Source organism: Rhinolophus hipposideros, assembly GCF_964194185.1.
Source record: "Rhinolophus hipposideros genome assembly, chromosome: 14".
In the NCBI taxonomy this organism is placed as follows: domain Eukaryota; kingdom Metazoa; phylum Chordata; class Mammalia; order Chiroptera; family Rhinolophidae; genus Rhinolophus; species Rhinolophus hipposideros.
In genome coordinates this window covers 20,510,297-20,649,780 of record NC_138060.1, presented here as the reverse complement: position 1 = coordinate 20,649,780, position 139,484 = coordinate 20,510,297, and the positions used below count along the sequence as shown (strand labels likewise).

Genomic DNA, 139,484 nt, shown 5'->3' with positions numbered 1-139,484 from the left:
AAATAAGGTAAAATACTGAAATATTAATTGTTAAATGAATCTAAGTTTATCTACTTTTGACTTCTTAATATAGAAAAACTAAATATATTTGGGTCTGTTATTAAAATGTCATTGTTATGTTAAGGAAGTATATGTTTCTAAAAATTATGAAATGCATTTGTGAGTCAAACAGCCTATAATTTCTAGAGGTTATGAAATGTGTTCATAAATTTACCACTCTAAAGAACACTAATTCCTTATTTTCAGTCATCACTAAAATTAAGATTTCTAAGGGTTAAAAATTTTAATTACTATAGAAGAAATTAATATATGTTTTAAATAAAAGATGGTATAAGAATATAAGATATGGAGATGTATTTTTTTTAATTAAAGTTTACTGGGGTGACAATTGTTAGTAAAGTTACATAGAATTCAGTGGTGAGCAATTCTGTAATACAGGGAGATGTATCTTCATTAAGGGAAATTAAAAACTTTTGTCTTGGTTATTTCAGAATGGGAAGAGAGAAAGAGAAAATATTATCTCTTATATTTAAGCTGGCTAAAGTTCAATTGTTAAAACTTTTGTAAATTGTTAAATTTTAAAAATTCATTACGCTTTAATATCAAAAGTGTGCTTATGTAAAGCTAAAACTTAAATTCTTTCATCTACTAAATGGACAAAGTTGTCCTATATTATTGATCTGTTCCTGATTGCATATACAGATTTTTGCCAAAAAAAAAAAAAACCCAAAGTTCTATATTGTTGTCTTAATCAGGTCCTTACGAAAACTGAATCTGCTCAATAAAAACTAAAATTTTGTTTATAATCATGTAACCTTCTGTATTTGTCCTTCAAATCTTTTATTTTCATTTTGGTTAAATGAGTAATTAAATATTATTTCCTAATGATCTGTAATCTTTTTAATCTTTAATCAAATATTTTATCAGTTTTAGTATGTTTGACAAACTTTCAAAAATCAAATTTTAAATAAAGTCTTATTGGCCTAAGAATAACTTTGGGGTGTTCCAGAAGGCTCTTGAAACACCTCAAAAGATTTATTCTTTCTCCTTATAAAAGAGAAATATTAACATAATTAGACTTATTTGGTATGTTAAATTACATGTGAAGCATTGTAAAATAAATAATATTAAACCTTTGATTATACTTACATAGATATGTTATTAAAATAAATATTCTAAAAATTACATAAAGTTCCTAAAATTCTGACCTGTCCTGGTATAGTGCTAAAAAACTTACATTTTTTTCTCTGTGTCTGAAAGTCGTAAATCTTACCACGTCTTTGAAATGAAAACATCCCGGAACTAATCAAAATATTGCCCATAAAGACAGGGGTGGGGAGCGATGTAGAAGAGGCCTTTTTAAAATACTGACTGAAAAAAAAATAAAATAAAATAAAATAAAATAAAATAAAATAAAATACTGACTGCTGTATAAATTCCCTTGCCAAAATTACTTTATAAAAGAACTGTGGTTTTTTAATAAAGCTACTGGAAAATAATAAGGATAAAACAAAATGACTATTATGAAAAATAAGATATATGTTTTCAATAAAAAAAGATTTAAAGCACAGTTATAGTTTTATTAAAGGAAAATAAAATAAAATACGTTTTTTGGATAAGAAAAGATATAAAGGACAGAAGCTTATTTGTTTGTTTTTGATAAAGAAAATAATAATAATTTTGTCCTAAAAAACAATTATTTCAAAATAAGGAAGAAAAACATAGGATAAAAGCTGAAAAGTATATGAAAGTTACAGATGATTTATGTTGTATAAAGTTTATGGAAGTTATAGAAGGTTCATGGAAAAGGGCTCTTGAGAAAAGAATTTTATATACGGTCAAGCTAACTAAGATTGAAATGGATAATTAAGTCAATTGTTTTATTTATATGTGTATCTGAATATATGTAAACTCTCATCAGATATTTACCATGGCCATTTTTTAAAATCTTTTTATCATTATAGACAATTATTGTTTTATTTTGATGCTTTGGGAAAAAATATTTCTATAAATGTGTTTTATCTCAAAGAGATCCATTAAAAAAACTGACAAACACTCTAAAATACAGGTTTCTGATAACTTTAAAAACATAAAATTGAACTGGGTAAAGATTTAAAGAACTCTCAGAAAAAAACTGGATTCATAAAACTGCTGCCAAGAAGATCAAGATCAACAAGAATTAATAGCATGGGACTAAGTGAACTGATAAAGGTGATTATAATTTTTATGACTTTTATATGAAATATTATTGAGTTTTGAACCCTTTTTTTCTAGAAATAAGAATGTTTCTCTCCCAAGCTACCTATGACCTACAGCAATTTGGTAAATTAAACCTTTATGAACAAAATTAAAACATTTATCTTTTCTTTCCTACCAAAATTTCAGGTACTCTTAACTAATTTCTCTCCAAAATTTCAGGTACTCTTAACTAATCCGTGTATGACCAAATTTAAAGATAATTCTTGGGTTCATGTTTCCCAATATAAAGAAAGCTCTTGTATCTAATTGAACTGTTCAACCAATAGAGGATTTAAATTTACTAGGAAATAAAGCAGACATCTGTTATGAACAACTAACCCAAGATTCTGGACCAGGCCTGTACAATCTACACCTTCATTTCTCCTTTTTTCCTTACTTCATTTCCTTCCTATCTCACAAATAATAGTTAGGAGAGGCTAAGCACTCACTATAATAGTTAATGTTTCCTTTTTCCCCTTAATTTCTGACTAGAAAGGTAACACTGTACATTAATCATCTTTAAACTTACTCCGCAGTTCAAAACATGCAACTGATTATACACGTAGTCAAGGATGTTTGATCCTTGGTGATGTCAACTTCAGTAAAGGTACCATATTTAAAAGAATACTTTTTCCTAGGGCAGGTATTACAATGACTGCCACAGCAATAGCCAACCAAGGAAAAAATCTTTTAATTTGCGTGAGTTATATTAGACAATAGAATTGCTCTTGACCATATCCTAACTGAAAAAAGATGGGGTTGGCTCTGTTGTTTATATCTTCACCTAACTTCCCTCAGACATTGCCTCCTGATTCAGATCTGTTCTTCAAATTGGACTTAACATTTGTTTATTATAGAAATTTTTGCTCTTGTAAATCTTTGTTTGTTTTACATAGCTTGATGTTATAAAAAACACCACTCTAATAATGGTTGCCCAGCATTTTGAGATGAACACTAAAGCCTATGAGACTTCATGTAAGAAAACTCAAAAAACTACAGAAAAAACATGACAGTAAAACCTTCTTCTGTTCTGGAGCTCCTATTGCTCAGATATGGCCTGAGGCTCCTACAGGGCGAGAAAAAAAAAAAACACACTTTCTCTCCTACACTGGACATGACATATTGGGAATGAGCCTTCCTGGTGACAAGGGACCGGTAATGGCATAATATGCTGAAATGAGCCATCTTGACAATACAGGACCAACAATGCTTTTAATAACTGATCAGTGTTTATTTCCAATGATTGATCAGCAATGCTTTGAGAAAAAGATCTTAATCAAAAGGGTAAAAAATATTTTAAAATAACGTAAACGGAGCTACTTTAAAATGGTGTCAAAGCTGTCATCCCAGAGGAACTGCCTTGCAAGTTTTATGCCTCAAACCCTTGGGATATTAAAACAGGGCAAAATAACCTTTGGACTGGGCCTAAAGCAACATTATGTCCCAAAGAACTATTTAAAAAAATATCAAGAAAGCAGATATGACTACCAGACTGATGGCTATCAGACGGAAATTAAAACATTGTTTAGAATTGTTAGTGTCACTATGTTAACTTATTTACACCAATAAATATGCCTCCCATTGGTCTAATTGTTCCCCTTCTCTTTCTCATAAATACCAGAACACTATTTGCGTTTCTGCCTGAATCAGTGCTTCCTGGATAGCTATTCTTTTTTGATCTCAAACAAATGCTTATTGCCTCTAACTCTGGTCTCTTATTTTTAGGTTAACATAGTTATCCAATACAGGGGTTACTTTTCGGTGCATACCTCCTGACCCTATTTATGACATTAATAGTGTTGGCGACGCTTCTCTATGGCTCTCTTGACATCATTCCATTCTGACATTTTGCTTGTCTATCTGGACACTCTCCTTCTAGTCTCTTCCTGGCTTCTCTTTGGCCACTCTTTGCAGACACTACTGATTGCCTACCCAACGGTTTTCTCTCCCTGCTCCTTTCGGATGGAACCCTGATTTTGTTCAGATACCCTCCGTCCTCAAAGTCGCCATGCATTTCTCAAGAGTTGAGCCCAATCCTCTGAGATAAATCCTCATCAGTCCAAACTGCTAGTTTTCAAAGTATGGTCCAAGACCAGCAGCATCAGCCTCACCTGGGAACTTGTCAAAAATTCGAATTCTCAAATATATGGTGATGGAAGGAGAACTGACTCTGGGTGGTGAACACACAATGGGATTTATAGATGATGTAATACAGAATTGTACACCTGAAATCTATGTAACTTTACTAACAATTGTCACCCCAATAAACTTTAATTAACAAAAAAAACTTTGAATTCTCAGAACTTACACCAGAACCAGAGCCCAGAAATCTATGATTTGACAAGCCCTCCAGTTGATCCTGATACATGTGAAAATTTAAGAACCACTGGCCCAAGCCAATCATGATGAGTGGTCTTGCTTCCCTTCCGGTGATGGGATTAGGCATGCATATGTGATGAAATTTTTGCTAATGAGAAATGAGAAGAAGTCTGCTGGGGAAAGGGGTCTTGGAAAGGTCTCTTTGCTTCTAAAAGAGATACCAAGAAGAGATGACCCCTCGATGGACACTATTATGTTGGATGTGATGCCTGGGACTGCTGTAGTCTTGTTTGACCATGAAGAAAGCAGCCTTACTTCCCAGGAAGTTGAGAATGGCAGAAGAGAAAGATGGAAAGGGTCTGGGATGGGCTGAATTGTGTCCCCCTAAAAGACATATTGAAATCCTCACCTCCAATACCCAAGCATGTGGCCATATTTGGAAATAGGGTGTGGCAGATATAATTAGTTAAAATAAGGTCATACTGGAGTAGGGTGGGCCCTAAATCAAATAGGACTGGTGTCCTATTTGACACACAGAAAGAAGACGTCCATGTGATTAGGGAGGAAAGATTAGACTCTCCCACAGATTTCAGAGGGAGTATGGCCCTCCTGACAACTTGATTTTGGACTACTAGCCCCTACACACACAATAAAATTCTGTTGTCTTAAGCCACCCAGTTTGTGTGACTTCATTCTGGCAGCTCTAGGAAACCAACTCAGGGTCCTTGCGACGTATACACCAACCCTACTGCCATCCTACCTTAAGATCACTTATTATGTTAAATAAGACATTTTCTTTATTATTTAAACTAGTGGGATAGGGTTGTTTTTTATTTGTTTGTTTGTTTTTCGAGCTTTATTGAGATATAACTGACATGTAACATTGTGTAAGTTACATGACATGTTAGCAAGGAGAACATTCTGCGATATCCTAAATTAAGTTCTAGCGGGCTAGAGGGTGGAAGGAAGAGACAAGGGAGGTTAATCAGTTAATAGCTGTGGGCCAAAAGCCAACAAGACTGCTCACATTCCTGAATGTGTGTTGAAACTTTGAATTAACTTCCAGGTGGCTATTTCCACGATTATCTGGCGAATAGCTGACTACCAGATGCCACTGCAGCCGGCTTACGCTTGAACTTTCTGGACTCTTGCTCACAACCAATCCAAAAGAGCAAACACTTCTTCCTTACCAACTATACACCTATCCCAGAACCAGCTCTGTTTCACTGTTCCTCCCACCCCCTTTGTCTGTAGACAATGTAAATTCTTGTAAAACAACTTACATTTTTCTTCTCCAAACTCTGTCACCCCCAGGACAACCGACACGTTTGTCTTTTCCATCTAGCCCTCAATAAACCCTTTCTTTCAGAAAGGTTTCAGCCATGAAGGTTTTTGTTTAACAGTGTACAGTGTGATGATTTGATACACTTATATATTAGGAAGTGATTACCACAATAGGGTTAGGATTGGCCCATTTATTAAATTTTTATATTTCATGCCATATAGCTAAAGTGGAACATGTCCTACGCGATATATCTTCTTTCCAAAATTGATGGCTCCTTATGAATTCCACTGCTTTGTGATGAATTTTTGAGTTACAGTGCCTGGTGGAACTTCTCTGGAGCTTGATTACGTTTGTTTGGGAGGAAAATTTTCCCCTTTTTACATTCTAGATTAGTTGGCTGGTTTAATAATTAAATCGACACAAGAGATTAACAGGAGAAAAACAAATTTAATTATGTATCTATACACAGGAACCTCACAAACACAGACTCCAAGGCAGTCAGGCAATTGAGGTTTACATACCATCCTGAGCTAAGAAGAACAGGGTAGTAGTCTTCTCTAAGAGGAGGAAGACAGTTCAGAAGATGAGAAGAGCAAATGTTTGATAAACAAATACTTGCCATGCCATGCAGATAAGTCTTTCTGATATACAAAGTTATCTCTGGTAATAAGTAGCTCTCTTCCTGGTACAGGCCCCCTATCTAAATTCTTTTAGGCAGTTAAGGGAGAGGTAAAAAGCTTTTCCTGTCTGCTGGCTCTTAACTGCCTTTAGCTTAAAACAATCCACATGCCAAAGTCCGCACTTTTTTTTTTTTTTAAGGAGGGCGCAGCTCACAGTGGCCCATGCAGGGATCGAACCGGCAACCTTGGTGCTACCAGCACCATGCTCTAACCAGTTGAACTAATCGGCCACCCCAAAGTGACACATTTTGAACCCAAATTGGCACATTTTGAGGTGGCTTATTCTGCTACCCCCACAACTTTATCTTTTTTTTTTTAATTGGGGAAGAGTTTTTCCAGGGCCCAACAGCTCCACGTCAAGGGCACAGCTCAGCGCCAAGTCCAGTCGCCATTTTCAATCTTGGTTGCAGGGGGCACAGCCCGCCATCCCATGGTGGGAATTGAACCAGCAACCTTGTTGTTAAGAGCTGGCGCTCTAGCTAACTGAGCCATCTGCCTCCCCCCACATCCTACAACTTTTTACATAAGCCTTTACAATAACTAGAGTGAGGTGACTCTGGGAAGGCCCCGTGTGTGTGTGTGTGTGTGTGTGTGTGTGTGTGTGTGTGTGTGAGCTTAATTGCCAAAGAGGATAAACGGAACGTTGGAACACAGTTGCAACCCATGGTAATTTTGAATAGCATGTTTCAACTGCTACACACAGCTCACACATAACCACTTCTTACCTGACAAATTGCTTGATTTGCTAAATGTGTGCTTCATTTCACCAAGAGGGAATAAATGTTTTATGATGGCCATGAACACAGGTAACATTTTACATCAAATGGAAGTTACAAACCTCTTCTGTGGCGTCAAAGGCAACCTCAGCAATGGTTTTATTGATTGAAACATATTTTCTATTGGTTTCTTAGGGCTTTTTTGTTTCCTTCTGATGATCAAATTAATATATGCTTAAAAGCATTTTAAAAGATTAGAATATTTGGCTTGGGTTTTTGTTTTGTTCTTTTTTTTTTTGCGAGGAAACTGTGGCTGATTTCATATGATTCATGCAGTTTGTGCCACTTCTGAATTACATGCTATGCTCAGTTTCCCCAAGGGAAACTCTGGAAGACTCAAACTGTGGCCTTCAGCTACTGAGTGAGCCAAGTCTAGAGTTTTTAGGCCTTTTTAAAAAGTCTCCTAAGCCAAGTGGCCAGGACATGCCTGTTATAGCAGGGGAGCTCAGAATTTCTCCGTACAGCCTTAGTACTGATACAGGATAGTTAGCATGTCCCTAGGTAGACAGGGAGGTCCCTAGTGGAATAAAGAAAAGACAGACATGTCCTAAAACTTCAGGTTTTGAAATCACTCCTTCGCTCCAGGACATAATGTAACAAGGCCTTGAGGTTAATCATAAAATTCATTTTGGCCTGACAAATGGAGCAGATCTGATAGATAAAGAGTGGGTTACTTTGCTAATTCCTTTATGATGGGCAAGCACAACAAACCTGGTAGACAAATTTCATTAGAAGGCGCTAGTTCCCTTCTTCAAACCCTAACCCTAACCCTAACCCTTCTCCAATCAGGTCCCCTTCCCCAAACAGGCAAGAGAAGGTATAAAAGAGCTTTTGCCTCAGTCACGGGCACCCCCCATTCAAGACCCCCTCCCGCTCGGGAGCTGCAACCTCTTCTCCTGCCTTTAATAAACTATCCTCTTTTTAAAACTTTTTGCCTCTCCCTGGTCTGTGTTTCCATTCTTCAGCTTCACAAGACACGATCCCGGCCCATACTCAGAAACTGCCGGCAGATCCAACATCACCTACATCAGTACTGCCTGGAAAACACAGTGCCACCTCTGCCTCACCAGTGTGTAGCACTGGCATTCCTAATGTGTGCCCACTGACTGGAATTCCTCAGAGACATCCTGAGACTCCAGGACCAGGGAGCCTAGATGAAAAGAGGACATCTTCCCCAGGTAGTAGGACTGACTACAGAATTTGCAGGGTCCGGTGCAAAATAAAAATATGGGTTCCCCCTCAAAGAACTGTTAAGAATTGCAAGATGGCAACAGCAGAATATAACCCTTCTGACCTTGGTTCCCTGTGTGACTACACAGGTGACATACCCATGAATCTGGACCAGCTCAGGAATAAATACAGCCACAACTTTGAGCCTTTCTACATGCACTTTAAACACATTATGTAATGTTCTTAACCCCATTTTAATGATGAAGACTCTGAGGTTCTATAAGGTTAACATTCCCAAGGTCACATAGCCAATAAGCCCTAGAGTCTGAATTCACACTGTTTCTAGACTAAAACTCTCCAGCCCTATTTCCAGGGCAAAGGGTAGGTAATTGTTCACATGTAACAAAGTCCATTATAGGTAAACAATGCCTTCTTGTTCTGGAAGGAAGGGATGGGATCTTCCCAGATAAACCTAGATGCCTAGAGCCAGGAAGAACTGCCCAGAGCCCTAGGGCCTCTTGTCTCTAAAAGTACAGAACTGTTTCAAAAAGGCTTAACAACTCTTGTTGGAACTGTCATGGAGACACGGGTGGCGATTTTTCTTGGCTGACATGCTGATAATGTTATAATCTATTATAATTAGCTAACGCTCACCTTGAGGGGCAAGATGGTGTCCTAGTTCTGCTCTTGGTCACTGGAGTCCAGTTCTGGCCAGTCTGGTAGCTGCACCTTTTCCTAAGGATGACCTCTCCTCCTCATTCCTTTGTCTCCTGTCACCTCTTCCTTCCTTTCTTTTCCTCTCCCTGTGGCCCTGTTCTTTCTACCTATGGTAACAAATACACAGGAAAATGTTTTTGTTCTCTTCAATGTTGTTATATACCTCACGAAAGTGTGTAAGCATGGACCATGGGTGACCTGAAGCATGTCGGTACATCTGGCAAGATGAATGCCAACGAGAACCAACATTTTCTGGATGATCTGACATCAGTAAGAATAGATCTAGCTTCTAAGGTTCAGGTCTTGACTTCTAAAACTAAGTTTCAACAGGAGAAAGTGAGCATATCAACGAGGATAGGCTATGTTATGGCACAATAACACAAACCCCCACATCTTAGTGATTTAAACATCAAAGGTTTATTTTCCACATTCCGTACATGTCCATTGTGAGTTGGCAAGGTGGCTCTGCCCATCAGAGTCACTCAGGGTCTCAGGTTAGCAGAAAAGCCGTATCTTGAATGTTGTCAGTTGCTAGGTCCAAGGGGAAAAAATGCTCAGGAAGGTCTCACTTGGGCAAGTAAGTGCCCAGAAATGACGCACAGCACCTCCACACACAACTCATTGGCCAGAACTAGTTGAATGACCACATTCAACCACAAGGGGGCCAGGAAGTGCTGGAAGGGGAAAGAGCTAGACTTCCTAAACAGCACTATTGGTCGGAGATTGGAGGACAACACGAATGTTGACAGAGGAGTAGGTGCTTTAGGAATATGACTGGTTCTGCTGTGGAACCAACATGAACTAACAACTCAGACGTCCTCAGGCATCTGAAACCTCAAATGGCTGCAGGTCAGCTATGATCAGCTTCCTCGTCAAGCAGCATTTATTTATACCAAAGCTCCAGGTCAGAAAGTCCAAGACTGAGCACCATTCACTACCCTGATGACTCCCTTAGCTGGGAAGGGAGGGGAGAGATTTCAGAGTTACAAGGACCAAGTACTTTATCCGTGAGGAATTCCTGAGATTCAGCACTGTTTATGCAGGTGGGTGCCATTATTGTCACCTTCCCCTGGTCACTGACCATCCAACATCATCCAGGGACAACCTCCTCTTTTGCTCTAAAAGGGAACATTTAAATTAAAGCTTAACTTGAGTGAATAAATTCAGTAAACTCTCCCCCAGTAGGGTGTGAGTAATGCATCCCATCACCTTCTTTCCTTCAGCTTGCTTGAATGGGGAACATTTATATTGTACTTAAATGGCCTTTCAACAGTTTCCCCTAGTCATAAAATAGCATCTCAAAAAACAACATGTATGTCGCCTTAATATTAGAATTAATATTATTTTTAATGTGTTTAGAAGTACTACAAATTTATTTGTATATGTTCTCTTATCAATGGATATTTAGATTGCTTTATACTCAGAAAATGTTTAGGATGAATTCTATTCATATTCATTGAAAGGGATCAGAGTATGCCACCCAAAATATGCCACTTTAGCATAAGGATTATTTTAAGATGAAGGCATTTGAGAAACAGCAGACACACAAAGGGTTTCCTGCCCTCCTCCTTTCTACATAAAAGCAGAACATAAATTTTCTGTGAGAAAGTTTCCCATCCCAGTACCTGAAGATGGAACCAACACCGAGATGAATCTGTACAAACAAATCTTACTACAGCAACACTTACCTTCCATTAGCTTTCCCCATATATTTATTTTCCCACAATTTATTGCCCCTAGAAGCTCAAACCCTATTTGTCTTGTAGCATCTCCATGATTCATTGCTCTTTGTTAAAAATGGTACATAAGCTCTCAGGCCTATGGTTCTATTGGGTTTTTCACTTAATTTCTGTGAGCCCTCCCCTCCCATATGCATATGAAATAAACCTTTTTCTCCTGGTTAACCTGTCTTCTGTCAGTTTAATTTGTAGGGCCTCACACACTGAACCTAAGACAGTAAAGGAAAAAGTTTTGTCCTTCCATTTTTGTCCACATATCCAATTATTTCCTTGGAATGAAATTGCATGTCACATTTTGACATTGATATTTATTGCTAAAGTGCACTTAAAAAGACTGTAGACATATTCGTGCCCATTATCCAGATACTGTGTTTCCTGAAAAATAAGACCTAGCCAGACAATCAGCTCTAATGTGTCTTTTGGAGCAAAAATTAATATGAGACCCGGTATTGTATTATATTACATTATATTATATATTATATTAATGACCCGGTCTTATAGTAAAACAAGATCGGATCTTATATTAATTTTTGCTCCAAAAGACGCATTAGAGCTGATTGTCCTGCTAGGTCTTATTTTGGGGGAAACACGGTACGCACAAGAATCTGATGAGCCCAATCATTTTCTTATATCCCACTGCTTCACGTAGCCTTCTGTTTCCATTCACCACCATCTCTTTTCCTTTTGTGAAATCCTTTCCACCTACGGTATGCAGCACTTTGTAGCTGAGCTCTCCACTGTTATCTTAATTCATTAAAAAAATAAGAAATTCCAGTTTCTACTTGTGCTTGGGACTATGCAAGGCAGTACAAACACAAATATGAATTAGACCAAGTCACCACCTTCCAGAAGCTCACAGTCCAGTGGACATCTAAACCCGCTGTCGTCAAATATTAAAAATACATCTTGTGAGTAGCTGTGGGGTGGGATGGGAGCTTAAAAAAAAATGGGTACAATTAGTCTCGTGCTTATATTCTGACAGAACAGCACTGGCACAGTAAATAGTGTCTGTTTGAGTCTCTGTCACTAAACAATCAGAGAGGTGCTGAAATTTACACTACTCCCAGCAGCGTGGGAATGTAATTACAAAAGCAGAGTAAGTTTCCCATCTGAAAGTACCACTTGTTACTCATCGCTGTAGCTATAGCATTTGGCCCACACAGAAGGCACTCAGGAAATGTCTGTTGAATGATGAATTATTAAATGCATGGGTGGATGAAGGTAGTGTACTGTAAACAAGGAAAAACTGTCATTTTAAGTGTTTACCATCTCCCCACATCTAAAGAGGGCTGATCCCCCTGAGGGTGCCTTTGTTTGGGTGGTGGGGTGGAGCAGCATTTGGGAGCGGTTGATAGGGAATAAAAGGGCCTCTATTATAAAGGGAAAGAAAAATCCAGGGAGACAGCTAAGAAGCGGGGAGGAGGAGTTCATGACAAGAACAGGGCAAGGTATGCAGACCTATGGAGAGATGTGGCAGCTGCTAAAGGGAACCGGCGTGAGAGAGATGTTTTAAGATTTTTAGGAGGTCTGCTCTGGTTTGTGACATTAGCCCCCTGTCCCATCCGCCCAAGAAAACCAAGGAACAGCAGTGTACTCTTCTGCGTCTCTGGAGTCTGGTGAGGACTTGTCTTTTCAATGTCTAAGGCATCAGCCCCTCTCAATGAAGCCACAGGGAGAGAAGAGAGCAGGGGCATCGAGGGAGGCCCGGGTCGTTCGTGTTTACACGCAGCTTGTGTTTCAGGGTCAAGGAACTGAATTTGAACTCTCTTGCTGAGTCAGAGCTGTTATTTGGTTGCCCAACGGGGAGAGGAAGGGAACTCCAATGAGTTCTTGCGGGATGACAGCGGAGGGGAAGGGCAGGGATGCCCTCACCTGCTTCCAGAAGGGGTGGGTGTGGGGAAATGGTGCTTCTCAGCCCGTTTGCTCGCTGCCGGGCCCGGTAACAGGAGCTTGGCGCGCACCTGCTGACTGACTGCATCGTACAAGATAAAGGGGACGGGTCATAACCATCAGTGAGGCGGCTATTAGCACCCCCATTGCAGCGATTAAGAAAACGAGGCGCAAGGTGACTCCATCCAGGTTCCTCGGAAGTCAGGGCGGAGCCAATGCCCTAATATTTGCCCCGGCTACCCCCGCGCCCCTCCCACCGCAACCCGCACCTGGTCCCCCAAGCCCGCCCCACACACCCCACTTCCGGATTCCGCCCCGCCCACCCGCGAGTACTTCCGGCCTCCAACGCTGGAAGCCGCGGCCGGGAGCTGTGGGAAGGTAAGTCCGCGCAGCGAGGGCCCGCGGAAGCAGTTCTTAGGAGGCCACCGCGGGTTCAGGAGGCAGCGGGCCCTTATTTCTCGGGTCACCACCGGGCACTACGCGGGGGCCATTTTCCTCGCAAAGGCCTGAGTGCCCGGCCGAAGGCGACGTCACTTCCGTGGCCTGTGTGATCAGGCGAAGGCCGGCATTGGCTCCAGCCCCACTTAGCGGCGGGGAGGAGTCACGGCAGGTCTTGGAATCCCCGGGTTTCGCGCTGGAGCGCCTGGGATTTTAAGAGACATGTGTCCTGATTAAAATTGCTGGATTTAGCAAATAAAAATACAGGACGTCCAGTTAAATTTCAATTTCAGATAAACAACAAATAACATTTCAGTATAGGTAGGTCCCAAATATTCTATGGGACATACATTAAAACAATTCCAAATCATTATGTTGTATACCTGAAACTACCGTGTTTCCTGGAAATAAGACCTAGCCGGACCATCAGTTCTAATGCATCTTTTAGAGCAAAAATTAATATAAGACCTGATTTTATATTACATTATATAATAATTATATAATTTATGTGTTATATAAGTTATATAATAATTATGTTATATATAATATAAGACCCGGTCATATATAAGACCCGGCCATATTATATTATACCTGGTATTATATTATATTATATTATACCCAGCCTTTTGTCATTCCTGGTATTATACCCAGTATTATATTATACCAGGTCTTACATTAAAATAAGAACAGGTCTTATGTTAATTTTTGCTCCAAAAGACGCATTAGAGTTGATGGTCCGGCTAGGTCTTATTTTCGGGGAAACACCGTAATGTAACATTATGTCAATTATAATTTTTTAAACAAGAAAGAAATGTTTGCTCTTTAAGCAAAAAAGAAAATTCCCTATGTCACTGATATTCAAATTTAACTGGACGTCCTGTATGTTCTGTCAACCTTAGCCTTGTGTCCCATTCTGTCTTGGGCTCTGGTATCCAGTATCAAGGCTGGGATTTTGCAGGCCTGTGTCCATCTGTGACATAGATACAAAGTTCACCCAGGCTGTCAAAATCAGCTATTGCTAGATGCTAAGATACTTTCAGCTCCAAGCCTAATGGGGCGAGCCCCAGGAGCCCCCTGACAAAAGTTGGGCCCATTTTTAGAGTCCCTATGGCGATGCCCTCTGTGTTCCCTTTCACAATTGGGGTCAAATAGGGTTGGTCTCTTATGGGAAAGCTAGAAGCCAGCAGGCTAAGTGCTAAGGGCAGCAGGTTTTTTGAATGTAGGATAAATTGGTTTTCGGTGATAGCAGTGGGCTGCTTCAAATAGCCAAGGAGGTCAAAGGGAGAGCATTAGTCTTAACGGTAATCTCATCTCACCTCTCATTTTGCAGATGTTGCCCAGTGAGAGAAATGGAGCTTTCCCAGCCATTCAGAAAACTGGTAGAGCTGGAACCTGATTGCCAGCTTTCTTGCCCTGCTTTGGCCACACTTGGTGTTGCGGTCAACTGGCAACTTTCTGGTGGGCATTTATTAAAGGAGATGCCTTTTTAGAGGTGAGCTCTTTAGTGCATTTTTGTCCCTAAACTTGTCTATGGCCTCCTGACCTTCACCCTAAGGCTTCTTTAGCCTTTACCCTGCCCAGTGGGGAAAATGGTTATTTGGCTCACTGTGGGAGCCTGGCCTTTGCTTGCTCCAGCCACTAGGCTTTCACCCTTGTGAGTGGTGTGACCCAAGACTTCTTATGTCAGAGCCAAAACGCATGTTCTTGGCAGGGGTGGGTCTGGCCAGCCATATAGGTGGAAGGGTGTCTTTTTCTGTCTTGCAGATTGGGTCCCATGGACATAGCCTCATTGTGTCTAGGGACTTCTCCAAGGTTCTACCATGAGCCAGACTTTGCTGCCACTTCTGGTTTAAACTTGAACCTCTTGTTGGACTGGTCCTAAGTGCTTGGATTCCTCAAGCTGTGGCCTTGAGGATGTGCTCTGGGCCTGTCAGTGCCCCAGCAAGCCTGCAGCCTCCCCACACACACCTAGCCTTCCCAGGCTCCCCAGCCCTGACCCATAAGCTAATGAAATAGAGCAGCCTGCAGGTCAACAGCCAGCAGCCTCCTGGCAGCAGAAGTGGTAAGAGGCAAGGAAGGAATGCCAGAAAGGGGAGTTGCTCCTGGATGAGGGCTCAGAAGTGCAGGGGGTGGAGAAGGGGCGGGGCGGGAGCCCACTGGTAGGAATTACTCCCTCTGTGAATGATTAACTCTCAGCCAAAGGGGGTGATCTAGGAGGAGGGCTCAGTTAACAGGACTTTTGGACTCGGGGCAGAGCGTCCAGAGGGCCAGCGTGTGGCCTGCAGAAGAGGACATGGTTTGGTGGCAGACCTGGACTCCAAGGACTGGAGTGAGATCAGGCAGCTGTGGGCTTCAGGAAGTGTCCTGGGACTGGCAGATGGTCTCTTCTTGCTGCAGCAGCTGTGGGGTCCACTGGCCCTGAGCCCTCAGGGGTGGCTGTGGGCCTCCTGTCTCTAGCCTTACAAGGGCCTCACTAGTGTTTTCTTCCCCCTAGGCAGCCATGGGTGCCAGGCGGAGCTGAAACCAGTGGGGCATGGCTGCAGCCCTGCAGGTCCTGCCCTGCTTGACCCGAGCCCCATTGCGCCCATTCCTCTGGAGGGGCCCAGGGGCACGGCTGGCTAGCGGCATGGCCCTGGCAGAGCAGGCTCGGCAGCTGTTTGAAAACACTGTGGCTGCCGTGCAGCCGGGCCCCATGATGCACCGGGCACTGTCCTTGGACCCCAGCAGTGGGCAGCTGAAGGTGCGGGACCGGAGCTTTCAGCTGCAGCAAAACCTCTACTTGGTGGGCTTCGGCAAAGCTGTACTGGGCATGGCGGCTGCAGCTGAGGAGATACTGGGCCAGCATCTTGTGCAGGGCGTGATCAGCGTTCCCAAGGGGATCCGTGCTGCCATGGAGTGCACTGGCAAGCAGTAAGGAGCGTTGGGGAAGCTGCTCCCCACTGTCCATCTGGACGGGAATCTGGGCCCAGACTCAGGCTGGATCACGGCCTCCCTCCCTCACCGGCTTCTTTTTTCTCTTGGGTCTGGCCTGGCTCCAGGATGGGTGTCAGTGGATATCCTTGTTCATGCACGCTTCACCTGTACAGCTGGGAAATCAGGTGGGAGCAGAGGAGCCCACCCCTTCTCTCGCTCTCTACTGTCTCTCCCCTCAGGGAGATGCTGCTGAAGCCACACAGCCGTGTCCAGGTATTTGAGGGTGCGGAAGACAACCTGCCGGACCGCGACGCACTGCGGGCTGCACTGGCCATCCGGCAGCTGGCTGAAGGTCTCACAGCTGACGATCTGCTGCTTGTGCTCATCTCAGGTATGGTGCCAGATTGGCTCCGGACAACTGGCAGGAGGGGTGGTTCCAAATATCACGTTTGAGTCCCCAGGGTCACAAAGCAGAAAGGGCAGTGAGGAATCTGGATGGCGGACTCCTGGGTGGCCCTGGGCAGGTAGTCTGGCTTCCCCTGAGCTGTGGGGTCCTCCTTTTGACTGACCTTGTTGGCTGACTGTGAGAGGGCACACAGGGAACACCTACCTTAGGATCTTGCAAGGAAAATGTCACTGTTTTTGCAGCTGTCTGTACCAATATCACCTGGGCCTTGCACCCATAGAGCTCTCTCCGTGGTCCTCCACTGTCACCTCCGGTCTGCCTCCTATTCCAAGCTCTTACGGAATAGTGCTTCACCCCAGTGCCTACTGGACCTGGGTTACCCCAATGCAGGGTCCAACCTCAGGTGCCTAGGGTGTGGTGACTGTGCACACGTCCCTCCACTGCGTGTCCACACGGGGGCACCCTAACCCCACCTTCCAGCCCACCTGTGTCCCTGGGTGAGGAAGTGTCTTTGCTGTCCCCTCTGCCTGAAGTCCTCACTGTCTCTGCAGGTGGGGGCTCAGCCCTGCTGCCTGCCCCCATCCCACCCGTCACACTGGAGGAAAAGCAGACACTCACCAAACTGCTGGCGGCCCGAGGAGCAACCATCCAGGAGCTGAACACCATCCGGAAGGCCCTGTCCCAGCTCAAGGGTGGGGGGCTGGCTCAGGTCGCCTACCCTGCCCAGGTGCGTGAGTTGCTTCTTCCCCAGGCAGCCCTGGGTTGGTGGAGCCAGGCCCACATGTGCCAGGGAAATGAAAGCCTAAAACAGCATACAAATCGGCAGGGGCCTGGTGTGGGAGTCCACAGGGCCATCGGATAGGGGCATCAGAGAGGATGATGGGGACGCCACATGGCCAGGTGTTTTGTGCACCCACTTGAGAGGAGGTAGAAAAGGGCGAGGAAATGTAGTTGGTGACGTAGGGCATGTGGATACCTTGGGAGGGTAGTTTGTCCCCGTAGCTCTGGGGTGAGGACCAGGCAGGACTGGGCCATCCCTCTGCAACCCGTCCCCAGGTGGTGAGCCTCATTCTGTCAGACGTGGTGGGGGATCCCGTGGAGGTGATCGCGAGTGGCCCTACTGTGGCCAGCGTCCACAACGTGCAAGATTGCCTGCACATCCTTAATCGCTATGGTCTTCGTGCTGCCCTGCCACGTTCTGTGAAGACTGTGCTGGCTCGGGCTGACTCTGACCCCCGTGGGCCACATACCTGTGGTCACGTCCTCAATGTGATCATTGGCTCCAATGCACTGGCACTGGCTGAGGCCCGGCGGCAGGCCGAGGCGCTGGGATACCGAGCCGTGGTGCTGAGCGCAGCCATGCAGGGCGACGTGAAAATTGTGGCCCACTTCTACGAGCTGCTGGCCCGAGTAGCTGCAGCCCGCCTCACCCTGCCTGGGTCTGGAGCCTCTGTGGAGGAGGATGAACGACTCCATGAGCTGGCGGCTGAGCTCCAGCTCCCAGACCTGCAGCTAAAGGAGGCTCTGGAGGCCGTGGCGGGGGCTAGGGGCCCCGTCTGCCTGTTGGCTGGTGGCGAGCCCACAGTGCAATTACAGGGCTCGGGCAAAGGTGGCCGGAACCAGGAACTGGCCTTGCGTGTTGGAGCAGAGCTGGGACGACGGCCGCTAGGACCTATTGATGTGCTGTTTCTGAGTGGTGGCACTGATGGGAAGGATGGGCCCACAGAGGCAGCCGGGGCCTGGGTCGTGCCTGAGCTGGCTCACCTTGCTGCCGCAGAGGGCCTGGATGTGGCCACCTTCCTAGCTCGCAACGACTCACATACCTTCTTCCACCGCTTCCAGAGTGGGGCACATCTGCTATACACAGGGTTGACGGGCACCAATGTCATGGATACCCACCTCCTGTTCCTGCGGCCGCGGTGATGGCATAGGTCATGTTCTGGGGGTCCAGAGGAGGCCAACAGGACAGATCCCAGGGCAGACCGGGCTGGTACCCAGGGCCTCACCAGGCCGTAGGGCCCCTCTTCTCCTCGGCTCTGGGTGCATGGTTGGCCTCTCCCCTCCCACTCGGCCTCTGCTCCATGTATGTCCACTCTCCTAACCAGACAGGCAGATGGGGTCTCGCTTCCACCCTTACTCTCAGCCACAGCAGCAGGTCCCCTGATGACCAGGAGAAGTCCCTTGGCTACTTCGCTGTCCCCAGTATTCTCCCCCAGGTACTCCTGTGCTGAGCTCCTGAGCCTGTTTTTTCTGTAGAGTGAAGCAAGAAGGACTGAAAATAAAAAGGATCATGCTATCGGGTCTCAATGCATCTTCCTTCAGAGCAGGGGTTTGCAGGGAACCCCTGGGGAGGGGAGTGGGTTGGGCTGCAGCCACGGCCAGGACCTGATAAGAGTTCCCCACACCCTCTCTGCAGGGCACATTGGGTACTTGGTTCACTTAAACAGGAGCCTAGGAGGGGTGAGCCCGGCTCCCAATATGCTCACTGTGGATCAGCAGAAACCCCAGGGAGGACAGGCCTAAGGACTGCAGTCCGTGGGGTCTGGGAGGGACTGGCCACCCATCCAGCTGTGACTCTTCCCAGTGGCATCCCGGCTGCGGTCTTTAGCCTGTGCCATATGCGTCACTGGCACATGCTTATTACCTACCACCAGGGACAGCCCTCCCTTCTGCTTTGGACAGACGACACCTTTCGTTGAGCTGCCTGTTTATCTATAGGCTACCCCAACGACATAGGACCCTGGACGTCGTTTCTTTGTGCCAGCCATTTTTCCCAGGCTGAACACCCCCAGTTCCTTCAGCCACTCTTCTGGGGACATAGTCCCATTTCTGGTACCAGCCTCGCCATGGGGGAGGGCAGTCTCCAGTGCTGGGATGGTGTGTCAGAGGAATGATGGGGTCCAGCAGCCCCCTGCCACTCCCTCTGTTACAGATGGTGGGGAAGAGGCCAATGGGAAGGAAAGAAACAGGAGGGCTCTCTTGGCCAGGCCTGTAGCCTGTGCTGGGAGAGGGATGGGCCACTGTCTCAGCTTTCCTTGGTCCCCGTCAGTATCCAAACCCTCCGCTGGCCGCCCCCGCCGTGCGCCACGGCTCCAATCCCTATATGAGTGAACAGTAGAATCACATAGGAATAAAAAGCCATAGAGAACAGCGAGGCCTGGGGCTGCACCTGCTAGCTCCTCCGCCATCCCAGCTATCCCCTTTCTGAGGGTGTGAGAAGCTCTGGGCCAGGGCCAACATGCCCTTTCCCTGGGAACAGCCTCCCTTTCCCACTTGGGATCTGGACAGCCCAGCTTGCAGATGGTTCATGAGCTGGGATGTGACTCACACTGGACAGCCTGGGATTGAGAGGGAAGTGAGCAGGCAAGCTGGCTCTGGGGGTCAAGGAGATTTAAGGAGGAGGGGAGTTGGCACTGCCCTGATGCAGGGGCACCACTTCCTTCTGTCCTGGCATGGATTTCCCGCTGACCGGGGTGGGGGTCATACTCTTAGGGGATATTGCCCACACATGGCGCCTCTGCACTGGTGCTCCTCTGGAAACCTCTGGATAAGTATGTCCTGTCCCTGCTTGTCATCACTCTTGGGAGCATGGCTTGTTAGCACTGGTGTCAAGTTCCAGGCAAGAGCAGCACCAGAGGGAGGCGCTGGGGCAGAGGACCTGTCTGCCACGTGTCCAGTGTGCGCATGCGTGTGAGCTTACACATGTTGGTGTTGGCACGCTGGGGGGAGGTGCGTCTTCATGTGTATGCACAGATACTCAGCGCAGGGGACGTAATGCCGCTTGTGCACATGGCTGCTTACACACTTGTTGAGAGGCTTCAGGCGGGTGGGGGCTTGCTGGAGGCCCCCTCTGTGCCACCTTGGCCCCTGCCCTGTGTCTTGTCTGTGGGGGTGGGGACGCCGGGGGACAGATTGGGCCTAATCCATGAGATTTGTTCAGTTGGTACCCCCGAGACGAGAGAATATATTTGACCACAATCTAGATAAAAATACGACAAACCCTGTGTGATGAGTGTTCAGTAGGACTTACTATTTGCTCCATAAATGTTAATTATGGGTCATAATAATTGCTCCCATTTCAGGGCTCTTGGTTTCTGTCTCTCGTGGCTCAGATTCCTGCTGCTTTTGCGCCTACCATGTCTCCATCCTGAAGCTTTTCCTGGTCCAGCTGGAGGGTTTGGCCTTGTGGTGTGCCTGGCACACCTGACTGCTTCTGCCTTCACAGGCCCTTTTATTCTCTGCACTTGGCATGAACTGAGAGCAGCTGGGTAGTGGGCCTGGACAGTCTTTAGGTGTCAGCTAATCCAAATCCCTTTGTTTTATAGCTGGAGAAACAGGAAGGGAAGATAGCTTGTCTGGAGCTACACAGCAAGTCTGCCACAGAACCAGAATGAGAACCTGGTTGGGACTTACTTGACCATCCTCTGCCCACCCTCTAGGACTCAGAAACCCTGGGGCCCAGCAAGGGCTCAGCCAGAGCCAGGGATCCACTCTTGCCTCCCTACCACCCTTCAAGGGTTTGGGGGTGGTGACATGACCACGCTTGACATCTGTAGGGATCCACAAAACAGATTTGTCAGTTCTTCCTTGGCTCAGACTTCACAGCTCTCTTGTGTGCGTGCGTGATTTGGTAGAAAACCACACAGTTGGGTGTTGGGCTTCTACACAAAACCGTGTCTGCATCTGTGTATATGCGCATGGGGACAGATGTGGGCATGTGTGTGTCCAGTCGAACCCACAGCCAGCCACTGAGCCAGCCTCTGAGCCATGCTGTGCTCCATCCCATGATAGGGACACTCAGTTTGGTATGGTTAGAAGTTGGGGACGTGGTGAAGCAAGTTGAGCCAGGAGGCCATAAAGGCCAGTAGAGGCCAATTGACAAAGGGCCTTGTGTGCCTGTCCAAGGGGGTTGGACTTCACATTGACAATTGTGACAAGCCTCGTGAGGCCTTTTGGCAAGGAATGATGCCAGCAGGTTGCGTAGGACTTTGATGCTGAGGTTTTCCTTACTGCAAGGGTGGGGATGGGGCACGCAAGAAAGTGGTGGAAATCTCGCAGGTGGGAGAGAGGTGCATTACCAGACTTGAGAACCCCCTCCCACCTTCCCTCTGCCTGCCCTTCTGTAGCTTATTCCCAGCAGCCTTCATCCAGCCCAGGCAACCCTTTAGATGCTCACTTTGGAAGCAACGCTGGAAGCTCTGGCTCAAACTCCCCTGGGAGTAACATAGCCCCTTTCTCCCTGGGTCTTGGATTTTGGGGGGGCCAGAGAGGCCGGGCAGCTTGTGGACACTTTGGTGAGCGAAGGTACCCTGCCTTCATCTAGGTGCTCACCAGGGTGGCAGTTAAAAGACCTGGAAGGAGCACGGGAATGAGAGTTAGGTCCTTATCTTGGCCTTGCCACCTTTCTTTCTCCATGCCTTAGTTTTCTCCTCTGTCTAATGGGGACATCTTTGTCCCACTCCCCTGGGGAGATGTCAGCAGCAGATAGATTTGGGTAAGAAAGCTCTGTGCAGATGGGGGGCTCAGGGAGGGATGGAAAGAAGGGAGAGGTGCTGACCTCTTCCAAGGAGAAGCTCAGAGAGCTTTCAGCTCAGGGAAGCCACCTCTGTCCATCCAGGCAGGGTCACGTTTAGAGCCAGTGAGGCCTGGTGCTATTGACTGAGGCAGACGAAGTGACTGCTGCCCTGCGGTACTGAGCTGACACTAGCAGGAGGTGGTGTTTGAGTCTTTAATGGCTACTGGGGTGCACAGTGCCCTCTGAGGACTCCCAGCCTTTGGGGGGGTCAGCTGGAATGAGAATAAGTTGATGCAGCCTGGGAGAGAGCCCCTCATGTCTCAGAAAAATAGTCAGGGCAGTTTTATCTCTCTGGATCTGGGTTACGTATGAGGGACATGATGCCCAAACCAGCGTGGGGAGACCTGGCTTCCCCAGACTGGGAATCCTTAGGGGGTGAGGGGATTCGGGGTGTGCTAGGGGAGGATGGGTTGTGTAGGGGTTGGGAAACGCTGATCCACCAAGTGATGGGGTAGCCAAAGGCTTAGACAGGCTGCCACATGAGAGGTAGAGCCATGGAGCTATAGAGAGCTGTGCTCAGGCAGGAAGGGATGGCCTTTCTCCCTGAGAGAGGGATGTCTAAGGGTCAGCCTCATCACTGGGTAACCACTGGGACCAGTCCTGAGGCTTTGTTCTCCCGCCTCCCTTGGCTCAGGCTGCCCTTGGGCCTCTAGAGGCTGGATGGGGTGGACGACGTCAGCCCTTGAGACTCGATGTTCACAAGTGAATCCACCTCCATCTGGGAGGGATGGCTGCCTACTCAGATGAGGAGGCTCTGGCCAGAAAAGAGGGTGAGGGAGAGTTGGGCCCCAGAAACAACTGCGCCATCCACCCAGTCCTAGGGGACAAATGCCCTTAGCAGCTCTATCTCATGGGGTCACTACCCACCACAATCTGGTCCACTGCTGGCTTGCTGAGGGTTCAGGGAACGATAAGACCTAGCTCTGCCTTGGCCAGATAGCCAGGGGATGGCCCCCCAAGATGTACCCCATTGGGAAGGTCCCCTTGGTCTCCCCACATCCCCAGCTCTCCTTTGGCAGCCAGTAGAGCCATACTGTTCACCTCTCTGGGGAGGGGTGAGCAGCACACTGTCCTTACCCAGCCCTGTTGCTCCATCCTCAGCTTCAGTTGAGAAGGGGGCGGGGCTCCTAGCATTGGCTTCTGCCCCTTCCATCCATTCCCATCCTCCTTCCCCAGCTTCAGGGACTCAGGATCTCCTCATAGCCCTCAGCCATCTCCAATAATTGCACTTGTCGCCTCATTCAAGAGCCAGGGCTCTGTCTCCACTTATGCCCCCACCCATCACCACCATTCCAACCTGCCCAGCTCAGTTCACCCCAGGAAGATGACCACAGGAACATCTGAGCTCTGGCCTGAATCCCTACTGCTTGCAATTCTGGGTGAAGCTGTCCTGGGGACCCTGTCTGGGGAAGCTAGTCAGAGACCCCTAGGGGAGGGAAAGTGCCCCTCCCCCATGTGGCTCTATGGGTCTGGCAGTCAGTAGCTTGGGGTGAAAGCAGCCAGCCTGAGCAGGGGGCAGATCTCTCGTTTGCCTACACCCCACACCTGGGCAGGGGGGCAGCGGAGCACGTCCTTGCCCAGCAACCAAAACCCCAAGTAGGGAGATGCTCTTGTAGGGGTCACAGACCCACTGACAGCTCCACACACCTGCCGGAGGCAGGGTTCGGAGCCCTGGACTCCAGGACACCGCATGTGGCTGTTCTAGGCAGCCAGCCCCCGCCCACCCAGTCAGGTCCCCCTAAGGGTCTCCCTTAGCCCAGGGCCAGCCACAGAAGCCAGGCACCAGGGCAGGGACAGAGCCTGCCGGCTTCCAGCCAGCTCTGCCCACCCCTACTCCCCCAAGACAACTGGCTGCCCCTCTGCCCTCCGCTCCTGCTGACCACTGAGGCATTTGAAGCTGGCACTCTCACTGCGGCTCCCACTGCCCTAGGCAAAGAAGCATCTCAGCCAGACTGCCCTCTCTCCCCACCTGCCTGCCCCCCAGAGCTCCGGCTCCCGAGCCTGGAGGTCCCAGCTCCCCCAGCTCACCTCAGTGGCGCTGTCTCCTCACCAGAGGCACTGCAGTGTGGGAACTGTCCCGAGGAGCCGGTTCTCAGCTGAAACAAAGAGGTGGGGGAGAAAGAGGGGGGCAGCAGGAGAGGGAGAGGGTGAGTGAGCAGGCAAAGGAGTGGAGCTGGAGGGGGAGAGGATGAGAGAGAAGAGGGGAGGGGAGGAGAACATTTGCAGAGAGATAAAGCCTGACTCCTAGGGACTGAAGGGCCAAGAAAAGAGGGATGAGGAAATGGGGAGGGGGCAGAGGAGGTGAGGGGCCAGACCAAGAGGGGAGAGATTGTTAGAGGGGCAGACACCGGGCAAGGGAGGGAGTGCGAGCAGGAGAGGGAGCCGGGTGAGAAGCAGGGCTGCAGGGGGCAGGCAGCTGACTGGGGTGGGGGGGGTGTCTAGGGGGACAGAGCCACCCCACCCTTGTCCGGTGCCAGGTTCTGGCACTTGAGTGGGCAAAAGGCCATGAAGGGGAATGGGAGGGAGCGGTGAGCAGCCAGGCAACAGTAAGCACTGGTTTGATGGGCTGGTTGGGAGGACAGGGGCCAGGGACAAAGGCGGGAGAACAAAGGTCTGATCGGAAGACTTGGCCTCTTCCGACCTCTGAGTGCTACAGTCTGGAGAGTCCTGAAAAGTCTCCTGAATGGAGGGCAGGTCCACTCTGGAGTGGTCTAGGCTCCGAAGTGGCAGCCTGAGGTCAAGGGGAGAGGGAATGGGCTGTGAGCGTGGGCCCCGCTATTCAGTGAGGGCTCAGAACGCACCATGAGTGACCACACATCAGAACGCTGTTGTCAGTGTCTCTTTGGGGGAGGGTCCGAAGCCTGGACTGAGAACTGGGTAGGGGAAATCCCCTCTGAGGGAAGAGCATTGGGTGCCCTGAGGGAGGCGGGAAGGATGGTGGGTGCCACGGGCAAGGGGAGGAGTGAGGTTGAAGGGAGTGGGGATGCAGGTGAAAGGGAGGGGATGAAGTGGGAAGGTGGCTGCTAGGGGTATGCCCGGAGCCGCAGCCCCGCATAAGCCCATCTAAAGCAGACAGGCTCCCTCTCCACACCCCACAATTCTTGGGCTGCTGACTGCAGACTTAATAAAGGACGCGGTAATGAACCACTTCCTGCAGCTGCCCTCCTGCTGCCAGGCACTGCTGTGACAAGCCAGGGCACCAGGGAAGTCAGCTTGGGTGGCTGAGGCACGAGTCTGTGAGATGCTGTGTATGGGGAGGGGGGGTCAGGGAAGGTGGGGTGGCTTTGACCAGAGCTGTCCCATCCCTCTAGTCCAGGGCACAGTGCCCCGGGCTGGTCCAGTCTTGTCCATGCTTGGGGGCATAGGAAGCCCTTCTAAGCTTTCTGACCGTGGCAAGCTCCCCTTGTTGTCCCCCTGGAGACCCCTCGTAGAAATTCCAGAGTACCTACATTCTCTGGAGAGCAGGAGGGGAGATAGCCTGGTGGAGCCTGGAGCTCTGACAAGGAGGGCAGAGGCTGAGGGGAATCAGCCCCCAGTGCCACCCTGCTAGATGCCCCTTAGCCTCTGTGTAGCCAAGCCCAACTCCCTACCACCTCCTTCGGAAGCCCCCTGGCCCCACCCGGCAGGGCCACATCAACCCAGCTGTCACTGGGCCAGCTGCTTCCTCTTGTATCCTGGAACCCATGAAAGGAAAGGACCCTTCCTTCCTTCCTCCTTTCCTTCCTTCCTTCCTTCCTTCCTTCCTTCCTTCCTTCCTTCCTTCCTTCCTTCCTTCCTTCCCTTCCCTTCCTCCGTCCCTCCCTCCCTCCTCCCTCCCCCCTCCTTCACTTTCTTCCTCCTACTTTTTATTTAGAAATAATTTAAAACTTACAGGAAAGTTTTCAGAATACGAATAGTATGACACCCATATACCATTTAGCCTTATTCAATTATTGTTAGTATTTTGCCTTGCTTTATCTCTGTATATATATTTGCTGTGTGTGTGTGTGTGTGTGTGTGTGTGTGTGTGTAGTCATACATAATGTTTTTTTCTGCACCATTTGAAAGTAAGTTGCAGACGTCACAGCTGAAAAGACAGTTTCTTATCTGTTTCTGTCTCCTGTAGCCAGCCTAGGGAGCCCAGACCAAGTTATGTGGAATGAATGAAAGCCTGGGACAGGCACCAATGAGTGGACATGCTCTATGGGAGCCTGAGGCCTGGGGGCGGGAGGGGCTTCGCCAAGGCCACCTTGGGAGTCGGGCTGGTTTAGGGCTAGGCGCCATGTCCCTCTTGTTTTTTTCTCTCCTTCAGCCTGGGAGGCAAGGAACAGTTGCCCCCAAAGTGAGCAGGTGATGTTTGCTGGGTGTGGAGCTGCCGCATATGTCTGCAGAGATGGCAACAGATGGGTGCGGTGGAAGTGGGAGAGCAGGGACGCCCACATTGTGGTCCTTGGGCACACACAGGAGACTGAGCTTGAGAAGACCCAGCTGTGGAAGCCCCCCGCCACAGCGCCAAGGACTCAACATCTTGCCTTTGGAACCCCCCCTCCAACCCCATGCGGGTCAGGGCAGGGATGGGGCCCCTGCTTGACAGCTGGCCCATGCTGATCAGGTCAGAGAGGGCAAGATAGAGGCTCTGGTCATACGGGGGCTTACACATACGGGGTCCTGACACAGAGCTGGCATTCCTCTCTGTCCCCTAGTCCCCCGAAATGGGTTAGATCCCTATCTGGAGGCCATCCTTCAGATGGTTGCTCTCTTACCCCACCTAACCCCCACTTGAAGGTTATGAGTAAGAAGTTTGGCATTTAAAAATCACTCCTTGGGGGCCAGCCTGGTGGCTCAGGCTGGTGGCTCAGGCGGTTAGAGCTCCATGCTCCTAACTCTGAAAGCTGCCTGTTCGATTCCCACATGGGCCAGGGTGCTCTCAACCACAAGGTGGCGGGTTCAACTCCTCGAGTCCCACGAGGGATAGTGGGCTCCACCCCCTGCAACTAAGATTGAACACAGCACCTTGAGCTGAGCTGCCGCTGAGCTCCCGGATGGCTCAGTTGGTTGGAGCGTGTCCTCTCAACCACAAGGTTGCTGGTTTGACTCCTGCAAGGGATGGTGGGCTGTGCCCCCTGCAACTAGCAACAGCAACTGGACCTGGAGCTGAGCTGCGCCCTCCACGACTAAAACTGAAAGGACAACAACTTGACTTGGAAAAAAATCCTGGAAGTACACACTGTTCCCCAATAAAGTCCTGTTCCCCTTCCCCAATAAAATCTTAAAAAAAAAAAATCGCACCTTGAAAGGTTATCTGAGCTCTGAAGCCTTGATTTCCTCTTTCCCTTGTATGTGAAGTCCTCCTCTTCCAGAAAGCCCTCCACACTTCCTCAGATGAACCCACCTATTGGGATTATCCCATGGTTTCTAGGGAATGCCAGCCCTTTTTGTTCCTTTGCTAGTTCACACTGATGCTGTCCCCCGGGCTTAGGGCTTTGCTTGGTCATCAGCCTTTCTCCCTCCTACTGCCCTAGGCCAGGCATGTAACTGATGTCCTGCATATAAATTGACAGTAGTTTGGTTAGACCTGCTGGGACACTGAGTCCCCCTGCTGCCCTTGTGGCCAGTATGTCTGAGAGTCCACAGGCTCTGGACTGGCTGTGGTCGGGGATGGGCAGGGAACCACTTGAGGAAAGGAAAAGGTTTGCTCAAAACCAAAGGCAGGCCTCCAAGTTGGGTCTCTGATCACCTTTAGCACCTTCTGTTTCCTTCCCTGGATCACGCGCAAGCCTGTTCAGGGTGGTGGCCTAGGGTTCTCCCTGAACCCCACTTAGGTTTCCACCTGCTGAACTGAGGGAGAAGTCTTCCCTTATCCTGCCTCCCTGCAGGTTACCCCCAGCCCATCAATGCGATAGCTCAGGGGACACCACCTCCTCTCCCCCTGCCATCCCCCGGAAGAGATTTCAGCCAATTAGCACATACAGTATTTACTTAATTAGGGTAATGACATAATTAGTGTAACTTGGGCTCCATTGCATGGCTTCAACATGCAATTAGGAGCCATCAGCAGGAGGCAACATTGTGAACATGCTCATTCAATTTTGTTTCCAGCATGGAGGCTGCAGCAGCTGCCTCTGCTTGGGAGGGAGGCGGGAGTGGCCAATGTGTGTATGTGTGTGGGGTGACTGCTGGCAGCTGATAGCCAGCCTAGGAACGCGAGTCAGTGGGGGACAGAAAGGCACTTTCCAGGACTGACGGAGTCTCTGACCGAGCCTCTCCCATCACATAAGGGCATCACCACCTCCTACAACCCCAGTGCAGGGCAGGGGTCTTGGCTTGGCTGAGATGACTGAGATTCGTGGGCTGAGAGCTCTAAGTCCTTCTTCACGCAAGTTCTCTGCCTGATGTCACCATTAGCAGGCTGTTTCTTCTCTCCTCGGGGCCTTGATCCTCACAGGAGCCACTGGCTGGAAGGTTTGGGATGACTACTCTTTTCCTCTCTGGACTGGTGGGGAAACTGAGGCTCGGGGCAAGGAAGGTGGTGGAGCCAGTCATGGCAGTGCTGACCCTAAAAGGAGATGCCACAAGCCCAAGCAGGCCAAAGAGCATTCTAGGTAGAAGGAATAGCAAGTGCAAAACCTCTGAGGCCTTATAGAAACTGAGTGGCAGCCCACATGCCTGGGGCAAGGAGGAGAGGACAAAGGTGATGAAACCAGAGAGGCAGACAGCCTCAATAGGTTGGGCTTGTGTGGAACAGGAAGTCATTGATGGGTTTTGAACTGGGAGCGATTATTAAAACATCACTGTGGCAGCTGTGTGGAGACTGCATCGTGGAGGCTGGAAGACAGGGCAGGGCTGTCCAGATGGGAGATGGTAGTGGCCAGGACCGGGGTGCTTGCTGGAAGGTGGTGGGAAGTTGGCATCGAAGGATGTTGTTTGGAAGAAGGACCATCAGGACTCCTGACAGTTGGCTATGGGGATGTGAGGGAGGGTCGTCAAGGGCAGCTGTTTAGTGCCTGGCTTGAGCGAATAGTGTGGCCAGTTTCAAAAGAGAGGAATGCTGGGCGAGCTGGCTAGGGAGAGGAAAATTGAGGGCCAGCGAAGGCTGGAGGAACCAAGGAAACAGTTGTCAGATTTAAGTCTGGAGTTCCAGAGAGAGGACTGCTCCAAGGAGAAAGATAGTTGATCCCTCCTCAGCATACACAAAAGAGCCAGTCCCCGCAGCCCCAGGAACCCAGAGATTCAAATGAGCCGGTCATCTGGAGGCCCCTCAGGGCCAAGGCAGGGGCCAGTTGGGAAGGACCCTGCTCTCAATGCCTCCCTCGTATCTGCCCAGTGAACCATGACCCCCTCACCCCACCCTAAAGCTAGAAAAGACAACTAGGGGTGGAAGGTGTTGCCAGGGAAATCCTGGAGGCCAGCTGTCTAGGTGATCCTCTGTCCACCCGAACCTGGCCCCGTGTGGGAGGAGCCGGACCCCACCCTGACAGAACCCTGTCATGGCTTAAAAATCTCCTTTAGAGGGCCTGGGGACCTCCATCACCACAAGTTAGCTGTGTGTCCTCAGGTGAGTCCCTGACTTCTCTGAGCCTTGGCTCCCCATTAGAGGCAGTTGGAGGAGTAACTCTCTGAGCCCCTCTCCTCCCCTGCGGGAGGTCTGTGAATACAAAAGCCAGCCAGGTCAGGCCTGCCACACTCTCAGCAGAGCCCAGTGTGGCTTCAGCCCCAGATGAGGCAGGGCAGCCAGAATAATGGGGCCTGGGGGGTGGGGGCGAATGTTGTTCCCATAGCTATGGCCCATGGCCCCTGCCTCACCCCCAACTCGCAGACTCTCAGCGCTTTGGTGCCTACTCATGGCAGCAGACAGGCATCTCTCCTGGGCATCCTTTCCGCAAGAAGACGAGGCGGCTACCATTGCCACAGCTAAAGCCATCCTCCAGGACCCAGGCTTTTCCATGCAAGCATATTAGGGGATAATTAAGTAAAAATAGGCCTTCCAACCAGCGGAGCGCATTAAGGCCTAATTAAGTTAATTAGTTGCAGGTGTGGATTGTGAAGCTCAAGTGCGACGTGGCTGTTTGCTGTAATTGCATTTTCACTGAAGCAGTAGTGGTGACAACAGTGATGGTGCCGGCAAAGGCAGGGGCTTCCTCTGAGGCCTGGAAGCCCGCCAGGGATTTCGAGAGGCCGCCACTGAGCTGGGACCAGTGTGTAGTAGCCAAGCAGGCCGAGGACCACCCACAGAGAACAGTAGCTGGAAGTTCAAGGCCAGTCAGGCCCAGGGAAACCTACTGCACTCTCAAACTTGTTCCCTCTCTGCAAGGGTGTGGAGGGTGAGGGTGGGGGGTTGTAGAAAGCCACCAACAGTGGCGAGGTGGTGGCGAGGAAAGCCACCAACATCTTTCCTTGCCGGCTGACCTGGGTGGGCACACCATGGCTGGAACTTTGGATTCCCCCACATCCTATTGCAGTCCCCAGGAAGACTATAAAAGGGCTTTGCTGAAAGAAAATATGTGACTTAGAGGCAGTGGGTGAGACCTCACACGTCTCTGCAGAGGACCTTCTGGTCCAATCAGTCTCCTACTCCAGACATCTTCCCAAAGCCACTTCCTGCCTCAACTTCTACACCCCGCTGACTCTGACGACCTGCCTGTGTGGGACAGCCCTCCCAGCCTTGGTCACACTCCCATTCATTCATCCATTTGGCGTGGCTCATTGAGCATCGCCTCTGTGCCAGGCAGCAGGGCCAGGGCTGGGGACACAGGGCTGGGAGAGACAGATTGGAGCCTGCCCTATGGCACCTTGGTCTCTCTGCGGATGCAGACACACTAATGGCCCTGGCCACACAGTTTCGTCATGGCTGTGGGAATATAGGGGTGCTTAACCCAGTCCTGGGAGGAAAGATGTCTGAGCTTCAGTGGATATAATCCAGGTGAGGAGGGGGCAGGCACTTGATGTGTACAGGAACTAAATGGGCCTCCTTCTGGCCAGAGGACAGACACATGAGGTGCCAAGTCGGGAGGAGGGGCCAGATCAGGCAGGAGTGAGGGGGCCATGAAGGAGTCTAAGCAGGGCTGCTGGGTAGAAAAGGGACTGGTAACGGGCAGCTAGGAGGCCAGGGCCGCAGCTATGGATCTGGAGAGGAGTGGCTGTGTGTGAGGGATATTTAGGAGTAGAGCTGATGTCAGCTCCTAGGGAGGGACCTTGGGAGTGGGGTTGGACTCAGCGACATCCCCACAGCGCTGGGACTAGGGTGAGGGGAATGAAGTGCCTAGAATGCAACATTTGGGGTACTTAACTCCTAGCCTTGTGTTCCTACCTGTGATCGTCCCTTGTCCTCTGAGATTTCTCACTAAGAAAGACAGAGTGGAAGCCACTCCTGGTGATGAGGCAACAGGGGGATAGTTCTGGGCAGTGTCCCCCTCTGTCCTTCAGCCCCTGGGTGATCCTGCCTTCTCTGCCCCATCCAGGGCTGGAGTGGGGCCAGGATTGACACCTTAGGGTCTTACATGTTCTGGACAGGTACTCTGTTTCCATTCTGATGCCTGAATGACAGGTACTCCATCCAGTTTGTCCGTGCATGCCTCTCATGACAGGGAGCTCCCTGCCACCTGGCAGCCTTGGCACAGGCCATTATAAAAAGTGCTTTCCCCTGAGCCCAAATCAGCCTTGCACTGTCTTCTACTTAACAGTGGCCTCAGCTCTGCCTCCTATTTTTCCCCACCCCTCAGGTGGGTCTGCCAATCCCCTTTCCCAAGACAGCTTCACCTCTTTGAACTTCGATGTTTCCACCTATAAAACGGGAAACAGAAATAGCCACGACCAGGGCTGGTGCGAGGATTAAATGAAATGACGTGCATAAACCTCATGACACAGGCTAATTCCTCAGTAATGGGTTATGAACCCTAACAACAATGAGTAACTACAGAGGTGGACGCTGTCCTCCTGGTGTGGGCTGCCCAATGGTGCAGCCTCAGCGCAAGCCCTGGTACCCACCTGTTGGCCTCAAGTACAGATACCGTGGCTGCCCCCTCACATCCAGCACAGATGCAGAGCTAATCCCAGAGGAAGATGTTCATGGGGAAGAGGAACTGACATTTTCTTGAGATGCTGAGCCATGTTGAGATGTGGGGCCTGTCCTGCTGGTTTGAATAGATTCTCTGCTCAGTATTCATTCCAGTGGCAGAAGCAGTCCCAGCCCCTCCCATGTGGCCCCCTGTTCCTCAAGTCTCTCATTCAGGGGAACCAGTGGTGGCTGAGAAGGGTGGGTGAAGACCCACCCTAACTGAGGTGTCTTCCTGGAGCCATATCTGGGGTATATATATCACCAGACCCCTTCATGTCTATGGGCTGCTCTGGTGGTAGGGATCTTTCCTGAGCCTGAGGGGCCTGCAGAACCCTGGATCCCTGCAGAAGCTCCCTCCAAACATTGTTAGGGTGCCCCTGGTCCCCTCAAAGATAAGAAGAGCCACCCCAGGAGGGAAGAAAAATGGTGCTGAAGCCTAGTCCCTTAAAGCCATCCTGCTACCTTCCTTCTTTGCTATCCCATCCCAGGAGCTGCATCCGCAGCAGCAAAACCAGCCGCTTCCCCAGCGCTCTGCTGCTACTCAGAGGGGGTTCCCTGTTGAAAATCAGAGCTTGTCTCAAAAGGATTCTCTTAGATTACAACAGCAGCAATCATGCTCTCTAACTCCTGGTAACCTCTGAATTCCTGTCTGAAGGAAGAGAGAACCCCGTAAGAGGGAACAGCAAGTACAAAGACACAGCAGTGCAGTGGGGTGGCCATGGGGGAATGCCAAGTGCTCTGTGTGGGCCAGGAGAGATGCTGGGGGAACAGAGGATGTGTGGTGTTTGTGGGGGTCTGCAGAAGCCAGCTTTGTACAGAGGACACCTTGCGTCATTTTCACCTTGGCTGCGAGAGGGATGGGTCACTGTTACGATAGACCCCCCATTGTTTTTATAGACTGGGGCTCCCAGAGGAAGGAGAGGGACTTGCTCAAAGTCACATAGCTGGTAGGGCCTGGGCCACCACAGCCTGCTCCCACCACTGCCAAATCCTGGTGGCTAGGCTCTTCCCAGTGGGGATGCCAGAGGAGGGGTAACCTTGGGGATCAATTTGTGTTTGGTTTGGGGGCCCAATCCTTGAGATCCTGGCCCTCAGTAGGCCTGGTTCTGTCACTCGCTTACTGTGCTGTGATCCATGTCATGGACTAGGGTTGCTTTATGCCTCAGTTTCCCCAGTCGTACAGGGGAGGCACCAAGCTCTGATTTGGCCGGTGCTTTTCTGCCTCCCAGAAACACAGTGCACCAGAGGAGGAGGGGTTGTTCACAGCTCCATTCGCTGAAGGGAAAATGAGGTTCAGAAAGGGCATGGGAGGGCCGCAGACCCAATTCTGAGGGTGTGGTCAGCCACTCGGAGAGGCTGCAGGGGTCAATGGCCAGCAAAGCCCAGCAGTTTGGTCCCTAGTTTTCTTTCACCTGCCCTCCAGCCCCCTCTGCCATGGTTCACAACCCCACCCCAGCTGAATGTCTGTCCCAAGGCACGGCCCCTTCTCCATACCCCTAATTATGGCTTGTTCACAAAAACTGGACCGTGACCACACAAAGAGACAGGGATGAAAGTGCTGGTTGTCATGACAACCAGGCGGTTGCTGGGACCCAGAGGAGGGGCTTGGCTGTGTGCCTGAGCCCAGGCATCTGGACGACCTCTGAGCATGAGCGAGGGTGGCCCAGGGGTTCACAGTGATCCCCCTCCTGCTCTGGGCCCACCACAGCTGAATGTACAATGACAACCTTACCCCCTCCATGGCAGCACCTGCTCCCTGGGCCTCCCCTGGTGGCCCCATTATCCTGCACCTGCTGCCCCCCCCACACACACACCATACAAGCTCTGCAGCCCAGGCACCCTCCCCATGGCATTCCCCGCTCATCCCCAGGCCCAGCTGCCTGCTCTGAGGGCCAGCCAAGAGGGACTGTGGGACCAGGAGCAGTGGCTGGGAGGCTCCCGGCAAGAACAGAGGGTCCAGCTGCCAAGCCAGCTCTGCCTGGCCAGCAGTGTGTGGGCCTTTGAACAAGGCCTCTACTTCAGGGCCTCAGTCTCCTGACCTGTAAAATGGGAGCAGCCATTCCTACCCTCAATGTCTCCAAGAACAAGTTTCCCTCTGCTTGGAAGAAGATTTGAGGCTGGGATGTCCCCAGAGGAGGGCATCTTGGTTGTGAAGAGAAGAGGCAAGGGGTTGTCTTAGGTCACACCCTCAGGGTCACTTCTGTTAGACCATTTAGAGGTCTGATCCCTTCCTGTACACCTAAGAGTCACTGCTTGGATGTAGAGATAACATTTCCCAGAGACCCTTTGGGTACAAAGGAACTATACAAGGGACATATCAGTGCCAGATTCTTGAATGGCCTGTCAGGAATATTGGGGAATGAGGAGGAAACTGGGGCAGGATCACCCCCCACACACACAGGAAAAGAGAATGCTGTGAGAGAGTGGCCTGGGGGGGTGGGTTGTTGCGTCTCTGTTGATCTGACAGTCTGGTTGAGGTACAGAAACTGAGATTCTGGGAACCATCAGTGTCTGGCTTTCTGATACCCCCCAACCACCACCACCACCAGATGGAGAAGGGAGATAAGGGGGCAGGAGGAGGGGGAGGCCCTGGCAGATGCCCCCCCTCCTGGCACTAGAAGGGGATTCCCATGGCAACTGGTCTTTTGTCTTGTGGCCCATATTCTAGCTGCTCTCTAAACCCTGCAGGACATGCTACTGCAGGACATACAGGTTCCCATACTCCTCTGCTGTGAACTTGGTGAGGTCCCACCCTTCTCGCCACTTCAGTTTGCCAACCTGGATTGTGGGAGCAGATTGCCAACGAGACTGGAAGCTCCGGCTGCCACCCCATCTATTTGAATACCCCCAGGCCATCATTGGCAGTCCATTGGCTGCCCCACCACTGATAACGAGGAATTCCCTTTCCTGAACAATCAATCCATTCTGACCTACCTGGAGGCTCTTTCACACTCCATCACAGAGGGCAAAGCTTTTGCCAGGAATGGAGGCATTTGGGGGCAGGGTAAGAGTTCTGGTATCCTCGGGCCACTCAGTACAGCACTGGGCAAGGTTTGTATTCACCACGGTGCAGATGGAAAGACTGAGGCCTCGCAAGGGAAGAGACTTGCCCAGTGAGTCGGCGGCAGGACCCAGGCCTACAGTGTTCACAAACCTTTCTAGGGGTGAGCATAAAGTCAGAATGGCACTTTGGTCCCCAGACTCAGTAAGCTCAGGCTCCCTGGAGAGCTGGGGTGGGGATACTTTGCAGATCGAAGGACCGCGATGACAAGGCTCCCCATTCTGCCAAGAGATCACTCAGCCGATGTTCACCAAGCTCCTGGGGGCATTTAGAGCTTAATTATGATGAACAGTTAGTTCTCTGTGCAGCTTCTTGGGGCCACATGGAAATGTGGAAGACATCACTGTCTGGTGGCCTGTCACCTGGAGTTTTGGCCCAGGCAGGGAGGGGCTGGTGGGGACCCCCTTCTGGCAGCTGCTTCTGGAGAGCAGGGCCCCAGCATCCTGGACCCTGCCCCCTGGCATGGTCTGGAATTGCAGGTCAGAGGGAGGTAGGCTGGGGCAGAGGGTATTAAGGTGGGGTCATGTGCAGATCGGCTGCTGTCAGCAGCCACCATCTTCAGGATGGTCGCCGCAATGTGGGTTGCTCTGTCTCCTAGTCATTTCCTAAGGGTCTCTCTAGGAATGATGGACTCGCAGGGCTGCTGGGAAAAGCAGCACGCCCTGGTCCTGCGGCTCAAGCCCACCCTCCAGTTGGGGGACACAGTAGTGACTGCTGTATGGTTGCCTACCAGTTGTACTGACCATGGTCCTCTTGGGCCCCTGAGGAAGGTGTGTGTGTTCTGCCAGCTGAGGCAATCAGGGAGGACTCCCTGAGGAGGTATAGTGAGATATGACGGGAAGTTATAGAAAAGCCTAAAAGAGGGAGGAGATTGCCGCTGGGAAGCTCCACATGAGTACAGGTGGGAATGGGCTTAGGGGACGGGAGTGGGGGCTGGGAGGAGGATTGAGTGTTCATGGGCCAATGATCCTCCATCCTTCAGCTCCTCCAGGAATTCCTTTCCACTCCTCCTTGTGATCTGGGCTTTCATGGCCTTGTCTGTCAGGCTGACCATGTGAATCAAAGGAGAATTTGTCTCCGTTTTTATTCATCAAAGAAAATTCTGATCAGAGCTGCTGAGGCCAGCTGGCCAATGGCAGAGGGGGAAGGGTCAGGGGAGGCCTGGGGAGAGGGTAAACCTCGGATCTCTCCCAGCCCCCCACCCCTGACTTAGTTTCTCTTGGCAGCAGCTCAGAGCTCCTGGTTTAGGAAGCCAGAGGGAGATCCTGGGGGCCCAAGAGGCCAGCGGGGGACAGGTGGGGAGTCGGTAGTTCCAGCCACGTGTCTAGATGCCTGTCGCTCTCTATTTTGCTCTCTGTTCCGGCTGACCGGCCACATGAAGGGTCTGTTCTGCCACCATTCACACGGGGCTTTCATCTCTGCAGCCAGTGGAGCAGTGCTCCTGCCCCAGCGCTGCCAGCAAGATGGCACAGGAAGGGAGAGCACAGATCTGCCATGCCCTCACACCCTTTGCCTGAAAGGCATAGGGCTGGGCCAGGACACCTTAATCAGCCTGTTTTCCCAAGTCTTGAGCATCCAGGCCACCAGAGATGGGCAGAGAACTGTCCCCTCCTCCCACAAACTCTGGCAGAAACCCGGTCTCCTCTTATTTCAACAAGAGCAAATCTGACCTCCTTTCTAGCCCATATGGGCCAAAACACTGCCCTCCCACCAAAGGAGGGGCAGGAGCCCAGGGTGGGCTCATGGCTTAGCCTCTTGTTCCTCTCCCAAGGAACAGGTAGATATGACGGCCTCCAGGACAGGGCAGGGGCAGCAAAGTCAGATCCAATGCCTCGGAGAAGATGGGGGCATTAGAGGGTGGGTATCTGAGACCCAGGGGAGTATGGACTGACCCACAGTCTCCTGCCAGGGAGGGAGGGAGACAGTCACATCTACCGCCCACACCTATAGAAAGGCAAGGTGGAGCCGCCAGAGCTACTAGGAAAAGCAACGCCCCCGCCCTCACCCATCTCCACTGCTCAAGCCCATCCTCCAGTTGAGGGACACAGCAGTGACCACAGCATAGTAGAGGGTAAGTGACTCTGTGAGCTGGACCACCTGAGAGTGGACCCTCTCTACAGTGACCTGTCCATCTATCCAGCAGCTATGGCACCTGTGATGTCACCAGTCCACTGTGTTGCTTGGCAACTTTTCAGGATTAGTGCTCTGCCCCTGTCATCCCTGACGTCCCACCATGGGCTGATGTTGCCCTGGCAACCAGATGGGCTCTGCAGCCTTTTGGACAGCTGTACCTAGTGTGGGAAGTGCCAGGCAAAAGCAGGGTGGCAGGTGACTCTCCACAGACCGAGTGGGGTACACAGCCTATCCCCAGATCCAAAGAGGAGCCAGCTGCCCAAAACAGGGCTTTGGGGGGTCTCTGTCCCCTTAAGGAGCTTTGGCCACCCTTGCCTCCAATCCCCCTCATACTCCTTCCTCTTTTCCACAATGATCACTGAGTACCTACTGCATGAATGCCAACAAGAAAAGCAAATAAAACCATGGCTGGGGCTCAGGAAAGGTTTCATCAGCACTGGGTCTTGGAGGATGAATAGGAGTTGGCCAGGAGTAGGAATTGGTGGAGAGAGATGTTCTGGACAGAGGACGCAGAAGCCTGTGCAAAAGCCAAATCTCACTCTCTAGTCCCAGCTTCTACCCTGTCTCTGGGTTCCTCGTGGCCTGGCCTCTCTGGCTCTCAGAGAGACATTTTATGGTAGGAACGGGGTCCAGTTCAAATCTGGACACTTAGTGCCCAGCAGCGGCCCGGTACCAACGTCAAATAAAATCAGACATTTATGTAATGAGCATCAGGTCCTATTATCTCCTTCAATACCAACCTGTCTTACCAAACCTCAGTTTCCCCACCTATGAAATGGGGCCAATTCTGAAAAGGCTCCAGGCAGGTGTCCTCATGTTGGGGTGGGAGATAATTTTTAAATTTTCTTTTGGTTTGTAACCCACGTATTTACAGAAAAATTGAAAGACTGGTAGAGGGGACATCTGTAAACCTTCAGATTCCCCAACTGTTTGCATTGGAGTACTTTTGCTTTATCTCCTATCTATACATCAATGGTGCTGAACCATTTGAAAGGAAGTCACAGCACCAGACATAGACATCCTGACATTGGTCCTGAAATTCTTTGGTCCACATCAGCTAAGACAAAGACAAGCTATGCAAGCACAATACCATTATCACATCTAAGAAAATTAAACATAATTCAATATCTAGGGCAGGCAGGAGAATCAAAGCCTGAAGGCAGTGCCAGGTCATTGGAGCAATGGGCGCCGGAGACCAGATGGGTGGAGGGGCACCCACTGCCCACCCTGATAGGGGGCAGTGGCTGTTAAGCTGATGCGCGAAAAACCAGAAGCGACACTTTCAGCCGTCACCTGACCATGGGTCTCGCAGCTGTGGCTTAAAACACCAACTTCCAATTCGTAAATTTCTCCAATTATTCTCCCCAATTTATTTAGCTTAAAAAAAAGGCACGAAAAAACGAGGATTCAATCAAAGTTCTCGCACTGAATTTGACTGCTTCGTCTCTTACTCTAGAAGAGTCTGGCGGGGGAGATGGATAATGGAGCCTGGATTTGAGAGCCTGGGGGGCTGACACTTTCCCCGCAACCCCCAGGTGGCCCAGGCCCGGGAGGGGAAAGCAGCGAGTCCGAGGCGGGAGGAACCAAGTTCCCGAGTTTGTGAGGGAGGCCGGTGCAGATATTGGGTAGGTTCCGACGGAAGCTCCGGCCCCACGGTGCCGGAAGGTCCCACCCCTTAGCAACGGCGCAGCCTCCCTCCCTAGAGACGGGACGCCAGACCCAACGCTGCGCGGTGGAGCGGGTAGGTCGGGGGCGAGCGCGGGCAGGGGACTTGATAGGGAGCAGAGGGTGAGTACAGGAAGGAGGATACCCTCTCGGCCCAGGGTCCACATCCCTGTCCACGAGTCTGCGCGCAGTTTCCGGGGCCTTGGCGAGTGGGAAAGGAGTGGGGCGTAGTTTTAAACAACCATGCACCTAAGTCCTGTATTTCCCAGACAGGTTTTTCGCCCCCCTCTCCCCACCGTGAAAGACCCAGGCAGGGAAAGAGCCGAGATTCTGGTCCTCATCAGCCACCCAGTTCCTCTCCTGATCCCCACCACATCTAATTCCTTAGTCCTCAGTGTCCCCATCTATAAATTGGCAGAGTACTGCTGCCAATGAGTTGTTACAGAGATCAACTGGCCTCCCTTTACTCGCCTCATTCATTCATTCATTCATTCATTCACACAATTATTAGGCAAGCACTTTCTAGGCACCTGAGTGTGTGTGAAACGTGTGTCAGTCCCGTGCTGGGTGCCAAGGTTCTAGAGATCAATGTTACTTGAAAATTCCTGAATTTGCAGCCCTCATGTCCAGCTAGGGGAGATGTTAACTGGAGGGAAGAACCTGAGGTGTGGGAACATAGAGAGGTGTCACATCAGGTGAGCGCCCCAAAAAGATGGCGAGAACCCCAAGCTTGTGGGGATTATTAGCACCCACAGTGTTGTTTGCCAGGTAGCGACACAAAGACAGAGACTTCCAAAATCTCTTAAGCCACAGATCAATTTGTCCAATGAGATCTCACACTGAACCCTGGTATGTGACACAGGTAAAGGTGTGTGGTCCTTGTTGAATTGGGGGGGGGGGCTTGGAAGCCCTCCTGCTTATTAGCCCCCCGCGCTCCCCACAGGCACTCACTTTGCAGAACCTCAGCGTTCCTTGGTACATAGTTTGAGAACCACTGTTGTGGTACTGGGGACATGGACCTCTGGGTCAGCCAGAGGTCAGTTTCCACTCTGGTTCTGCCATTTCTTGGCTCTGGTTCCTTCGCAAGTTTCTTGATTTCTTTAGACTTTAGTTTCCATGTTTGTGCATTGGTGAGAGTAGTAGTACCTGCTGTACATTTCAAATACCCTAGTTCATCTGTATCCATCCAACCCAGTGCCTGGTGGGTGGGTGGGTCTTATGGGGTTAAAGGTCAATGAGCCCAACCTGAAGCTTTCTCTAGCTCAAGCCAATGGGGCTCCAGGTGATCTGACTGGGGAGAAAGAATACTTGGGTTCAAATTCCAACTGTGCCTCTTGCTGGCTGTGTGACCTTGCACAGGTCACTTAATCTCTCTGAGACTTGTTTTCCCCACCTCTGAGAAATGAGGATAGTCTCAGTTCCCACCTCAGCGGTTTAAATGAGATCATGTGTGAACTATATCTAAGCCCCTTAATAATATCCACCATTCCCAACACTGGGCCACCCCTGGCATCTTACCTGCCAGTTCCCTTACCTGCCGCACAAATGAGGGAGAATGTTCATGCAGAGGCTGCCATCTCCCATGGGGCTGTGACAGGAAGCAGAGGTCTTTCTGTCTGTCTCTCTGTCACAGGTCCTTGCACGCTGGCAGTGTACAAGTGCCCAGAGCTGGGGTGGGACTGGAAGGCAGCTGTGGATCCTTGTGAACGGCTGAGGGACAGACAGGAAACAGGACTCTGAGTTAGCAGCTCACTCTCATGCCTTCCTTCTGGGGACATGCCTGGGTACATGCCCCCCCTGCCACCCTGCCCAGAGGGAAATGGCCCACAGGTGCAGCAAATTCCCCTATCACAGACTCCTTTTGTCCCCAGCGACACTGCAGTTTCCTGGACATTTCTGCTTCTGTTATCTCTATCAATCCTTATAACATACTAGTGAAGCAGCTGAGCATATTCAAGCCCATTTGAGAGCTGGGGAAACCAGGTCATGGAATGCTCTCCTGCGGACCTGGAATCTTGGATTCTCCAAGGCCTGTTCGGTTTGTTGATTTTGTTCGAAGACAGGGCAGACAGACATCCATAGGTTTGCAGCCATGATGGGGCTGATCCCCAGTGGGTCCTGTCTCCTTCAGGCTGCTCTGAGGACGGCTGGTGACTGTCAGACAAGTGGAGCAAGCTTAGCATTGTTTTCAGCACCTGTCCTGGGGAGGCACCTGGCCACCAGAGAGTGAATTCAGGGAGCAGAGTTCTGGTGGGACGCGCCTGACTGGCTAGAAGCCAGTCAGACTTTGGGCTCAAAGTTAGGGCCTCCTGCCAGCGGGTCCTATCCCCTTCACGGTCTGTCAAGCGATCTCGCCAACTTACCACCCCTTTCTTAGAAATGGACTCAGCAGCTGCAGGCTGCTTCAGCATTGCTGGGGAGCTTGCTCTAGGCAGCCCCGCTGCCCGCCCACCTCTCAGGTCAGCCCAGGGAAGGTTCCTCTGCCATGACCCTACACAAGGTCTACACCAGCTAGTCCCACTGGCAGCTAAAGTGGAAATGACGGAGCACGGAACACCCAGCCAAAAGAGCGGCCTGTATTGCAAGCTCCTGGCTGCCTCATCCCAGCGTTCAGGGGGTGGGTAATTGGAGGGACAGAAGGAGGTGTGTTATTTGGGCCAGACCCCTATTTCCTTTCGTTAAGATGTCCCCTTTTTAATTGAAATTTTTATTGAGATAATTGTTGACTTACTCCATTTTTATTTTTATATCAGCATTACATGAAAACCTCTTCTTCCCCCATACCTTTGTCTAATTTCTTATAATGCTCCCCCAACCATGGAGTTGCCCTGGTGATGCATTTTGAGGTAGCCAAAAGCAACAGTGGCTTGGCAGGGTCTTGCTCTCCCCACAATGAAAACTCTGTGCACCTTTAACCTTGGGATGTTGGATGAGCACGCAAACCAGTGGCCCATCTGCTGCTCCCTTTGGGGAGAGAGGAGGCTGTATGCTTCCTAAGGTGGGCCGACCCTGAGCACAGTTGCTGGACGCAGGATCTGTGAGCCAGTGGAGGGTCCGGATCCCCTGTGGAGGCCATTTAGTCCTCTGGCTCCTGGGGTACGGCTGGGGGGTTTGGGGTCGGGAAGGCAGGACATGGCCCAGTGCCCCACGTGGGGAGATGCAGAGCATCCAGCAGGGCTGGGCTCGGGACACCAGGTCTGCCTCTGGGTGAAAGTTATTTTGGGGAAAACCAACAGGGCCCTTTATTGAGTGAGTGAGCTCTGGGCTGCCCGCTTTGTATCCCCTTGTGAGAAGCCAGGTCTTGCTTTCTAATATGGGGGAGAAGGGGTGGGAAAGTGCAGAAGGATACACGGGCATTTGCAGAGCTTCCCAGACTCCCTTCACTCGGCCCTAACTCTGGGGACTCATTTCTCACATGCAGCATGCAGGGAAGGCCTCCTGTCTCCTGTGTCTGTCCAGATTAAGGGGAGACCTCTACCCACCCCCTCTCCCTCTTTCGTTATCCATGCATAGGTGGCTGGGCTTGTTGCGGGTGGCAGATAAGGCATCTGTATCATGGTGCCCCTGGGGACTAAGCAGAGGATGGCAAAGGCCCAATGATGTGGATATCTTCTCCTAGGAGTTCTGGCTGGGGCATCGCCCTGTAAAGCAGCATGGAACAGCCTAACAGAGAAGACTGCAGCCCAGGAAGGGCCCCTCAGGGCCCAGAGTGCAGCAGCACTCCTGAGGGAGAAGAGGATAGTCTGAGGAGGACTCATGCAGGCCTACAGCATAATCTGAGGAGGATTCTTCTGAGATCAGATTCTGGGTCGGAGAAGCCTCCTGCAAGGCCTGACCCCAAGCCCCCAGCTTTTCCCCTGCCCCTGTCCCCACCAGCCATGCCCTCAGACTTAGAGCAGCCCCAGAAGTTGCCCCTGACAAGCAATGATAAGAAGTACCCACTGATGAAGCAGCGTGGGTTTTACTCTGACATTCTCAGCCCTGGAACTTTGGATCAACTTGGGGTGAGTGTGGCAGCCATCCCCTCCTTATAGGTTCCATTTACTCATCCTTCCTTTTATCCATCCATCCATCCATTCATCCATCCATCCATCCATATTTCCATCCATCCATTTGTTCACTGATCCATCTATCTGTGCATCTATCAGTTTGTCCACCCGTCCATCCTCCCATCCACCCACCCATGCAGCCTGTCATCCATCCTTTGACCATCCATCCGTCTATCCTTCTATCTGTGCATTCATTCAGCAATTCATTATGGAGCACCTGTGGTGTGACAGGTCCTGGACGGAGCACTAGAGACGGTGAAGATGAAATATCCACATCTCTATTGTCATGGGGCAAAGGCTTTGGTTGGGGACTTCCCCCCATCCTCAGCTCTGGTTTGGGAGGGGTCCTTGGATGAGTTGGCGTATTGTTGAGATCTAAGAGATGGTAAGATGGGGATTGGGGGGAGTGTCCCAGGCAGGGGAAACAGAAGATACAAAAGCTTGGGGTTCCTGACAGAATCCATGGCACATGTGGAAGAGGAGGTTATACTGTGAGGGGAGAGAGGGAGGATTGGGGCAGGGGGAGGATGGAGAGGGGATAACTAGGGATATAGGTATGAGACAGCCTTCAGAAGGTTTTAGGCCGTGGAAAGGCCACAGGTGATAGGACAAGGACCCACCAATGACTCACTATGCCCGGAGTGCCAGAGTGGCCTTTGGGAGGGGACGTCCGCACAGACCCCTGCTGCCTTTGCAGTACCTCTGTCTTATGGCTCAGCACCTGGACACACCCCGGAAGTATTCTCAGAGTGAGGAGTGCAGGACCAGGACAGGTTAGGGCCAGGAGTGTCCCAGCCTCTGGCCTCTGAATGAGGAATTATGCAAACTCACTGGTTCTGCCCCACCCCCATGTCCCTGGGGTGCTCCCCGGTGGATTTGGGAGGGACACCTGGCCTTGGGGTCCCTCCCAGTTCCTGCCTGTCCCGAGATATTTACGCCACCCTCAGGGCTCTGGGGTTTGATTTTAGGAAGTATGCCGTGGCCCCTACATGAAGCAGAACCTCCTGCGGCAGGCCGACCTTGACAAGTTCACCCCAAAAGGTCAGTACCCAGGAGGGTCGGGTGGGCAGGTGCTTTTAGAAGCAGGGCCTCTAGCCTCAGGGAGACTGTCTCTTCCTGACCGAAGGTCTCGGTTTCCTCAACTGTAAAATGGGGATCACAATAGATACATTGCTTTGCAAGGGCCCAGCTCATGAAGAGTGCTCAGTAAACCACAAGTGCTTTATCATTTCTCTTAGCAGAGCTGGGACAAGGACCCCATGGTGGGCCGGGGCTGCTGAGGGTCAGCGCTCCAATTCCCTCCACCCAGCTGGGGATGGTAGGGGTGTATTTTCTGCCCCCCCCTGGAATGGGGCTTGGAGGAGGCCAGGGCTGTGTCTAAGCTGTTCCCTGCCAGGGCCCCAGCACCCAGAACGCGGCCTGGCACAGGAAGTACCCAGGAGAAGTTTGCTGGAGGAGGAAAGCACTCTGCTCTCAGTCTCTGTGATGAGGCCTGTATGGACTGGGACAGGTCTGTAGGGAGTGGGGCGGTCACTAGTGGCAGAGGGAAGAATAGAAGTGGCTCCAGCAGAAGCAGTGAGCAGGATGGCACCCTGAGTGGCAGTGAGGAATTAGGTGGGGCCCTGCTACCTGGCTGGCAGGCAGTAGTTCCTCTCTATCAAGCACCGATGCCCCTTGATCCCAGCTGTCTGCCCCTCCTCTCCAACTCTAGACGCGGCCTGGTTCTTTGCTGGCCTTACCTAGATTAGTCCTCTCGGGGTTTGTGAAACCCCAAAAGTGGCACAGGAAACATCACATGCATGTTCATTTGTGCTGTGATTTGAGGATCCAGACGATTGTGTTCGACAGTCTCACAAGTATGTGATTCTGAGAGTAGAATGGTGTCATGGACCCACTGGCTCAAGAGCAGGTGACTAGAGGTCTGAAAACTGCCCTCTTGGCCAGGCCTTTTTGGTGTTGTGAGTTTCCCCAAGCCCCTGGCAGCTTTGGTGAGAGCATGAACTTCAGCTGAAGGCGGGTGGCCTCTGCTGAGCCTCTGGAGGCTTCACTGGGGCCCCGAAGTGTACCCCCAAGGTGGGCCCTCCTGCAGTGTGATACCTCTGACCCGAGAGAGGTGGTGAGGCACAAAGGGGTCACCAGGGCCTCACAGGAGAGTGGAGGGAGGCTATCACTGAGCTGTCCTATGCCCATCCAACCCCCGGGGAGGCTGGTTCATCTCCTGAACCATGTTCTCACACCTCGTTTCCCACCACTATGGTCTCAGTTTTCCTGGGACTTTCCTTTCCACTTAACAGCCTGAGTCCTGGTCAACCCCTCACTCCTGGGCAAACAAAAATGGTCCTGCCACCTCCTGGAGGACCATGGTAGACATGGGTGTGTGTCGACCAGCTCCCCTCCCTGAAGACCTGGAATGAAAGCCTCTGTCTGCCTGGGTGTCTAAGTAGGGGTGGCCACTTTGTGACTTGAAGGTCCCCCAGGGCCCAGGGGGTAGGGCCCCTAATCTTACAGATCCAGGATGCCTTGAGTCTGCAAATGGTCCCAGGGAGTGAATGGCATTCAGACTCTGATATGCTGGAGGGGCCTCTGGGGTAGGGGTGGCAGGAGCCAGTCCCACGTGTGCAGAGAGTTACCATTTTGCCTTCGTATCCAGTTGTCATCCTGGCCGATAGTGTGATTTAGCATCTGGGCTGAGCAGTGGCCACTGGTGCTGGGGTCATGGGTGGCGTGGAGGAGAAAGATGGAGCATGCTGGCTTGGGGCAGGCAGAGCAGGACAAAAGTCCGCAGCCCCTCCAGGCTTGCACTCCCTCGGGTGCCTGGTCCCACATCTGGCTTCTCCCCACCACTGCCTGGTACCTGCCTGGTGCTGTGTCTTGAGGGGGGTGGGAAGGGGCCCTGTCCTGAGCCTCTGCAGCTCCTGCCCTTCCTTCCCGCAGTCAGAAGCTTTGAGGTTCCTGAGGACTTTGCGGAACGCCTGGAGCAGCAGCGCATTGGGCCCACCACCCAGTTGCTCACCCAGGCTGACTTCCCGCTGCAGGCCTATGAGCCCAAGGTGCAGGTGCCCTTCCTGGTGCTGCCAGGCCAGTGTCCCCGCAAGATTGAGATTGAGAGGTACGAAATGGTGGGCTGTAGGAGAGCCGGTCCTCCAGGAGGTAGCAGTGCCCAACTAAGGGGTGAGGGACAGCAGGCAACGAGTGACCATCCCCACGGCAGAGGTTACTAAACTGGGTCTGTGTGCAAGTGTTCAAATCAGACCCTCTAGCCCTGTGGTATCTTACTAGGAACAAATTGCTTTCTTGCCGTGGAATCCGGGGGGGTGACTCGTGGGTAATGTAGTAGAACTGCCCCACAGGACAGAAGGGCGGTTGGAGCCCAGGACACCTGTTCCAGCTATGCTGCCTCCTGATGAGAGGGCCAGAGGGTCCTGGAGGGACAACCCCGGGGCCCTTTTGCTGACACCCATGAAGCCACCTCACAGCAGTCGTCATGAGAGTCCCCTCATCCGCCTTTGCCAGGAGGAGGCGGCTGTACCTAAGCCTGGACATCGAGAAGTTGTTGGCCACTGAGGGTATTGACTCCAACAAGCTCATGCCCAGGCACCCAGACCCCAACCACCCCCAGACCATCGAGCAGGGCCACGACCCGCTCTTCCCCATCTATCTCCCACTGAAGGTGAGCCCAACTTCCATGGGGGGCCTGTGGTCGGGGCGGGGGTACAGGACCTCAGCTGAGGGGTCAGACTGGAAGGGGGACCCCACGACAATCACAGGGCAACTGCATAACTGGAGCCCCCAGGGGTCTCACGCATCCTAGGCTGGGACAGGCGAGGTCCCGGGATGCTTGGCACGCTGACTCTCTGCTTCTTCCCTGGGTGCCTGGGCAGCCTGTGCGCCTGCTCCTGCCCCACCCCACCCCCAGGTACCAAGAAGCAGTTCAGGTGGACTGTGGAGTGTGTACAGGCCTCCCTGACCAACTCTGGGCTCACCAAGATGGGGAGACCAGGAGTGGAGGAGGGCCTCACTGGGGACCCTGGGTCCAGGGAGGAGAAAGAGGGAGGACAGCCTGCCCTGCCCTTCGCCCCCCACCCTTCCTCTCCATGGCCCCAAGCATCTCTTGCCTGGTGGTTCCTGTGCGGAGGCAGAGCTGAATGCATGTGCACATTGCCCTACTAAGGGGGGCCTCTCGGCAACCCTAACTCACCATCGTTTCCAAGTCTGGGTGGGGTGCTCAGGAAAATCCAAGGGCCACCTCTGCCCTCAGGTCTGAGCTAGATGGTCCTGGGCAACGGGAGAAAGAGCTCCTATCCCTCTCCAGGTGCCCCTCTTCCTAAACCTCCCAGTGCCTGGGCTGGACAGGGACAGGGCTTCACAGAGCCAGAGCCCAGGGGCCCTGTGAGCAGCAGAGGAGGGGCTCGGCTCTCGGTGCCCAGTCTGTACCTCCTGTCTCAGGGGAGGCGGCTCCGTAGGCAGCCCCAGCCTCTGGCATGCCAGCCTCCTCCTGATGGCTGCTGTTTTCTTCCAGGTGTTTGATAACGAGGAGTTTGACTGCCGGACCCCCAGCGAGTGGATCAACATGGGCTTGGAGCCCGGGTCTCAGGACAGGAGACCTGTCCCAGGGAAAGCCCTCCTGCCTACCGATGACTTTCTGGGACATGGTGAGCAGGGCCAGCCTGGGTGGGGGGCAGGACCCTGGTCCACATCGTTCCATCCCAGCAGCAGCCCTGCCGTGGCCTCCTGTGCTGCCCTAGTGCCTGGCAGCCCTGGGAGCTGAGGCCGCCCCACTGGGATACAGGCCAAAAGGCTGACCACACAGAGACAGGAAATGCAGGGACCAGGGATGACATTGGTGGGAGGGCTGGGGAAGGGACCGCGGGGTGGTGTCTAGTGTTTAAAAAAACCTTTTTTATTGGTAATCAAACAAGACATGTTTCTTGGAGATGTTCAAATGTGCACAAGGGGTCCAGTTCCAGCCCTCCCATCGCGCCTCCCAGAAATCCCTGTCGCTCCAGCTCTAGCTGTGGCCTCTTGACTTTCCTCTATGTGGACAACACACACATTATCACACACAGCCACACGCTTGCAAACACGCACACACACCATCATATGCTCACTGTCACACACACCGTCCCTCACACTCATAAACACACATAGTCGCACTCACAGGCACATTTCTATCACGTAAACACACGCTCAGCCCTAGCGTCCCCCTTTGCAACCACTGTTGCCTCCCTCCACACACACCCCCGCACTGATGGCCCAGGCTTCCTCCAGCTTGTCTGTGTCAGCCTGTCCTTTGGCCCCAGATCTGCCCTGGGGGCCGTGGAGGCTCCCTCCAGTTTCCTGCTGATAGGAGCGGTGCCAGGGTAAGTTTCCACAGCCGCCACCCTGGCTCGCACAGCTGGTCTCTCTTCAGGCAGCCCAGGAAGGCCTGGGTCACGGGGCGGGAGGGTGGAGGTGGCCATGCCCCTGTGCAGGGCTGAGGGCTGCCCTGCTCCCTGCCCAGTGGCTGGACTAGTCACCGTGGAGCAAGGAGTGGGCCACGTGGGCCAGCGCGCAGGTGGCAGGTAGGCTTGTGAGAGCCATGTTGGTTTTAAGGCTGCTCAGCCACCAGGGGGTCCACAGGGAGTCCACTGAGCATACGGTTAAGTTTATGTTTCGATTTAAAATCAGGTTAATGTGGGAATCAATTTCTCCGAACTAGACAAGAAGCCCAGAATGTTCCCTTTACTGTGGGCTTAATTGCAAAAATAATTTAACTCAATTGTTCCCAGGTATGCAATTCCTGGTGATAAAACCAGAATGTTTGGAGCTGTATTAACCTTAACTGCACCAAGTACCAGCCTCCATGGAGTGCTTCTGTCTGTACCCCTTCACATAAACCCTAGCCTTGGGTGGTAGTGTCAGGGGGAAGGGGCTGGCAGGGAGTGTTTCTGCCGGAGAACTCTCATTTTCTGCTGGGGGCTTCTTGTGATATCTTTTTCTCTAAGCTGAGCTGAGACAACATCAGCATTTTCAAAACAAGAAACTTACTAGGAAGGGAAGGGAAAAGCAAAATATAAGCAAAGCCAGTGAGGCATACCACAGTGACCTCCTTTACTCGTCTATCCAGTGGCAACCAGTAGGGAGTGTTTCCTCGGAATTCCAGCCCTTCTTCCTTCCTCAGCGCCCTCTCTATTACCCGTGTTTGTTTTAAGCCACTGTGTATTGAGTCCTTTTCTGCCTGGCACCGTGCCATGTGCATCTAACTTCCACAAAAGTTTATTGAGTACCTACTATGCGTACCAGTTGCCATTTTAGGTACAGGAATGCAGCTGTCATCAAGATGGGACAAAGTCACTCCTGCCCTTGGGGAGCTGACCAGGTATTAGGAAGCCAATCAGAACCAGGAGAAAATGCATATACAGTATGACTAGCTCTGGGAGGGACACGAGCAGGGTAACAGGTCAGAGAGGACCTGGTGAAAGGCACTATCTTAGGCAGAGATGCTTCTCTGAGCAGGGAGGAGCTACTTGAGCAGGGAACAAACCAGCGATGAGGTGACCTGAATGAAGACTGTTCCAGGCAGAAGGCGTAGCCAATGCAAAGGCAGGAGCCAGCTCCAAAGTTACAAGAATAGCTAGACGTCCAGTGTGGCTGGAGAGAAATGAGTGTGGGGTGCAGGGGCAGGAGGTGAGCTAGAAAAGTAGGCGATGGCTTTCAGCCCAGGGAGTGTGGGAGGCCCACCCAGACCAAATAGGCCCTAAGGCACCCTTTGCGGCCATTGCAGAGCAGCAGTTTCTATCCTGCCCTTACCTGTCCTGATAATGAGGGGCCCAGGGGCCCAGGCAGCCAATGAGAAGGGCTTCACTCTGCCTTGGTCACTTTGAAGGGGTGTAGCTCAGACACGATGACCTTTCCTTTCCAACCGTACCCTCAATAGGTCTCTGTTTGCTTGGGGCTTTCCTGCCTCGTTTCCCAGCCCTGCTAGTCTGTGTCTCTGGTTCTGCCCCGATGGGGTCATACGCGTACAGGATAGAGAGGCCTGGTATTTCTGGCTCCCCCTGCTGCTTGGGGTTCCCCAGAGGCCAGCTTAGCCGGGAGGAAGCAGGGCCCCCACTCTGCTGGAGCCAGAGAGTCTTTGTGATGTGAGAGAGGCCAGACTCCTGAGACCTCTGAGACCCGTTCCCAGTACCTGCTGTCCACACTCAGAGGCCCCTACTCACCCTGTGGCAGGGAGCACTGGTGGGTTCCCCTCCTGTTTCAGAGGACCCCAAAAGTCGGGAGCTGAAGTATAAATGGTGCAATGTCGGTGTCCTGGACTATGATGAGGAGAAGAAGCTGTACCTGGTACACAAGACAGACGAGAATGGCTTGGTGCGAGACGAGATGGGGAAGCCCATCCTGAACGGAGGGGTCACTGCTGAAGGTACAAGCTCTCCTCCCCTGACCCAGGCAGATCCCCAGCTCGGGCTGGCCCTGGCCTGTGACTGAGGCCAACCCCCACCCAGGGCGCAGCTAGCTAAGATTGGAATTCTCCTTTCCTTTGTCCGTCCCGCGGCTGTCTGTCCCTGACCCGTGAGAAACAGAGGGCCCATCACTCAGAGACCCTAGGAAGGGCAAATGGCCATTATGTGCTATGCCAGCTCTGAGCAGCTGACAGTGCCATTTTCAGCGTGATTTTGAGAAGGAGTGTGGGGCCCATCAATTCGTGATGTCTGTGCTGGGGTGGCATTGAGGAATGGGCATGTGAACAGCCACCCTGTATAACTAACTCCTCGTTTGTGCAAAGCTCTTTACAATTTACAAAGCACTTTCGCATCTATCCATGACAACTTGTGAGGTAGGCAGGGCAGGCAATGTTGTCATACCCATTTCACAGATGGGATGGAGGGTCAGGAAAGTCTCAGGGCTACTATGCATCAGCCTCAAAGCCAGGCTGGAACCTGGTGCTGCAGCCCAGAGAGCCCCACTGGGTGTTCCCTTCTCTCTCCTACCGGCCCCAGGAAGGCCCCCCCTCCTGATCTGCCAGTACTGGGTACCACGGATCCAGCTTCTCTTCTGCGCTGAGGACCCACGCGTGTTCACACAGCGCGTGGTCCAGGCCAATGCCCTGCGCAAGAACACAGAGGCACTGCTGCTGTACAACCTCTACGTGGACTGCATGCCCTCCGAGGGCCAGCGGCTCCTCAGTGAGCAGAGCCTGAGCAGGATCAAGCAGTGGGCCATGAGCACGCCCCGGATGCGCAGAGGGCCCTCGTGAGTTCCCTCCATAACCCTCCCCACACCCAAACACCAGCCTCCAGGAAGCTCTCCTATGGGGAAGTAGAGCTGCCCAGGGGTAGTGCTCCCTCCACACTTGTCTGTTTGGGGCTGTCTTGCCCACTGTACCATGGACTTGGACCCCAAATAATTTCTTATTCATCTCTAGATCTCTCATTATCAACATGGACTCATGGATTCTTATTTTATTCAAAGGGTTATAATCTGTTACCACCAGTTTTTTTATTTTGATGCTCAAATTGTCCCAGATTTGGCCTCTTCAGACTGATTCCTGTGTCCTTTTGATATGTTCCTATTGTACTTGGAGCATGTTTTTACTTTCTGGCGCAGCAAAAAGTTCTGGGCTCATCTCGTATTTTTCCAGACCTAGCCCTGAAATCAGTTATGTGTCCAAAGAGTCCTGGTTCCTTTTAGGGGGGAATGGTATTTAGAAGCTGAGATCTTGGCATTAGATGTGCTCATTGCTACTGGAAAATCATTGCTTTAAGGCTCTTAGACCAGAAAAATCTGGGGGGAACATATATATATATTTCTGATTTATCCTTTCTATATTTCTTTTTGCACAAATGAGCAGACACGTGCATATTTTCTTATACCCCCTTCTTTCTTCCATGAAGAGTAGCACACTATTCTTTTACATTTTGCCTTTTTCACTTACAGTACCCCCAGGAAATCAATCCATATTATATCAGTTCATTGAGATTTCCTTCATTCTTTTTTACAGCTGCATAGTAATCTGTTATGTGGATGTACCATGCACTGTGGTTTATTCAGCCATTCTCTAATATCCAGGCTTTTTGGTGATTTCCAGTATTTTGCAATTACAAACAATGCTATAGTGAATAACCTTGTGCATTTGTATGTTCACATGGATGGAAGTATGGCTGTGGGGTAAATTCTGAGAAGCAGGATTGCTAGGTCAAAAGATAAGTACATACGTAGTTTTGTTAGGTCTTGCCAAATTTCCCTCCACAAAGGCTTGTGCCATTCTGTATGCATGTGGGCGTGCCTGTTTCCTCACAGCCTTGCCAAGAGTATGTTGTTATGCTATTTAATTTTTTTGCTGGTCTGGAAGTTAAGTAAGTCTGTAAGTATTGTAAGTGAGGCTGAACATCTTTTCCACCTTTTCATATGGTTAAGGGCAATTTTTATATCTTTTTGTGACTTACCTATTCATGTGTTTTGCCCTTTTTTTTTTTTCTCTCAGGTGTTTGGACTTCCCCTCCACCCCACCCCTCTCTCTATATATATGAGTTCTTTATATATTAGGGCTATTGGTCCTTTATCTGTGATATACGTTGTGAAAATATTTATGTAAACTGTTTTATTAATCATTTTTTCTGTTATATCCAGATTTTGATTCATAATTAGAAAGCTTTCCCCTATATCAAAGTTTTCTTCTAATACTTGTATGATTTCATGTTTTTGCTTTGTAATTCCTTGATTCATCCTGATGTGTGGTGTGTGGCATGGATACAGATTTTATCTTTTTCCAAATGACTAACTAGACTTATTGAAATGTCCATCAGCATTTATTGGAAGCTCCATCTTTGGCCAGCAGTTTGAAATGCCACCCCTGCCACTTACTAATTTCCACATGTGCTTGGATACGGTCCTGGGCTTTCTGTTCTATGCTCTTGTTCTGTTTGATCTATTTATGCATTTGTACTACATTTTTAATTATGGACGTTCTGTAGTAGTTCTCACGTCTCACAGAACTAGTCCTCCTTTGTAGCTTTTCCCTTTTAGCGTTTTCCTGGCTATTCTTACATGTCCGTTTGTTTTAATTATTTTTAGACATTGTGGTAAAAGATACATAACATAAAATTTACCATTTTAATCATTTTAAAGTGTACATCTCAGTGCCATTAAGTCCATTCCATTATTGTATACCATTATTACCATCCATCCACAGAACTTTGTTCATCCTCCAAAGTGAAACTCTGCAATTATTAAACACTAACTCCCCATTCCCCTCTCCCTCTAACCCCTGGCCACCATTATTCTACCTTCTGTCTCTATAAATTTGACTACTCTAGGTACCTCTCATGAGTAGAACCAAACAGTATTTGTCCTTTTGTGACTGGCCTATTTCACTGAGCATCATGTCTTCCAGCTTTTTCCCTGTTGTAGCACATCAGAGCTTCCTTCCTTTTTTCTTTTTGCTGTATTTTTAAAATTAAATTTATTGTGGTGACAATGGTCAGTAAAATTATATGGGTTTCAAGTGTGCATTTCTCTAATACATTATCTATATATCACATTGTGTGAAATTCTCTTCCTTTCTGAGGCTGAATAATATTCCATTGTACATGTATACCACATTTGCTTATCCAGTCGTCTGTCAATGGACACTGAGTTGCTTCCATCTCTTGTGAATAATGCTGCTGTGAACATGAGTGTATGAGTATCTTTCCGTGTTCCTGCTTTCTATTCTTTTGGGAATATACCCAGAAGTGGAATTGCTAGATCAGATGTTAATTCTACTTGTTGTCGTTGAGTTTTTATTTCGTAATCATAAAGTTAATTCTGCAATCCAGCTAGACTTAGAGGGAGATAAGGAAAATGTGGAACCCAAAGAAGAGCACAAAGACTATAGGCTATTATGAGCAGATGGGAGAAGAAATGGTTAAGAAAGTTGCTTAAAAAATTTTATTAGAATTGTCCACAGTTGGCAATGGCGAGCTTCTTGCTGTCTTGCCATTTCTGGGCCCAACATGCTCAATAGTTTCCACAATATTCATGCCCTCTGTCACCTCGCCAAAGGCCACATGCTTGCTACCCAAACCACTCAGTCTCAGGGGGTGTAGATGGAAAACCGGGAACTGTCTGTGTCAGGTCCATTTTCCATGGACAAGATGCCAGGTACCATATGCTTCAGGATAAATTCTCATCATCAAATTTACCCCCGTAGATGGGATGCTGCCTGTGCCATTTTGGCATGTAAAGTCACCACCCAGGCACATAAACCCTGGAATAATTTGTGAAAGCAGGAAACTTTATAACCAAATCCTTTCTTCTCATGCTCACAGCACTAAAATTTTCTGCTGTCTTTGGAACTTAGTCTGCAAACAGCTTGAAAGAGACATAGCCCAAGGGCTCACAGTTGACAGTAATGTCAAAGAACCCTGTGGGTTGGCCGTGATGTGGTGGTGTGGGGCAGCTCTGGGTGGCACAGCGGGGTCCGCAAAGTCCTATTTTTAAATTTTTGAGAAACCATCATTCTGTTTTTTATAGCTGTCTTCACCATTTTACATTTCCACCAGCAGGGCACAAGGGTCCTAATTTCTCCATATCTTTACCAGCACTTGTTATTTTTTTCTCTTTCTAATAGCTATCTTAATGGATGTGAAGTGGTATCTCATTGTGCTTTTTATTTGCATTTTTCTAATGATTAGTGATGGCGATCATCTTTTCGTGTGCTTATTGGCCATTGGTATATCCTTCTTTGGAGAAATGTCTATTCAAATTCTTTGCCCACATTTGAATTCAGTTGTTTGTTTTTTGTTGTTGAGTTTTAGAAGTTCTTTATATATTCTGGGTCTGGATGTTAATCCCTTATTAGATACATGATTTGCAAATATTTTCTCCCATTCCATGGGTTGCCTTTTTATTCTGTTGATAGTGTCCTTTGTGTCACTAGGACACAAAGTTTTTGTTTTTGGTGAAGTCCAATTTATCTATTTTTTTCTCTTATTGTTTGTGCCTTTGGTGTCATACATAAGAAATTATTGCCAAATCCAATGTCATGAAGCTTTCCTCCAGGTGTTCTCTTAAGAGTTTTATAATTTTAGCTCTCGTGCAGATCTTTGATCCATTTTCAGTTAATTTTTTTGCATATGGTATGAGGTAAGGATCCAACTTTATTCTTTTGCATGTGGATATCCAGTTCTCCTAGCACAAAGTGTTGAAAAGACTGTCTTTTCCTCATGTAATGGTCTTTGCATCTTTGTCGAAAATCATTTGACTGTATATGCGAGGATTAATTTCTGGACTCCCTACTCTAGTCATTGGTCTATATGTCTGTCTTTATGCCAGTACCACACTGTTTTGATTACTGTAGCATTTTAGCAAGTTTTGAAATCAGGAAGTGTCAGTCTTCCCATATTGTACTTCTTTTTCAAGATTGTTTTGGCTATTTGGGGTCCCTTGAGAGTCATATGAATTTTAGGATGGATTTTTCTATTTCTGCAAAAATCATTGCTGGGATTTTGATAGGGATTTGCATGTTTATTTTCCCATGTGAGCTTTCGTATCAACTTGTCTAGCTCTATTTTAAAGACACTTGGTATTTTTATTGGGATTGCATTATATTTTAATGCAATATAATGCATTAGGTATACCTTAGGTATACCTTAGGTATAGCTGATACTTTTAGGATTTTGAATTGTCCTGTCCAAGAACATATTGTCCATTTGTTCATTTACTTCTGTGTCTTTCAGGAGTGTTTTCAAGTTTTTTTCATATAGGTTTTGCATATTTGTTATTAAGTATTTTATCTTCTTTGTGTCTATTATAAAGGGGATTTTTCTCTATTATTATGTCTGTTGATATCTTTATGCTAATTATGTATCCTGTTAGCTAACCGAATCATTTAATGTTTGAGTTTGTTTTATCACTGATTCTCTAGGGTTTTCTAAGTACACATTATCTGTAAATGGAGATAGTTTTTACCTATTCTTTTCCAATTCTTATTCTTCTAATTACTTTCTGTTGTCTAATTACGTTTTCTAATACCTCCAGTACAATATTGAATAGCAGGGGAGGTGGTAGGCGTCCTTACCTTGCTCCTAGTATTTGTGGAACTATCTCTAGGGTTTCCCTCTTAAGAAAATGCTCTTTAGAACTTTATTTATTTAATAACATGCTCATTGACGTCTACTTTCTTAAGTGTTTTTGTCGCAGGCATTTTAATAACCTATGGATATAATCATATGATTTGTCTCCTTAGATGTATTAATATGGTGTATTATATTAATTGATTTCCTCATATTGAACAGCTTTGCATTCCTTTAATAAATCCCACCTGACCATAGTGTATCATTTTTGAAAAATGTAGTATTGGATTCTGTTAGTTAATATGCTGTTTAGAACTTTTTGCATTGACATATGATGTTGCTGTAATTTTCTTGTACTGTTTTTATCTGGTTTGAAGTAAAGTTATTCTTGCTCCATTTAAAGAATTTTGACATTTCCCTTCATTTTCAAACTCTGGAATAATGTATGTTGCATTGGGGCTACCTGGCCACTCCCTTTTGAAACCATTGGTCTGTTTAAGCTTTCTCATTTCTAATGAGGTCAATTTCAGTATACTTTTTTCTGTAGAAAATTATCCATGTTATCTAGGTTTTTAAGTATAGTTGCATAGAATTTTACAATATGATTTTTAAATTTTCTTCTGTTTCAATGTTGACTTCCCCTTTTCACTTTTTATTTTGTAATTATACTTTCTTCCTTTATTTTTTTTGCTTTATTAAGTTACTTAGTGATTTGTTTTGTTTGTTAATTTAAAAATATATAAGATTTAGACTTATTAATTTGATCTACTGTTTTCTACTCCTACCTCATTAATCTCTACTTTTACTTTATTATTTCCTTCTTGTGCCTTCTTTTGACTTATGTTTTGTTATGTTTATAGCTTTTATGTGTGTATGCATGCTAGGAATTTAATTCACTTATTTACATTATTATTGATAAATGTGTTTAAGGCTATGAACTTTCCTCTGATAACTACTTTAAAAATAGAGCACAAATTCTGATATGTAGTATTTAAAATTTTTTTAATTATAAAAATTTGGTTTGTATTTTCCATTTCATGAAAAAGTTTAATATAATACAAGATTTTAAGTTTTTTCCTATGGAAAGTTCTTGTTAAATTTTTTTGTTAATAATTTCTAGTTTTATTACATTGAGATCAGTGTTACTTATTTCTATTTTATAGAACTTGCTGATGTTTTCTTTGTGACCTAATATATAATCAATTTTTGTGAATGTTCCATTTGCACTTGAGGAGAGATGTATATTTCTATTACTAGAGTATAAAAGTTTTTATATATACATATATTCCATAAAATCTACCTTATTTATAATGTTATTTATGTTTTCCATATCCTCACTTTTGTCCACTGAGAGTAGCGTGTTATATCATCATTATGAATAGCAGCTTTTAGCATTAAAAAGTGTCCTTGATCAGGTCTAATCCTTTTGACCTGAATTCTACTTTGTTTGATATCAGAATTATAACCTGCCTTTTTTGTTGTTTCCGTTTTCCTGATGCATCTTTGCCCATTCCTCTATTTTCAGCCTTTCTGGATTAGTTTGTTGGTCTCTTGTTATTGTCATTAGTTGTAGGTCTCTTGTTATACACATATAGTTGGGTCTTACTTTGGAGTCAAATTAAAAATCTTTTTCTTATAATAAGTGATATAAAGCTGATATGTTTGATCTTAATTTTGTCATATTATTTCATGTTATAATTATTATGAGTATTATAATACAATGCTGTGTTTCTTTACATGATGTATTTTCTTTGTTCTTTTAATTTTGAGATTTCTTTTGGTATTTAGGAAGTTTTGTATCTTCATTTTAATGTTTTGTTCTTTTTTTCATAGTTGTCTCTTTTAATGGTGCCCATAACTCCCCACTTTCCTATTTAAGCTTTTAATATCTGGTTTGTAAGTTTTTAATGGTATCCTATAACTCCCTTCTAGTTCCTATGCAACAATCTTCGATCTTTTTCTTTCCTCATTTCTTTCTCCTCCCATTTTTAGTTGCTTTTTTCTACTTAATATTTTAACAATATTTTCCGCTCTCTATATTTGTTTTAGTCTTAAATCTGCAATGAAATATATTAAGTATATCAGTCTTTTTCTGAAGTTTCCCCCGCCATCTTGTAAGGGAGGGGAAAAAAGTTCGTTTTCCTTATATACTTCTAGGTTCTCGGCTAGAACTCTGTAAAACAAACCAAACACACACACACACACAGACACAAAACCCCACACAGATTAACAAGAGAAAAGCATACACATTTTATTTAATATGTTTTACTTGACATGGGAGTTTTCAAAAAGAAATGAAGACCTGAAGAGATTAAACCCAAGTGTTTTTATGCTAGGTTTGATGAGAAGTGGAAAGTTGTGGGAACGCATGACAGGACAAAAGTCTATGAGCCTAAGGATAATAAACTGGGGAACCCTTAGCAGGACTTTCCTTCAGATTCCTCATGACATCGCTCCATCTTAGAGCTACGGATGTCTCTTTCTTCCAGGCGTAAGGAGAGCACCTCTCACCAGAGGGTCTATGACCTTCTCTCTACAGGAGAAGGTCAGAGGGTTCTTCTTGCACCTGCCATTTTTCAAATTCCTTCAGCTTAAAACATTCAAGATACCAACTTGCCATATTTGGGGGTAGTATGTCCTGACTGCCATAAATCTCTTGGTTGGGTGAAGCTCCTCTTCTAGTAGATTCCTCATAAGGGCTCAAGGGTATAGCGTTCCTAGAGCTCTTGAATGTTAAAACCTGAAGGACAACCTGACTGGATATAAAATACTTGGTTCATGCTTTATTCCTAGAGATTTTTGGTTTTTTTCTCAATGCTGTTCTTTTGTTGCCTTGCTCTGTCATTGCTTTTGAGAAATCTGACGCCAGTTTAACTGACATCCCTTACAAGTTGTTTGATTTTTTTGCTTAGAGGCCTTGGGGACTTTTTTTAATCTTTAAAGCCTAATCATTTTAGCGGGGTATGTCTCAGGATTGATTATTCTGGGTCAGTTTTCCCAAGTACACAAATACATAGATTCAGATATTCTTTTATTTATGGAAGTTTCTCTTGAATTATAGTTTTAAATATTAGTTCTGTTCTATTTTTTTTGTTTTGTTTTTCTTCATCAGCAATTCCATTCTCTCTTCTGTCTATCTAGCTGTCGATCTTGCTTCTTTGCTGATTTCTGATTCAACCACACTGTGCTCCTTTTTAGCTCTTTCTTTTTGTCATTTTCATTCTCTTTGTTATATTCTTGCCTTTCTTCAATGTACTTTATTACATTTTTATTTGACCCTCTTCTTCAGGGCACCTTGTAATTTGGCCTTCCTTCCTGAGATAATTTTGTTTCTTCCATTTTTTTCTGAGTTCAATCAAGTATCTTTTCTTCCTGTTATTTTCCTATTTCCGTATTTTATTTCTGATTCAAGTGGTTTTTTCATATGCCCAAATACTTGTTTTAAGATATTTAGCTCAGTTTGAAGTGTTGTGTAAGTTTTCTTCTTTGTCTTTGTTTCTTTTTTGAAGGTGAGACTTTTCATTAGTTAAGATGTTCTTTTCTTTTTTTTAATAAATTTTATTGGGGAATATTGGGGGACAGTGTGTTTCTCCAGGGCCCATCAGCTCCAAGTAGTTGCCCTTCAATCTGGTTGTGGAGGGCGCAGCTCAGCTCCAAGTCCAGTTGCCGTTTCCAGTCTTTAGTTGCAGGGGGAGCAGCCCACCATCCCATGCGGGAATTGAACCGGCAACCTTGTTGTTGAGAGCTTGCTCTTTAACCAACTGAGCCATCCAGCTGCCCCTCTGGAAGCTCAGAGGAAGCTCATTGTCTTCAATCTAGTTGTGGAGGGCACAGCTCACTGGCCCATGTGGGAATCGAACCGGCAATCCTTTTGTTCAGAGCTCGTGCTCTAACCAACTGAGCCATCCAGCCGCCCCAAGATGTTCTTTTTTTATTTTTATAGTAGCTTTTATTCCTAGAGGGATTTTTTTTGTTTTTGTTTTCGTCTTTTGATAAATGTAGTTTTCTTTTACCTATTAATTTCAAGGATTTGGGATGGTTTACAAGATTCTTAGTTCAAGGGTGCCCTCTTCTGTTAGTGTAGCAAACTAGTTTTTTTAATGGATGGCTCCGTTAGAGCACCTGCACATGTTTTGGGAAGAAGAGTTGTGTGTCCTCCAAGTTTTTTGTTCTCTCTTATCTTTCAGGACTCTGATTTTCATGTTTACTTCTTTTTCCGTCACCCTCCAATCCCCAAAGTACTCCTCTTTTTTTCCTTTTATCTTCCCCTTCATAAGTTATACCTTTCAAAGAACGTTACCTCGAATGCACGCACATCAGACCCTTCCTTGTAGAAAGTGCTCTGATTTGCCAGGACTTTTATTAAGTATTTTTGCAGTTGGGGTGGACTTTCTTTTTCTGGCAGGATTTTAGATAAATCTTAGGGCTACCGCTACTCCCCACTTGGCAAAGCTTTTCTCAGTCTGCCCTTATTCTCCATGAAGGCATGTAGTAAGAGTGTGAGCGGTGGCTCACTGGGAGTTGATATTTATTTTTCTACTTAAAGATAATGTGAAGTTTGGACATTCTCTTTATTCTAGTTATGCTAAAGATATGCATTTTGGTAGTGCCATTTGTTCTTGTTTTTCTTTTTTTTTTTTTTTTTTTGAGAGTGTGCTGGGAGAGTTAAATTGATGTGGGCACCTTTACCTTGGTTGTACAGAATTCTATTTTTTAGTTTTAGATTATTTAGAATATTTTTGGCTATATGTAACAAAGATACTGGGCTCAGATTGGCTATGACAGTAGGGAAATGCACCGTCTTACCTGTAACAAGAAATCTGATGCAGGAAGTCCAGGCTTGGTAGGTCAGGGCTTGGTGTGTTTCCAGTGCATGCTGGCTTCGTCCTGGAGCAGGGTGGCAGCAGCAGTCTCAGAAGCACAGGTCCTGGGTCCATTGAGTCCTCTGTAGCTCAGATTCCCTAGAAGCAAAATCTGATTGGGGAATTCCTGTATAAGTGATTTATGGATGAAGTCCCCTCAGGAGAAATCTGTAAGGGAGTGAAGACGGCAGGATATGGTAGAGGAAGCAGCTAGGCAGAAATGTGGATTTAGGAGACGTCTAGCCTCTGATCCCAGGGGAACTCTGGAGCATGAGTGACACCACAGCATTTGTCCTGAGGCAGACAGGACAAGGGAGCTTAACTTTCTATCTTGCATCAGTTATTGATCATTGGGGGAAGCAGCACTTGAGCTGAGCCTGCTGCTCCGGGAAGCAGAGAAGCACAGAAAGAGAACTACAGGCCACAGACTTCCTGGAACAGAGGGAGGCTCTTGGATGGCCTGGGCTACCTCCTGCCAGAGACTTCACTGCTGGTTACATGGGGCTCTGAGCCATGGACATACTTTTTCATTTCTTTATGTGTGTACTCAACACCTGTGTACTGGGAACCCTTTGAATACCAGGCTCTGTGCAAGGCTGTGCAGAAATGACCATGAGCTGGACACAGCCCCATGTACACACTGTCCCTCACCCTGTGCTCACTGACCAGCTGGGACCAGGAGTGTTGAGACAGGGGAAGCACTTTGGGAGCGTAAATGGGGCCAGCTCTCATCTAGAGAGGGCAAAATATGCCCGGGGCAGAAACCCCAAGGGAGGAGCCGAGCTGGTCAGGCCGAGTAAGCGCGGGGTCAGTCAGGTGTGGCTGCCAGGGGCTCTGAGGTGAGTGGGAGCTCAGTGCCTACAGGCACTCCAGGGGCTGCCTGTGGCGGTACTGTGGGAGCAGGGAAAGTGGTCTGAGAGGAAGGTGGGGGTCAGAGCCAGACATAAGGGCCTCTTGGGTCCCAGAAGGTGGTTTGGCTTTACCCTAGGATCCAGGAAACCCAGAGATGGTTTTTAAGACAGAGAAGGACATGACCAGATTGGAGTTTTGTGGGGAGTGGATTGGAATGGGCTGGGGTGGGAGTGAGGGCACCAAGCCGAGGATGGCCTGCACTATATGACATTGGGAAGTGAGAAGCAAACTTGGCAGAGTCAGGGACTGATTTGAGGGGTTAGGGTGGCATGAAAGAGGCTGGGGATAGGGGATGGAGGGCAGTGGCCAGGGTCCGGGTGGGAGGTGTGCCCGTGAATCCAGAGGGGAAACCTCAAACTCATGTGCCCAGGCACACGCCAGTGCAGAGCCTGGGCCCCGGCTGGACCGCAGCGTGGGGCTGCCAGGGTGTGTGGGGCCTCCCGACGCCCCTCTTTCTGTTCCCCGTGGACAGGGTTCTGGAGCACCTCAGTGATCTCTCCAGGGAGGTGAACTTGGACTACGAACGTAGCATGAACAAGATCAACTTTGACCAAATTGTCTCCTCCAAGCCCCAAACGTTCTCCTATGTGACCCTTCCTAAGAAGGAGGAGGAGAAGGTGCCCAAGCAAGGTGAGGCTGTGGGCAAAGGAGGCCTTCTGGCCACCCACCAAGCCAGAACCCCTCCGGCCCCATCTGTACCTCTGACACTCACCTGCATCCATCCCTTCTCCAGCATTCCTCCCCGCCTTTCGCCAACTGCCTGGAGAGCTGGGGATGGCAATGGGGGTGGTAGATGAAGGCTGTTGTTAAAAATACTAGTCTGAGTAGTGCAGAAGTAGCAAGGTAAATGTGTGCTAGGAAAGCAGTTGTTCAGAAGTGGATGAAGAGGGGCTCTGATTGTCTGGACAGGGACATATGGCCCTTTCTGCCTTCAGTAGCAAGAGTGGAATGGCATTGCTGCAGCCCCATTGAGTGGTGGCATTCCGAGTCTCAGAACAGGATGCCAGGTTCCCAAGCTCTGTTTGCTTTGACCTTTCGATCCCTGCTAATTTCGTTTTCTGGACCCAGTTCCAAGTCTGTGAAGTGCCCAGGAAGCTGGGTCAGGCATGAATAGTGGGTGTTCCGAGGGCCCTGGTACCCATATCTTCCCCTCTTGGTGCTCCAGAGCAGGCCCCAGATGGGCCTCAGGGCTTGTGTGTAGAGTAGGTGGGAGTGGATGGGGAGAGGGTCCCCAGTTCTCACCCATTTTAAAGGGGTCTATGACCCAGAGGGGCCTGGAGGAAATTCATTTACTCACCCCAGAATGGGCACATCACTGTGAGGCCTTAGGGGCTACTCTGACAGGCTGTCGGAAAAGAGGGGTTCTGGGGGCAGTGTGTCTCTTCCAGAGAGAACGCAGGACTTGTGTCCCTCCATAAACACCCTATAGATCTGTCCTGACTCCTGGTGTGTCCCAGGCTGATCTGACATTGGCTCCCCCCCCCCGTACCCCGATCACAGGTCTGGTGAGTGTCCCCAAGTACCCCTTCCAGGAGCAGAAGGAAAACTTCACCTTTGTGTCCCTGCTCACACGGCCAGAGGTCATCACAGCCCTCAGCAAGGTGCGGGCCGAGTGCAACAAGGTGACCACCATGTCCCTGTTCCACTCAACCCTCTCTAAGTACAACCGCCTGGAAGAGTTCGAGCAGATCCAGACACAGTCCTTCTCCCAGGTGCGTGGGCACCCAGGGCACAGAGCAGTGGCATGCAGGCCAGTGCCTTGGAGGTGACAGGTGCAGACCAGGGGCTCCTGGGAGAGCCTGGGGGCGATCGCCAGCAGTGAGGCTATGAGCCCCTGCTCTCCTTAAAACTAGGCTTCTCCTCTTCCTAGACCTGTGGGAGGCTGGGGTGGGGGGGCACTAAGCGGGGTGACTCACCTTGGAGGGAAAAGGAGAACCAGTTACTTTCCATCCCAACCCTGGTGACCTCTGAAGCAGAACCTTTGTCATGGAAAGGAGAGTGGGGACCCCATGGACCCCTGTATCTACCTGAGGATTGGGATGTGAGAGAGAAGGAGTACAAACTCATGGGAGACAGCTGCCAGATGGCCTAGGATAAAAGCTCCTTCTCTGCCTCTCTCTCTGCTCCACTCTGTGTTTGTCTCTGCCCCGATCCTATTGTCTCTGCCTCTCTCCCTTGGTTGGAGGGAAAGCCCTGCTTCTGCTACCCCTCCCTTCCTCCTTCGCCCAGCAACCATGGTTGTCAGGGCTTGGCGGAACGTATGGGGCTGGTCACCATAGCCAACGCCACACGCGTGGTCACGAGTCCTCAGGCCATTCGAGCGCCCTGGTGCCTAGAGCTCCTGAACATGGTGGCTGTGGATGGGAGGTCCCTAGGTGGCTGTGTGATGCCACCTGTGGCCACTCCAGGTGCAGATGTTCCTCAAGGACAGCTGGATCAGCACGCTCAAGGTGGCCATGCGAAGCAGCCTGCGTGACATGAGCAAGGGCTGGTACAACCTCTACGAGACCAGCTGGGAGGTGTACCTCATGTCGAAGCTGCGCAAGCTGATGGAGCAGATCAAGTACATGCTGCAGGACACACTGCGATTCCTGGTGCAGGACTCGCTGAGCAGCTTCTCGCAGTTCATCAGTGAGGCCTGCTGCAGTGTGCTTGACTGCGCTGATGACATGGTCTGGGGCGAAGACTTGATAAACAGCCCCTACAGGTGGGGCCTGGCGGGCGGAGGCAACTGTCTACACCAGAGCTGTTCCTTGCCCGGCCCCAGTGGCTGCAGTGGTGGCCGGTGGGGGGACCAGGGCAGTCAGGGCCAAAGTCCCCAGCTCTGCCAGGTCCCCGACAGTCGGGAGAGCCTGCCTCCTGTGCGGGCTTCTGGGGAATGTCCCACACGCCCTGGTTTGCATTTCTTCTGTGACTTGCAGTCTCTCAGGCAGTCATTGAGTTCCTCATTTAAGAAATATTCTTTGAGCCATGAACCAGGCAGGGTTTTAGAGGAACAAGCGAGGCATGGCCCTTGCTTTCACAGGGGGACAGTCAGAAAACAAATAAGTAGACACAGTCATTGCCACTCTTGGCAGGCGCTGTGATGGACCCAGGGGGTAGGTAGGAGGTGACATCTGAGCCAAAGCTTGAGAGTGAGAGGAAGCCAGCCACAAGGAGATGTGGGGCAGATGGATGGACCAGCAGGTACAGACATGGGGGGGGGGAGAAAGAACGTAGGGCAGTCAAGGAAGGAAAGGCCAGCAGGTATGGTTGGAGTGGGGAGGGCAGGGAAGGCTGGTCAGGGTGACGTGGGAGAGGTGGCAGGGACCATGCCAGATTATACAGAGCCTCCTGGGATCCTGGTTGTGGCTGGATTTATTCTAAATGTGGTCAGCAGCCATCAGACGGGAGTTAATGATTTGATTTACATTCCAAAATCAAGCTCTGGATTTGTGGGGACAAGTGAGGCAGAGGAGAATTCAGACCAAGGCTCTTGCCATTGTCTAGACAAGGAATTATTAGGCTGGGACTTGGTGGGGCAGATTTGGGACAGTGCATGGGCAGAAGTGCTATGGGGTCTGGCTGCAGGTGGATGTGTAGGGGGAGGAGAGGAGAGGAAGAAACAGGCTGGGTCCGGGCTCTACCCCTGGGGACGGATCCCTGGAGTGAGCTGGCAGGAGTCAGGGGACACAGGATGTTTGAGATACCATTAGAAGTCCAGACGGGTGGGTGGGTGGCAGTCCAGAATGCAGGGAGGTGGCCCTGCTGGGATCCAGGTTGGAGGGTTGTTGGCAGATGTGTAGTGTGCGTTGGAAGTCAAGGCTAGTGGACTCCTAGGGAGAGCAGGAGACTGCAAGTGCCCAGTGTCTTGCCCTGATGGGCACCCACGTTGGTGCCCGGATGACTTCAGAACCACGTGGGGGGGGTCCTCCCTCTCCCCAGTGCCCATGGACCTCTGAGCGAGTGACAAGAACAGAGGAGCCTATCTGGCTCGTCTGGATGCTTCTGTGTGATAACCTGGAGGTTTCTGGGAGGTGGGGGGAGCAAGTCTCGTGCATAGAGAAGCTCAAGGGCCATACTGCTGGCAGGAAGGACAGAGGGCAGGGCCTGCTGCACGCAGGCCTCCTCAGGCCCCGCCCACAGGCAACCTGGCCATTGTTCCACAGGCCCCGGAAGAATCCCCTGTTCATTGTGGACCTGGTGCTGGACAGCTCGGGGGTGCACTACAGCACCCCACTGGAGCAGTTCGAGGCATCTCTGCTCAGTCTCTTCGACAAGGGCATCCTGGCCACCCACGCGGTACCCCACCTGGAGAAGGTACAGGCTCAGCTCGAGGCCCGGGACACCTGCTGCCCTGGCTTCTGGTGGCCACCTGAACCACAGGGTGCTGCCCCAAGTATTAGAGCGGCTGGACTCTATCCTGGGCCTCCTGCCTGGCTTCAGTGTGCTGAGCCCTTTAATTCTTGAGTAGTTCATTTTATCCTCACCAGAAGCTGAGTGGGGAACCATTAACATTCCCATTTTCTCAGGAGGCTGGGAGTTTAACCTAAGGTCACATAGCTGCTAAGTGTCTGACCTGCACTTAGGAGTGGGTGACCAGGGCTCGCTAACCCACTCCTGCCACAGCCGTGTGTGACCCACATCCCGCCCGCCCTCTTGATCCCACCCAGCTCCTAACCTCTCTCTTTCATTAAGCTGTGGACACAGGCCAAGCTCCACACTCTAGTCACGAGTCCCCAAGTCATCACCAGAGCTGTGTACAACTCAAGCCCGTGGTCCAACAACCTCTATAACTCCAGTCCCCTCTTGCCTTCCTCGCTGGTCAGTCAGAACCATCAGAGACCTGGTTGTCCGGTCTGTCCCTTTCCTTGACAATGGGCTGAGTCAGGCATGGACAGAGGAAGACGCTGCCCCTTGGCGGACCTCCTGGGGCTTCCGGCCTTGTCCTGGTACACGGCCCCAACCCTTGCCTCCACGCCCATCATGCTCTCTTTGCTTGGCCACACTGCTGTCCACTCAGTCTTTGGATCGTATCTCCATCCCCTCTGCCCGCCTGCCCCATGGCTCACCCAGCTCTGTGCCCACACCCCTTTGCTCCACAGCTGGTGATGGAGGACCTCTTTATCAGCGGCAACCCGCTGCTGGAGTCAGTGGGCCTCCACGAGCCACTGGTGGAGGAGCTGCGGGTCACCATAGCCAACGCCATACACAAAGCCATGGTCCCACTGCAGGCCTACGCCAAGGAGTACAGGAAATACCTGGAGCTGAACAACAATGACATCGCCACGTTCCTTAAGTGCGTGCGTGCGTCTGAGTGTGTGTCTGTGCCTGTGTGACCCGACGCACACTCTTGCCACCCTCTGCCCTTCACGTGTGCCCGCCACCCGCAGGGCCTACCAGACGCGTTGCCCGTCAGCCGAGGAGGTGCGGGAGGTGGTGCTCACCCACCTGCGCGAGAAAGAGATCCTGGACCGCTCGCTGCCCAGCAGCATTGTCATCGGGCCCTTCTACATTAACGTCGACAACGTCAAGCAGGGCCTGTCCAAGAAGCGCAAGGCCCTGGCCACTTCTGTGCTGGACATCCTGGCCAAGAACCTGCACAAGGAAGTGGATAATGTACGTACGCCCCTGCCTGGCCCCAGGGCCTGCAGCAGCACACACACGCTCACGTGCACAGTGCCTCCCACGGCAAGATGTCCCCAGGCAGGCTCAGGGGGATCTGCAGATGTCCAGGCCAATGGGAGGATCTGGAAGTCACTCTGCCTTGACCCTGCAGGGACTGTCCCATATGGGGTATCCCGGGGAGGGGGGCTACCACGTCCTTCTCTAGACTTGTAGCAACCTAGAAACCCCTCCCAAAGGACACCCTGAGGTGGATCATTTCTTGGAGCTGAGGGTGTGCAAGTGCAGGCCTCATAAGTCCCGTGTGTGCATGTGTGAGTGCATGTGTGTGAGTGCATGAGTGTGTGTGTGTGTGTGTGTGTGTTGGCCTGGTGCAGGAGGCTGGGGAGGGTGAAGTACGATGGGTGATGATGGCTCTGGGTTTACAGGCCTTGCCCCACTGCAAGGCCTCAGCTCCCCAGTGAGCTGGCTGCAGGACGTGGTCAGGTGGGGAGGGGCAGTTACCTCTCTGGAGATACTGGGGATCAAGAAGGAGGAGCAGGGCTCAGGGACAGCAAAGGAGAGGCACTGGCCTCCCTGGAGCCCTCCCCACCCCACCAGATCTGTGAGGAGTTCCGCAGTATCAGCCGTAAGATCTATGAGAAGCCCAACAGCATTGAGGAGCTGGCTGAGCTTCGCGAGTGGATGAAGGGCATCCCCGAGAAGCTGGTGGAGCTGGAGGTGAGGCACACACATGACAGATGGGGGGCCGGTGTCCAGGAGCCTGGTGGAGCTAGAGGTCCTGCTGGGGCACATGTGGGGCCGAGGGCCTGGGAGGCACGGAGCCTTTGTGCAGGGACCGAGGGCTGGAGACAGGCAGGAGCTGGGAGATGAGGAACCAGGAGGCTGGAGGTGGGGTAGATGCAGAGACAGCTGGGGCTCAGGTGCTAGGAGGCTGGCTGTACGGTGGAGGTTCAGAGCAATGCTGTCTATGAGTCAGGGGCTGGACTTGGCGGTGTGGCAGCCATGGTCCTTGGAGCTCTGAGCCCCAGTGTTGGCCTTGCACCCCGTGCTGCCTCCCCCACCCCAGGCCTCTCCTCTCTGGAAGAGAGCGCCTCCCCATAGCACCCAGTCGCCTTGGTCCCAGTCACACACGTACCCTCACCAGGCACACATGCATTCTCATCACCACCTGTCCCTGCAGGAGCAGATCGTGAAGGTCATGGGTGACTACCAGGTCATGGATGAATTCCTTTACAACCTCAACACAGATGACTTCAATGACAAGTGAGTGGGAGCCTGGTCCCCACCCCACGTGGGGAGGTAGGGGAGCAGGTGCTGAGCCACAGTGACTCTCCAGTATCCTGATGGCCATAGGCTGTGTGCTCACACCAGAAACTCCCTGCCAAGATGCCAGAGGCTGTGGCTCCCAGGGGCCGGGGCCAGTGCGAGGTGGCCAGTGGGGCAGAAGGAAATCATTTGAGCCTCTTGGTCTTAGGACCCTGCTGCCCCCCCCCCCCGTCTCCATTCTTTACTCCATCGTCAGCCTGTCACAGGGCATCCCGGGGGAGGAGCACATGTCCCCAGACAGCTCAAGAGCCTTGTGGGAAACTGCCTCAGGTTGGGGCTGCCTTACCAAGGCCTCCAGAGAACCCTTGGCCACCCTGCCTCACAGACTGGGGGTGCCTGCATGACGGTAGAGCCCAGGAGAGGCTGGCACTGGCTCCTGGGAGCCCAGGAGCCCCAAGGCGCCGGCTTTAGACGGCACCCTGGTGCTCAGGTGGGCCTCCCCCAGGGTCAGCATCTCCAGACCAGCTGCCGACAGAATGCCTGCATCCCACAGGGCCCCATGTCAGCCAGGCAGAGGGGGGTGGTCTGATATGAAGAATGGTGACCAGGTGGCCCTGGTTAGTTACCAAAGAAATGCAGACTAGAGGCTGTCACTTTGCGTCAGCGTCACTCCTCTCATTTCCGGCACCATTCCCCGTCTTGCCCTGTCACTGCGCTGGGCACATTCGATCTGCATCTCCCTGGATGCTGAGCACGGCTCCCAGACCACAATCCCAGGGCAGGGACTGCCTCTCCTGCCAGGCGGCCCCATAGCCCAAGAAGTGGCCACCTCCCAACTCTCTTCTACTTCCCAGTCGTCCGCCCCTAGCTGGCTCCAGCTGCCACCTGGATCCCCCATTCTCCCCTTCACCTTGGGTGCCGCTGCCTGGCCTGGCTGACCCATGGCATTCGCTGTGACGTTCCCCTCCATGCCCATCCCTGCCCCATCCAGATGGGCTGCCAGCTACTGGCCGTCTAAGATCCTCGGTCAGATAGAGATGGTGCGGCAGCAGCACAACGAAGATGAGGAGAAGTTCCGCAAAATCCAGATCATGGATCAGAACAACTTCCAGGAGAAGCTGGAAGGGCTGCAGGTGGGGCTTGGCTGAGGCTCTGCCAGGACTGGCTCCCGCCCCCCCCACCCCCACCCCCACACACACAAAGTTCGCCAGGGCCAGGCCTCACTTCTTGGATTCAGGAGTTGCTGTGTCGATGTTTGATGGGCCAATTGGTAGATGAAAGAACAAATAGCTAAGAGAATGAACTGGAAGGCCAGAGGGGTGCCTGGGCAGCAAGTTCCAGAAGAATTCAGAGTAGCAAAGGGCCTCGACTCTTCTGTTGTGTCCTCTATGCCCCTGTGGGCAAAGGGCACCGTGTCCAGGGGACGGGGTCTTCCTCTGACCTTGTTATGTCACTATGGGGCATGGGGGGGTATCAGCTACCTGTGATGGGCCAGGAGCCTGCTCATTCCCAAAGAAAGTACCCTCAGAACCTGGAGATGCTGATGCCCAGGGACCTCGAGATCCCTGGGTGTGGGGAGACACGTGGGGGGTGCCACACAGGCGTCTGATTCCTTGCTCCTTGGCCCACAGCTGGTGGTAGCTGGCTTTTCCACCCATGTGGAGATCACACGAGCACATGAGATTGCCAACGAGGTGCGGCGGGTCAAGAAGCAGCTGAAGGACTGCCAGCAGCTGGCCACACTCTACAACAACCGCGAGCGCATCTTCAGCTTGCCCATCACCAACGTAGGCCTCCTGTGGGCACACCGTCCCCTAACCCCCAGGGCTTGAGGACTAGCCCAGGGCATTTGTGGCCACATCAGAACCCAGCTGCCAGGTGGCAGGGCCCTGGTATTTGGCGGAGGGGATTGCAGGACTGATTGCAGGCTACAGAGAAGAGAAAACCCACCCCTCGCCCGCAGGGCAAGGAGGCTGGCTGGAGCCAGGCAGGACGCCTGAGGGTCAGTGCGGGCCTCGCTCAGCCACTCAAAGCCCAGAGCCTGGAGGTTGGGGGCAGGGGTAGGAAGAAGGGAAGCAGGGCCCAAGTCCACGGGGACAGGATCAGAGACAGCAGCCAGGAGCTAGGACGGGGAGAGGACCTGGCCCAAGAAGGAACAGTGTGGAGAGAGACCTGATAGCACCTCGAAGCAGCCTGGCTTGTCTGTCCCTGCAGTACGACAAGCTCTCCAGGATGGTGAAGGAGTTCCAGCCCTACCTGGACCTCTGGACCACAGCCTCCGACTGGCTGCGCTGGTCCGAGAGCTGGATGAATGACCCCCTGTCAGCCATCGATGCTGAGCAGCTGGAGAAGAATGTCATTGAGTCCTTTAAGACCATGCACAAGTGCGTGAAGCAGTTCAAGGATATCCCAGGTAGGCGGGCAAGCCAGCCAGCCCATCCCCTGCTTCCCTGCCTGTGCTGGCTGCCTCTCACGCCCACCTAACCTGCCCGGCAGCCTGCCAGGACGTGGCCTTGGACATCCAGGCTCGTATCGAGGAGTTCAAGCCGTACATCCCGCTGATCCAGGGGCTGCGCAACCCTGGGATGCGGAATCGGCACTGGGAGCTGCTGTCCAATGAGATCAACATTAATGTCAAGCCCAAGGCCAACCTGACCTTCACCCGCTGCCTCGAGATGAATCTGCAGGACCACATTGAGAGCATTAGCAAGGTGGCCGAGGTGGCTGGCAAGGAGTACGCCATCGAGCAGGTGGGCAGCCACCAGCAGGCCCACCCTACCCCACCCAGGCCCTGCCCGGTGGCATGGCAGTATGACAGCACTGGGCCCCATCTCTGGGGTCATTTACCAGGCCCAGGGATTGAGGTGCATTCCGTTACGTGAGTGAGTAATGTATGTGAAGTGCTGGCACAGTGTCCACCAGCCCTGTTATTACTCAGTGACTCCTCAAGTTACTTCCTGTCCCAGGAAGGAGCTGATAGCATTACCTTCATTTAATGGATGAGTAAATTAAGGCTCAGAAAGGTTCAGCAACTGGCCAGGGTATCATAGCCAGTAAGGGCTGGAACTGGGACCAGAGCTCCTAACCAGTACCTTAGCTGCCTCCCAACACATGTTATACATGCATGTTGTACACATGCAGCCATGTGTGAGAACCAGTCAGCCTTGAATTCAGATGAGAGCCCATGGGGGATTTGTTGACCAGACAAGCAGAAAGTATTTGCCAGAGGGGCCTGTGAGAAGATCATGGCCGGGCAGAGCTTGCTCTTCCCTGCCCAGGGCTGGTCAGACAGCGTGCGGGCCAGCCTCTTCCCAGGACGCAGCGTGACTTGTGCCCGACCTAGGCTCTGGACAAAATGGAGAAGGAGTGGTCAGCCATCCAGTTCAATGTGCTGCCCTACAAGAAGACGGACACCTACATCCTCAAGAGCCCCGATGAGGCCTCACAGCTGCTCGATGACCACATCGTCATGACCCAGAGCATGTCCTTCTCACCCTACAAGAAGCCCTTCGAGCAACGTATCAGCGCCTGGGAGAACAAGCTGAAGCTGACCCAGGTGGGCCCTCCTTAGGCGTCCCTTACCACCCCCACTGCCCCCACCCTCACAACCCCCTGTCCCATAGGTGGCTCTTTACAGTGCCTGGAGGGGGCTGAAGTGGTGGTGTGCCTTTCCCACCTCTGCACAGCTCCTGGTTCTGACATGCCCCTCATGCAGAGGAAGGCAACTAGAAGAGTGCTCTGTGTCTCTGAAGTTCAGCTGCTGGAGGAGGCAGTGCAGGGGTGTGGACCAGTGTTTGGTCAGGAGCTGTGGCAGAGGAGGGCCATGAAAGCTGCCAGCAGAACTCCGGAGGCCTGCCTGGGTTTGGGACAGCTAGCACCTCCAGTCATGGAACTTTCTGGGCTGGATACCACGAGGCCCTGAGGTTCCTCAGTGCCCTCTCTCGCTCTATCCTGAGCCTCCCATTCCTGTCTCATTTGGAGCTGGTGTGAGATTAGGGCACCAGGGCACTGAGAACTGCCTCTCTTCAGGGGTCTCAAGGCCAGAGGCGGGGGCTGTCCGCAGAGGCCTCAGACCTACCAGTGAGATTCTGACAGCCCCTCCCTGGGGTCTTCCTGGGAGCTATTCAGAAACCTCTAGTAAAGGCCAGAGCGAAGTGAGGAGGGCTTGTCTGTGTGCTCCTTGGACCACCCAGAGATGCCTGAGCTGGTCAGCATTATCCCTGGGTCTCCCTCCTTTGTTCACGCGGTCCCCTCCGTCTGGAATTCTATCTCCACCTTCCATCACTAAGGCTCAGTGTCAAGCAGCCCTCACTGATTCCCAGGGCAGCCCTTGGTTGATGCCCCTTACAGAGCCCATCACCCATGCCAGGTCCTTGGTGATTCAGAGGCAGAACTGCTGTTTAGTGGACTGTTGGCTCACCGTGGGCAGGGACCAATCCTGTTCCCCTCTATTTCTCCTGGTGCCCACGTGGGCCTGGCCCAGAGCTGACGATGGCACACATTTCACAAGGAAGAGAATGAACAAATGAATGAATGAGTTTGCATTGATGGGAAAAGATAAGAGATAAATCCTGAAAGGGAAATTTGGAGACAGAATTTGGAGAAAGATGGCCTGTTTTGAAGATATCTCACTCTTGCACTCATGTTTCAGAGAATGTTTTAGGGATCTCAAGCTCAAGTCCCAAAACACCTCAGAATCCTTGGGTCATAGACCCAAAGTCCTGCCAGGCAAGGAGTCTGGTTTGGTCTTGTAGGCACTGGGGCTCTTTCCTGTTACTTCAGAGTTTGGTGGTTTGGGTGCCATTCCCTCGTAGGGAAAGATGGCTCGTACAGCTCTGTTGGAGGCTCAGACATCCTGTGGGGATCTTGGGATTTCTCTGGAGAGCAGGCATCCATGCAGCCTCTTTGTTCCCTGAAGTACTGTGGCTGACAGTGCCATCTAGAAATTTCTGCACGGACACTGGCTCTGGTGCCCTGTGCTCTGCCCAGCACTCTGGTGAGGTGAAATGTCTAGGTCATAGAGGGCAAGACCCAACTCCACCTTGGACTCTGGGCCCTGATAGTCCATGCCTTCATTGCCCAGGAGGTGCTAGAGGAGTGGCTGAACTGTCAGCGGTCCTGGCTCTACCTGGAGCCCATCTTCAGCTCTGAGGATATCACCCGGCAGTTGCCCGTGGAGAGCAAGCGCTACCAGACAATGGAGAGGATCTGGAGGAAGATCATGAAAAACGCCTATGAGAATCGGGAGGCAAGCTCATGTGGGGATGGGAGAGGGCAGCTGGGGCCTCCATGGGCCCTGCTCACGTTGTTGGGAGCCTTCTGGTCTCATCTCTCCGTGAGCAAGAAACATTGGAGGACAAGTCCAAGGCTTTGGTCTTGGCCTGTGTCCCCATGAATGGGCTCCTCATCATGAGAGATGCTCCTCGGAAACAACAGTTGATTTTCCTCTCGGAAATTTTCAGTTCACATTAGCATTTTAAAGGCCCTGATAAGTCCTGCAGCAAATCAAAACCTTTGGCTTTGTTTAACCCTAATTTTTTTGACCATAGACTTTTTTTCTATGGGACTGACAGGAGTGATGGAACCTAGCTCAGGGCCATTTTCCTGCCCCTGTTCCTTCCCACGCCCCACTGAGGGTCTCTGGCTGGTGTGGGTGCTGTCTGAGCCCACCTTGATGCCTCCCAGCTGGACCATGCTCACTTCCAGTTTCTCTCTGGTCTGGGCCATACAGATAATCAATGTGTGCTCTGATCAGAGGCTGCTGGACAGCCTGCGGGACTGCAACAAGCTGCTGGACATGGTACAGAAGGGCCTCAGCGAGTACCTGGAGACCAAGCGGAGTGCCTTCCCCAGGTGAGCACCATCCAACCCATGTCCACTCTGTCAGTTCCTGCCTACAAGGCTGGGGCACCACGTGCCACATCCAGGCTGGGGTGGGTGCAGGAGTGTCAGTGATATTGGGGCAGCTGGGACCCAGGAGCTGCCTGACCCACTTCCTTACCCCATTCTCCAGATTCTACTTCCTGTCAGATGATGAACTACTTGAGATCTTGTCCCAGACGAAGGACCCCACTGCTGTGCAACCCCACCTGCGCAAGTGCTTCGAGAACATTGCCCGGGTGGGTGACTGGGCCCGTGGCTCAGGGCCAGGAGCACTGGGACTCCTTCCCAAATAGAACTGCTCTTCTCTCACCCCAAATCCTTTTATCAGGAAAGGAGGTGGCAAGTGAGATTCCTGGCCCTCGGAGATGCTCCTGGGGCCTATGGGAGGAAGGTCAGCTGCAGAACCCCCAACCCTGAGCTGGGGGCTCTTGGCTCCCAACTCATCCAGGGGAGTCCTGTCCCCCCAATACACTGAGGTGCTGGCTGGGTCAAGAAACACACGAGGCCAGAGGCTCCTACCTCTCCTCATCCTCGTCCTCGCCTACAAAGGAGGCTGTACATGCCTGCACAGGAGGGGGTACTCACAAGCAGGGTTAGTTAGCTTCCTTCCCTGACTCCTTTTCAAATGTAGTCAGGGAAGACCCAGCCCAGATAGGTGCTCAGGAGGGGCCCCGTGAGGCAGAGCTCTCTTCTGAAGGTGAAGGGCACAGGTGGGTCAGCCTTGATTCTGTGATGTGTGTGGCCTCTGGGCACACCTGGGGTAACCCCGACTTTTGCCCACCTCTCCCACAGCTGCTGTTTCAGGAGGATTTGGAGATCACACACATGTACTCAGCAGAGGGTGAGGAGGTACAGTTGTCCTTCTCCATCTACCCATCCAGTAACGTGGAGGACTGGTTGCGGGAAGTTGAACGCAGCATGAAGACCAGCATACGGGACATCATCGAGAGGGCCATCAAGACCTACCCTACGGTGAGCCCCAGCACTCCTCTTACCCCAGCACAGCTTCAAAGTCTGGTCATCCTTCCATTTGCTCCTTTCTTAGTGTTCTCTGCTCCATCACGGTAGCTGGGCTGCTTGCCTGCCTCATCCTCAGGCTACAGCTTTGACTGCTGCTGCCTTCAGTCAGCTGAGGGCTTCTCAGGGCAGGGGTCCTTAAGGAATCTGAAAACATGCTCCATAAAGTGAAACCATCAGTCACTGTTGTTATGTTTCAAGCACTCACTGTGTGCCAGGCCTGGGCTGGGACTTCACTCAGCCCCACAGTCAGCAGCTGAGCTGGAGGTTAAGCCTTATACTACAAAGTCAGTTCAGAGACATTTTCTGTCCAAATGCTTGTGATTTGAAGGTGACAGAGCCAGGGTTGAACTCAGGGCTACGTGTGCCCTGATTCTGGGCTCCCACCCCCTGCTTCAGGGTCTCCTCTGCTGAAGAAGTGATGACCCCACCAACCCCCAAGAGGCCGAAAGTTTAATGGCTTCTCTGCTTTTGAGGTAGAATTAACAACTTGGTTCCAGAGTTTGAAAGGCAGAAGCACAGATGACATTTAAAGAAAAAAAGAGTGTGCAGGGTCAGGGCTGGCAGCTACCTGGGTCAGCCCTGACTGTGTTATCTTCCCAGATGCCCAGGACCCAGTGGGTTCTGAACTGGCCTGGCCAGGTGACCATCGCCGGGTGCCAGACCTATTGGACCATGGAAGTGGCAGAGGCCCTGGAGGCCAACAACGTCAGTAACCAGCTGTTCCCCCAGCTTGCCCAGCAGGTGGGAGTCAAGGGGGTCGTCATCTGCTCCCCATATACACCCCTCACCCAGGAGAGCCCAGTCCCTCCAGGAGCTTTTTCCTGTAATGAGCCTGTAAGAGGCCTGGGGTTGGCTCCAAAGAGCAGAAGATCAGACACCCCAGAAATGAGTGTCTCACGACCGGCCCCCAGCAGGAGGGACTGGGAGTCTAAGGAGAGCTCTGAGCCTGGCAGGTGCCCCTCTCCCAGTGGTCACTGAAGGAGCCACGTCCTACAGCATGCTGCAGGCTCTCCTTGCTCTGTGCACTGGCTCCTGACCACACTCCCTCCTTGAGCTCCTCACCAGGCTCCACCACCTGGCCTTTGAAGGCTCAGGTGGCACTGTACACTATAGGGAGACAGTGCCATGCACGTACCTCCATTTTTGTGTACTTTCCTGCCAGACTTCTCGTGTGACCGATGCCCTCCCTGTGCCCCTCCCATCCCAGACCATCAGAAGATGCCAGAATAGAGGTGGTGTTCCTGCCAGAAGTCCACCCTCTGTACAAAGGAGAGAGAGCCTGCATGACCCAGCATGACCATGCCTGACAGTATCCCCCCATTCCTGCAGCTCAGTGACCTAGTGGCCCTGGTACGGGGGAAGCTGTCCCGCATGCAGCGGGCTGTGCTATCGGCACTAATCGTCATTGAGGTCCATGCCAAGGATGTGGTGGGCAAGCTGATCCAGGAGAATGTGGTCAGTGTGAATGACTTCGAGTGGATCTCACAGCTGAGGTGAGGAGGCAAGGGACTCTGGCCCAGCCATCCCCAAAGCCAGAGCAGCTGCAGGTGGGGGCCAGGGGAGGGTGGCGAGACAATTAGCAATAGGCTGGTCCTGGCCGGCCCTTGAAGCCCTGGGACAAGCTGGACAGGGATTCCTGATGCCCTCATTCCCCAAGAGAACCACCTCTCCTCTACTGTATACCCTGCCTGGTAGCCCATGGTCCCCATGGCCTGTGAACCCATCTCCCTGCAATGCCAGGTACTACTGGACAAATAACAACCTGTATATCCGAGCTGTGAATGCCGAGTTCATCTATGGCTACGAGTACCTAGGCAACAGCGGGAGGCTGGTGATCACCCCCCTCACAGACAGGTGAGAGTCCCTCTCCCCATATGCCTTCCCATACTGGGACCCTGCCTCCAGTCCTGGCTGGCCCAGAAGTGCAGGGACTGAAAGGTGTAGCCAGTCCATGACGAGCCAGTCCATCAGAGCTCGCAGCATTAGCAACACAGACTTTGGGTTTAAAATTGGCTGTACCCATCATAGGCTGAGCGACCTTAGGCAGGTGACTCAACCCTTTGTGCCTCAGTTTTCTCTGTGGCTTTGTCAGGGTGGTTATGAGAATTTCATGAGCTGATACATAATGCTCATAGCTCTCTAATGGGTGTGAGCATTACTATTTTTATTAGTTAGATCATGCTTTCAATGTACCAGAAGAATCGATCTCGAGAGAAATAATGGGCAAGTTCCTTTATAAAGTGAGCAGTTCTCTTCTAAAGCAATCAGTTATTTCCTCTTGCCAACAGTATATAGTAGCAGCTGGATTTTCAAGTTGGGTTTTGAGTAAGGGAAGTGAAGTGTGGCCACAGTTCAGCCTTCGCAGTGGGTTTCTGAGCAAGGCTCTGCAGGGCCACAGGGTGGGGTGGGGAAGCACTGTGCAGGTGGTTTAGAGGTAGTCCTGAGCCCAGCAGCCAGGCCTGGGCTGGGAGAGGAAGGAGGAGCAAGAGCTACCCATCCATGGGGCCCAAGAAAGAGAGGCTCTCTCTCCCTGTGTCTGGGAATCCTGAGGAAGTTGCATGGCTGGTGCCTACCTCTTCTCACTCCTGCAGGTGCTACCTAACCCTGACCGGGGCCTTGCATCTCAAGTTTGGGGGGGCCCCAGCTGGCCCAGCTGGCACAGGGAAAACCGAGACCACCAAAGACCTGGGCAAGGCCTTGGCCATCCAGACCGTTGTGTTCAACTGCTCCGACCAGCTTGACTTCATGGCCATGGGCAAGTTCTTCAAGGGCCTGGCCAGGTGAGGCTGGGTGTGAGGGTGACACAAGACAAGGCAGGAAAGCTGAGCTCTCACAGGGACACTGCCCGAAAGTAGCCTCACAAGGTGCTGGAGGGGACAGGCTGGGATAACAGGAGTCGGAAGCTCGGCTCCTGGGGGCGCTGGGGTTGTGGCTGAGCTGACAGAGATCACCACTGAGGACTTCCTCCTCAGCGAAGTCAGTGGGCGCCTTGGAGGTGCCAGATGGGCTCTGAACTCCTATCCCCCTCACGTTCTCACCTCGCCTAGTTCTGGGGCCTGGGCCTGCTTCGATGAGTTCAATCGCATCGATATTGAGGTGCTGTCTGTGGTGGCACAGCAGATCACCACCATCCAGAAGGCTCAGCAACAACGGGTGAGCCACCTTCTTCCACGCCTCCCCGGGTCAGCACCTCAGCACTTCATCTGTACCCACCATGCCCACCCTGCAGGGTGCGAAGCCAGGCACTCAGCCGCTCATGTCACAGGGGACTGGCACTTCCTCCTCCTCCTTGCAGAGCTGTCCCTGGGGGGCTTTTGTAGCCAGTCAGGGAGCCCCACATCCCTACCCCACCGTGGGGGCAGCTCCCAGGCCAAGCTACAGTGGATAAAGGGATCCCTCCCACATCCTGACCCTTATGGAAGCCCCAGTCATCTGTCCTTCTTTCAGCACTGTTCAGAGTAGCCAGGAGTCTTCTGGAGACAAGAGCTGGGAGGCTGGCAGGTGCCTTAACCCCACCCCAGTAGGGCCCTGGGTCCCAGTCAGAACTGAGTTTGATGGGAATCCATGGAAGAAGTGGGGGTGGAAGGAGTGGGAAGTAGGAGATTCGTGAAGACCTCAGGTAGCCTGGACCTGGACGGCCATGGCATCCACTGGGACTGGAGGTCTTAGACCAGATCCTGAGAGAGGAGGCAGCTCATGATCAGGGGGCCAGTCTGGGTTGACGAGCTCTAGCGAGGACAGGGGATCAACGGGGCATGAGGCCCATCCAGACGAGGGGCAGGTGTCAACCCCTACCCCCCACCTAGGTGGAACGCTTCATGTTTGAGGGTGCCGAGATCCCACTCGTGCCATCCTGCGCAGTGTTTATCACCATGAATCCAGGATACGCTGGCCGCACTGAGCTGCCCGATAATCTGAAGGTGTGTTCAGGCCTGGGAGACTGCCCAGGGCACTGGGAGGCACTGGAGCTGTCGCCTGGGCTCAGAGATGCTAAAGCACTTATGTAAGGCTCACAACTGCTGGAACGCAGGGACTGTGATTCCCCAAGGCAGCCCTCCTGCCCAGGGTCCTGAGGCCCAGACCTGGAGAGGAGGCCCCAGGCTTGTCTCCCGGCTTGGAAGAAGTCAGGACACAGGTTCAGGTCAACACAGAGACCAGTTTCTAATAGGCAAAGTGGTCTAGCCTCGGGGCAGTGTAAGCCTCAGCTGTGGCAGGTGTGCTGCAGACGGGAATCCAAGCATCAGTGGGGCAGGAGGGCAGTGGTGGCCTCCTGAGGACCAGACAGTCCAGAGAGCTGGGTGCTCTGGGAGGGGAGGTCCACCTCTCCATTCACATGTACACCATGGACCCCAGGCGCTCTTCCGGCCCGTGGCCATGATGGTTCCAGATTACGCCATGATCGCTGAGATCTCTCTCTATTCCTTCGGCTTCAATGAGGCCAGTGTGCTGGCCAAGAAGATCACAACGACCTTCAAGCTGTCCTCTGAGCAGCTCAGCTCTCAGGTGAGGCCCTGCCCCAACCAGGTTCCAGGTTCTGAGAGCTGCTGCCTGCCCCCAGCACCCCCATGCGATAAGAATTCCATCGCTGTTTCTCAGCTGAGGACGCTGAGATTGTAAGCAGCTAAGAGACTAGCCAGCCTCATGCAGTGCACAGGTAAGCTACAGTAGGAGCCAGGAACAGGAGCTAGTTCAGGTGCGAGGGAAGACCAAGAGCCGCACGACCCAGGGCTGCAGATCAAGGGCACCCAGTTGCCCATCCAAGCCTCCCAGCACCATGGGCCTTTCTCTCAGCGTACTGAGCCCAGGTTCCAGGGATAGATGTGGTTGGTCCCGGCTCCAGCACTGGTGGATGAGCTTTCCTGTTTGGCTCCATTCTCAGGCTCTCCCTCTGCAATGGCAGAGATGAGCTCCAGCTCTGTCTGGGCTCACATGTTACTAGCTTAGTTTCTCTTTTCTAATAATTCCAGAAAAAGTCCCTGGTGTCACCCTAATGGGCCCTCTCTGGGTGACCTGCTTATGCATGAATACCAGTCACTGTGGCCAGGGGGAAATCATATTGTTTATGGCCAGGTGGGGCCCACCAAAACCCATGGGCTGGAGGAGATGCAATTTGTTACTGGGAAAAACAGCAGCTGACTACCAGAGTGCACTGTTTTTGCCAGCCCCTCCACACACCCTCTTTCTAACCATCCACTTTCAAAAATGCTTCTCCCTCCTCTCCCTTCATTCTCCCCCTTCCCATCCATTATAGCAACTATCCCCACATGGTTCTGGAAATGCCCTCACCCCTTGTCAAATGGCAGTGACCCAAAGTCAAGCCCAATCTCTTCATCCAAGTCCAAGATTTCTGGGAAATGTGCTGGTCCAGCTGTACTTTTCATGGTCTGGTACCATGGGGTGATGTGATAAATTGACCTATTCCCAACACACCAGCTATATAATGGAGAGAAACAGAACCAGTGGCAACATCAGGGAAAGCAATGGTGGTGTGCCTAAAAGAGTGGGTCTGGAGAAATGTAATGAGAGACTCTTAGAAGGAAGCACAAAGGCCATCTAAGCCAGCCCATTTGTGGCACAGATGGGACACTCCTTTGTTCACTTTGTGAACAAAATTCACGTGCCTCCCTGCTCTTAATGCTGTCCAGGGATTTAACTTGACCAAGGCAGAGTCCTTGCCGTCAGGGGCCAACAGTCAAGCAGGGGACGCAGAATAAGTAACCTCGTAAAAGGAGAGGGCCAGTGGGATGGTGAAGTAGCGGGTGGCAGAGGGGCCCAAGGGAGAGCACCCGGCCCAGGCTGGAGTGTGCAGGTGGTCATAGACGGCCTGCCAGGGAAGTGACATTTTAGCTGCAAGTTGGGTGATGAGGCAGGTACCCGATGGGAGGCAGAGTGCTCCAGGCAGCAGCCCCGAGAGGGGCAGTGCCCACCCACCCCTCCATCTATGGTCACCACCATAGGATCACTATGACTTCGGCATGAGAGCTGTGAAGACTGTGATCTCGGCTGCTGGGAACCTCAAGCGAGAAAATCCCAGCATGGATGAGGTGAGTGCCATCCCGAGAGGTACCTGGGAGCAGGACTCCAGGAGGGTTCTGCAGAGGCTGCAGGGGCATCTGGCCTGGGCCAGCTGAAGGCTCCTCTGGCCTCCGCTGCAGGAGCTGATCTGCCTCCGGGCCATCCGTGACGTGAACGTACCCAAGTTCCTGCAGGAGGATCTGAAGTTATTCTCTGGGATCGTGTCCGACCTGTTCCCCACCATCAAGGATGAGGACACCGACTACGGCCTTCTGGACAAAGCCATCCGCAGCGCCTGCGAGAAGAACAACCTCAAGGATGTGGCTGGTGAGGCCCTGGCCCTGCCCTGCAGGCCTGTGGGTGTCCGAGGAAGGGCTGGCTCCGGCCACCCTGGGATAGGGGGACAGACACAGGCAGCCCAGCCTCAGGGACCCTCATGCCTGGCCAAAGGTGTTGCGGGCTGGGGCTGTCTGTCAAGCCGTCCACAGGGCAGGGCAAGTGCCCCCAACCCCATCTCCACAGGGACCCTTCAGGTGGTTGGTGTCTAGAAAAAACTCCTTCACTCTCACACCCATACTTCTGACACCAGATCCGTGGGGCTTTTCCTACACCAACCAATTCTCCAACACCAGCTGGGGGTCCTAAAATTCAATTCAGTTCTGACACTAATCAGAGTTAGCATAGACCCCCCGGTTAAGGGCTCGTTCCACAAGACTGTCCCCACTTCAGACGTCAGTTGAAAGTAGTAGGTCCCCAAGTTACCACAACTTCCATCTGACTTGGCTACAAATCCGAGGTTCTCATGACCCCCTCCTCAGGTTTGATCATTGGCTAAAACAGCTCACAGAATTCAGGGAAACACACCCTTATGCTTACTGGTGTATTATATAATAAAGGATATGATAAAGGCTACAGGTGAACAGGCGGATGAAGAGATATTTAGGGCGAGATCTGTCCCCACGGAGTTGGGGTATGTCACCCTCCCAGCATGTGGGTGTTTTCACCAACCTTAAAGCTCTCCACATGCTGTACTTTTGGGGTTTTTATGGAGACTTCATCATGTAGGCATGATCAATTATTTACTCAATTTCCAGCTCCTCTCCTCTTTCTGGGAAATGGTGGGGTGGGCCTGTAAGTTCCAAGTTTCTAATTATAGCATGTTTGTTCTGATGACCAGCCCCCTCCTGGGAGCCCAGCATCAAGAATTGCCTCATTAGTAACAAAAACTCATAGACACAGACAATAGTTTAGTGGTTACCAGAGGCTCAGGGGGCTGGGGGCTGGGAGATGAGGGTAAAGGGGATCAAATATATGGTGATGGAGGGAGAACTGACTCTGGGTGGTGAACACACAATGGGATTTATAGAAGATGTAATACATAATTGTACACCTGAAATCTATGTGATTTTACTAAAAATTGTCACCCCAATAAATTAAAAAAAAAAAAAGAATTGCCTCATTAGAACAAGAATTCCTACTAGCACTCAGGAAATTACAAAGGTCTAGGAGCTTTGTGTCAGAAACTAGGGTCAAAGACTAAATATTAGAAAAGAAGATTCTCTTTGCATCCTTATTTACAAGAGCTTGAGCAGCTCTGTATCAAGGACTAGAGACAGAGACCAATATATACTTATTGTTTCACAGTAAGGAAGCAGGTGGAATCCCCTGCCCTGACCTCCTGCTGTAGCCCCTCTTCCCTGTGGGAGAAGCAGCCCCAGCACTTGGGACCCTCTTGGGCCTTGCTCCTCCCTGACAGAAGCTCTCCTCTGCCCTGTCCATCATTGGACTTGACGCCATGATTGGGGGTGAGCTGTGGCCTGTTCATACCTCCACCCCGTTTCACTCCCGCCAACACTCCCCTCTTTTGAACAAGGGCTCCATCCACAAGCAAAGCATGTTGCTCCCACTTGCAGGATTTGCTCAAACTCCTTGTGGAGCGACAGCCCTGGTGTCACATTGAGCGTTTGGGCTCTTACTGAACTGGTTTGTTACAAAGCCCGCCATGTAGATGAAAGAGCTCCAAGGACACCACCCTCAATTAGACTCCCTATGACTCCCATGCCCTTTCCTGGTAGAAGGTGGAGGTCTCAGCCCTGCTACCACGTGGCCAAGTCTCTCTTGTCCCCACAGCTCCAACCTGCCTGCCCTCTCCTCCGTGCAGATGCTCTCGGGCCTTTTGGTGGGGGGTAGAGGGTTGCTCATCCAGGAAGTCACACCTGCCAGCCTGACCATGTGGGGCCCTCCTCTGGGCCAGATGTGCTCATACTGCAAGCCTGAGCCCTGTGCCCTCCATTGTTCTTCCTTCTACCTGCGGTTCTGCTGCACCCCCTGCCCCCCAGCTCCAGCAGGCTTGTTGAATGGGGCATCAACTCTTCTCTCCCTCCTGGCCTTGGGTCATGGCCTTTGCCAGGAAACCTCGTCCCTTTGGCGAGTATCCCCGACCTGCTGTGCTATCGCTCCCTGCCTACACACACTCTTGGGCGGAAATGATTTTCTCATTCCCTACTCATGTAGGCCTGGTCTTTGCCTGCAGCTGGCATCTGTCCCTACAGCCCTGGTTTTCGTCAGTCAAAGCTCCTGACTGACCGTCAGCTTCCGGCCCTGGGATTTTGCCTAATGTTTGGCCAGCACTTACTCAGGGCAATGCTGTCAGCCGTCTGGGCAGTAGCTTTGGGGCTGGAGTTGACTGTGGGCCTGTGACGGCTGACAGAGCAGGCCCCTGCAGTTTGCCAGCCGAGCAATGGATGTTAGGAAGTAATAGTCCCAGTGGAAAGCATGGCTGACCGTTAGCACGGAGTTCCTGCTCTGTGCCACGCCCCACGCTTAGGGCTTCACCTGCCCCTGCCCGTTAGGACCTATGTGGCCTCGTTTTACAGATGAGGAAACTAAGGCTCAGGGAGCAAGATGACCACCCAAGGTCACACAGAAAGCCAGTGGAGAAGACAGGACATCAGCCCATGCTCTGACCCCTGGGCTCCCCTGCCATGTCCCCCACAGGCTTCCTGACCAAGTGCATCCAGCTCTACGAGACCACAGTGGTGCGGCACGGCCTCATGCTCGTTGGGCCCACAGGCTCTGGCAAGAGTAATGTAAGTGCAGCCAAGCCCGGAAGCTCAGGGCCCAGACAAGGGGCCCGAGGGCAGTGCCGCCTCAGCAGGGATCTTAGTCCCCATTTGCACCTCAGGGCCTCTAGAATACGCCTCCTGCCCTTGTGACCCTCAGCCCACTCCAGCCAGCTCTCCAGGGAGCCAGGAGGCCCACTCTCAGGTGCCCATCTCCCCAGTGTTACAGAATCCTGGCAGCTGCCATGACGTCGCTCAAAGGACAGCCATCCATCAGCGGCGGTGTGTACGAGGCTGTCAACTACTATGTGCTCAACCCCAAGGCCATCACGATGGGTCAGCTGTATGGGGAGTTTGACCTGCTCACCCATGAGTGGTAAGTAGCCCATGACCCCCCGCCAGTAACAGCCCTGCTCCCAGATCTCGAGACTGTGGGCCAAGGGACCCCTGGATGTTATGGCACACGTGAAGTGCTCAGTAAACGTTGACTTCTGCATTGCCCCAGGAGAGGCTGGTGGTCCCTCTCAGGGCCTCTGCTCCAGGCTGAGGCGTACATTTTAGGGGAAGTGGGCTGAGCTGGGAGAATGGCAACTGGATGGAGGGCCTCCGCATGTCAGCACCTGGGGATCTTTTCTCTGGGGCAGTTCTGTACCTACCAAAGTAGTCTATAGTCTCCTGCTTGGGATGTCTGATTAGTTCTAGTGTTTTGGGAACCCAGTGGGGAATGGGCACTGGAGAAGGAGTCACCCATCTTTCCGAAAGCAGACCTGTCCTGCTTCCTCCATTTCTACTCCAGGCTCCTATGTAGACAGATGGGGGGCTGGGGTCAGACCAGAAAAATGACCCCCTAGCCACCCCTTCTCTGGCACTTGGTACCTCTGAAATCTGAGCCTCCCAGGTTTTGCAATAGGAACTAGATATAGCTCATGACCCATACCCTGTTTTCTCTGCTAGGGCATTTCCTTCTTCTCCTTCTCTTTCCGTTTTCCAGAACTGTGTGAACCTCCATTTCTGCTGTTGCCTCCTCCCTTACTTCCTTTTTCTTTTCAGGATATCATCTTTCATCTTCTTTTAATATAACGTTAGTAGGGATTCAGCAGGGAGGAAATAAAAGCACACATTTTCATTACACCATATTACACCAGAAAAATCCTATTTTTCCTATTACATTTTTTAAATGAAGATATTGAAAAAGAAACATAAACAAGCAGAGCAGGTTTCCTTGGGAGCCAGCTGTGCTTGCTGCCCTGCCTGCGCGGCGCCTGCAACCCTGTCCTCCCTGGTGGCTGCAGGACAGATGGAATTTTCCCCTCCCTCATCCGGATGGGGGTCATTACCTCCGACACCAACAAGAAGTGGTACATGTTCGACGGGCCGGTGGATGCCGTCTGGATTGAGAACATGAACACGGTGCTGGACGACAACAAGAAGCTGTGCCTCAGCTCTGGGGAGATCATCAAGCTCACAGAGGTGCGTCCAACCTGTCCACTCACCAGCTCTCCTGAGCAGCTGGGTGAGCCCGAAAGCCACAGAGTGCTGGCCAAACCTTGTCCCTGTCCACTCCTCCTTCTCGGGCCTCCGCTGCATCTCAGTCACCACAACCCACCTAGGCGCCGGCTCCTAACCTCCCGCCCTGTCCCCAAGCTCCCGAACCTCAGCCATGTCCAGCGCAGCTGCTCATGCTGTCCTTTCAGCAGACGCAGCTTCTGTGATGCCCTGAGCCCAGGGCCAGGACACCACTCCACTGCTCCCAGCTGACACTGCCTTGGGCCTCCCAGGCCCACTGCCAGCCATGCTGGCCCCGTCTGAGCCACCATCATGCAGTGTGCCTGGAGTCTGGGGAACAGGTGGTACACTGGCCACAGGGACACCTGCCTGTGTGAGGGGCAGTTCTCAGAGGAGGGGTATCACCTGGGCGGAAGGGCAGTTGGTGGTGTCTGCACTGAGCTGATCTCTTGAGCCCTTCTGAGAACGCCTGGAGGTGAATGTGAACCTGTGTTCAGGTACACAGGTACAGGGCTGTGGAGCCGGCACACGGCTCCCAGGGCTCCAGGGGTCCCCAGGATCTTCTGACTCATGTTCCTCCTCAGGGCTCCAGGAAGGGCCACATTATCAGCTGAGGGCCAAGGGGTTCCTGCGTTCCCCCTCCCCCAGCACTGCTCCTGGCTCACAGCTGGCCCCTATGGCCCAAAGCTATGGGTGAGCAACCCCTTCCCACGGCACTGCACCCTGGAGGCCGGCGGCTGGCCCGTTCACGCACTTCCCCTTGGCACCAGGAGATGACCATGATGTTTGAGGTGCAGGACCTGGCGGTGGCCTCCCCAGCCACGGTGTCCCGCTGTGGCATGGTCTACCTGGAGCCCAGCATCCTGGGGCTCATGCCCTTTGTCGAGTGCTGGCTAAAGAGGCTGCCCGCCTTATTCAAGCCCTACGAGGAGCAGTTCAAGGCCCTCTTTGTCAGCTTCCTGGAGGTAAGTGAGGCCACGGTGTGCCTGGCATGGCTGGGGCGGTAGGGTGCTGTGGCGACGAGCCACAGGAGCTGGGTGCCCCTTCCCTACAGGGATCCATTGCTTTCGTCCGTTCCTCCGTGAAGGAGGTGATCGCCTCAACCAACAGCAACCTGACACTGAGTCTCCTCAAGCTGCTGGACTGCTTGTTCAAGCCCTTTCTGCCTAAAGAGGTGAGGCTCCAAGCGGTGGTAGGTGTCTGCTCCCGGCCCCCTCCTCTTTGCCTGGGCTGCCTGAGGGCCTTGAATCCCAATCCAGCCTCCTGGAAGAAAGAATTGGATTGGCTCACCTGGATCATGGGAACACCCCGTCCATTCTGCCGTAGACACAAAACTCTGCCGCAGAGGCCAGCGGATGTCCCCCACCCGCCAGCTTCCTCAGGCCACTCAGTACTGTTCCTGCCTTAGCCTGATGCTGTCCCCTCTGTTTCCAGGGCCTCAAGAAAGTACCCCCCGAAAAGCTGAGTCGCATCCAAGAGCTGATCGAGCCCTGGTTCATCTTCTCCCTGATCTGGAGTGTGGGCGCCACAGGGGACAATGCCAGCCGCATCAGCTTCAGCCATTGGCTCAGGACCATGATGAAGACAGAAAAGGTGAGAGGTGGCAGCCCTCAGGCTGGGCTCCCAGGGCTGGGATGCTGAATGCTGGGTGTTCTGGGGCCATCCCCCAGGCCCAGGCCCCCAGGGACAAACTGCTAGGCCTCACAACCTGACTTTCCTCTGGTTCCTCACAGCTGACCATGCACTTCCCAGAGGAGGGGCTGGTGTTCGATTACAGGCTAGACGATGCTGGCATCAGCAATACCAACGAAGATGAGGACGAAGAGGAGGAGGGCAAGCAGGTGACTGCAGGCCTGCGCTGAGGGACAGGACCAGGAGGGCCCCACTGGGTGGTAGCTGTCCTCCTTGATGAATAATGCCTACAGAGAGGAGGCCATATTGACGGCCAGAGGTCTCAGGCTGGAGTTAGGTGCATTATCTCATGAATCTTCACAGACCCATGGAGTGGCTATCACTGTGCCCATTTCCCAAACAGGAGAGTGAGGCTCTGACTAGTCACACCCACCTAGTGCGAGCAGAGCTGGACTTGAACCTAGGACTAGGAGCTGTCAGACCACCTCCCTTCCCAGCCGTACGCACTGCCTCCTCCATGTTGATGCAGAGCCCAGGGATTGGCTGCCTCCGTTCTACTTAGTAGACTTGGGGGTGGAGGGGAGTGTATCACTTTGTGAGGGGTATAAATGTCTAATCATTATGTTGTTTTGTATGCTTGAAACTAATATTAAAAAATAAAATAAAAGCCCCATTTGCCCAGGGGCTGGGCTCTCCAAGGGCAGAAAAGTCCCCATGGTCTGCCTTAGTACCTCCATCCTTCCTATCAGCCAGCAAGGACTCCATGAGCCTTACCTCATTCCACGATCAGGACCCCAGCCCAGAAGGAGGCAGGGGCAGAGAGCTGTCTGCAGAAATGGTCACTGTGCAGGGTCCTACTGGGAACCTCATAGGGTACATCTGAATCTAATGGTCAGAGCTGTCCCCAGTGGGACATGTTGGTTTGACCATAGTGAGCCCCTCCATCAAGGGAGGTCTGCAAGCTGGATCAGGGCTGTGGGTGAAGGGACTAATACAGGTGGGGATGGTGGGGGAGGATAGGCCAGGGGGCCTGAGCTTCCAGGTGATGCCAACACCCATGATTCTGGCCCCCACACTATTGGGTAGCCTGCAAGTAAGGAGCAAAGACCTCTGCCTTCTGGCTTATCCAATTCCCAGATCACCTCTTTCATGTAGAGACCCGGGGACTGTCAGTCCCTAGGGAGCCTCCCACTAGAAGCAGCTAGGTGCAGAGAGCGCCCCATTCCTGGTGGTTTGTTCTGGGAGTCCTCCACCCAGGCAAAGAGCAGAGCCTGGGGTTTCCCATTTCTATCAAAAGCAGCCTTCACCTGGGTCCTCTTGCCAAAGCCCAGAAGTGTAGCTCTTTGCCCTCCTGGTACACTTGGCCAGGGGTAGGGTGGGGAGGGTTTTCCAGCCCACCCCTGAGCCACCTGTGGTTCCAGGTTGCATGGGTGAAGTGGATGGACTCCTCAGCTCCATTCACCATGATGCCAGAAACCAACTACTGCAACATCATCGTGCCCACCGTGGACACCGTGCAGATGTCCTACCTGCTGGGCATGCTGATCACCAGCCACAAGCCCGTGAGTGCCTCGCCATGTTCTGTCTCGCCCACACCAGAGCGCAGGTCGGGGGGTGGCTAGCCTATGGGAGTGCGGCAGCTCCAACGGAGCACTGGGCCCTGTGGGAGAGCTCTACCTGCATGACCCCCCCCCCAGGTGCTGTGCATTGGGCCAACAGGCACGGGGAAGACCCTCACCATCTCTGACAAGCTCCTCAAAAACCTGCCGCTGGAGTACATCAGCCACTTCCTCACCTTCTCAGCCCGTACCTCTGCCAACCAAACCCAGGACTTAATCGACAGCAAGCTGGACAAAAGGCAAGCACCCCTCCTTCCTTCCTAGGCCCCAGTGTCCCCCTGGCCTGGCTGAACCAGCTGCTGGCTTATCAACCTCCCCTACCACCACCACCACCAAATGATGCTCCTGGGTTTGCCAGAAACCCCCCGGGGGGACCCTAGGATCCCTTGAAGACTGTTGAAGACTGTCTGGAGCTTTGTGCCATCAGGAAGTTCCTACTGACCCCTCCCATGGGTGCCTGCCCTGGGCTGGGCACTGGGGCGGGGCCTGTCATCCATATGCCTGGGAGGTAAGACTCACCTTGAGGGAGCCCACACTTAGGGCAGCCAGGTGTAATGTCCCAGGACACTCAGGATGGAACAAGGGACAAGCAATTCAGAGGGGGCCGAAGTTAGTGAGGGGTTCCCAGAGGACCCGGGCTCATGGGTGCTGGGCTCACACAGTCCCCACCCCCAGGAGAAAGGGTGTGTTTGGGCCACCCCTGGGGCGCAACTTCGTCTTCTTCATCGATGACCTGAACATGCCGGCCTTGGAGACGTATGGTGCCCAGCCGCCTGTCGAGCTGCTGCGCCAGTGGATGGACCATGGCGGCTGGTATGACCGCAAGATCATCGGTGCGTGCCAGCTGGCCTGGGCCCGTGGGGCGCGGGCGGGGTGTGCAGGGCCTCGGGCCCACGGCGCTTTTACAGGGTCCACAGAAATGTTTGAATTTCTTTTAAAATCAGGGAGAAAATCAACTTTTAGCTCATAGAAAAATTTTAATGTGTAATATTAATATATCTTTATGTCAATACTGTCGTAAGTTATAATTTTTAATATTTTTTTTGATGGAGGAGGAGGTCCATAAGACAAAAGTGCCTAGGGCCCACAAAAGTCACCCTGCAGCCCTGGCAGGGTCCCCTCCTGACTTCCTGCCCCCACTCCAGGAGCCTTCAGGAACCTGGTGGACATCAACTTTGTCTGTGCCATGGGCCCCCCAGGAGGAGGCAGGAATGCCATCACCCCTCGGCTAACACGCCACTTCAATTACCTGTCCTTTACTGAGATGGACGAGGTCAGCAAGAAGCGCATCTTTTCCACCATCCTGGGCAGTTGGATGGGTGAGCATTGGGCAGGAGTGGGGGAATCCATGGCAAAGGCAGAAGCCCAGGCCAGGTAAGATGGGCAGCCGCTGGAAGGGGTAGGGTGGCTGCACCCCTGACCTGGCTTCACCCCTTACTCAGCTGTGTTACCTTTGGCAAATGTATGAACCGCTCTGAGCCTCCGTTTCTTCACCTGTAATATGGGAGATAATACTAGTGCCTACCACCCAAAGTTCTGAATGTTAAATAAAACATTTCAAATAGAGTATCTAGCATGAAGCCTGGCAGGTGGTGACTGCTGAATATGATATATACATATGTACACATATGCATTTACCTGCATAAGTACCCATGTATCTGCTAGTACTTGCCCAAATACTCTGTTGGAAGGATGCTACTTTTGGAACTCAGGAAAAGCCACCAAGATAGATAGAATAAAGTGGACCTAATCCCCCATGGGGCTTTGGGAAAAGTCTACCCCAGGATGGAGTTCCCCCCACCGCCCCAGCCCACCTCCCACCTAACACACACTCTGACCTGTAAACTCCACTTGGCCCTGTGCTAGGTTGTGGGTGATGGGAGTCAGGCCTTCCCTCCTCTGGCGTTGCCTGTCCTGTACCCAGGGACTATAGGCCAGACTTGCCTACACGCCCTGCTTATGGGTGGGGGCCACATTGCTCTGGGTGGTAGGGGTTGAGGGGGGGTGGCTAGTGGCTGCTCTGGTTGCTGCCCAGCTGAGCACAACCTGCCACGGTGGACAGCAAGGGGCACACCTAGCTCCGAGCCCCATGTCTCTTTCTCAACCCTCTAGATGGACTCCTTGGAGAAAAAAGTTACCGGGATCCCGTGCGTAAGTACAGGCCTGGACAGAGCCTGGGAGGACCTGGGTGGGAGGGACCGCTGGTTCCAGGGTGAGCCCTGGGCTCCAGTTGTGTGTGGCTGAGGCTGGGGACCAGGAGCCACAGTGAAACATCCTCAGGCTCATGTGGGGACCTTGGGTTAGCACTGGGGCCAGCCACCTTGCTAGGCTCACTTGCCCATTCTTACAGCTGCCAGTCCTTCAGAGCCTGAGTTAGTGTCTGGCCCATAGTAGAAGCCAAGTAAATTTGAGTTAAATGAATGAATAAAGCAATCCAACAATCTCCCACCCTGTGTGCAGAAGCAGAGGCTCCAAAGGGAGCCATCCTTTCCAAGGAGTAGGAATGAGCGTGAGATCCATGGATGGTCTGCAGCTGGGATTGAGCAGCACATGTAGTAGCTTCAGACAGGGTGGGTCATTGCAGAAGGGCTACCAACCATTCCAGACCTCTGGCCCCACCCCTCGTCCCATCTCTTCTCCCCCGTCAGTTGAAAGAGGCCATCAGAAGACAGCGCCCTCTCTAGGCCTCCACATTCACAGCTTACCTGCAGCTGGCCTCCCTGGGCCCTGTATTCTCTCCTATTTTGAGAAATCAGCTTCTCTGCTCTGGGGTGAAGCCAAGTTCTCCTCTTAGGCCTGAATCCCATTCCCTGTTGTCTGCTTGGAGACGTGGCTCCACCACCACCCCACCCCCGTCACCAGTAGCCCCTCCTCCACTAGGCCAGTACATCCGTGTACAAACATGTCCCAATTTCTCTTGGCCCCTTCCCACCCACCCTGAACCATCACTCCATTTCTCTGCTTGCTTTGACAGCAAAAGTCCTGAAAAGCGTCGTCTCTTCCTCTCCTCTCTCCTCCCACTTTCCCTTGGGCCTTACCACTCCCCTGAGTGCTCTCATCACCAGTGACCTTGTGTGGCCTGACCAAAGGTCAGCTCTCGGTCCTTACCTGCCCTGGCTGTCGTCAGTGTTGACCCAGCAGCTGGCCCTTCCTTCTCCCAGGTCTCCTTCCCCTAGCCATCTCTTCCTAGACTGACTGGGGCTTGCTCTCCAGCCTCTTTGCCCTCTAACCACACTCTCCCCAGACAATCTCATCCTGCCCGGCGATAAAGCCCAGCTTCAGGCTGATGATGTCCAAGTCTACATGTTAAGTCCAGACCTCTCCCCTGAACCCCCGACCCCACCTCTCCTCTCGGATGTCCACTGGGCATCTCAGACTGAACATGTCACACCAGGCTCCTGACCCCCCACCACCCCATGCTGCTCTTATCTCAGGTGATGGCAGCTGTGTCCTTCTGTTACTCAGGACCGGAGACTTGGAATCATCCGGGCTCCTCTTTCTCTCACACCTACATCTATCTTTCAGGAGGTCCTGCTGGCTTCCCTCTAGAACTCACCCCAAATCACCATTGCTGCTCACCACTCCAGCCACTGCCCATCCTCACTCACCTGGCCATAGCAGCAGCCCCTTCCCTGGTCTCCCCGCTTCTGCCTTCACCCGCTGTGTCCATCCATCTGTTTTCTGTCCATCTATCCTCCACTTGCACCCAGAGGGACCCATTCAAATGTTAAAGCAGATCTCTCTCTCTCTCTCCCTCTCTCCCCTCCTCTCTCTCTCTTCCTCTCTCTCTCTCATATGCAGCCAAGCGCCCGAACCCCAACAGTGGCAGGTAAAGCCACATCATCAGCCCTTCATCATCTCCCTGCTCTCACCCCCTCCTGCCAGGCCTTAGCATGCCAGGCATGCCCACCTCGAGGCCTTCGCCCTCGCAGTCCCCTCTCTGGAACACGCTGCCCAGTTCTGGGCCTGCCTGCACCTTACTTCTTCAGGCTTCTGCTTGAGTGCGCCTCCTAAGCGAGGACTTTGTGTCAGATCCCCGCACCTGGCTGTCCCTAAACTCTCTCCTGCTGCCAGTCCCTCCTCAGCACCTTGTTTACTGTCCACACTGCCTGTGGGTCTGTCACAGTCTGTCTTCTCACAAGCTTGTCCGCTTGTTGAGGAGAGGAGGTCTGTGGCCAGGGCCAGGAGCAGCGCCCGAGCACGTGGAAGAGCCCCCTTTGGAGCTCAGGAGCCCGCCTGCCTCGTCCTTACTTTTTTCCACTTCTGGAGGCTCCCTCTGCCCCAGAGTCCTGCTGACAGAATTGTGGTTCAAAGAACACGAATTCGTTTTCAAAGAACGAGCAAGTAGGTTATGTTAGCAGTGAAGAGGCGTGCTGGAGGTTGCAGGAGCTCCAAGGTGAGCCTGAGGGTCACAGCTGATCCTCAGGCCCCCACGTCCACCGTGAAGTCCCGAGCCCAGGTGGACCCTGTGACCCTCCCCATGCGGGGCTCAGAACTGGCATGTTTCAGGTCTGGGACACAGCCCCATAGGGCAAGAGAGTGACTGCCCTGCCCAGCACTGACCCCAATAGTGTCCCCAATTCCATGAATGCATGCCAGTGCCCAACACAAGGTCAGGCTATGCCGGTAATGAGAATCCCAAAGCAGGAGACTCCTCACCCTGAGGGGGGGGCATCAGGAAGGCTTGGTGGAGGAGATGGCATCCGAGAGTAGCTGAAGGGCAGGTGAAATCCAAGCATGCCACCTGAAGAAGGGGTATCTGGAGTAGAATGTGGCACCAGCAAGGGCAGGGGGCTAGGATCTGCAGAGGCTGCACAGGGAGTGCCCGCCTGTGTGACCCGAGGCCCCTCCTGTTCCCACAGCGGGGGCCCCCAACATTGCCAGTTTCACGGGTCCCCTCGTGGGAGCTACCCTCATGGTGTACTCCACCATCACCTCCCAGCTGCTGCCCACCCCAGCCAAGTCCCACTACACCTTCAACCTGCGGGACCTCTCCAAGGTCTTCCAGGGCATGCTCATGGCCAACCCAGCCAAGGTCGAGGTGAGGATCTGGCAGACCACTCCCCAGTGTCCACTCTGCCCTCACTGTCCTCCCCAACCCCTCAGTTTCAGGCCTTCCTGTCCAAACACTCCCCGGCCTTAATCAGGCCAGGCCTTGAGGGGGGCTAGGGACATAGGAGCCAGGCCCCCAGGAGCCCCGCCTCCATACAGCTGAACTCCATCTTGTAGGTCAAACCCATGCCTAGAATGGTGGCCACAATGGGGCCACACAGAAAGGGGAGCCAGGGCAAGGCCAGGGAGAAAGAAGCTTCCTGATGGAGGCCAAGAAGATTTGTGGGGAGAGTGAATGGGATGCCGTCCAGGAAGGAAAGGCACCCAGGAGGAAGGAGCAGGAAGTCTAGCAGGGTATCAGGTGTGCTGGGCAGGCTCAGGCAGACTCTATGGGCTGCCAGGGGGACAGCATCCTGAAGGAGATGGGGAGCCAGTGGGGTGGGTGGAGGACAGATTTGCAGAATGGGGAATGGACAGGTCAGTGTGTGTGGAGCCCAGGGCCGGGGAGAGAGGGTGAATAGGACAGAAGCTGCCCTGGCCTTGTTAAGCTGTAGCCAGAGGAGTTGAGTTGAGCCTGGGGTTCCCTGAGGGTGGTCCATTCTCCCAGGGGGAGGCAGAGAAGCAAGGGTGGCGGTGGCAGCAGAGACAAAGATGGGAGAAACAGAGGGGATTTGCGGGTCAAATCAGTGGAGTTTCCTGAGTAGTTAGATGTGGGGTATTGGGAAGGTGTAAAAAGAATCAGGCATTCCTCCTGAGCTTAGAGTTTGAGGAACCATGGGGGCCATTAGAGGGGAGACTCTAGAACCAGCTAATGGATCTGGGTGCCCAGGAGCTTGGCCATCTGGGCCGGGCGCTGTGGGCAGAGAGGCCCAGGCAGCACTTTGCAGCACTCACTCCTCAGTGGGTCAGCAGCCTCTGCACATGGCCCTGGCTGGGTCTCGCTTGGAGAGCAGGCCCAGGAGCTGTAGCTTCTGCCCACCACCCCACTCCTGGTGCTGCGAGAGGTGGCCCAGGGCCCAGGGCCCAGGGCAGGCACTGATGCTGTGGTGGCCGCAGGACAAGGTGCAGCTGCTGCGACTGTGGTACCACGAGAGCTGCCGCGTGTTCCGTGACCGCCTGGTGAACGAGGAGGACCGCAGCTGGTTCGACAAGCTCCTAGAAAGCCACATGGAGGAGTGGGAGGTGGCCTTCGACGAGGTCTGCCCCTTCCAGCCCATTCTTTACGGGGACTTCATGTCGCCAGGCTCTGACGTCAAATCTTACGAGCTCATCACCAGCAAGCAGAAGGTCAGAGTGATGCGCTGCCCCTCGTGGGGGCCTCTTCCCTCTGCATCCCTGGGCCTCAGGCCCTCTGCGGACTGTGCTAACAGACCGCCACGCGATGACCAGAGGGCCAGGACACTGGGTTAGAAGGCTAGCTCGGGGACTTCAGGCTAGCCTTTGCCTCTGAGTCCCATTTCCTCACCCGTCAAATTGTTACACCTGGCCCTGCTTGACCCATCTTTGGGGATAAGCCTATGGTTCAGCTGAGACAGGCTCTGTGAACAGGGACATGCTGTGCTGGTTTCAGGGGCTCTCGTCCCACTTATAGAGGGCCAGCAGGGCCCCTGGGGCTCCAAGTCTGAGTCAGCACCCCAGGGAAGCAGGAAGAGGCCTTGGCCACTGGCCTGAGAGCTGTGTGGCTGGAGTGAGCATCCTGACGGCTTCTCTCCACACATGTCCTCTCCTCGTTCCGAGGAGCTCCCACCAGGGTCCAGGTCAGTACATCCCCAAGAGGAGCAAGCAGGGCTCTGACCCTCACTTTCAGGCCTCATTCAGGCAGACCCAGACCTGGCTTCTTTAGGCCCAACACCGTGCCATACACAGAGGAGCAGAGCCAGCCATGGTAGGGGTGTGCTTCCTGTTGGCAGTGTAGGTACACGGGGACAGAGGGAGGACCCAGCTCTTGCCACCCCCCAGATGATGCAGGTGATCGAGGAGTACATGGAGGACTACAACCAGATGAGCACAGCCAAGCTGAGGCTGGTCCTCTTCATGGACGCCATGAGCCACATCTGCCGTATTAGCCGGACCCTGCGCCAGGCACTGGGCAACGCACTCCTGCTGGGTGTGGGCGGCAGTGGCCGCAGCTCACTCACACGGCTCGCCTCGCACATGTGAGGGGCCCCAGGCATGGTGGGCAGGGTGGCCGGTGGCAGACTGTCAGTTCCATCCATGTTTTTCCACAGTGCTGGAATCTGGGGCCACCCCAAGCTAGTCTCTCCCAGCCCATGGGCTTCTGGAAGGACTGGGAATGGGACCTGGCATCCAAGGAGAGGCAGCAGCAGTGTCCTGTGCTGCTGTGGGAAGGGGTGTAGCTGCAGGCATCCAGGAGGGGTTCCTAGAAGAGGCGGCCATGGGCCTGCTCACAGAATCAGAGCTGTGAGGATAGAAGGGAAGGGCATTCCAAGCTGAGGGAACAGCTTGAGCAAAGGTCTGGATGCCAGAGAACAAGTCAGTGCCTGGGGAGTCTGCAGATCTGGCCGGGGTGGGAGCAAGACTGGGTAGCTGGGGTGGGGTGGGGGCACCCCCCAGTACCTCGGCGCTTGGCTCCAAGCTCTGTCAGGCCTCCTCCCAACTCCTGTCTCCAGGGCCGAGTACGAGTGCTTCCAGATTGAGCTGTCCAAGAGCTACGGCATGACTGAGTGGCGTGAAGATGTCAAGAAGGTCTTGCTCAAGGCTGGCCTGCACAACCTGCCCATCACCTTCCTGTTCTCAGACACACAGGTGCCACCACCACGGGCAGTGGGCAGGTCCAGGGTGGCATCCTGGAAGGTGCTCAGTCCTTTATGCCAAGGTCACTCTCAGTGGAGTGGATCTTGGGAGGGACAGCTGGGACCAGATGGGGTCACAGATGGGCAGGGCCGGTGTGTGGGGCCACACCCAGCTCCTTAGAGCTAAGGATGTGTAGACCATTACTAAACACCAAAGGTAAAGAAGGCCCCTGACACCGTGGCTGACCACGAGCAGCACCCCACTTACTGGCCAACAGCTTCCCACCACCAGGACCCCAGAACTTGTGCCCAAGTGCTGTGCCCATGGCTCCCCTCATGGGGACTGCTCCCTCTGGAGCTCTTCTATGCATGAGGCCTCTCCCCATATCTCTGAGAGAAGGAGAGGTTGTGGTTATGGGGCCTCAATACAAATAGGTCAGGGTGGGGCCGAGGCTGAAGCCCTGGAATGCGCCCCACCCTGGCAAAGGCCTTTCTGCTTCTACCCCTGTGCTCTCTGCACGGAGTCAACCAGGTGAGGGTGCCCTCTGGCACTGGCCCTGCCCTGCCCATGTGAGTTGGGCAAGAACCCATTTCTGCCTGTGGCCTGGTTTCCTCCCATAACTAAACTGAAGCATGGAGAGGCCTGCATAATGAGGAGGAAGACGCCACATCTGCCCCCTCGGACCCAGGGCCCTTCCACAGCCCAGTGGTGATGTCCAGGGTCTCTGCTGTAGGACAGGCCTGGGTGCGAGTCCTAGACCACAATTTGTGAGGTCATTCATGTGACCCCAGGCTTCTCCGAGACTTGGTGGCATGGTCTATAAAATGGGGCTGTTGTGATGGTCCAGTGACACCATGGTGGTGGAGTCCAGCACCCAGGGGCATCGTCAAGGCTCAGCTCTTCCACCCCCTTTCCTCCCCAGATCAAGAACGAGTCCTTCCTGGAGGACATCAACAATGTCCTGAACTCGGGTGACATTCCCAACCTCTACACCCCAGACGAGCAGGACCAGATTGTCAACACCATGCGGCCCTATATCCAGGAGCAGGGCCTCCAGCCCACCAAGGCCAACCTCATGGCTGCTTACACGGGGCGTGTGCGCAGCAACATCCACATGGTGCTGTGTATGAGGTACAGGCAGCTGTCACGGCACTCAGGGACAGCATGGGTGTTTGGGGGTGCAGTTGGGCCTGCTATGAGGAGAGGTGGCCACGGGCCTGGCTACCATACCATTGGGTTCAGGCTGCTGTGCTGTCTCCTCCTGGCTGTCAGGCCACAGGGCTGTGGAAGGGCCCTAGTTCTGGATTTCTGGGGTGTGAATCAGTGTCTCTGGACCTCATTTGTACTCTCGGCCCTCCAGCCCCATTGGAGAGGTCTTCCGAGCTCGCCTGAGGCAGTTCCCCTCCCTGGTCAACTGCTGTACCATTGACTGGTTTAACGAGTGGCCAGCAGAGGCCCTGGAGTCTGTGGCCACCACATTCCTGAATGAGATCCCAGAACTGGAAGCCACCTCAGATGTAACTGAAGGATTGGTAGGTGTTTTGGTTGGGAGCAAGCCTTTGTGGGTAAATGTTTAGGTTTGGGCTTGGGGTCACTGAGGCCCAGGTGAGAGTCCTAGGCCCATCACCGATGGTAAGCCTTTGGGAAGATTGGTTTACCTGTCTAAGCCTCAGTTTCCTCATCTATATAATGGGAATGCCACAAAGTCATCACAGTGACGTAGGAGATTGGGTACAGAGTGATACAGTCACTGTTTATCTTATTCCCTAAGGGTTTTGTGACAGCTTTCTTTAAAGAACAACCTGACACAACCCAGAGATCACAAAAGGAGAGAGCTAGATTTGTCTGGTCCAACCTGAGAGAGTGATGGTCACTCAGGCGCTAAGAGCTCGAGTGAGCCAGCTTCCCATTTCCCCTCGCATCCTCCCTTCCCTCACAACCTCCCGGGGAGGGGGGCCGCCTTAGGCCTCTCAAAGAGAGGCAGGTCATGTGGGCTATGACAACGGCATTGGGCCAAGAGCTGGGAGATACCTGGGTCTACATTTAAAGCCAGCTCTGCTTTTGACAGCTGTAGAACCTAAACAAGCCCCTTAATTTCTCTGGGTGGTTTCATCTGCAGAACAGGTGACCTTGACCTGGAGGTTGTGAGGTCATAGGAGAGAGTGAGTGTGAGGGGCATTGAGGTTCCTGAACATGGCTCCCTCCTCAGAACAAGGCTGCAGCGGCTTCAAGGGCACGCTGGTGCCTCCTCTTTGCTGGAGGTTCTACAAAGCTGCCATCATGCCATCAGTGGTTTCCTACCCCCACAGATTCAGGTTTGCGTGTATATCCACCAGTCCGTGGCCAAGAAGTGTGTTGAATACCTGGCTGAGCTGGCCCGCCACAACTATGTGACCCCCAAGAGCTACCTGGAGCTGCTCAATATTTTCTCTATCCTCATCGGGCAGAAGAAACAGGAGCTGAAAACTGCCAAGAACCGTATGAAGAGTGGCCTTGACAAGGTGGGTCAGGGTGGGGCTTGTGAGCAACGGCCTGTTGCCTGTGGTTCTGACTGCTCCATCTTAGCCCTGATCCAAGGCAGTCCCCAGTGTTTAAATGGGTGGCTTCCTCCCTCATCAAAAGAACAAAAGCTGCCAGCCAAGGGCAAGGCCAAAGCAGATTACTCCCCAGATTCGCGGGAGACTGCTCCCTTCCTCTGAGGTCCACTGGACAACCTGGGGCCACTGAAGCTGCCAATCACTACCTCTCACTCATGAGTGAAGATGGTCCTACAAGGCCCTCCCCCCAACTCCCTCCCGGCCCAGCTCTCTTGCTGGTCCCCTGTCACACCTGTTTTTCTCTCTGTGTCCCCCACCCCCAGCTGCTGCGCACTTCCGAGGATGTAACCAAGATGCAGGAAGAGCTGGAGATTATGCGCCCCCTGCTGGAGGAAGCTGCCAAGGACACGTTGCTCACCATGGAGCAGATCAAGGTAGGGTACCCCTGGCCTGTCCCGGATGTGTCACTACTTCTGAGGATTCTCGGCATCCCCATGCAACCGCAAGATCACTAGCGGCCCGACCTCTGCAGGTTGCTTAGCCTCTCTGTGCCATTTCCTCATTCAGTAGCCATTTGTTTATTAAACAAGTGTTTGGCCAGGGCCTATTCTATGCCAGGCACTGCACCAGGCAAGGGATACAGTAAAGAGCAAGGCAGACGAATTCAAACTCCGATAAGCACAGCATGGACTGGGTGGCAGGGCTGCCACAGGCAGCCATGCAGAATCTGCCTAATTTCTCTCTCAGATCCTCTGAGCACCTCCCACCCCAGCAGACATCGCAGATTTGCGTATTCACCATGACTGCTTCTGCCAGAAGCAGTTGTGTCCTGCTCTACAAAGTCAGTGTATGAAAACTTTCCAGCAGATGGAAAGACAGTGACTGGGGGGAGGCACCTGTGGGCTTAGGGGGCCCTGCCCCATAGGGCAGTTATGCTCAAGCATGTAAAACCCAAGCCCTAGGCCAGGCCCCAAGCTGGCCACAGCGAACACTCGGGATTGGAAGGGCCTCCTAGCATTTCAGATCTCCATGGTCTGTCACAGCCAAAAGGGCCCTTGGAGAACAGGGCACCCCAACCCACACTTCCTTCCACCTGGGGAGACTGAGAGGCAAAGAAGAGAAAGGGGAGAAGGGCACACCTGTCCCTGACACTGGCCACCAGCTGGGCCCTCACTGCCTTCGGTCCCCAGGCGGACACAGTCATTGCTGAGGAGACTCGGCAATCAGTGCAGGCAGAGGAGATCAAGGCCAATGAGAAGGCCAGGAAGGCGCAAGCTATTGCTGACGATGCCCAGAAAGATCTGGATGAGGCACTACCTGCCTTGGACGCAGCCTTGGCCAGCCTGCGCAACCTCAACAAGAACGACGTGACTGAGGTAGGTGGCCAGGCCTCTCCCAGAGCTCCTCCTGGCACCTCTTCCTGGCGCCTCTTGGGTTCCGGATTCCTTGGGAGTCATGTACCCAGAGGTGAGGGCAGAAATAGGGCTCGAACCTAGCTAGCTGCCCTTACGTCCTATACCAGCCCCAGGGCCCAAGCAGGTGCATGGGGAGGGCTTTGGGCCCTGAGAGGTGAACATACAGGACTTGGTGGTCAGGTCTGGGTACCTGGGGGAGCAGTAGGAGCCATAGGCTGAGGCTGACCTTAGGGGTCTCCAGGCATAGCCTTTGTAGTGGTAGAGACTGGGTTGGTGGGTCCTAGTCTGTCTGGCAGCTGTCTCTGCCCAGGGATACCCACTCAGCAGTGGACCTCCCCCTTCCCTACTCTTGGCCTGGCCCACAGGTGCGTGCCATGCAACGGCCACCCCCAGGTGTGAAGCTAGTCATAGAAGCTGTGTGCATCATGAAGGGCATTAAGCCCAAGAAGGTGCCTGGAGAGAAGCCTGGCTCCAAGGTGGACGACTACTGGGAGCCTGGCAAAGGGCTGCTGCAGGACCCTGGCCGATTCCTCGAGAGCCTCTTCAAGTATGACAAGGTGAGCATGCCCGGCACCCGGCCAGCCAGGCAGGGAAGTGGGGAGACAAGCCTGCCCCACCGTAGCACTGGGGTCTCTGCCCTGTCTTCCTCTGCCTGCAATATACACAGCCCTGTGGCCACAGAGCTGATAGGAAACAGACCCTGGCCCGGAGGAGGCTCTCCAAGTGGTGGGCGTGCCGGACAGACCCAATACATGGGTACTGAGGGAGTCAGGACCCAGGCAGCCTCCTGTGCCCATAGAGGGCACAGAGCCACCCAGAGTTACTTCAAGGCTCTGCAGGCTGGAGGTTTTCATGCCCTTTCCTCTCTGCAACCCCCATGGCCTCGGCCTCGACCTTCACCATCTACTTGACCATTGCCTCTCCCAGCCTCAGCACCTGAGGTTCAGCGTCCCCTGTCTGTCCCTGAGTTTCTCTGCCTGTCAGTCTGGGGCTTTCATTGTCTTTGGGCATGTGCTCTCTTGGGAGCTCTTCGAGCCCACAGCCCTCTTGGAAGGCCCCTCTTCAGCCCAGAAATTGGCTGAAGGGCAATGCCTATCCCATGTGGACTACCGCCACCACCATATGTTGGTGTTGGGGTCCCGGGCATTTCCAAGATGGGGCTGGACTGCAGCTGGATCCCCTGTGGGCTTCTCCATGCCTCCTCCTCCTCTAACATCAGATTGGAAACCAGAGGCCCCGCAGGCCTAAGTAAGCCCAAATCAGGAGTGCTCACGGGCAACGCTCAGGCTCCCCTGGTCCCAGATTCTGAGCTCTGGGAGCTCATGAACAATATGGATTCCTGGGCCCATCCTGAACTACAGATTTGGACTCTCTCAGGGAAGGGCAAGAGCCCCGGAGGTGTAGGGATTGTTACCCTTGAACATGAACCTGGTTGGGCACCAGAACCACTCACCTGTTTCCATACCTGCCAGGAAGTGGCCCTTGTCCCTAAATGAGTTTTAAATGGCACCTGTGCATTACCAGATCTTGAGGCTATGTGGTTTCTCAAGAAATCTCCAATGACGTTATCTGAAATCGTGGAATACAGAAGTTCCTCTCCTGGCCAGCCTTTCTGGGTCATGTTTATTCCCTAAGAGGACACTGTACTGAGGCCTGCACAGGGCCTGGAGCACAGAAGCAGGATCAGGGTGTCCCTTAGCAAGCCCCACTGCCTCGTCCTCCCTGGGAAGCAGCCCCCTGAGGTCATGGTCCCCATGTCCAGGACAACATTGGGGAGGCGGTGATCAAAGCCATCCAGCCATACATCGACAACGAAGAGTTCCAGCCCGCCGCCATCGCCAAGGTGTCCAAGGCCTGCACCTCCATCTGCCAGTGGGTGCGCGCCATGCACAAGTACCACTTCGTGGCCAAGGCCGTGGAGCCCAAGAGGGTGAGGGCTGGGTGTAACTGGGGGGCTAGAGAGGGGGAGAGGGCGCCCCAGGGCACTCAACAAGCTGGCCCTGTCCCCTCTGCCTGCAGCAAGCCCTGCGGGAGGCCCAGGAAGACCTGGAGGTGACACAGAAGATCCTGGAGGAAGCGAAGCAGCGCCTGCAGGAGGTAGAGGGTGGCATTGCCACCATGCAGGCCAGGTACCGAGAATGCATCGCCAAGAAGGAGGAGCTGGAGCTGAAGTGTGAGCAGTGTGAGCAGCGGCTGGGCCGAGCTGACAAGGTGTGCACACCCCTCCGGGCTGGCCCTGTGGGCATGGCCTGCCCCACATACGGGCTGGCAGGATCTGGGTGGTGGCAGGGCCCTGGGGTACCCCTTCCCAGCAGCTTAGGGACTACAGTGGGCAGGGACACCCAGGCCCCTGGCCTCGTCTCCCAGAGCCCACCACATGGGGTTGCCTCTGCAGCTCATCAATGGTCTGTCGGATGAGAGGGTGCGCTGGCAAGAGACAGTGGAGAACCTGGAACACATGCTTCACAACGTCTTCGGTGACGTGCTGGTGGCTGCTGGCTTCGTGGCCTACCTAGGCCCCTTCACGGTAAAGAGCCCCCAGCCCTGACGGGGACAGCCTCACCTTCCAAAGAGGCACTGCCTTGAGACCTCACCTCCACGAGGGGCAGCCTGCAGGGTGACTCTCCCCTCATTCATTCATTCCACAGACACTCATCAGGTGCCCTGTCTGAGCCAGGTGCTATTTCAGGAACCGGGGATATGGCAGTGTGCGAAACAGCCAGAAAACCCACCCTGGCGGGGCTGGCTTTCTCGTGGGAAACATGAGGTCGCACTTCTGAGCTTGCTCTGTGCGTGTCTCTCTATCCTCCCGACGCACTGACAAGCGGGCACTGTTGTCATGACACCTGTTTCACAGATGAGGGGCTGAGGTTTCTAGAGGCTGAGGGAGTTGCCCACAGTGGCACTAGAGTGCAGGCGTCTAGCTCCACATCTGATCTCTGAACTCTGTACAACTGCTGAGCCCGGGAGTGCGGGGAGGTGGGAGGGTGTCGCACCTGAGCCTGTCACCTCCCCAGGGCCAGTACCGCACAGCGCTCTACAGCCTCTGGGTCAAGAAGCTCCTGCTGCACCACATCCCACACACCTCCGAGCCCACACTAATCGGGACGCTGGGGAACCCTGTGAAGATCCGCTCATGGCAGGTGCCTTCCCCGGGGGGCTGGAGTGACGGGCCTGGGCCTGTGGCGTGGGCCGAGCTGGGCCAGGAGCCTCCTGCCTCTCTCCCACCTCTTTCCTGGGTCTGCTTAGAGATGCCTCTCTGGAAGCCACCTGGGCCCAGCAAGAGGGTGTGGGTAGGAGAGGAGAAAGCTGAGTGGAGGGGGGCTCAGATGCTACCCAACTGTGGGCAGAGAGATCAAGGGGTGCTTGAAGAGTGAGGGTGAGGCTGGGGGAGCAGTGTCCAGAGTGAGTGTTAAGAAGGTTCCTAAAAGAAGTAGTGTCTGAGTTGGACCCCGAAGGACAGGTAGAGTTGGCACAGGAAAAGAACCAAGAGGCTACAGGCAGAAGTCAAAGGTGAGCATAGGGCAGGAGGGCCAATGGGCTGTGGGCGCTGTGGAGATGGTCTAACTGAGCGAGGACTCAGTGGGCAGAGAGACAGAGGCCCCGGGGAGGATGGTGCGGGCAGCCAGCCTAGGAAACACTGCTGCCTCCCTCCCACTTCCTTGGGGATGCGATAAGGAGAGGCATCACAGCCAAAGCATGGGTTGGGAGCAGCGATGCCCCAGCTGACCCTCTTCCTTCTGAGAGCCCCGACCCAGTACAGCACTGGCCCCCACAGATTGCTGGCCTCCCCAACGACATGCTGTCAGTGGAGAACGGGGTCATCAACCAGTTCTCCCAGCGTTGGACCCACTTCATCGACCCTCAGGGCCAGGCCAACAAGTGGATCAAGAACATGGTGAGCCCGCCTGCCAGATGCCACCACTTCACCCAGCGAGGCTCAGCAGGTGCGAGGGGAGTAGCTGAGCCTCAGGGTGGCTGTCAGCCCCCACAGCCCCTACCTTCTGCCTACCCCCACCCCCACAGGAGAAAGACAATGGGCTGGATGTGTTCAAGCTGAGTGACCGTGACTTCCTGCGCAGCATGGAGAATGCCATCCGCTTTGGCAAGCCCTGCCTTCTGGAGAATGTGGGCGAGGAGCTGGACCCAGCCCTAGAGCCCGTGCTGCTCAAGCAAGTGAGCCTGCAGCCGTGGGGCATGGGAAGTGGACTGTTGCCCTGGGGAAGAGGGCAGCCCCCCCACCCCCCGGCTCCTGCCACACTGGTGAGGCTCAGGCCACAGCACTTGCCCCTTCCACCCACCACAGACATACAAGCAGCAGGGGAACACGGTGCTGAAGTTAGGAGACACAGTGATTCCCTACCACGAGGACTTCAAGATGTACATCACCACCAAGCTGCCCAACCCACACTACACACCTGAGATCGCCACTAAGCTCACCCTCATCAACTTCACCCTATCGCCCAGGTGAGCTCCAGCCCCCAGGCACCTGCATCAGCTCTGCCTCAGCCTGTCCAGCTGTCCCTCTCCTACCCCCGGGCCGGGACTTGGGTTTTTACCCCACTCAGAGGCTCTAGCACCGCCTTGCCCAGATGCCTTTCTCCTGCAGCTCAGCCCTCTCCAGCTCGGGTGCACTCACCTCAGAGCTATCCTGGGGCCCTGAGGCAGGCACACTCTGGGCCCCTGAACTCAAGCTGTTTCCTGCCCTTATAGCCATGAGCCCAGGCACTGTGGCTTTTACTGGCCACTCACACAGACCTCACAGGCCTGTAGAACCACAGGCCTGCTCCAGGCTAAGCCTCCATGTCAGGGGCCTACAAACCTCTCCACAGAGCAGGGGGTGTCCCTGGCCCTCCCCGTCACCCACTGCTTCCTCCTGCTGAGAAAGAGTTTTTCCGAGACCCTAGCAGGTCACACATGCACCTGCCCGGCCCCTCCTGGAATCCCAGGCTGCCACCGAGGTCTCACTGAGAACGGGTCCCTCTGAAGGCAGGCTCCACATTAGTCCTGAAGTCTGAGACTGGCTGGGCCTTCCTGGCTGACACCAGCAAGGACTCCGTGCTCCTGGAGCCCCAAGAGCACACGGAAGTGGGGGGCTTGGGCAGGCTCCAGGCTGGCCCTCCAGGCCCACCTGACCTGGTGTTCCCGGCCCCTGGCAGTGGCCTAGAGGACCAGCTGCTGGGCCAGGTAGTGGCTGAGGAGCGGCCCGACCTGGAAGAAGCCAAGAACCAGCTGATTGTCAGTAATGCCAAGATGCGGCAGGAGCTGAAGGACATTGAAGACCAGATCCTCTACCGGCTCAGCTCCTCTGAGGGCAACCCCGTGGATGACATGGAACTCATCAAGGTGCTGGAGGCTTCCAAGACGAAGGCTGCGGAGATCCAGGTTAGCAATGGCCTGCCCACCCTGCTGCCTCTCCCCACCTGCCCCCGGCCTGACCCTGTCCCCACCCACCTCCGCCTGCTGCTCTTGGCCAGCCTACCTGGGCCTGACCGCCACCCCCCACGGTATCCCCAGGCCAAGGTCAGGATTGCAGAGCAGACAGAGAAGGACATTGACCTCACGCGCATGGAGTACATACCAGTGGCTGTCCGCACCCAGATCCTCTTCTTCTGCGTGTCTGACCTGGCCAACGTGGACCCCATGTACCAGTACTCCCTCGAGTGGTTTCTCAACATCTTCCTGTCGGGCATCGCCAACTCAGAGAGGGCAGGTAGCCATGGCACACATGCCCACGTTGACACAAACACCAGGCTGCCACCTGCACAGATGGGACACGTGTCATACTTCCGCAGAGGGCACATACATCTCAGACACACACCCCTTCCTACCTTCCTTGGAGCCCTTTTACTGGGAGCTCCAAATGCCTCAGTGGGAGGCCCAGACTGCCCTCGGGATGCTTGGGAGACCGGATAGGCTGGGCTGGGCTGAGCCCCAGGCCTCTTGCTTCCCGGCCCTCTCCCCATGTGCTGTTATCACCTCTCTGCCCTGCAGACAACCTGAAGAAGCGCATTGCCAACATCAACCGCTACCTGACCTACAGCCTCTACAGCAACGTCTGCCGCAGCCTCTTTGAGAAGCACAAGCTGATGTTTGCCTTCCTGCTGTGTGCCCGCATCATGATGAATGAGAACAAGATCGACCAGGTGCAGGAGCAGACAGGCAGTTGGTTGGGCGGCGCAGAGACCCAGGAAAGACCACCCGAGGAGTTGCCCTGTTGCAGGGCCTGGGAGAACAGGGTGGAAGGAAAGGGAAGGCCAGGTGTGAAGGCACAGCAAGAGCAAAGGGGCAGAGGCCTCAGGAAACACAGTTCCTTGCTTAAAAACGGCCAGGAGACCCTGGATTAGGTAGGCCCACGCAGCCGTGAGCACAGGCCTTCTGAGTCTTGAGTGTGCTGCTGGCACAGAGGCTGGCCTGAGCCTCCCAGCTCGCACCCTCATGAGCCCCAGGTGTTTCGTGGTGTGTTAGAAATACTGCCACGATAGTGAGAGTGACAGCCACCATGGCTCGAGCCCTCACTGTGTGCCTGGCATGTTCACAGGCACATAGGGCCTAGAACTAGCCTCCCACTGTCCCAACAGAGCGAGTGGCGCTACCTCCTGTCTGGGGGCTCCATCCAGGTCATGACTGAGAACCCTGCAGTGGGCTGGCTGTCAGAGCGGGCCTGGCGAGACATCCTGGCACTGTCGAACCTGCCAGCCTTCTCCTCCTTCGCCACTGACTTTGTGAAGTACCTCTCAGAATTCCGGGTCATCTTCGACAGCCTCGAGCCCCACCGGTGAGCTGAGCCCCAGGCCATGGCAGGGTGGGCACATCAAGGGGGTGAGACCCCAGACACAGGAGCCTTCTCTGAGGGGCCACCCAGGGTTGCCCTGCAGCTGTGGCCTCATGTCTTCCATGCCCCTGGCCTTGTACCCCCCCAGACACCGCACTCTCCTCTGCCATCCATCAGGCAGAGTCCCTGTGGCCAGTGCCCTCCCACAGGTCAGCTTTCAGGGACACATGGGCACTGTTGCAGGGAGCCCTTGCCTGGCATCTGGGACCAGTACCTGGACCAGTTCCAGAAGCTGCTGGTCCTGCGCTGCCTGCGTGGGGACAAAGTTACCAATGCCATGCAGGACTTTGTGGCCGCCAACCTGGAGCCACGCTTTATTGAGCCCCAGGCAAGTGCTACCAGCCAGTGTCCCCTGCTAAGCCTCATCTTGGGCCCTGGTTGCACCTGGACAGACCACTTTGCAGCCTTGGTGGGGCAGGAACTCCTAGCCCCACCCCTCCAAAGGCTCTGGGATGTTCCATGCCCCCCCAGGAAGCCCCCGGGACCTCTGTGGAAACCCCAAGATTGCCCTCCCTTGCTCTGGTCCCTGAGCCTCCTTAGCCCCAGCTGGCCCCAGCGTCTCTCCCTGTCCTGCAGACAGCCAACCTATCAGTGGTGTTTAAAGACTCCAACTCCACCACGCCCCTCATCTTTGTGCTTTCACCTGGCACTGACCCTGCTGCCGACCTGTACAAGTTTGCTGAAGAAATGAAGTTCTCCAAGAAGCTTTCTGCCATCTCCCTGGGCCAGGGCCAGGTAAGAGTGGGGACAGGAGGGCGATGGGGGACCAGGCCAGCTGGTCCCAGCCACTAAGCACTCCCGCCCCCACAGGGCCCTCGGGCAGAAGCCATGATGCGCAGCTCCATAGAGAGGGGCAAGTGGGTCTTCTTTCAGAACTGCCACCTGGCCCCGAGCTGGATGCCAGCCCTAGAGCGCCTCATCGAGCACATCAATCCCGACAAGGTGCGCCAGCCTCCTCTGCTGGAGGGAGTACTAGTGTGTCCGACCCAGGACTGGGAGGCTAAATGAGGTGCTCCCGCAAAGCACTCCGCCTCGCCCGGCACACAGCCAGTGCCCGGGAACAGGCGGCGCGTACAGCGGCTCCCGCCAGGTTACTCTTTCCGGTGGGGATGTGAATTGCTCAAGGCCACCCAGCACGGACCGGTGACCCTGGGACTTGCCAAAGCTCATGTGCTTAATCTGTGGCCGAGGGTCCCTGGGGAGGCGGGAGCCTGCTGTGGGGGAGGCCATCAGGTCGGGGTCCCCATGCTCACGGGGAGCGTGGCCGCCAGGTGCACCGGGACTTCCGCCTGTGGCTCACCAGCCTGCCCAGCAACAAGTTCCCAGTGTCCATCCTGCAGAACAGCTCCAAGATGACCATTGAGCCACCACGAGGGGTCAAGGCCAACCTGCTCAAGTCCTACAGCAGCCTCAGTGACGACTTCTTTAACTCTTGTCACAAGGTGAGGCACACTTGGCGATGCCCCACCTGCCTGCCCTGCCCCCATCCTCACGCCGCATGTCCCTGCCCCTCACCTCTCGTAGGTGATGGAGTTCAAGTCCCTGCTGTTGTCTCTGTGCCTGTTTCATGGGAACGCGCTGGAGCGCCGGAAGTTCGGGCCCCTGGGCTTCAACATCCCCTACGAGTTCACCGATGGGGACCTGCGTATATGCATCAGCCAGCTCAAGATGTTCCTGGACGAGTATGATGCCATCCCCTACAAGGTGGCCTGGGGACAGGCCGGGGGCAAGGGGCTGGGCGCTTGTGGGGGCCTCACCTACCCACCCCATAGGTCCTCAAATACACGGCAGGGGAGATCAACTACGGGGGCCGCGTCACCGATGACTGGGACCGCCGCTGTGTCATGAACATCCTGGAGGACTTCTACAGCCCGGCTGTGCTCTCCCCTGAGCACAGCTACAGCACCTCTGGCATCTACCACCAGATCCAGCCCACCTATGACCTCAACGTGAGCACCGCCTGGGCGCTGGCTGAGAGGACGTGGGCCCTGCCCTTCAGTTGCTCCTTCTCGTTGAGGAATCCATGCCACACAGACAAGCAGCTGCCTGCGTGCACCCACTCAGCGAGGCACGGCAGACGCAGGGCAACCCGACCCAGCCCACGCCGTCAGGGGGAGCTCCCTGAGGAAGCATGGCTTTAGCTAAGACGTGAGAGGAGCAGTCAGGCAGTCCAGAGTGGGGGTCATCAGTGTAAAGGAGGGAGTGTGACAGGTCTGAATAGCCAAATGAAGTAACAGGGAGCTGAATGGCAGTGAGAAGGGGACTGGGAGGGAGGCAGAGGCCATGGAGTCCCCAAAACAGCAGGGTTGCAACCAGGGTGATGAGTAGGGGATGTGATGTGCTCAATGGGAAGGCCGCCCCACAGCTGGCGGTACAGCCAGGCGGGAGCTCCAGTTACGCCCTCCTGTCCCTTAGGGTTACATCTCCTACATCAAGGGCCTCCCTCTCAACGACATGCCTGAGATCTTTGGCCTGCATGACAACGCCAACATCACCTTTGCCCAGAATGAAACTTATGCCCTGCTCGGTGCCATCATACAGCTGCAACCTAAATCAACCTCTGTGGGTGGCCAGGGCCGGGAGGAGGTGTGTGGCAACAGGGGAAAGGGGCCCAAGGGTTGGGCAGGGCCGATCTCCCACCCACCATCCTGCCTGCTCCCTGTGGGCAGGAAATCTGTGCATGTGGAATCCTGTGCGGGGGTGGGGTGGTGGAATAGAGCCCTGACCCCCAGTATCCCTTTGCCGTGACAGATAGTAGAGGACATGGCCCAGAACATTCTTCTCCAGGTGCCTGAGCCCATCAACATACAGTTGGTGATGACTAAGTACCCTGTGCTGTATGAGGAGTCAATGAACACGGTGCTGATACAGGAAGTCATTCGGTAACCCCCCCACCATGCCCAGCCCTGTAGTCAGCAGTCACTGGGCTGTAGAGAAAGGACAGCAAGAGCTACTGTGGGCCAGGTGCCATGCCAAGTGCCATAAATTCATCATCTAACTCAACCACATTTTTATTCCCATTTTACAGATGAGCAAACCAAGGCCCACAAAGGTTATGTGAACTAAAGTCACACATTTGCTAAGAGCGGGATTGATATCCAGACTGTCCAACCAGCTCTATCCTCTTAGCCCCTATGTTTATTCAGCCATTGTTTCTTTTGTCTATGGCCTACAACTAGGGGGGGGGGGCTGTGGATACTGCCACACGGCTCTGGCCCACTGTCTGCCTCCTCACCACTGGCCCCATAGGTACAATCGGCTGCTGCAGGTGATCACACAGACACTACGAGACCTGCTCAAGGCACTCAAGGGGCTGGTCGTGATGTCCTTGCAGCTGGAGCTGATGGCTGCCAGCTTATATAACAACACTGTGCCTGAGCTCTGGAATGCCAAGGCCTACCCATCGCTCAAGCCACTGTCCTCGTGGGTCATGGATCTGCTGCAGCGCCTGGACTTCCTGCAGACCTGGATCCACGGGGGCATCCCGGCTGTCTTCTGGATCAGTGGCTTCTTCTTCCCCCAGGCTTTCCTGACAGGCACTCTGCAGAACTTTGCCCGCAAGTCCGTCATCTCCATCGACACCATTTCCTTCGATTTCAAGGTCTGGACACAGCTAGGGCCAGGTCAGGTAACAGGCTGGGGTACAGCCCAGACAGGAGGAGCCTGAGGCCACAGCTGGCTGACAGTCAGGGGACCCCTGAGCGGGGGTCGGGGGACAAGGAAAGCCATGCCCAAAGAGGCCATGAGCCCCAGGGAAATCCCTAGAGGCAGAACACACACTGCAGGCTACCAGCTGAAATGGCAGGTGAGTGATGAGTAGTCAGGCAGAGTTCTCAGCAGGGAATTTGTGCCTCTGGACCCAAATTCTAACCCAGATTCTTGGTACTGGTAAGTGTGGGGCGTGTCTTTGTGACCACACAGGTGATGAGCCAGTCAGTGTCGGAGCTCAAGGAAAGGCCCAACGAGGGGTGCTATATCCATGGACTATTCCTTGAAGGCGCCCGCTGGGACCCCACGGCCTTCCAGCTGGCCGAGTCGCGACCCAAGGAGCTCTACACGGACATGGCCGTTATCTGGCTCCGGCCGGTACCCAACCGCAAGATCCAGAAGCAGGCCATCTACCTGTGTCCCATCTACAAGACACTGACCCGTGCTGGTACAGGGCCCAGGGCAGGGAGCCTACACCACAGGCGGGGGCCCAGGCCTGCGCCAGCCCAAGCCAGTTAGGTTGACCCAGGTTAGCTGAAAAGGTAGCCGACAGAGATCATTCAACAGTCCTGAAACCAAAGCGGTAAGGACAGAGCTTGGTGGCAGCAGGCATACTAACGCGAGGCTGGGCTCAGTCTGTGGGGAGTGGCCTCTGAGCTCACCATCTTCTGGCCTCCCTAAGCAGACCCACCTTGGGTCCCGGGAGTCCCAGCCTGACAATGGAGGTCCAGAGTGGGCAACTGGGGACTGAAGAGGGGAGAATGGGCCTGGGCTGGGTCCAACAGGGAACAAGCAGTGGCAGCAACTCTCCCATTGCCACCTGTCCTCAATTGGTCAATGCATTAACCCTGAGCAGGCCTGAGCCTTGGCCAGATCCCCTCCCCAGGCAGGCTTCCTCTCAGATCAGGGTCCCCTCCTGGCCCCCGACTCAGTCTGCCAAACCCGTTGCCTCTACCCTGTCCCTGCTCTAGTTGTGGCAGGTAACTTAACCCTCCCCTTTATTTGCCTGCTCTAGGAACACTGTCAACCACAGGCCACTCCACCAACTACATCATTGCTGTGGAGATCCCCTCCGCCCAGCCCCAGCGACACTGGATAAAGCGTGGTGTGGCCCTCATCTGTGCCCTGGACTACTAGCCTCGGACAGAGGGTGGGGGCCATTAAAGCTGAGTTTTCTAAGCAGTCCAGCTGAGCCTTACCTGCTTACATCAGGCCCCTTCTGTAGGACTCACCGCTGGGAAAAGTGGGTTAAGGGGCTGCAGCAGCCTCGAGAGAATGCGGTTAGCAGGGGGAAGAGTGGCAGAGGTGGCAGCTTTGACCTGCTGGACCTGTCCAAGTGCAGTAAGGGGCAGTGAGCCCTCCAAGGTCCCACGGCCCCTGCAAGGACAGCACACCAGGTAGGCCTTGAGGCAGCCTTGCCTCCTCAACCCAGAGCCCCAGCGTCTCTCCACATGGCACGGCCTTCTCCCCAAGTGCACCTTACTCAACTCCAGCTTCCACAGCCCACCCAAAGCTCCTCCTCAGCTCAGGTGCTAAATTCTAGGCTCAGGGTCCCAAGAACCTGCCGCAGAAGGATGGATGCCCAAGCATGCCTACTCCTCCCCTCTGTCACGGGGCCTTCAGCCCAGGTCTGGTTAGGCCCTCACTCCAATCTCAGCCTAGCCTGCAAACCTCAGGCCAGTAACCACAGGACGGTTCATTTTTTAGGAGAGTTTTATTCATTCATTGATCCAATATTTACAGGGACTCGAGGGGTCAAGCTGTGCTCAGCGCAGAGAGGCAACTGCCATGCCTGCCAGCTGTCCCCCACCCCCATCACTATGTACAGATAAGGGGCCTGCGTGGATCACCTTCAAAGCCGTCTGGCAGAGGCCATGGGGCTGTTGGGGGCCCGAGCTCCAGAGGCTGTGCTGGGCCCATTACCCCTTGGCATCAGGCCTTCTGGGAACACTGGGGCTCCAACTGGTTGTCTTGGTCCTGCTGTTCTCCCACCCTGAGGGCCTTGCAGAGGCTGAGGAAGCTGGCATGGCAGGGAAAGCTGAGTGGTGCCAGTTTCCCGCAAGCAGCCCTGTCTCTGCTTCCCCTAAGAGGAGGGAAACATGGTAATACTGAGGGGCTGAGCAGAGGCTACTCTGAGCCCAAGGCTCCAGGGACAGAGCCCAGGAGCCCGAGGCAGGCCCACTGGCAGGGCCACAACACTGAAAGTAAAGAGCCTCAGGGCCTTGCCGCAGAGAGCAGACTTGACAAGCCCCACTGGAGCCAGGGAGTTTAGAAGCCACCAAACAGCTCAAACACTCCTCTCTGCTCAGGCTGTGGGACCCCCGCAGGCTGCTCACCCCACACCCACTGGGACACCCCACTCCCAGACCAGCCCAGCAGCCGGCTCCGAATTTGGAATTCTCCCAGGAGGGACGAAGAGCAGACCTGGATTCCTCACAACAGAGACAACTGGCGGCTAGGGCTAGAGAAGCAGGCCCATGCCCACCCAGGCCCCACCACGATGACAGCTGTTAGGAGAGAATGCAGAGTCAAGAAACCGGCTATGTCAACACAGTGGTGGCAAGATGGGCCAGAGCCCAGAAAAATAGACGTCTTTGTAGGTAAAATATATATTCTGCTGCCCAGGCAGAAAGGCCAGGTCCCGCAGCCCCACAGCCGGCTGTGGAGGAAACTGCAGCTCCTTGCTGTGCCCCAGCTCCAGCTGCTGATTCCTGAGCGCTATGGGGCTGACCTACCCTACCAGGCCCGGGGGCACCATGCAGGGAATCCCAGCCTGTCTCCCATCCCCAGGGTCTGGGCTCTCTGGCTCGAACTATTCAGTAATACTGGGAAGGGGAGAGTGGGGCAGGGAAGGGGCCCTGGTGAGGGCCACACGGCAAGAGCGGGCTGCAGTCAGGGCCAGCAGTCCTCATTGGCGCTTAGCCTTGTAGGGGCGCGAGCGTTTCCTCCGGTCAGGCTTCCGCTGCTTATGGAGCCGGCCAATGCTGACCCCTTGGCGCCGCCGCACTGAAATGTTCTGCTCCACCAGGGTGGCCAGCATGCCTGCAGAGAGACAGAGGCCCTTGAGCAGGTGGCTGGCTGCCCAGCAGGCCACAGCATCAGGCCAGGAGCTGAGGGTGTCACAGCCCTCCCTGAGCCCCACCGTCTGCTCAAGCTCCAGCAGAGGCCTGACAGGGGGTACCTGAGGGACAGGGCCTTCAGCAGGGCACGCCAGATACGACGCAACAGTGAGTCCCCTCACCTTCCTGAGCCAGCATGGAGATGAAGGTGCAGATGAACTCATCGTAGTTGTGGGTCCTTCTCTGGTCATCAATCTGCAGGAAAAGAGGATGAGGGCACATCTCAGAGCTGCCACCAACTGACCTCAGGAGGTCGCCTTTCTGGGAAGGCAGACGGGCAGAGGACCAGGCAGCTGGAGAGAGGACCCACCTTGAACTTCTTCCTCTTCTCCACCTCTTCCTTGAGGCAGGCCTCATAATTTGCAATCTCAGCCTCCACACACTTCAGCAGTGCCAGCAGCTCCTGCCAAAATCCACCATTGCACCCATAAGGGGGCTGGCCGGTGCCAAAGCCACACTACCAGGAGGCAGCAAGAGGCAAAGCTAAGCAGCCATAGTGCCTGGAGCTGACCGGGGCCCTGCCACTGCTTAACCCAGACAGGCTTCCTGCTGCATAGCTTCAGCCACCAGCCTGCACAACACTCCCACCAAGAACCCAGCTCTGGGCAGCAGTGCCCCAGGCCCTTGCCTCTGCCGAGATTAGGAGAGAGAACTTCAGGGGCTTACCTTGGGTGAGTACTTCTCCCCACTCAAGGGCTCTCCAGGCCTCACCAGCCCCGACTTCTCTCTGCCATCCACAGCTTCCACCACCTCTTTCTCCTCGGGGCTGCCAGACCCTTGGCTGCCTTGGCTCGGTCTGATGGAGGGCGAGGAACCCTTCCCACCCTCTGGGAAAAGAAGGCATGAGAAGACCCATCAGAGTGCAGGACACTTGTCACTTGGCCACCTCCCTCCTCAGTACACCCAATGGACAGTGAGCCAGCCCAAGGCCCACCTGTCAGTGCCAGGGGACTGAGCACACCATCCTCGGCCAAATGCAGCAAGCCCGTGCTGATGACAGGTCCCAGGTCACGTACAGCACGATTGTAGCGTATACAGTCCACGCGCAACAGGCTGTCATCCTCTCCAAAAAGCACTTTGGAGATGTGGGAGGTGACAGGGCTGGAGGGCCGCGTTGGGTTGGCGGAGCGGATGGGCGAGCGCAGCGGTGAGTTGAAAGCGCTGCCAATCTCAGAGGCTGTGTCTGTGCTCTCATTGCTGGGGGTGGGTGAAGGCTGAGAATGCGTGGGCACTGCCACAGCTGGACTCCCAGCCCCGCTGCTGGTCTTGATGGACAGTGGGATTGAGAGGTCTTTCTGGGACTCTTTGAGCTTCTCAGCCAAGACGTTGATGGTGTTGGGCTGCAGCACCGATAGCTGGCCGTCCCCGGACCCACTCAATGGCCCTGGCTTCCCTGGCCCCTTTCGCTTGTACCTGTAGGGCCCACGGAGGGGTGAGCCAAGGGAATGGGTCAGGTGATGACACACGCAGCAATGCCCAGAGTTGTCTGAACACATCCTGGCATGCAGTGACTGACAAGTGCAGCTCCACACACTCAATCCAGCAGCCTGACCTGGCCACACCACGCCTGGCACCCTACGCCCTACGCTGTAGCCAGGTTTCCTCGAAGGGCACCGTCACTATTTTAGCTGCTGGCCTTTTGCCAATGCCACGTCTTCCAGTAAAACTACGCCTGCCCCACCTCCTCCATCCCTGCTTCATCCAATGTTTCAAGACTGAGGCAAAGGCCACCCGCAACAGGACATGTCCTGATGTTTGCTTAAACGTGCTCAGCCCTCCCCCCAGCCCTCCCCAAACTTGGGACCTGGAATCAGCCCCTTCTTGCCAGCCGGCCCTGCCCTGCACTCAGCAGCTCGGTAGTGTCTGTCTGCCGACGGGCATTCTCAGACACGGGCGGGAACAGTCAGGACAGGGTCCACAGGCCTCAGCGCCTGCAGCCCCGAGTGGGGCTGACCTGAGGGCGGGGCTGGTGTTCTGCATGTCATCCTCCTCGTCGTCCTCCTCGTCGTCCTCGTCGTCCGAGGACTGCTGCGGTGGGCGCACGGGGACGCGGCTGCGGCCCACACCTGCTGCCAGGTCTTCCTCCTCCTGCAGCAGAGACCCAGGGCGGCCATGGGGCCAGCACAGGCTGAGCACAGCACGCACAGCCAGCCAGAAGGCCAACACGGCTCTCCAGGTGCTCCAGAAGCCACCCTCCCAACCTGCCCACCAGGGCTTCTCAGAGAAACACGTGCCTTTATTTTGCCAGCAGAACCCAACCCATAGACTTGTACCAAGGAACATCATCTAAACATTAGCCCCGCAGCCACGAGGCTGCATTCAAAGCCAGAGGAGCTCTCGCTGCCTCCCTAAGCCCCTGCCACTGGGGCTTCTGAGTATCAGACAGAAGAACCAGGCCCGGGTGGAGGGTGAACATCAAGGAAACCACCTGAGGAAACTGCCTGCGGCAGCCTCAAGGGAATCCTGGAGGGAATGCTATGGGGACACTCCCAGCTCACCTGCATGGGGGACTTAGCATAGTTGTGATTGTCCAGAAAAGCTGGCAGCCGCTGGACAATGGGAGTGGGGTTAGGGGGAACCCCATTGAGGCTGCTCCCTGGAGGCTTCACCACCAGCTTGGGTTTGCTGGGAGGGCTGTGGGTCAGGGCTTGTGGGCATGACCCAGCCACCTCCTCCACACCGTCTGAGAGGAAAAGGAGCACAGGAAGGACCTTCAGCCAGAGCCTCGGGGAAAACTGTCCCCAGCCCACTGTCTCCCCATTCGTGACACAGCACTCCTCCCTGTCCCTTTCCAGAGCCAGCTGGTGGGACGGAAGTCAGCAGGCCCACAATGAGACAGAAGGATGAGATGGAAAAAGAGGGGGAGGCAGAAAGAAAAAAGCCTCTAAGATAACCAGAAAGGGAATACGCATTACAGAGAAGGCTCGGGCCTGTGGTAACGGCGGCCCTTCAGCGGTGCCTTTCTTTAGGAAAAAGCGATTCTCCCTCCCCGTTCCAATGGGAGGGCTGCAGGCACTGGGCTGGAGGCCTCCCACAGCAGCCTCTGCACCACTGCCCAAGTGCCATCATAGCTTCCAAAGACTTGCTCCGCTTGGGTCTCCTAGGCGAAGCTATGCCGTGCTGGACCTGAGGCCCAGGAGAGGCCCTAGACTGGCAGTACCTGTGTGCGGGCCCTCAGAGGCCGCTGGCGCCCTGCTGGCCTCCAGAGCCAGGGGAGACTTGCCACTGGCTGGTTTGGACTCCTCAGGCAGCTGGGACTCTTGAGACTTGTGGGTCTGAATCAGCTCTGGTTGCGTTACCCTGATCAGCTGAAAACAGAATCCAAGGCTCTCAGCAGTGAAGGCAGCCCCACTCTCTACCTTCAATAGCTAAGGGCCTTGGCGCTACCCATTCCCTCAGAGCGAAATACACCAGCCAAACCCAAACCTCCTTTTAGAAACTACTTTTCCTCCCTACCCCAAGTCCCACCTTCCCCACGAAGGACGCAAAGGAGAGAAGTGGTTAGGTGAAGCCAAGATCCGCAATAGAGGATTTAGGAATCAGAGACGAGGGCACGGCTGGGCAGGGCCCCACCTGCTGCAGGGCCTCCAGGACTATCTGACGGTTCACCTTCAGCACGTGCAGCCGGGCCTCGTACTTGATCCTGCGGTCAGGCACCACCGCCATCAGGTTGAAGCGGATGTCATGGTAGGGCTCCCTGCAGTCACAGAGGCAGCTCTCAGTGAGCGCAGCTTCCGCCCCAGCCCCACCATCAAGCTGAGGCCCATCATCCCAGCAGGGCTCCCTAAAGCACACCTACAGCCACTGTTACAGACCCCACCACAATAGGCAGGCAGCAGCTGGCCATGCACGCCAGGTACCTTAGAGATTGTGCCTGACAACAAGCTTTGTGAGGGACCTGACAGGAAGTGAGCCAGCACACCTGGGCCACCCAGGCCCGCCCCTCCGCAGCCTATCCCAAAGCAGGCCACAGGGCGCCTGGGCGGGAAACAGGGCAGTAAAGTGGGAACCCAAGATCTAAGCCCGATTTGCCAGATTTGCCGTGTGGCCTTATACAAGTCATCTGACCTCTCTCTGCCTTGGTTCCTTTTTCTGTGTCCCTCCCAATGGGGACAAGCTCCAGAGGGTAGGGCAGGCACAGGGCCCTTACCCTGCAGTGGCAAGGCCGATACGCTCCATGATGACCCGCCGGGCTTTGTCTGTCCACTCCTCATCCTCCCCCCAGGGCCCTAGGGAAGACCAAGATGAGGAGTCAGCAGGTGGGAAGCCCGGAGTGTGGGTAGGCCAAGAGTGGGAGGTGGGATGGAGAGCAGTCACACCAGGGAGTCAGGGGCTAGTCAGGCAATGCAGTGCAGGGTGCCATCTAGCCAGAGCCAGATGTCCTCAAAACCCACCGCCCACCACTAAGTCCCAAGCACCTGGCCCCAGCTCCCCAGGAGGTAAGCAGAAACCCCAATGGGCCCCAGCTCAGAATGCCTACCATGGTCAATGGGGTAGACCTTGAGCCCATCCAGCTCAAAAAGTCGGCCGGTGATAGGCACATAGCTGACAAAGTGGAACGCCTCCATGGTCCGCACTGCGCTAAGGCCGTTCTGCTTCTCAGGGAGGTGGCGTGGCTCAGGCCTTGGGGAAGGACACGGTCAAGGCCCAGAATGGGCTAGCCCTTCCTCGATCCCAGCCCCGTCAGCCCCTATAGTCCCCACACACCTGGCATGGCTATTATGTGCCTTGGCCAACTCCGGGGCATTGCCAATCGCATATCCTTTGCTCTAAAGGGAAGAAAATAAGGCCACATCAGAACAACTTCCGTGAGCCGCTGGGTGGGAAACAAAGCTCAGGAAAGCAGGCCTGAAGGTGTCCCAGGAACCTGAAGCGGCACAGGTGGACTCTCCTGAAGAGCAGAAGAGAGCTCTGGGGCTCCAAGTGGATGGGCTGTAATGGCTTTCCACAGTACCAGTGGGCATGGGAGCAACATGGCCTGATAAAGCGCTGAAAACAACGTCCTAAAATGGTGTCACTTAAGAATGTTCCTTCCTCCATATGTTTGTCTCCTTCCCTGACAAATGGGCCTAAAACTAACTGCCTTACACAATTAATTTAAGGGTCAAAGATAATTTAAATCATCACTTGAAAAGGAAAAAGCCTCACAGTGCCAAACGTCATATGGTGGCATCACCGGTGGCCCTGGATGTCAGACCTGCCCAGCCAGCTGTGAGCCAGGAGTACGGCGGCGTGGCCTACCTCAGGGCTGAAGCCTTTGGTAAAGTCCTTCATGCGACTCAGGGTGGGTCCCAGGTCCACATTGCTGCAGTTCAGGAGCACACTCAGCAGGGCATGAGTGGCGCAGGAGTTGGGGATCAGCTGTGAAACCAAGAACAGTCACCCATACACAGCACCCCTCAATCAAAGCCCATATGCACTGGGAATGGGGACCCAGAGAGGGACAGTCGCATCTGGACAACAACCCTCATCTTTGCCCAACATTTGTTCATTCAGCTGAATACCCACCAGATATCTGGGGACATAAGAGAGTGAACTCAGACCCCACACTGCTCTAAGATACTATACCCCCCTTTTTAATGAACAGCTCAGTTCCTTCTGCCGGGAGACTTCCACAACCACCACCCTTGGTGTCTGCCTCTCTCTTCCTCCTGCCTTCCCCCACTTCCACTTCCCCAGCAAAGAAAATGGCAGCATCCCACCCTCCAGACGGAACACAGAGCCCAGCAGACCTGATGAGCAAAGAACATGTTATTCACAATATCGTCATCAATCACAGATGTATCATCCACCAAGGTGGAGACCTTGCGACGGGACCGGCGCTCTTCGATCCATTTGAACAGGAAAATGAATCCATACACAGGGCTGGAGAAAGTAAGGAGCAGAGCTACGTCGTGCAAGTGGGGGAGGGCAATCAGCACCCCTTTCTTCCTCCCCTACTCCCCTGCACTGTCACCACTCCCATACTGCCACCTCTCCCCTGGTTTCTTCCTCACACTGCCCTGAGCCCTCACACCCCAGAAGCCCGCCGCCGGCAGTCTAGCATCAGCTTCCGGCTGAGGTGCTCCAGGTGTCCACCAACTGTCCCTATAAAGCCTACGGTTCTAGGATAAGAGAAGAAAAGCTGGAACCAATGGCCGGGAACAGCGTAGGAACAGAAAATGAGGAGACAACAGAAACTGCGATGAGGAATTGCTACACTAATTCTCACTTGCGACCCCAAGGTCTGGGCCCTAATGCAGCCAAGGCAGGAAACGAACACCCACATCAGCCCTTTCCTTCCCGAGAAATAAAAGCCGACTTCTCCGTTCAGTCACTGTGGCAGTTCCTCCACCTCCATTCTGCAGGACTACCAAAACAAGACCCTGGGGTTGGTCCCCCAGGAGAGGCTTTGCAGATGCCACACACCAGCCCACTGATACAAGACCCTTGTGTGGACATGAGAGGCACTGGCACACGGGCACAGTAAAGCAGTCATTAATGAATTACAGCTGCACAAAAGGCACTGTGTGACCTGGTCTAGAGAAGGGGCTGGCTTCCGGCTGCGAGAACAGAAAAGACAGCTGAACTGCTCTCCCAAGGATGCTTGGGACTTGTATTGGGGCAAAGATGCCACCACATAAAGGGAAGTGCTGAAAGGAGACCGGGAGAAAACAAAACTACCAGCTTGATCAGCAGGGCACCCAAAGAGGACGGTGATAAATCTCCTTGAAGGAGATTTGTACAATGTGGGGCTCCTGATACTGCCCCCCTTGGGTGGGACTTTTACCCAGGCCCTTCCCTAACCCTCGAGGTGTAAAGGGCGGTCCTGCCGCCAAACCACTCACCCCTGGCACTTGCTCTGAAGGTCATAGATCTCCTCGACTTGCACCCCTTTGACACCTGCGATCGGGGAAGGAGAGAAGTTGGGAAGGGCAGTCCCTGGCCGTGCAGCGAGGGCGCAGGGCTGGGCCCCCAGGTCCGGCGGGCAGAAGAGGCTCTTACCGAAATCTTCCACCAGGAGGGTGAAGAGGCCTGGTGGGGCGACAAGAGGAGCGGGTGGCGGTCAGGCAGACGCGTCCGGGGCCCCCCCTGCCTCCCCAATCCCGCCGAGCCGGCACACTCCTCACCAGGGTCGCTCTCCAGCTCCAGCCAGCCCTTATTCATCTTCCCGCGGGCGGCCCCTCAGCGCCATGTCCAGGCCCTCCCCACCCACCCGCCGCCCCCGCCGGGAGCCCCCGACGCCCACGGGGCCCCTAACCCCACACACAGACAACGGGGCCCGTTGCGTCACCCGCCCGCGCCGGCGACAACGTCACCAGAGAGCGACGGTCTGCGCCCCGCCTCCGAGCTGGTCTTCCGCGGGTTCGCGCCGGAGGGAGGGGCGAAGTGAAAGGGGTGTGGCTAGAGGAAGGGGCGGGAGCTATGTGTTAGTGGCGCGAGGGGAAGGGGCGGGGCGGAAGGGAGCGTGGGCACGCGGACGTTAGCGCGCGGCAGCCCCGCCCTGCCAACGGCCAGCGTCGCGGTGGTCCCCGCGGCCGCGGTGTCCCTGTGTCGCACCGCGTGACCCGGCCCCCGTTTGCGCGCTCGCCCCTGTCGCCGGCGCAGTCACCGCGCGGGGCGGCCTCCCGTGAGGCAGCTACAACGATAAAGCTCCGGGACAGCGGCGCCCCCGGCTACGACTGGGCTGGCGACCCCGTGCTCTACCGTGAGGAGCGAGCGGCGCAGGCGACCTCCGGCCCGGCCCCGCACCAGCCTCCTGGCCGGCGCGACATGATCCTGGTCTGGCATCCGCGGGATGCTCCTTGAGCCCCTTCTCCGGCTGTTACCTCGGGGGGACGGTTGTGGCCGCACCGACACTTATTTTCCAAATAAATCATTGTTTATTCTGGCGGCGGCGGGGCCGGACACGCTTCTTTATTTTTAAGTTTCTCAACAAGCTTTGGCCCGGCACTCATCCCTCCCGCGGAACAACCTGGTGACCACTGCCGGACTGGGAAGTCGCTCGGCGAGGAAACCTCGGAGCGAGCCGCTGGTGGAAGCGCTTTGGAGATTGCATCGCGCTTTGGAGATTGTTGCGTCCGCCAGTAACGGCCGGTGCGCACAGAACCCCGTGCGAGGAACGTCTTGGTCCAGCCATGCAAAGAAGTGACGTTTCAAGGTTTCGTTTCTATTCCCCAACAGCTCGGAACCGCTCAGTGTTCAGCTCAAGTGGATCCCCCAGTGCACGCCCTTCTCTCTCCTCGGCCAGCCTGTCCAGGTGTTTTTGTTGAGTAAGAAGCCGTCCAGTGTCATTGCTTCTGCAGGTGCCACTCATGGGTTAGAAGAGATGGAGCACGCCTACAGAGAGGAAGGGCGGGCTATGCCTTAGTGGCTGCATTCCCACGGAGCAGTTGACGTCCCTGAAGAGGTTCACCCTTTCCAGCTGTACCGTGAGGACATGGGTGCTGGAGTGGTCGTCCCCGGAATAACCCGATTCATTCATTGCTCCTAGGAAATGCTGTCCTCTCCCCTGAGTAAACGCAGTCCTCCCTGCATAGGAGTGGATACTAACTCCTTTTGTCCCCAACCGATGAGAGCTGTATGGTGTACTGGTAGTCTGCCCACATTGGCGAGGGGAGGAGTGGCAGGGTGTCTTCATACTTGGAGAGTTGGACAAAGGTTGAAAACAGGCCAACCCTCGATGGCCTTCTGAGCTTGGTGAAAAGAAGTGACAGGAGCCATGGAGGGATTTGTCACTTACCTCTCGTCTCTCACTAGAGGGAGTTCTTGTTTTAGGCAGCAGAAATCCCACAAGTTCCTTTCCCTAGGAAAGAACCAGCTAGGTAGCTTTTACTGGGTAGAATCAAGGCACCCATACTTGGAGGCAAAAGCAGCCTTTTTTCCTGAGAACTACCTCATGCATTTAGTAGGCACAAAGAAAACAAAGAACCGTTTGGCCAGTTCACGCAGTGGCTCCAAGTTCGTACACTGTTGTGTGATACCAGTACCTCTGACTTGGGCAAGTGCCTCTCTGTGACTTCTTTGTGCCTCAGTCTCCTCCTCTTGAAGATGGGGATAATAATGGCACCCACTGCATGGAGGGGGGGTTGTGAGTTAACAGATGTAAAATGTCCAGAACAGTTCTCGACACGATTGAATAATTATTGGCTGTTACTAGGTAGCGTTGATACTGGGTGGGTCCCTTATATTCTGTCATATGGGTTGGGAGGTGAACTGCACTGTTGCTTTGACCCTGTGAAACTTGATAGCCAACTCTATGATTAAATTGCTGACCAAGCCCTATTTATTGTTACAGCTGGAAGAGCCTGTATTGTCCTCATAATAGTAGAGAAGAAATCAAGATAAAGACAGGAAGCAGCGAATGAAGACTATAAAAGAAAAGAAGGAATGTCAAAGATTAAGGTAGAGTAAGTGATACAAGGGACTTTGGGAGAAATTATCCTATAGCCGATGGTATATCCTGCACTTTTTCCCCCCTTGCATGGCCTTGCAAGCTAGGGTTGGGTAGCGTAGAAGCACATACCAGTGGTCCCCTAGAAGCTGCCCAGTAACCAACCCTCCCAGGGCTGTCCCTCGTGCTGGCTCTGGAACCCTACTGACCAGTTTCATATCCTGGCTCTAAAACTTGCAAACTAGGTGATCTGGGACAGGTTACTTCATTTCTTTATGCCTCAGTTTCCTCGTCTGGAAAATATGCATAATAATGGCACCCACTTTTTGGAACATTCTGTAGATTCATTGAGTTAATACATGTAAAGAGCAAAGAATAATATCTAGCAATAGGAAAGTCTTTTTGTGAACTTGGTACCACTTGTGATTCAGAGTAGGTGGCAGAAGAAACAGTAAAAGAGTGAAAGGGGGTTTGCTTTTGCATTCATTCAGTCAACACAGTCAGTACAGGCACCCGGAACAGAAAAATGGTTATGATCTCACATAATTCAAATAATTCAATATGTATGTTTTATGCTTTCAAAAAATATGAAATAAAAAAAGAAACTGATGTCTTAGCCTTTTGATATTTTGGTCCTTCATCAGACCCATAGGTGGCATTTTGAGAGAAATGTTACAAGGGATGTTGACAGGGTCCTCAAAGACCACTTTGCACTTTTTCCTTCTTTTGTATAGAAAATCTGCCGAGACAAGGAGGGTAACCCAGAGGAAGCCATCTTCAGGGCCTGGTAAGAAAGACTAGAGGTTCTGTTTGGCCACTGACTCCCAACCTCCCTGCCCTGTTGTAGGGCAGCAAACTTGCTCCTCTCACTGTCAATCCTACTTCCTTCTCAGATTCTCTAAGATGGTGAAGAACTCAGGGTCTGTAATTTTTAAATGTCATGTCCAAATTTCAAGAAACAAGGACGTGTAAGACAAAACAATATGAAGTGAGCAGTTGTAGCCAACTCCTGCAAATGTGGCCAAAATTATATAGAGACCTAACTGATACCAAATAACACTTCATCCCAACCTCCCTTCTTGTCAAAATGACCCTCTTCCCAATGCTGTACTCCTCCTTGTACTTAGAGAGATGGTTACACTCCCAAAGTGAATTCTTAACATTCTCTCTTCCAGTATGCCGGCTATGCCTTCGAGAACCTGGGGACCCTGATAAATTAGGGGAATTTCTTCAGAAAGACAATCTCAGCGTGCACTATTTCTGTCTTGTGAGTATAAGCTCCCTTTGCTTTGAATGTCTCATGGCTTTTGCTGTACAGTCTGTTCTGTTTTTGCATCCAGCCTCAGATCCATAGCCCTGTTTATTGTTTTGTTTTCCTTAATAGCATTTTTCTTTTTAAATCCAATTTTTAAGCAGTAATATACATACCTGGTATAAAATCCTAACAGTATAAAGTAGTTACAATAAAAACAGTATTCTCCATCCTTCTCCCTCTCCACAGAAGCAAATACTATCAACAGTCTTTCCAGTTATTTTTCCCCCAATATTTTTTATTAGGTATACTTTACATATTGTAGAATGCACCCATGTTAAGTGTACAATTTGATGAGTTTTGATAAACATATATCATGGGGATATACTGTATATATTCCCATGTAAATACTGTCCAAATCAGCATAAATATTTCCATCACCCTGGAAAGATCCCTCCTGCCCTTTTCCAGTCAATACCCTTAGAGATAATCACTGTTCTGATCTATAGATAGCTTTTGCCTATTCTTATGCTTCATATAAATGGAATCATACAGTTTGTGCTCTTTTGTGTCTGGCTTCTGTCACTCAACGCAGTGTTTTGGCGATTTATCTGTGTCGTTGCATACATCAGTAGATTATGCCTTTTTATTGCCTAGTAGTATTCTGTTGTATAGTATAATTTGCTTATTTATCCACCTGTGTATGGACATTTGAATTGTTTCCATTTGGGGGTTATTATCAAGAAAGCTGCTGTGAACATTAATGCACAAATCTTTTTGTAAACATGTTTTTTCACTTCTCTTGGTCAAATTCCTAAGTGTAGAATTACTGGTCGTATGCTAATTATATATTTAACTTCCTGTGAAATTGCCCAATCACTTTCCAAAGTGGTTGCACAAGTTTACACTCCCACTAGCAGTTGATGAAGTTCCAGTTGCACAGTATTCTTGTCAGAACTTGATATTGTCAGTCTTCTTTCATTTTCGCCATTCTACTAGGTGTGTATTGGTATCTCATTGTGGTTTTAATTTGCATTTCTCTGATGACTTAAGATATTGAGCTTCTTTTCATGTGCTTATTGGCCATTAACATATTTTCTTTTATGAAGTCTCTGTACAAATATTTTGTCCATTTTAAAAATTGGGTTGTTTTGTCTGATTGAGTTGTATGAGTTCTTTATGTATTCTGGATATAAATCTTTCTTTCAGATATGTGTGTTGTGACTATTTTCTCCCAGTCTGTGGCTTGCCTTTTCATTTTGTCAATGATGTCTTTCAAAGAACAAAAGTTTTTAATTTTGATGAAGTCCAGTTTATGTTTTTGCTTTTATCATTAGGGCTTGTTTGTGTGTCCCAAGAAATCTTTGCCTTTTCAAAATTAATTGACCATATATCTGTGCATCTGGATGATCTATATTTTATGTCATTGATCTGTGCGTCAATCCTCACACCAATACATTGATTATCGTGGCTTTATAGTGTCCTGAAATTAAGTATTGTAAGTTTTGCAATATTTTCCAAGATTGTTTTGGCTATCAGGTCCTTTTCCATATAAATTTTATAGTTAGCTTTAAACTTATCCTTTTTAAAAATTGCCTGTTGGGATTATGATAGGGACTGAATTGAATTTATATATCAGTTTGGGAAGAATGGAAAAACAATATCGAATCTTCCAATCCATGGACATGATGAATTTCACCATTTATTTGGGTGTTTTAAAATATATCTTAGCAATTTTTTTTCTTTTTTAAGTGAAGAAGACTTGCACATCTTTTGTTAAAGTATTTCTAAATATTTTATGATTTTATGCTATTATAAATGGTATTTTAAAATTTCATTTTCAAGTTTGTTCCTGGCATGTAGAATTGACTTTGTACATTGATTTTATATCCTACAATCTTGTTAAATTCACTTATTAGTTCAGTAGTTTTGTTATTTTTGTTTTTGTGAATGCCTTAGGATTTCCTGTGTACACAATCATGTCATGTATGAATAAAGACAGTTCTACTTCTTCCGTTTTGATCTTTAATTCTTCTTCCTGCCTTATTGTACTAGCTAGAACCTTCAGTCTAGTGTTGAATAGAAGTTATGTGAGTGAATATTCCTGTCTTGTTCCCAACGTCAGAGGACAGCATCCAATTTTTCACCATTAAAATATGATGTTAGTTACAGGTTTTTCATAGATGCTTTTCATTAGATTGAAGAGGTTCCCTCTTATTTCTCGTTTGCTGAGGGTATCATGAATGTGTGTTGAATTTTGTCAAATGCATTTTTTGCATCTATTGAGATGATCATGATCTTTTTCCCTTAATTTTGTTGATATGATTTGTTACATCAATTGAATTATTTAATGTTAAACTAACCTTGCATTTCTGGTATAAACTCTGCTTGGTCATAATGTATTATTCTTTTTATATGGTGCTGGATTCAATTTGTTAATATTTTGTTTCATTTTTTACATTTATATTCATGAGAAAGATTGATCTGTGATTTTCCTCTCTTGTAAGCTCTGTCTGGTTTTGGTGTCAGGTCTTAATTAATTTCAATGCATTGATAGGCATATACATTTTCAATATAAAAATAAACATACCATACACCTTGTTTTGTATTTGTATTTTGTGCTTTTTTTCCCCATCATATACTTATGGAGATCATTCCACATAGAACATACTGATAGTATTTTCTTTTTAATAGCTAATTGGTATTCCATGGTATGGATATGCCAAAGAGTATTAAAACAAACGCCTATTAAAGACTGTTTAGATCGTTTCTAATCTTTCACAAATGACTTTTCTGTTTATAGAAATAATGCATGCTGATTGTAGAAAACAATACACTTAAAAGTATAAATAAAATAGAAATCACTCATATAGTCCTAAAGCCCTGAGATAATGTTAAAATAGATATGTTTTAAAACTTATTGGAAACATACAGCTGTAATCCAAGTGTCCTCAAGTTATCTAACCTTGTAAGGCCACATTTTCTATCAAGTTAAAATAAAATAACCTGGTTCCCCATTCACATTACAAGTAATTACTGAAGAAAGTCCAGCACCCTCCCCAATATTTTTGGAAAATTCTTGGGGTGGAGTTGGGGTGCTGACATTCTTCCAATGTATATACACATACACTATGAGTACATAACAGTTTAGCTTTTTTTCCCTTGATTTCTCATTCCAGACTTGCTTTGGGGGCTTTTCAGAAACAAAAGGCCCTTTAAAGTGTGTTTTCAAATAAAAGTTCAATTCCTCCCCTTCCACCATAAGGCAGAACAGCTAGTCAGGACGTTTCCCTTCATATAGAGAACACACTCTGAGAAGAGTATTCATTCTCTTCTCAGTGTACGAGTGTGGGTGTGTGGACCTGGATGTGAGTGCCATCTCTGCTGCCTCCTTGCAGTGTGACCCCAGCTATGTCCCTTACTGTGCTGTACCTCAGTGGTCTCCTCTGTAAGATGAGGATCATAGCAGCATCGGTATCACAGGGTTGTGGTGAGCATAAGATGAGTCAATACACAGGGAGCATTTCCCCAAAGTACCCAGCACACAAAAGCAGTCCTCAGGAAGTGAGAGGCAGTGTGGCTTAAAGGTGGGTAAGAGCCCAGGTTCTGGCATTCTGTGGGCTTGAGCAAGTCACATCATCTCTCCTATAAAGTGGGGGTGATGATAGTACCTGCCTCTTAAGGTTGTTACAAGGATTAAATGAGTTCATATTTGGAAAGCACTTACAGCACCCAGCACGTAGTGCTATGTAAGCCTTTGTGTTAAGTAAATTACCTTGTAAATGCATATATATCCCACCAAGCTCTATTTCTGCTCTGCCCCCACCCCCAGATCCTATCTAGCAAGCTGCCTCAGAGGGGTCAGTCCAACAGAGGTTTCCATGGATTCCTGCCTGAAGACATCAAAAAGGAGGCAGCCCGGGCTTCTAGGAAGGTTAGAATCCCCTGGAATGGGGGCTTTGGGCAAGGCCTCTTTGGTTCTGTTCGCCCCTGCTTCTGTTCTTTTCCCTAGTTGTTATGTTAGAAGTCAAAGGACTGCTGGATTTCCCAACTGGTCCTTCGCTTAAGTTCCATGCTTCTCCAGGGTGTAGTGTCCTAAGTATGGAGAGGGAGCAACATCCTAGGAAAACAAAAAATTCAGTGCTGCTTGGAACTCAAGAGCTGTCAAGTCCACTGAGGAAAGGGAATAGCTGTTGCTTCACAGAATTTCCATTCCATAGAATGATGCGCCCCAGAATGTATGTCTGTCTGTCTTGGGGCCCTGAGCACTGTCTGGGATCTCATTTGCAGATCTGCTTTGTGTGCAAGAAAAAGGGAGCTGCCATCAAATGCCAAAAGGATCAGTGCATCAAAAACTTCCATCTTCCTTGTGGCCAAGAAAGGGGTTGCCTTTCACAATTTTTTGGAGAGTACAAGTGAGTGATGAAGGGGAAAAATCAGGCTGCCCTTTGGCAATTTGCTATTAATTAGCCACTAATGAAATCAGAGTCTGGTTCTCACGGGCCTATTTTGACTCACCAGTGAATCTGTCTCTCCATTCAATAATGAGAAACAGTGTCTTGACTTGGCAGTTTCACAGGGCTTACTTCTTGCTTCCCATCCCCTTCTTAAATTACAAACAGCTGCCATTCTTCGACAGCTGCTCAGGGCCAAGTGGGGCTTTCAGGAACTGGAGTCTGTAGAGATAGTCCCCAAGCTCTGCTCAGTGGGAGAGCAGCTGTGAGAAGGCATGTGGCTGTTGTTCGCCCCCCCACCCCACCTCCTCAGGAGCATGGAGGTTCGCTGGGCACTGGCCTGAGCAGCTGATTGCCCTCCCTAGGCCCAGCAGCTGGAAAACTGCATCAACGACAAATCAAAACCAAGTCTATTTACTTTGCCACAGATCATTTTGTGAAAAACATCGCCCAACACAGGACATCCAACAGGGGAATGTGGGGGAGGAAAGCTGCGTCTTGTGTTGTGAAGAGTTATCCCAAGCAAGTGTTGAAAACATCCAGAGTCCATGCTGTAGTCAAACTGTCTACCACCGCACGTGCATACAGGTGGGGCTTTCTCTGCCCTGGGGACCTTCTGCAATTGCCCTAGTTCAGAGCACACTGGGAATACTCAGGCAATCTCTGCTGAAGGCTGGTGTATGCAGGACTGGTTTCAGGCAGTCAGAGGAAAGTCAGCCCACTGACTGGTCACCCTTGACCTGTAACACCGCATTCATGATAAGATTTAGACTGAGCAAAATCCTCAGGACGCCTAGAATAAATGAGCTCATCCCAGAATGAATCAAGTAGCCTCAAAATCAGCTTTGCTTCCTGAGATGGAAGGAAAGGGAAATGTGTATCCAGGTATATGAGCCCCAACTGGGTCTGCACTGCCAAGCCCCATGGCCAGAAGTGACAGTTAAGGCACTCCTTGGAGCTCTCTTGAGCTTCTGTCCCTGATCTGGCACCTGGATTTGCAGCCTCACCCTAACTTACCCAAAGTCCTTTTCCTGCAACCCTCAGTCAAGCTTTCTTAGCAACATCCTCTTTGTGAGGTGAGGGTAGGGGTGGAAAGAAGGTGATCAAAGGTAATGTTTCTACAAACAAAGCTCTTCCATGTTTCTCTTACAGAAGTATGCCCACACATCAGCAAAGCATTTCTTCAAATGTCCACATTGTAACAATAGAGAAGAGTTTCCTCAAGAAATGCTAAGAATGGGGATTCATATTCCAGACAGGTAGTGAAAACTCTGAAGTAGGAAATGAACCTGGGAGTGGGTTGCCTAGATTTCCAGAGAGGAGGTGAGTGTGAGGATACTTAGAGAATAAAGAAGCAGCCAAGGCATTGGTACACGGCGAAGAGGGAAGGGGTGGAAGGAGAGCTTTTCAGTTATCAAAAGAAAAGGCGGGGAGTATAAGAGTTGGGAGGACAGGCATGTTTCTGACAAGGATACTTTTGACAAGGATCCTAGGTGGGGTGGGGGAGGAGTCCTGAATCCCTGTGAGACTGAGGAGGCCCCGTGTTCCGTGTTCCACTCGTGCTGCTTCAGCCCTCCCACTGCCAGGCCACCCGCGAGCCTTGCTGAGATTATCCAAGCGGCCTGTTGCACTCTGCTGTGCTAGCTTGCGTTCTTCCTAGTTCTTCCCAGGTGGACAAAGGTCTCACCAACGGATTATGTGTCCCTTACTGGCTGTTTCTTCTCCACGGCAGAGACGCTGCCTGGGAGCTCGAGCCAGGGGCTTTCTCAGAGTTGTATCAGCGCTATCAGCACTGTGACGCCCCCGTGTGCCTGCATGAACAAGGCAGAGACAGCTTTGAGGACGAAGGGTAGGGAAAGGCCCCCCCCCAGAAAGATCTCGCGTCAGTGCCATCTTAGGGTTAGAGCTTGGCACAATTTTTAGGAGCAGGGAATGCACTTTTGTCTGCAGATCTCAGGGTGGGCACAATTGCTAAGTCCCACTCTTGAGCAGCCCAAGTCTCACTCACACATGAACAGGTCTCTGCAGGGTCTGCTTCTCCTTGTGTCCAGTGAAGAGTGGCCAGTTCCTTTCCAAATCCGCCTTTTGGGTGTCTGTGCCTGACGGTGGGGTCCTGGGATCAGCTCCCAGCCACACATCTGTCATGGGTAAAATGGACAGTAAGAAATACCAGGGAAGCCCTCAGCTAAGGCCTAGCCTGTAGCTAACACCCCGAAAGTGCTAGTCAGCGTTATATTTGTGCCCACGACCCTGCCTGGTTTTCTTGTAGGAGCTGGAGTCTCATTCTGTGTGCCACGTGCGGATCCCACGGAACCCATAGGGACTGCTCCTTTCTTAGATCCAACCATAAGAAATGGGAGTGTGAGGAGTGTGCACCTTCGGCGGAAGCCACAGGTGGGACTGAGGGCAGGTCGGGTCTAAGAAGCGCGGTGGGGGTGCCGGCCTGGGGGTGCCTGGGAAAGAGGGCATGCCACCAGGATTTGGGAAGGAGAGTGGCTGGGGAGGGGCTTACGGATCTGTGCCTGGGAGAGACCGAAGGCTGTGTTTCCTCCCCCCTTTCTTTCACCACACACCTGCAAACTCAGCTGACGCCTTGCTGCAGCGTCACCTTCCACTCTGGGAGGCATCCCTGCAGACACCAGCCTGGGACAGAATCCGGGCCGTTCTTGGACTGATTGGCCAGGACCTTCCTTATTAGAGAAACCAGAGTCCTCTGATGGCAGGAGGGGCCACTCCTGGTGGGCCTAGGGTGTCAAAAAGCTACAAAAAGTTCAAATAACAGCTTCTGGGTAGTTGCTGCCAAGCACAGGGTACAAAGCTGTGTTCCTCCATTAGGTTTGGGGGAAGGAGCAGTTTGACACTGTGAGACAAGGAAAGGGGTCCAGCAGTGAGACTGAACCAAGGAAAGAGAAGTCCCAGGGGAGCGTGAGGACAGAACAGTCCAGATGCCAGCGCGGAATGTGTGTGGCTACGACTGCGCCTCTGCTCTTCCTGCCTGATTCCCAGAGGCCCTTTCTTTTCTTCTTCTACTGAGAGTCTTCCACCTTAATCTGATTCTCATCTGCCTCTTCTCACTTCACCCACGTGTGTTATGCAAATAAAAGCTTGCTCTCCATTGGTGTCTCCTTATAAATTCACTCTGGATTTTATCTAGCACACTAAGGAATCTGGAGGGAAGATTGAGGAAAACTCACTCTTCTAATCTATAAAATGCAGTGACTTAAATGTAGAACTTTCAACTGAGAACATAGACACGTTGCTTTGGAGGAAAGCAGTTTGCAGGGAAATGGACTTTACGGGGGACAGAGATTTCCTCATCGTGCAAATAAACACACAGGTTCTTATAGGAAGGTGAGCAGCAAAGGAGTCCACACTGGCCTGAGAATAGGCCACTCTTGCAAAGCTTGGGGCCCTGGACTCCAGCCGGTCCCGGACTGCTGTGCTCACAGGGGCAGAGGGAACTGCGCTGTAGGCAGTGTGGTCTTCAGTATACCTCCACAGCACAAGTGAAGACGTGCCTCCACGCAGTGGCCTGGTGGCTCTGCCATTTCCTTCTGGTAAGGGAGCCGGGTCTGGACAGTTACATTAAGCAAGGCATCTAGGATGAGAATCTGGCTGAAGGTCTTGGGAGAAATTGAATCGAGTCTCTCACATTTGTTTGTTTTAGTGATTTTGTGGGATTCAGATTAGCAGGGGAAATTTAGGACCATTGCCAGATACTGAGTTCTCAGAGTCGCACTGGGTCATTGTCACCAATGGCAGAGGATAGGGTTCTTGTTTCAAATGTTGCTGATCCCTGAAAATTTAATCGATTTGTACATGGTGATCGCCTTCAAATTTGACCAGATTCACTTGGAATCACACGGCGCGGGAGGAGGGATTATAATTTGTTCTCTTTTTGTTATCAAAGTATACAGGCAAAGTAATATAGACTTTAAAAAGTCTTAAGTCAAAAAGCACTAAAAGGATTGTAATGAAAGATAGTCTCCTGATTCGGCCCTCCCTACCCCAGTCCTGATCCCTAAAGGCAATGCCTTTCCACTTTTTTAGCCATTTCTTGATTTATTAGACATTATTGACTTCCTGTTACATTACATAAAGATCTAGCACCTTTAAAACCTTCCCATTTTCATTCCCTTTATCTTTTATTGTTGCATCACAATTTTTGTTGAATTAGCCTTCAGCATTGACATTACTATGACTATGTAAATGCTGTTTACCACTGAGCCAGGCAGTATGATTATTTTTCCTATACATTTTTTTTATTGAAATAAATACCTACCTCTTTTTCATTTGCTACATGCCTATGGATAATGTTCCACATGATTATTTCCCTCAAAATAAAATTTTCCTCAGAGGCTAAGCATCAGATCACTACAAGCGGCACTTCTTTTCTGGAAGATCTGCCTCCTAGAGCCTGCCTGCTCCTTCTGAGGCTAGCTGCTCCCGGGGCCTTCCACGCAGCTAGCTGTCATCCTCAGCCTCCCCACGACTACACCTTTTTTCTCCATTTCCTCTCCCATGGGTTTGATGACTCAGTGCTATGCCCGGTAACCTGGGCAGCCAAGGACACTTTCTTTGTCAGAGCTCTGCAAGCGGCAAGAGAGTTTTAAATTGTGGATTTTCATATCAAAACAAGTCATATTTTGCTTCTCCTTAAGACTCAACTCTTGCAGTGATCATTCACAACTGAAAGACACTTTCAAGATTAAGACTTTCGTTTCTTCATCTAGAGTTTCTATCACTTGGGTCTCCAGGTATATTCTCAGACATCTGGGGTAGTATCTTTTACTTTAAAAAGAGTCCATTTGTGTACTAAAGCATGAGAAATAGCTTAACTGAAAGTAATAGTCCGCTAACAGTGTCCTCTGGACTCTAGCTGCTGTGGGTGGGAGGTGAAGCTTCTGGCAGAGGTAGTGGGAGATAAGGGGTGCTTTTTGTCACCCAGACATCTGTCCAACCTCCGTGTATAGTTGGTGCACATACACACACACACACACACATCTATTAACTATGTCTTAATCTTTATAGCTTTACTGTCCATTGAGTTAATAGGTAACCTCATTCTAATAGGCTGAAAAGTCCAACTTTGAACTGTTCTGTTCTTCATCTGGGCCTAATTGGTCATTCTCTACTAAATAGGCTTTTTACCTTAAGTAAACTTTTAATTTTGGATAGTTTTAGATTTACAGAAAAATTGGAGAATTAGTACAGAGAGTCCCCATATATCCCACACCCAGCTTGCCCCGCCAGTAACGTCTTACATTAGTGTGGTATATTTGTCACAATTAATGAACCAATATTGATACATTGTTGTTACCTAAAGCCCATACTTTATTCAGATTTCCTTAGTTTTTGCCTAATGTCTCTTTTCTCTTCTAGGACCTCATCCAGGATACCACATTGCGTTGAGTCACCATGTCTCCTTAGGTTCCTCTTGGCTGTGACAGTTTGTCAGATTTTCCTTGGTTTTGATGACGTTGGCAGTTTTGAGGCGTACTGGTCAGGTATTTTGTAGAATGCCTCTCAATTTGAATTTGTCTGATGTTTTTCTTATGATTAGACTAGGGTTATGGGTTTGGGGGGGGGGAGACCACACAAGTTAAGTGCCATTTTCATCATATGTCAAAGTCACATACTATTAGCATCACTTATCACTTTGATGTTGACCTTGATCATCTGGCCAAAGTAGTGCTTGTCAGGTTTCTCCACTGTGAAGTTACTCCTTTTGCCCCTTTCCATACTCTGCCTCTTGGAAGGAAGTTACTCTGCCCACAGTGAATGGGTGGGGACTTATGCCCCCTCCCTTCTCGAGGACAGAGTATCTACATAAATAATTTGAAACTCTTCTGCATAGGAAATTTACCTATTCTCTCTCTCTTGTTTATTTATTCAATCATTTGTTTATATCAGTATGGACTCATGGATATGTATAGTCTATTTTGGGTGACAATCCAGTACTACTTTATTTATTTTGTTGTTCAAATTATTCTAGCTTTGGCCATCGGGAGCCCCTGTGTCCTTTTCACACATCCTCATTATTGTGTGTTTTGTTTTGTTTTTTGAATACTTCGTTACTTTCTGGCACTACAATATGCTCCGGGCTTATCTTACATATTTTAAATATCTGTTTTCATAAATGATGTGTCTATTAGAATTAATTACTGTTTTATAGCTTGGGACCTAGAACAAATAATTCAGTTGGAGAGGGTAGAAATAGATGTTAATAAAAATTCACCAAAGTACCTGATGTCCTTCTTCTAATTCCTACCTTTGTAGGAATCATAAATTAGGTCCAGAAACCTCAGAACCTCCTTCCTTTTATACTCAACCACCCTCTTGTCAATTTGCCTGTTTTTAAAATGTTTGCCTTCTTTTCTATCCCATTGCCAGTGCTCAACTTAGACCCTTATGCTTCACAGGATTGCAGCAAAAGCCTTCTCTCTGCATGGTTTACTGTGTCCACTTACTCTGATGACACACCCAACCCTTTCCCTTCTGCTAATTATAAAATATCTGTTAGCTCTTTACTTAGGGTGGCCTCTACTGAGATTGGCATCCAAGGGCTTCCACAAATATGATCCCAACAGCTGTGTCTCCCAGGACACCACCCCCCTCTCCTAGAACTCTGTCCTGGCTACCCAGGAATACCAAGCCCTGAGCATGGGGTTCACAGCCTTGAGAGCCTGAACCTCTATGCACAGCCTGCTGAGCCCCACGTAAGGACCACTTCTGCCTCCCTAGGTACTCGCACTGGACTCTGCTTATACCCCTATTATAGCCCACGCCATTCTCCATCTGGTCCTACACTTCTGGATCTGTCTCTCCCACTAGATTGGAAGCGCCTTTCAGAAAAGAACCTGTCTGTCGTATTAACCTTTCTCCTTCTTCTGGTGTCTGGCTCAGGACCCCACATTCAGAGACAGTTTAATGTGTACTGAATGGATGGATGTGCGCGTACCCTGTATATTCATAAACCTGTTGTTTTGCTCTCAAACACCGGAGGGCACTGTTAGCATGTTGAGGAAGAAGATGATAACCTCTTAGACCTGGAAGGTTGCAAACGGCTAATGAAATCTTGCTTCTATTTTGGGATTACACAGGATTTACTACTCTTCACTTGTTCTGAGCACACCCTTCAAGTTCTGAGCACACTCCTTCAGAGTGAACAGATGAGGTCATGTCCATCCGTGAGGTGTACTCCTATTGGCTTTAGAGATAGTATGAGAGTTGCTAATGACACTTTCTTCACAGGTCAGATCCTCAGACAGGAGTGCCTTCGTGCTCTCCCCAGATCCAAAGCGGCCCTTCTAACCCCAGCTGCCCTCCTCCATTTCCAAAAATGGGGACTCAGTGCCAAGGGGTATGGGTGACACGGTTCTGCCCTGCTCTCCTCACACACGCACACTGGCACTGGGCCTCTGGGTGGCGGTTTAAAAGCTCTAAGACGTGTGGGCAGGGTGGGAGGTTGTTATGAGAAACAGTACCTACATGGGTGACCCCGAGGACACTGCATCAGCTCCCTGTGTATTCCCGGCATCATGGGGTCCCAGATGTGAGAAGGCTCCCCTAAGCCAGGGAGCACCATTCCAGAGCGGTCAGCTATTTGCATGCGTCTCATACCTTGTACATTCCCCCGCAAAGGCAACATGGAAATTGGAGGCCATAAATCAAAGAGTTGATGCTTTTCCGAAAAGGAAGAATCTTGTGTTCCCTCCTCCCGCGCAAACCCCCTCCAGCCCTGGGTCCCTGAGCAGAGGTAGTGTTAGGCCCGGGTGGAGGAGTGAGGCCCAGGTGCTACTCCCATCTTTGCTGTAAACTTGTTTCTTGCCCTGCCCTGCAGGTACCCCTGGTAAACAGGAAGGCATTGAGCCATCAGTGTCCATCCCTCTCGAAGCATCTGACACATGTCTGGACCATCAAAGCCATACCCAGCCCCCAGGAGCAAAAACAATTTCCCATTGTGTCACTCCCCTTGAAAATCATGGATTTGTAAACAGGCCCTTACATTTTGACAGGTCCTGCCCTAGCTTTGTGGTGTCGTGTTGTTTTTTTGTTCCCTGAACAATGTCCTTTCCAGTAGGGCCAGCCGTTCACACCATTGTCTGAGACCCTTGGACTACAGGAAACAGCACCAGATTCTTATCAGCTGGGAGTGGGTGGGCAGGCAGAGTGAACAGATGAGGTCATGTCCATAAAGCAAGCTGCTGGTCTGCATGTCATTCTCCTGTACCTTTATCTGTGAGAACAGAGCCCGCCATCCCCTTTGCCTTCCTAACAGGCCAATCTGGGCTTTGAGGCCGAGTGCTAGCCCTCCATTTGATGGCAGACACCTGGACTCTGCTTCACTTTGGAATCCTTGCCAGCCCACAACTGTCCCCTTGCGCTGGTCTTCCATCTCTTCCCAGTGGAATGCTCATGGCAGTGAAATATACCTCACTGGTGTAGATTAGGGAACACTCGCATCATCTTCCTTCCTGGGGGAAAAAGTCAAGACTGGTCGGTCCCCAGAGTCCCTGAGTGCAAGCTACTGACCGACTTGCTGGTGGCCTGGTGTGAGGAGAAAGGCAGGCATCCATTAAGAAGCCTCCGAGTCCCTGGAGACTCTACAGCATTTCCCATCCTTAGTGGAGAATGATTTTTTTTTAAGGCTGTGTTGAGGAACCAGGAGTTTCCTTAATGAAAATCCAGCATGGAAAGTGAAAGTCTTCATTAGGATGTATGTAGCCTTTAAGTGAGAGGCCCAGCAGTGGTACCCGTGGCAAAGGTGGCAGGAGCTGGGCAGTGGGAAGTAGGCACAGGGCCACAGCAGCCGTTGCCTCACCTCCTGTGCACCAGGGGTGTGGGTGAGTCCGGAAGAGGAGCCAGGGTGGGGGCCCAACAATCCCTGAGCTCCTTATCAGGTATTGTATCCAAACCTAGCCCCACCTACTCATTCTCTCTCCACACCAGGGCCAAGTTTGTAGTCACAGAAAACCCTAGGGATTTGATCTTAGTGTGTATTGAACTTTCTCCTTGCAAGAGCCCCTACAAACCAGGCCTTGGGTGAGGCTGGAGTGGATCCTTAGCTGGGGTGGAAATTGGACTTTCTGAGCAACTCTTTTCCTAGTTCTAAGGAGATGTCGCTGACTGGCAGAAGCATGCTAGAGATGGCCCAGCCATTTCTAGATACATTCAGGGCCTCTGCCAGCTGGAGAGGTCAGCCTGGCAGGGGGCAGGCCAGGTTCCTGATGGCTGCTGCCTGCACACTCCTCCACTTGGGAGATACAAGGCGTGTCTGGGACCTGAGCAGGGCTTAGCTGAATGAAAGGGAAGCAAGCACAGAAGCCATCTGAGAAAGTGAAAAGGGCTGTTTTCCTCCCTTATTGTACCACCTGCATGCTCCTTACCCTTCCTTAGAAACTAGTCAGTGGCTTTCAGGACAGTCACAGGCTTGGGGTGAATCCTAGCCCTCCACAGAGGATCATGCCAGACACAGGA

At 52.3% G+C, this 139,484-nt stretch overlaps 4 protein-coding genes across 8 annotated transcripts; 3 read left to right on the top strand and 1 right to left on the bottom strand.

The window, feature by feature from the left end:
- The first annotated feature begins 13,138 nt into the window (after positions 1–13,138).
- GLYCTK (glycerate kinase) lies at positions 13,139–18,872 on the top strand. 2 transcript variants are annotated; one of them, XM_081071921.1, is made up of 6 exons: positions 13,139–13,192; positions 14,583–14,744; positions 15,747–16,162; positions 16,405–16,556; positions 17,123–17,298; positions 17,628–18,872. In XM_081071921.1, exons 3-6 carry the CDS (start codon positions 15,786–15,788, stop codon positions 18,492–18,494), a joined length of 1,572 nt encoding a protein of 523 aa, XP_080928047.1. In that variant the 5' UTR covers positions 13,139–13,192; positions 14,583–14,744; positions 15,747–15,785; the 3' UTR covers positions 18,495–18,872. The 2 variants fall into 2 exon arrangements, with proteins under 2 accessions (XP_080928047.1, XP_080928048.1); XM_081071922.1 differs by lacking the exons at positions 13,139–13,192; positions 14,583–14,744 and adding an exon at positions 15,447–15,581.
- Positions 18,873–39,080: 20,208 nt separating this feature from the next.
- On the top strand, positions 39,081–112,987 carry DNAH1 (dynein axonemal heavy chain 1). The gene is made up of 78 exons (XM_081073046.1): positions 39,081–39,114; positions 42,658–43,042; positions 44,056–44,128; positions 46,022–46,196; positions 46,601–46,757; positions 47,607–47,739; positions 50,328–50,489; positions 51,067–51,319; positions 62,368–62,525; positions 63,396–63,607; positions 64,304–64,602; positions 66,044–66,194; positions 66,980–67,173; positions 67,268–67,493; positions 68,100–68,219; positions 68,683–68,765; positions 69,760–69,901; positions 70,400–70,555; positions 70,983–71,181; positions 71,265–71,518; positions 72,112–72,324; positions 73,852–74,016; positions 74,500–74,621; positions 74,782–74,887; positions 75,444–75,623; positions 76,272–76,412; positions 77,001–77,164; positions 77,412–77,525; positions 78,263–78,451; positions 78,719–78,824; positions 79,478–79,591; positions 80,025–80,174; positions 81,629–81,715; positions 81,827–82,013; positions 84,684–84,775; positions 84,970–85,124; positions 86,041–86,218; positions 87,025–87,219; positions 87,309–87,428; positions 87,689–87,847; positions 87,988–88,095; positions 89,308–89,448; positions 89,584–89,744; positions 90,181–90,338; positions 90,651–90,824; positions 91,618–91,656; positions 94,368–94,546; positions 95,614–95,844; positions 96,517–96,713; positions 97,188–97,323; positions 98,234–98,442; positions 98,672–98,843; positions 99,621–99,812; positions 100,172–100,282; positions 101,039–101,224; positions 101,629–101,820; positions 103,026–103,193; positions 103,283–103,474; positions 103,659–103,790; positions 104,281–104,406; positions 105,042–105,161; positions 105,290–105,439; positions 105,570–105,730; positions 106,423–106,648; positions 106,781–106,976; positions 107,258–107,409; positions 107,845–108,041; positions 108,282–108,426; positions 108,675–108,833; positions 108,909–109,040; positions 109,370–109,540; positions 109,623–109,802; positions 109,871–110,047; positions 110,514–110,684; positions 110,850–110,980; positions 111,348–111,699; positions 112,020–112,254; positions 112,822–112,987. The coding sequence occupies exons 2-78, from the start codon at positions 42,692–42,694 to the stop codon at positions 112,941–112,943; spliced, it is 12,816 nt and encodes a 4,271-aa protein (XP_080929172.1). The 5' UTR covers positions 39,081–39,114; positions 42,658–42,691; the 3' UTR covers positions 112,944–112,987.
- A 524-nt stretch (positions 112,988–113,511) lies between these two features.
- Positions 113,512–122,239, bottom strand: BAP1 (BRCA1 associated deubiquitinase 1; the record flags this gene model as incomplete). 3 transcript variants are annotated; one of them, XM_081073044.1, is made up of 17 exons in its annotated part: positions 113,512–114,848; positions 115,048–115,120; positions 115,236–115,328; positions 115,592–115,752; positions 115,860–116,338; positions 116,880–117,013; positions 117,424–117,608; positions 118,086–118,233; positions 118,499–118,622; positions 119,076–119,154; positions 119,406–119,548; positions 119,633–119,694; positions 120,167–120,286; positions 120,658–120,790; positions 121,753–121,807; positions 121,910–121,939; positions 122,035–122,239. In XM_081073044.1, the coding sequence occupies 17 exons, from the start codon at positions 122,069–122,071 to the stop codon at positions 114,715–114,717; spliced, it is 2,190 nt and encodes a 729-aa protein (XP_080929170.1). In that variant the 3' UTR covers positions 113,512–114,714. The 3 variants fall into 3 exon arrangements, with proteins under 3 accessions (XP_080929170.1, XP_080929171.1, XP_080929169.1); XM_081073045.1 differs by having other exon boundaries at positions 118,535–118,622; positions 122,035–122,196; XM_081073043.1 differs by having other exon boundaries at positions 121,753–121,939; positions 122,035–122,071.
- A 127-nt stretch (positions 122,240–122,366) lies between these two features.
- PHF7 (PHD finger protein 7) lies at positions 122,367–136,248 on the top strand. 2 transcript variants are annotated; one of them, XM_081073042.1, is made up of 11 exons: positions 122,367–123,001; positions 123,089–123,164; positions 124,203–124,309; positions 125,033–125,085; positions 125,474–125,565; positions 129,383–129,484; positions 129,841–129,965; positions 130,433–130,592; positions 131,157–131,263; positions 132,274–132,398; positions 135,387–136,248. In XM_081073042.1, the coding sequence occupies exons 3-11, from the start codon at positions 124,269–124,271 to the stop codon at positions 135,449–135,451; spliced, it is 870 nt and encodes a 289-aa protein (XP_080929168.1). In that variant the 5' UTR covers positions 122,367–123,001; positions 123,089–123,164; positions 124,203–124,268; the 3' UTR covers positions 135,452–136,248. The 2 variants fall into 2 exon arrangements, with proteins under 2 accessions (XP_080929168.1, XP_080929167.1); XM_081073041.1 differs by having other exon boundaries at positions 122,417–123,001; positions 123,089–123,177.
- Positions 136,249–139,484: the final 3,236 nt, after the last annotated feature.

What these genes read in the sequence shown, in the direction of transcription:
- GLYCTK (XM_081071921.1), top strand. Translation starts at nt 15,786, where the DNA reads ATGGCTGCAGCCCTGCAGGTCCTGCCCTGCTTGACCCGAGCCCCATTG. An exon ending in ATGGAGTGCACTGGCAAGCA is followed by an intron (nt 16,163 to 16,404) that starts GTAAGGAGCGTT and finishes CTCTCCCCTCAG; the next exon opens with GGAGATGCTGCTGAAGCCAC. An exon ending in GCTGCTTGTGCTCATCTCAG is followed by an intron (nt 16,557 to 17,122) that starts GTATGGTGCCAG and finishes CTGTCTCTGCAG; the next exon opens with GTGGGGGCTCAGCCCTGCTG.
- DNAH1 (XM_081073046.1), top strand. Translation starts at nt 42,692, where the DNA reads ATGGAACAGCCTAACAGAGAAGACTGCAGCCCAGGAAGGGCCCCTCAG. An exon ending in ACAGATGACTTCAATGACAA is followed by an intron (nt 68,766 to 69,759) that starts GTGAGTGGGAGC and finishes TGCCCCATCCAG; the next exon opens with ATGGGCTGCCAGCTACTGGC. An exon ending in TGAAGAGTGGCCTTGACAAG is followed by an intron (nt 99,813 to 100,171) that starts GTGGGTCAGGGT and finishes CCCCACCCCCAG; the next exon opens with CTGCTGCGCACTTCCGAGGA.
- PHF7 (XM_081073042.1), top strand. Translation starts at nt 124,269, where the DNA reads ATGAAGACTATAAAAGAAAAGAAGGAATGTCAAAGATTAAG. An exon ending in CAGCCCGGGCTTCTAGGAAG is followed by an intron (nt 129,485 to 129,840) that starts GTTAGAATCCCC and finishes TCTCATTTGCAG; the next exon opens with ATCTGCTTTGTGTGCAAGAA. An exon ending in GGGATTCATATTCCAGACAG is followed by an intron (nt 131,264 to 132,273) that starts GTAGTGAAAACT and finishes GTTTTCTTGTAG; the next exon opens with GAGCTGGAGTCTCATTCTGT.